This window comes from Malus sylvestris, chromosome 11 (genome assembly GCF_916048215.2).
Source record: "Malus sylvestris chromosome 11, drMalSylv7.2, whole genome shotgun sequence".
NCBI lineage: Eukaryota > Viridiplantae > Streptophyta > Magnoliopsida > Rosales > Rosaceae > Malus > Malus sylvestris.
The window spans coordinates 31138977-31283155 of NC_062270.1; the positions used below are offsets into that span (position 1 = coordinate 31138977).

Consider the following 144179-nt stretch of genomic DNA (forward strand, 5'->3'; position numbering starts at 1 on the left):
GGGGGGGCAAGTGAATGTGTCCGAAAAAGCTGTCCTAAAGTTCCTCGTTTCTTCCATCGTTGACTCTTCATCTTTGTCTGTTTTTCAGGGATTTTGATCGCACAACATTGAAATAAAACTATAAAAGGTCAACTCCTAAATTGTTCAGCTGCTTTCTCTCGCCCATTTCATTCTCTCTGTAATTTTGCTCGGAAAATTGTGATTAAAGCTGTCCGTTGCTCTGAAATCAATACGTTCATCTCAGCCATGATTTCCACTGGCAAGATCAAGTCCATCGATTTTTATAGGTCAAATTGCTCGCATCATTTCATTGTTCATCAGCTCTGTGTGTTTGTGTGTAATTTGAATCTGATCATGGAAAATTCAGTTTGATTTTGCGTAATTGCTTTCTCATGCATGTGGATTGTGGATTGTGAATTGTGATGGATAAGTGAATGAATGTTTGAGTTTATCAATGAAATTGGAGTGATTATAAATAGGATTCAGAATTTAAATTAATATTAACATTATGTTTGGACGATGGAACTAAACTTGGAATTTTGACAAAGGTCAGAGTTATCAATTGACAGGCAACAATTCTCTTGTTTGGATTCATAAACATAAAAATTTAGAATTTCCATGTGGAAAAAAAAAACTTGCAATTTAGGAACTCCAATTTTCAAGTTTAAATTCCATGTAAATATGTGTCATTTCTAAATTTCTATGAGTGAGAATTTAAAAATAAAAAATTTCGTATTGAACTTCCATTGTACTTTTAAGTTTGCCAACAACAACAACAACAACAACAAAGCCTTTTCCCACTAAGTGGGGTCGGCTATATGAATCCTAGAACGCCATTGCGCTCGGTTTTGTGTCATGTCCTCCGTTAGATCCAAGTACTCAAGTCTTTTCTTAGGGTCTCTTCCAAAGTTTTCCTAGGTCTTCCTCTACCCCTTCGGCCCTGAACCTCTGTCCCGTAGTCACATTTTCGAACCGGAGCGTCAGTAGGCCTTCTTTGCACATGTCCAAACCACCGGAACCGATTTTCTCTCATATTTCCTTCAATTTTGGCTACTCCTACTTTACCTCGGATATCCTCATTCCCAATCTTATCCTTTCTCGTGTGCCCATACATCCCACGAAGCATCCTCATCTCCGCTACACCCATTTTGTGTACGTTGATGCTTCACCGCCCAACATTTTGTGCCATACAACATCGCTGGCCTTATTGCCGTCCTATAAAATTTTCCCTTGAGCTTCAGTGGCCTACGACGGTCACACAACACGCCGGATGCACTCTTACACTTCATCCATCCAGCTTGTATTCTATGGTTGAGATCTCCATCTAATTCTCCGTTCTCTTGCAAGATAGATCGTAGGTAGCGAAAATGGTCACTTTTTGTGATCTTCGCTAGATTGCTCCGGTCATTAGTGTGGATAAGTATATAAATGGATAGAGATAGGAAAGCAAACACAAGATGTACGTGGTTCACCCAGATTGGCTACGTCCACGGAATAGAGGAGTTCTCATTAATTGTGAAGGGTTTACACAAGTACATAGGTTCAAGCTCTCCTTTAGTGAGTACAAGTGAATGATTTAGTACAAATGACATTAGGAAATATTGTGGGAGAATGATCTCGTAGCCACGAAACTTCTAAGTACCGGAGTGTGGTATCGTCTTGACTTGCCTTATCTGTCTCATAGGTAGATGTGGCATCTTCTCTGGAAGTACTCTTCCTCCATCCAGGGGTGGTATCTGTAACTGGTGGAGATGCACAAGGTAATGTATCAATTTCACTTGAAGCTTACTTGTAGTTTCATGCTTGGTCAAGCGCGATACAAACCATGTAGTAGGAGTCCCCCAAGTCGCCGAGCTAGGGGATCTGCTGAAAGAGGTGACAAACAAGGTAAGCAATCAGAGCTCCGACTGATTGTTCACATTCTCCCTATCTTGCAGGCAGCATGAAGGATAAAGAGAAGAAAAATGAGGAGAGATGATATGGGATACTTTTGCTTTTGAAGAAGTAACTTTCCACAGGCTTATTCTTGAACTGGGCTGGAGGGTTTTCTGGTTTCCTCCAGAGTATAAGGCCGACTGAAGAATTTGAAGGTCAAAACAAGTCCATCAAATCTAGAGTACGTTCGACCCTGCTGATATGGGATACTTTTGCTTTTGACAGAGTAGTGGATGTATCGGTACGTGTGCTGTTACGCTTGTCTCCACATGCTTCCTTGTATCATTCTCACTTGCCCTATCTGTTCCTCAGGCAGATGCGGTATCTTCCCTGGAAGCATAAGATGTTGAAGATGAGTACTCGAGAGCAATGCCAAGTAAGTAATCAGGTAAGGGGTTTCAGGCAGTCAGTTCCTGGCTGGAAGTTTGATTCCAAGTGCTGACTGATTGCTCTCTTTCTCCTTGTCTTGCAGGTAAGAAAAAGGCCAAAGGAAAAGACAGGGAAAAAGCATGATATGGGATACTCTTGCTTTTAACCCTGATGATATGAGATATTCTTGCTCTAGTATAGCTTGTTTACAGAGGTATTATCGGGGGGAAAGAAAGTTGAATATTTTGAAAGGCTTCGTTGGGAGTGCCCTCTCAGATAAGAGAAAGGGTTGATCATTTTTGCAAGTCTGCCTATCCGTTAGAGATGGAGGTCGACATATATAGGAGTCTCCCTAACATCAAGTAATAATGTTATTCCTTTACCCTGCTTGGTTATAGCACGGTAGTGGGAGCTGCCAACTTCACATGTTTTAACTCTGTCAGAGCACTTTGAAAAAGTGGTCTATGGTATCTGGAAAGCTGATGTTGCGTGTGAAGATTACAGACAAGCTTTATCCAAGGAGATCCAGCTCTTGAAGTTGGGAAAGCGGTGCCTCTTCGGTTTTCGAACAAGCAATCCTGTCGGGGATCTGGCTCTCGAGATTCGGAGAACGATGCCTCTTCGATTTTTGAGAAAGCAATCCTGCTGGGGGTCTGGCTCTCGAGATTCGGAGAGCGGTGTATCTTCAATTTTTGAGAAAGTAATCATGTTGGGAGTCTGGCTCTCGAGATTCGGAGGGCGGTGCCTCTTCGATTTTGGAGCAAGCAATCTTGTTGGGAGTGTTTTCTCGAATGTGAGTAAAGGTTGGGCATGTTTGCTAGTCTACCTTGCCACGAAGCACAGAGGTTGACACACCGGGACTTTCCAATTATCCAGCAGTGGTACTGTTCCTTTACCCTCTCTTCGATTTTTGAGAAAGTAATCATGTTGGGAGTCTGGCTCTCGAGATTCGGAGGGCGGTGCCTCTTCGATTTTGGAGCAAGCAATCTTGTTGGGAGTGTTTTCTTGAATGTGAGTAAAGGTTGGGCATGTTTGCTAGTCTACCTTGCCACGAAGCACAAAGGTTGACACACAGGGACTTTCCAATTATCCAGCAGTGGTACTATTCCTTTACCCTCTCTTCGATTTTTGAGAAAGTAATCATGTTGGGAGTCTGGCTCTCGAGATTCGGAGGGCGGTGCCTCTTCGATTTTGGAGCAAGCAATCTTGTTGGGAGTGTTTTCTCGAATGTGAGTAAAGGTTGGGCATGTTTGCTAGTCTAAATTGCCACGAAGCACAGAGGTTGACACACCGGGACTTTCCAATTATCCAGCAGTGGTACTGTTCCTTTACCCTTGTGGGTAATAATATGGTAGCTAGACCTTCAAAATTTATGTGTCTAAACTTTGTTAGTGTTGTTTCTTTGCAATTCTTTTACCCTTCTTGGTCAGAGCGATGTAGTGGGAGCTGCAAGCTTCACGTGTCTCAACTTTGTCAGAGAACTTTAGCAAAGTTATATGTGGTACCCATGAGCTACTGTTGCGTGTGGGAAGTGGGTGATTGAACAGTACGATTCATGTGCTTTCTACTTCGCCAGAAATCTTCGACAAAATGCCCATAATTTCCGCAAAGCTGAGTGTGCGTGTGACAGGTGCTGACAAGGCTAGAAAAGTAGGTGCCTCTTCGATTTCTAAGATCGGCCCTCGTGGTCTCTGAGCAGCCCAGCTTTTGAGAAAGCAAGCCTCTTCGATTTCTGAGATCGGCCTTCGTGGTCTTTGAGCAGCCCAGCTTTTGAGAAAGCAAACGCCTTTTCGATTTCTGAGATCGACCCTCGTGGTCTCTGAGCAGCCCAGCTTTTGAGAAAGCAAACGCCTCTTCGATTTCTGAGCAGGCGTCTCTTCGATTTCTGAAGCTTCGTCGAGTGCAGATTTTTATAGGGGCTGACATTAAGTTCCAAAGCACACTTGAATATCCACCAGTAGAAGCTCCATTCTTGCACTTCTAAGATCTTGATTTGTCTGACCTCTTCTCTCTTCAACACCTTTGAAAATGTCTGGCCCTTCCGACCATCGTTTTGACTTGAACCTTGTTGAAGAGGCAGCCCCGCCTTCTCCAGACAACATATGGCGCCCATCCTTCGTCTCCCCTACTGGTCCTCTTACTGTTGGGGATTCCGTGATGAAAAATGATATGATCGCTGCGGTAGTGGCCAGGAACCTTCTCACTCCCAAAGATAACAGACTACTTTCCAAACGGTCTGATGAGTTGGCTGTTAAGGATTCTCTGGCTCTCAGTGTTCAGTGTGCAGGTTCTGTGTCTAATATGGCCCAACGCCTATTTGCTCGAACCCGCCAAGTTGAATCATTGGCGGCTGAAGTGATGAGTCTCAAACAGGAGATTAGAGGGCTCAAGCATGAGAATAAACAGTTGCACCGGCTCGCACATGACTATGCTACAAACATGAAGAGGAAGCTTGACCAGATGAAGGAATCTGATGGTCAGGTTTTACTTGATCATCAGAGATTTGTGGGTTTGTTCCAAAGGCATTTATTGCCTTCGTCTTCTGGGGCTGTACCGCGTAATGAAGCTCCAAATGATCAACCTCTGATGCCTCTTCCTTCTAGGGTTTTGTCCAGTATTGAGGCTCCGAATGATCCCCCTCCGGTGCCTTCTCTTTCTGGGGCTCTACCGACTGCTGAGACTTCTCCTAAGCAACCTTTGTGAAGGCTCCCTCTTGTTTGTTTATTTTAACTCAAGTATATGTACATATTTGTAACTTATCGGGGATATCAATAAATAAGCTTTCCTTCATTTCGTATTGTGTTAAATACACCAAAGCCTTCTTCGCTAAGTTCTTTGAATTTTCTTTTGTTGAAGCTTGTATGTTGAAGCTTTGTGAGTGGAGCATATAGGTTGAGGTAGTGTTCCCTTAATTTCCCGAGTGAGGAAAACTTCTCGGTTGGAGACTTGGAAAATCCAAGTTACTGAGTGGGATCGGCTATATGAATCTTAGAACGCCATTGTGTTCTGTCCTGTGTCATGTCCTCCGTTAGATCCAAGTACTCTAAGTCTTTTCTTAGGGTCTCTTCCAAAGTTTTCCTAGGTCTTCCTCTGCCCATTCGGCCCTGAACCTCTGTCCCATAGTCGTATCTTCTAATCGGAGCGTCAGTAGGCCTTCTTTGCACATGTCCAAACCACCGTAACCGATTTTCTCTCATCTTTCCTTCAATTTCAGCTACTCCTACTTTACCCCAGATATCCTCATTCCTAATCTTATCCTTTCTCGTGTGCCCACACATCCAACGAAGCATCCTCATCTCCGCTACACCCATTTTGTGTACGTGTTGATGCTTCACCGCCCAACATTCTGTGCCATACAGCATCGCTGGCCTTATTGTCGTCCTATAAAATTTTCCCTTGAGCTTCAGTGGCATACGGCGGTCACACAACACGCCGGATGGACTCTTCCACTTCATCCATCCAGCTTGTATTCTATGGTTGAGATCTCCATCTAATTCTCCGTTCTTTTGCAAGATAGATCCTAGGTAACGAAAACGGTCGCTCTTTGGTATTTCTTGATCTCCGATCCTCACCCCTAACTCGTTTTGGCCTCAATTTGCACTGAACTTGCACTCCATATATTCTGTCTTTGATCGGCTTAGGCGAAGACCTTTAGATTCCAACACTTCTCTCCAAAGGTTAAGCTTTGCATTTACCCCTTCCTGAGTTTCATCTATCAACACTATATCGTCTTCGAAAAGCATACACCAAGGAATATCACCTTGAATATGTCCTGTTAACTCATCCATTACCAACGCAAAAAGGTAAGGACTTAAGGATGAGCCTTGATGTAAACCTACAGTTATGGGAAAGCTTTCGGTTTGTCCTTCATGAGTTCTTACGGCAGTCTTTGCTCCTTCATACATATCCTGTATAGCTTGGATATATGCTACTCGTACTCCTTTCTTCTCTAAAATCCTCCAAAGAATGTCTCTTGGGACCCTATCATACGCTTTTTCCAAATCTATAAAGACCATGTGTAAATCCTTTTTCCCATCTCTATATCTTTCCATCAATCTTCGTAAGAGATAGATTGCCTCCATGGTTGAGCGCCCTGGCATGAACCCGAATTGGTTGTCCGAAACCCGTGTCTCTTGCCTCAATCTATGCTCAATGACTCTCTCCCAGAGCTTCATTGTATGACTCATTAGCTTAATACCCCTATAGTTCATGCAATTTTGTACATCGCCCTTATTCTTGTAGATAGGCACCAAAGTGCTCATTCGCCACTCATTCGGCATCTTCTTCGTTTTCAAAATCATATTGAAAAGGTCAATGAGCCATGTTATACCTGTCTCTCCCAAAACTTTCCACACTTCGATTGGTATATCGTCTGGGCCTACTGCTTTTCTATGCTTCATCTTCTTCAAAGCTACACCCACTTCTTCCTTCCGGATTCTACGATAAAAAGAATAGTTTCTACACTCTTCTGAGTTACTCAACTCCCCTAAAGAAGCACTCCTTTCATGTCCTTCATTGAAAAGATTATGAAAATAACCTTTCCATCTGTCTTTTCTTTATACGCCAGAAAACCCGTCGTATTCTATCTTTTTATTTTTGCGTTCTCTGTAGCAAGAACCTTTCCATCCTCATCCTTGATGCACCTCACTTGGTTTAGGTCCCTTGTCTTCTTTTCCCTTGCTCTAGCTAGTTTATAGATATCCAACTCTCCTTCTTTGGTATCTAGTCGCTTATACATATCGTCATAAGCCGCTAACTTGGCTTCTCTCACAGCTTTCTTCGCCTCTTGCTTGGCTTTTCTATACCTTTCACCATTTTCATCGGTCCTATCCTTGTATAAGGCTTTACAACATTCCTTCTTAGCCTTCACCTTTGCTTGTACCTCCTCATTCCACCACCAAGATTCCTTTTGGTGTGGGGCAAAGCCCTTGGACTCTCCTAATACCTCTTTTGCTACTTTTCGGATACAACTAGCCATGGAATCCCACATTTGGTTAGCTTCCCCCTCTCTATCCCACACACACTGGGTGATTACTTTCTCTTTGAAAATGGCTTGTTTTTCTTCTTTTAGATTCCACCATCTAGTCCTTGGGCACTTCCAAGTCTTATTCTTTTTTCTCACTCTTTTGATATGTACATCCATCACCAACAAGCGATGTTGATTAGCCACGCTCTCTCCTGGTATAACTTTGCAATCCTTACAAGTTATACGATCCCCTTTCCTCATTAGAAGAAAATCTATTTGTGTTTTTGACGACCCACTCTTGTAGGTGATCACATGTTCTTCTCTCTTCTTAAAGAAGGTGTTGGCTAAGAAGAGATCATATGTCATTGCAAAATCCAAGATAGCTTCCCCATCCTCGTTTCTCTCCCCAAAACCATGGCCACCATGAAAACCTCCATAGTTGCCTGTCTCCCTGCCCACGTGTCCATTTAAATCTCCTCCTATAAATAACTTCTCCGTCTGAGCAATTCCTTGCACCAAGTCTCCAAGGTCTTCCCAAAATTTCTCCTTCGAACTCGTATCCAACCCTACTTGAGGTGCGTACGCACTAATCACATTGATAAGTTCTTGTCCTATTACAATCTTGATTGCCATGATTCTATCTCCTACCCTCTTGACATCTACAACATCTTGTGTCAAGGTCTTGTCCACGATGATGCCAACACCGTTTCTCGTTCTATTTGTGCCCGAATACCATAGTTTAAACCCTGAGTTTTCTAGATCCTTTGCCTTACGACCAACCCACTTAGTTTCTTGTAGGCACATAATATTTATCATTCTCCTCACCATAACTTCTACTACTTCCATAGATTTTCCCGTCAAGGTTCCTATATTCCACGTTCCTAAACGCATTTTGCTTTCTTGAACTCTACCCTTCTGTCCTAGCTTCTTCACCCTTCCCCGTCTAATAGGATCAAAGTACTTCTTTTGTGTGTCCCGTGTAAAGTTGATAGGAGCATATGCTCCCAAACAACTTTGAGTGGAGTCGTTCGAAAAGAAGTTTCTATAGCCCCCTTGCTCATTTAACACTGCATTCGGGTGCCGATGGAGATACAGCGACCCTTGCTCACTTATCACTGTGCTCAGGCCACACAGCGCGCCACTTACGGGTGACGCCCTAGCTTTAGCGCGATTTCGTTCTGGATTCATTTTCATAAGGATTCGACGTGATCATGGAGTGCTGGCTGTCAACTACCTAACGCCCTCCCCCTCCTCTTTTATCCGGGCTTGGGACCGGCAATGTAAGATAAACTTACACGGCGGAGTTGTACTTTTAAGTTTGCCAAACAAGAAAATTCATAAATTCTAGAAGATAAAATTTCGTCATTTTAAAATTCCTTTGTAAGTTTAAATTTTCTCGTCCAAACAAATAGAAAAGATTGGTGATTTGAATAGTTTGGTTGCTTCCACGCCATTGAAAGATTCAATTCATCACCACTAAAGCATTACTAGATTGTTTGGAGGTGCTTAGTGGAAGCTTTCATAGCAAATGATTCTAGGGTTTTAGCTGCTTGCTGTATGATGTTTATGGTACACATCTAAGGAGCTAAATTATATGCAGAAATGTAAAATTTCATATCTTCTCAAACTTTCCCTGCGAATAGGAGTAGGAAGAAAAATTTAACCAACATCACCTGGACTATTAGAGCAACTCCACCATTGCAAAGACCCCCTAGGGCAAGTCACTATTGAATAGCCTCTAATGAACAGTAACTGCCTTTTGCATCTCCACCCTTACACTGAATAGTCATGACAATAGGCAATAAAATATTAATATTTTTTATTTTATAAAATAATACAAAATAATTACTTGTGGGATTTCTTTTACTTTGACTGGCTCCCTCACCTAGCGCTCTCTCTCATTTCCCTTACACACACACACACACACACACACATACTCTCTCTCTCTCTCTCTCTCTCTCTCTCTCTCTCTCTCTCTCTCTCTCATTTCCTTTACACTTTTTTTCTCTCTCTCTACCGATGCAACCCTTCCCCCTCATTTCTAAAACCTCTCTCTCTCTTTAGTCTCTCGACACTCTCATTCTCTTTCTACGGCTCTGAGAGCTCTCATCCTTCCTCTTCTTCGAAACCGAAGCAAATCAAACTAACAAACTCTGAAATCTCAATCCCATGGATGAGAGGAACTTGAATATATCCTTGCATGCATCATCAGAGCACCATTTGGGTGATCCACCATTGAAGCCGAGAGCTTCAAGCTTCCATTGCTCAAACCTAGGTGAGGTTATTGCCCTACTTCAATTGCTTGAGTTATTCTTTGGGTTTTGATGTGTTTCGAGTTGAAACCCTTGGGTTTAGTCTCTGCCATTTGTCTGTGGGTGTATCATCAGCCTCGGCGACGAACTCCGGCGAGAGCCGTTGAGTTCGAAGCCTGCTGGGTTTTACATTTTTTTTAATTTTTTATTAATTTTTTTCTTTTTTTCTTAATTTTTACATTTTTATTAATATTTTATATTTTTATTAATTTTATATTGTGGCTGATGTTACTCTGACGTCAACGTTGCATCACCCCCACCTCGGGCTCTCGGGCCACTAATTCGTGTCGGGCCTGTCGCTCGGGCCCCCTCCTGCGTTGAAGCCCGCATGGGCTGGAGTTGATTTGCCCAACGATTTGCTCCTGTGCAATCCACGGTCCATCGGGCTAAAGGCCCTGCTAGACTGTAACGAGAATGGACATGACACAGCAAGTTGCTATTGCTCTTAGGGGCGTGCGTAAAATACCACCCAAACAAAAAAATCTTGCCAATTTACCACCCACACTCCACTTTTAGTGTGATGTATCACATCTGTAATTCACCGTTGGAAATTTCATTAATTCTCATCTAGTATGAGTACATGAGCACTTTTTCATACTATTTTAGGGTAAGAATTTCGTTGACTACAACATGTCTTTGGGGAAGTAGAAGATAAGTGACACGAGCTTTATTCTTACAAGATAAGTGACACGAGCTTTATTCTATTGACTCGCATGCATTGCAAATGATACATTTTGACTAAAATTTTCGCAAAAATTAATGGAGGTCGTACATTCTCAGTAAACCATGAGTCTGGGTGGTAAATTTGCAATCTTGCTGGTATTTGCGCACACCCTAATAGTCCAGGAGGTGTTTGTGAAATTTTTCCATGTATAAACAAATAAACATTTTGTAAAATTTAGTGGGCAATAAACCTGCAGGGTTGTCCTGATACGTATTTATGCTACAATGCTTTCCCTATGTACAGGAAAATCCTTAGAGATTTGACAGAAGCATCATTATCGGGTGCAAGACTATCTATTATGGCAGCTCTCGCCATGATGTTTTTATTTGGAATGGTAAGCAGCTCGTAGTTCTATAGTTGGTCACTTATGTGTTCCAAATATTCAAATTCGACCAAATGGACATTGAGTGATGATTCTTTTTTTTTTTTCTTTTCTCAATTGATGCTTGTTTTGGTCCTTTATGTATGTCTAACCTTGTTCTATTTTTATTATATTTATGAGAATTTCTACTAGTTTTATTTTCTTTTCCATCCTTGTTTTTTATCGAAGTTACTTTTTGTTGCGATATGCTTGTGGTTAATACACTTTATTATATTTATATTTACCTTCTTTTTTTCCGGTTTCCTTTTTTCCTTTTTAGGTAACCGTCAGCACCTCTACATCTGTTATTGTCGACAAGAGTTCTGATGGTGATTTCTTACGTATTGAATTTAATATCAGGTAAACTTTCATAGCTTGCATTGGTGTTTTTGATGTTTATGAAGTTATTATGTACATGCATGGAGTTCAAATTTATTGCTAATCCAGCTCTAGCTTTATTGATTTTAGAATGTCACTGAAAACTGCCTTCGTGTAATTGGAAATTTATTCAAAGATGGATTTTTTTTTATAAATTAACTGCAATATTGTGTTTATATCCAATAGTGCTTTTAATTAACTGCTTTATTGTGTTTTTAAATTAACTGCTATATGGATTTTTTTTTTAACTCCAGTAGTGCTTTTAATTAAATTAGGTCCACTTGATTCTAAGGTGCACTACATGGGAATTTGTAATGCTTTGATCGGCCCGAAAGAGGCAGTTATATTGTGTGAGCATTAAGTTATCAGGGTGATCCCTTTTACTTCTGGAAAATTTGTTGACACACCTTTCTGATGCAAACTTTGCTCAAAGAAAACTCTTGGCCTTCACTATCAATTTATATAACCTTCTTCTCCCCCTGCCTCTCTCATTTCCTAGGCTGCCTCCATAATTTTATCTCCTTTTTCATGTAGTTTTCCTGCACTCCCGTGTGAATTTGCATCTCTTGATGTGAGTGACGTGTTGGGAACAGTAAGTTTCTCTCTCAATTAATTTTGTTTTTGTTCAATATTATCTACTCTTCTCCTGATTTTTCATCCCTAATGCTAATGATCCTTTGTTAGTATTTATTTATTTATTTATTTATTTTTAATTCTTTATGTGGTATCCATCTGTCCTGACTCCTGAATCCATTCCCTCTTATTCTCAGAACAGATTGAATGTTACGAAAACAATTCGCAAGTTCCCCATAGGGACAGATTTAAGACCAACTGGCTCTGAGTTCCACTCAGGACCGGTTTTACATAATATTAAGCAGGGAGATGGAGATGAGTATTCTGGTGATGGCTCTATTTCTCTAACTGCTCAGAATTTTGTAAAGTTTACTCACCAGTAAGTGGGCCAACTTTTAGTTCCATACCTTTGATATTTTATGCCGCTGATGTTGGACACTTCAGTATTTATGTTTCAAATTAATACCCTTCCTAATTTTTTTATTAAACAATTCTTATGCAGGCACCCAATTTTGATGGTTAATTTTTATGCTCCATGGTGCTACTGGAGCAATCGCCTGGTAAATAAAATAGCTTCGCACATTCTCAAATCTCTTTTGATGAAAGTTTTAGCTTTCTTAATCAGTCAATTTCTATAAATCTTGTTATATACTTGTGTATGCATATGCATATTATATGGTGCAATTTATTCAAACAGAGGCTTGATTTACATACTGAATCTTCGACTGAGAGGGCATTTGCAAGTTTAAATGTAGCATCTAAGGGTGTCAAAAGTGGTGGATTTTCTGGGAATCAGAGGTCTCAAGAGAGTTGGAAGTCAAGGGGAAAAAGTTGGGATCATAAACCAAACCTTGTTCAGAAGCAAAGTAACACTCAAAGGAGTTGGGATCACAAACTCAATTATTCTCAGAGACAGAGTAATACTCAAAGGAATTGGGATCATAGGCCTAATTATACTCAGAAGCAAAATAACATTCAGGGTGATTGTAAGTGGTGTGATAGGTTGCACTATGGGAAGTGTTGGTATGAAGGTAAACCAAAGTGCACAGGCTGTGGTAAGCCAGGCCATTCTATGAGAGACTGTCATGAGAATAAAGGAGTGCAGAAAGTTAACTATGTAAAGCATATGGGAGAAACAGGATCATTGTTTTATGCCTGCAATGCAGTGACCGATGTGAAAGTCAATAATTCATGGTACATTGATAGTGGTTCTAGTAACCACATGACAGGAGATGAGAGATTATTGGTCAATGTTCAGAGAGATTTGACCTCCAAAGTAAAGATGGGAACTGGAGAAATTTGTCAAGTAGCAGGAAAGGGAACCTTGGTGATTGAAACTAAATTGGGAAGGAAACATATACAAGAAGTAATGCTTGTTCCTAGACTTGAGGAAAACCTTCTAAGTGTAGGACAAATGATGGAAAACGGTTATTATTTGTTGTTTGGAGGTGATGTAGTTAATATTTTTGATGGTTGGTCACTGGATAACTTAGTAGTGAGGGTGCATATGACCAACAATAGATGTTTTCCTTTGAAAATGTTGCCTGCAACACAGTATGCACTAAGAGCAAGTGTCACACATTGCTCTCAGATATGGCATAAGAGACTGGGTCATTTGAATGAGAGAAGTCTCAAGGAACTTGAAGAACAGGGGCTGGTGCATGGATTACCTAAATTAGAAATGTCTCAAAGTGTGTGTGAAGGTTGTATGTTGGGTAAACAACACAGGGACTCATTCCCTTCTCAATCAACTTGGAGAGCTAAAGATCCACTGAAGTTGATTCATACAGATATATGTGGTCCAATGCAAGTAGAGTCTCATTCTGGAAACAAATACTTCTTGTTGTTTACAGATGACTGCACAAGGATGTCATGGGTGTATTTTTTGAGAAACAAGTCTGATGCGTTTGAATGTTTCAAAAAGTTCAAGGCAATGACTGAGTTACAATGTGCATATAAGGTTAAATGTCTCAGGAGTGATCGAGAGGGTGAATTCCTTTCTGCAGAGTTTGACAGATACTGTAATGGACAAGGAATTCAGAGACAATTGACTATGGCCTACACTCCTCAACAAAATGGAGTGTCAGAAAGAAAGAATAGGACTGTGGTGGAGATGGCAAAGTCAATGCTACATGAAAAAAACCTTCCATATGCATTTTGGGCAGAAGCAGTGAATACTGCAGTCTATTTGATCAATAGGTGTCCTACCAAAGCTTTGAAGAAGTCAACCCCATTTGAAGCTTACAGTGGTAGAAAACCTGGAATAGCTCATTTGAAGATATTTGGCTCACTGTGCTATGTGCATATACCTTCCAATCTCAGACATAAATTGGAAGAAAACAGTCACAAGTGTATCTTTGTAGGCTATGGTTCAAGTGAGAAGGGCTACAGATTGTTTGATCCCATTTCAAGAAAGATTGTTCTCTCAAGGGATGTCACATTTGATGAGAATAACTCTTGGGATTGGAACTGCAATATAGATACTGGAGTGACATTTCCAGTTATCACTGAACATAAGGATGCTAATGAAATCTATGAGATTGGTGAAAATTCCCAGTTTGAAGAATATAATGTTTCTCAAAGTGAGAATTTGTCTGATAGATCTCCAACTTATGATGACACACCTAAGAAATGGAGAAGTATCAATGAAATTATGGCTCAATGCAACATGTGTGTTATTGAACCAGAAAGTTATGAGGATGCAGCTAAGGATGATTCATGGAGGAGTGCAATGAAAACTGAATTGGACATGATTGAGAAGAACACATGGCAGCTTGTTGAGATACCATATGACAAGCCTGTTATTGGTGTTAAATGGGTCTATAAGACCAAACTTAATCTGGATGGTACTGTGCAGAAGAATAAAGCTCGGTTGGTGGCTAAAGGCTATTCACAAAAGCCCGAAATCGACTATAATGAAACTTTTGCCCCTGTGGCAAGGTTGGATACGATTAGAACCTTGATTGCCTTTGCTGCACAGAAGAAATGGAACTTGTATCAATTAGATTTAAAGTCTACATTTCTCAATGGGATACTGAAAGAAGAAGTGTATGTTGAGCAACCTCAAGGTTTTGTGAAGGAAAGTGAAGAAACAAAGGTGTACAAGTTGAACAAGGCTCTATATGGTTTGAAACAGGCACCAAGAGCCTGGTATGATGAGATTAATGCATATTTCAATAGTGCAGGGTTTGAGAAGAGTTCAAGTGAGGCAACTTTGTATGTTAAGATAAGTAAGGACTCCGGTGTCATTATTGTCTCTCTATATGTAGATGACATTGTATATACTAGTAGCAGTCCACAAATGCTTAAAGAATTTAGAAATGACATGATGAAACACTATGAGATGACTGACTTGGGCTTATTACATCATTTTCTTGGAATGGGTGTGTTGCAAACTGAGAACAGCATTTTTATACACCAGAAGAAATATGCACAGAAACTAATTGAGAAGTTTGGTCTGAAAGAATGCAAATCAGTTGCTACTCCACTTGCAATGAATGAGAGGTTGAGCAAAGTTGATGGAAGTGAAGCTGCGGATGAAGAAGAATATAGGCAGCTTGTTGGAAGTCTGCTCTGATACCATGTTAGTGTTTGTGTGTGTTTTCTATATGTATTTCAATGGAGGTTATCTTCAATGGTGGAAAGAGTTTTAGAGAGAAGAAGCTGCAAAGAAGATGTCTCTTCAAATTTCATCCACTCTTACAAAATACATTCTAACCGTTATATGACGGAAGGAAGGGAGATCCTTCACTCTCTAACATACAATACAATCTTAGCCATTCATTGCTATCATCCTATGAGATGATGCCACTTGACTTATTCTATTACTTAGACTAGAAACATGATTAAAATGCCATGTGGACTATGATCCAATGGCTCACATTCAAGCCGAAACAAAACATAAAACATGATACTTGCTGCCAAGCTTCAGCTAAAGGGTTACACACCAACATTGGCATGACTGCGAATAATTTAGAATCTCACATTTTGGCCAGAAATTAAAGGTTAGCTCATGCATGCCAATAATGCGATCATTCAATCGTGGGAAAACTACTTGTAATGCAGTTTTCACTGAGAATAGTACTAGCTGGGAATTTCTTCAACTTATTTAAACCTTCAAGTTTTGCCGAATGAAAGAAATCTAAAAGGTTGTAATATGTGTATTTTTTGCATCTGACTTCTTACATACATTGCTCTTGGGTTTTGGAGTCTTGTTTTACTATCATTTACTACTTCGATTGTTTCCCCTCATTTCACACCCTTGATCATGTATGTGCTTGTGCGTATGCATTATCTTATGACAAGTCACAAGATCCTTGGGTCAATTAATGTTGTTTTTTCTTCATTTTCGATGGAACTGTTGTATATTCAGAAGTTACTTTGTGTGCATTAATTTTTTGTTTACTTGATGTAATTGAACTATTTAGTTGAATCCATCCAGAAGCGTATCTTTCTTGCTGCATTTTTATCCTCCTCTTTTATTACTTCTTGCTTCATGTTATCACTTTCCTTTTCAGAAACCTTCATGGGAGAAGACCGCCAAAATAATAAGAGAAAGGTGCTTCACTCTGAAAGTCTGTTGTTTTCTTCCATATAATATGATTTTTCTAAGGGAGCTATTATTGGCATTTCTAAAGAGTCATCCTACACTCATTCCTAATCTTTTAAATTCGGGAAGAGTGCAGGAGGAGTGCTCTAGAATGCTAATAACATTTTCCCTTTCTAATGGTGCAGTCCAGAATTTGAAGTTTACAATTCTTATCTCACTTTCTCTCGTGCTCCCATGGTTAACAGGTATGATCCAGAAATAGATGGCCGTATACTTATGGCAAAGGTGGATTGTACTGAAGAAGGTGACTTGTGTAGGAGGTATGTTTTAAATTGCTTAGTCCTACTTTCCACTTGATTTTCTATTGAGTACAATTTGTTTTATTGTTATTTTTAATTTTGGCCATCTGCATTTTCAGTTCAAATTAGTTGTAATCTAAAATTATATTCGCAAGTTTCCTCAATGAAAAAGAGATTTATACATGCTTGCTATATTTTAATAGCCGACTTACAGCGAACAAGAAAACTGAAAGGCCAAACTCCACTTAATGCGCTGCAATTGTAGATCCGTCAATATCAGATTTTGTTCACCATTAATAAATATACAACAAACAACAAAGCATCGGCCGTATAAATCCTAAAATGCCACTGCGCTCGGTTTTCTGCGAAGTCTTCCGTTAGCTCCAAGTACTCCATATATTTTCTTTAAGTTGGCTATCTAACTTTTCCTAGATCTTCCTCTATCCCTTTTGCCTTGAACATTTTTATCATAATCGCATTTTCTAACAAGAGGATATGTAGGTCTTTATTTCATATATCCAAACCACCTTAACCGATTTTCTCTCATCTACCTTCAATTGCGGCCACTCCTACTTTACCTCAGATATCCTCATTCTTAATTTTGTCCTTTCTGGTGTGCCCACACATCCAATGAAGCATTCTCATATCCGCTACACTCATTTTTTGCATGTGTTGATGCTTGCCCGCCCAACATTCCATGCCCTAAAGCATTGATGTCCTTATTGCTATCCTATAAAATTTTCCCTTGAGCTTTAGTGTCATATGACGGTCGCACAACACACCGATCACTCTTCCACTTCATCCATCCAGCTTTTTTTTTAATGGTTGAAATCTCCATCCAAATCTCCGTTCTTTTGCAAGATGGATCTAAGGTAACGAAAGTGTTTACTATTTGGTACTTCTTGATCTCAAATCTTCATCCCTATCTCATTTGGAGCCCCCATTCCCACTTACTTGCACTCCATATACTATGTCTTTGACCTACTTAGGCGAAGACCTTTACATTCCAACACTTCTCGCCAAAGGTAAAGCTGTTATAATTCTGACTCCCTCTGGATCTTGCTCTTTGATGTATCCGGCAATAGACTAAAACTTAGCAAAATAGAGAAAACTAGAAACACACAATATTTATACTGATTCGGTAGAACTTTTGCATACATCCAGTTGTGATTTTCCTGGGTAGAGAAACCATGGCTTTTTAGATTAATTATAGAGTTCCAGTACTTTTGCAAAACCCTAGAACTAATCCCTCTTTAACCTTGTCGGCTGTCTCTGGCTTTTTTTCTAACACTTTTCCAGCATTGCCGCACCCTATTTATAAGTATAGGGTGCGGCTCACATTCCCTTTTTTCAAATTATGTTTCCTATTCTAAATGGAATAGGAATTTACTTTCCTTCTAAGATTCCTAATCTGATTGAATAAGGAAACTAAGATTCTTTCCTAGTCCTTTTAGGAGAATAATCGGTGCACCTTTTATTTCCCTAAAACAATTCTAAACAAAATAAGGACACTAATTGATGAGCCAAAAATCCTAACAATCTCCACCTTGGTGAGTCAAACCAAGTCTTGATCGTTGCACTCTAGAGTATCTTTGAACCTTCTTGAATTAGCTTTGGAAATCTTTAAGAACCTTCACCTTGGATTCTCGGTTTCTGTCTTCTATTCCTTGCACTTTGCAAAAACCTCGAATTTCTGCTTCATGAAATAAACCCAAACTTTTCTACAAAAATAATCCATGAAAATAACAAAAAACCAGGCTCCACCGTTAGACTTAGTTGGTGCAGGGCCCCAAACATCTGAGTGATATAGTTGAGTTGATCCTTGCATCGGTTATCTGCACTGCTACTTGCGAATGATACCTTCCTTTGCTTCCCAAGAACACAATATTCACAAAAGTCCAGCTTGCAATGTGACAAGCCTTCCAACAGGCCTTTCTTGTGCAATTCTTGCAACCTTCTGACTTATGTGCTCTAGCGTGTGATGTCAGAGTTCAGCCTTGTGTTATTCACTCTGCTTTGTGGAAGCAACTGCTCCCCCAGCTATCGTAGTCCCAATTAGCTTGTACAACGTATGGTGTTGTAAGTCACCTTGCATTATCACCAGGGATCCTTTGGTTACATTGAGTCTTCCTACTTTGGAATTTTACCCATCAGTGCATCCTTCATCTTCCGTTGCCAATCCGTGAAGTCATCCTTGCCATCAAAATGTGGTCAAGACTAAGAGTGGAAGAGTAACCTATTTACCGTTGGAAAAGATTTTGAACAAGTGTTATAAGCTGCCTACCATGGCCTAACCGGTGTGGTTTTCAAAATAACAGTACTAGGATTTAGTGTTCTGAAATGCCAACTAGAACTCTAGATTTTGTTTCAAGTGCAGTATTCTTACCAATGTAGCATTTTGCTGTCACATCAGTATATTTTGACTCTCTGCTTGAACAGAGAACTGTTAACCTCAGGGTGGGAACATGGATGAGCTCACGTTATAGTCTGTCTCTGTCTTATGCATTGTGGTATTCTTGTATGTTGCTATAGTTAACCCGTCACTTTTAGTGTCCCATAATTGAATCACCATTTGAACTATTTTCATATCCACCAAGGTTAGCTTTGTGTGCCAATGCCATCTTAACTGGTTAGACTTTGTTGCTTTACATCTCTATTCTCTAGATACAACCTTTTTGTTCTCTTCTTTACTTACCTCTCAAGTTTGCTTCACATACCACTGTCTTCCTGTTTTTGCTATTATTAACTATGCCTCCTCATAATGTTCAGGAATGAAATTCATGGATACCCATCACTTCGTATTTTTCGTAAAGGAGGTGATGTGAGGTAAATGCTACAAAATTTTGCAAACTTTATTTTCTTTTCGAACTGATTTCTACTCATTCTTTTTTTCAGCTCCTGGAGTCTTAACATTACGCTTTAGGACGCATTTAACTTGTCCTTTTTATTTTGTCTGTTCTATCTTCATCTAACATGTATATCTGTATCTATTCGGATAGCATTTTTGTATGTGCTCTTAGGCTCCATTTCAACATGTGGATTTATATGCGAGATTTGAATTTGACATTTTGATATATTGAGTGTGAAATTCCAAAAGAAGGGATAAAGTAGAGTTTTGATATGCTGAAAGAGAAATTTTGTCAGGTAAATTAGGAGTTAATTTGAAATAACATTTTGTTTTGAATATTTAACTGATATAGTCAATGACTTGTACTTTCAGTTAACAAAGAATTTTAATATGCCTAGTATCTCATACAATTTATAATAAAAATGAAAATCCAAATCCTCAATTTCAAGTCATCTATCTAAATGCAATCTTAGGGCGGCCAATTAAGTCGTATCTTGGTTTTTCTGGTCCTTCAGTTGTGGAGCTGCATGCATAGTTTATTCATTCTATGATCTTTATAAGATGATAAGTATGTAGACCCATTTTGATTTATACAGTTGATTCTCAAATTTTGCTCCCTCAGCCATGGCTGTCTTGTACATATGAAGCTTAACTTAAGCAACCTCATTCTTCCACAGGGATAACGAGCATGAATCTTATTATGGTTGTCGAGAAACAGATAGCTTGGTTGAGGTACAAGCATTCATAATTTTTAACTGTATCCCATGTTTAACTTTGACTTTGAACTTGTTTATACTTCTTGATATTCAGTGCCCCGTTTGAAATTGTAAATCTAATCTGAAGTTTCCATCCTTGCAGAAAATGGAAAGTTTGGTCGCATCTATCCCTGTGGATTCTGAAAAACTCGCTATGGAGGGTAAATCTGACAACAGGGGTGAGAATGCAAAAATACCTGCACCATTGACAGGAGGGTGTAGAATTGAAGGATATGTGCGTGTAAAGAAGGTGATCTTCCAGTTGAAATAGAAATTAATAGAACCATTGGGCATGTTAGACCTAATCGCAAGACAACTGTTATACCCGTATAAATCTTTGCTTTATTCCTCTGCTCCCAGCACATGACTTGAGGTGCTTCACATGCTTGGAAATGGATGAAAAAGTATTGAACAACTCATTTCCTTTTTTTCTGTGTCCGAGCATGACTTCAGGTGTTTCACATGCTTGGAATTGGTATGAATAAAGAGAAATGCTAAGGGCAGTAAAATGCATTTAACATGAATAAACAAAAGAGAATATTGTACCAGTAAAATGAATTTATCAGTCAGAATTCTTGCCTTCTTTGACCTTTCAATTGACCTTACAATAAATCTCTTAGCTGTTATTCAGTTGGAAATAGGTATGATTTGTCATGTGCTGTGCAGGTTCCAGGAAACCTTGTCATTTCCGCTCATTCGTTCGATGCTTCTCAGCTGAACATATCTCACATCATTTCACATTTTTCATTCGGTAGGATGATTGCTCCTAAGGTGATGAGTGATGTCAAGCGATTGGTACCTTATCTTGGTGCGAGCCATGATAGGTTGAATGGACGGTCTTTCATAAATCACCGTGATTTAGGTGCTAATGTTACAGTAAGTTTGTCTCTATGCATGATTCTGCCTATCTTTTTCTTCTGTTTGTTTCTCTATTGTTCTGCACTTGTCCATTAACATGCCACTGTGTGTGCAAGTGTATTGGTAATGTATAGCTGCATGTGATTGAGTTTTACGCATTTTAGTAGTTGTATGGATATATTCTTACCTCCCTAAAGATGCTTGACGGTCCATAAACATCTCCTTCTGAGTGGATACTAAAACTGTTTCAATGAAGTTTATTTGGCTTGTAAAGAATAGCTAATGCTTAAGCTCGTTATAATTACAGTTTCTGGTAAATTGTATGTGCAGATGGAGCATTACCTTCAAATAGTTGATTCGGAAGTCGTAACAGGGAGATCTCATAATTCGATTGAGAAATATGAGTACACGGCGCTCGGCAGCTTGGTGCAAAGCCTCCAAATACCGGTTGCCAAGTTCCATTTCGAGCTCTCCCCCATGCAGGTTTAATTTTTGGTTTTTTTTTAATTAACGGACGGAAATTGTTATTAGCACTTTAAAATTCTCATTTTTCACTCTAAACTTTTTATAATTAGAAAGAAAAGTACACTTGTGAGGAGTGTAAAATGAAATATTTTTGGAGTGTCAATAACAGTTCTCTAACTTAACTGTCTTTTAGTTCTTACTCTTTGCTTCTCTCACATTTTCTCTTTCTTTGTCTTCCATAACCAGGTTTTAATAACAGAAAATCCGAAATCCTTTTCACATTTTATCACGGATGCGTGCGCTATTATTGATGGCGTTTTTGCCAAAATAGTTTCTCTTTTTGGCAAATGAACACATCCAATTTCTATTAGAACCCTAAAAATAAGTGCTCAAAAGAGCAAATGCTTCGTTGGTGTCATTTGTACATATTTTTTGTTTTTGTATTGTTTTTGGATTTAGGGTCAGAAAGATCGAGATCTAAAATAATTTTTCATTGAGTAAATTGTAATTATGGTCCCTTAACTTTAACTCAATTGGAGCAAAAGTCCATCAACTAAAAATTCATTACCATTGGTCCCTTAACTTATCAAAACGTGCAGCTATGGTCCCTCAACTAAAAATCTATTACTATTAGTCCCTCAACTTTAATTCAACTGGAGAAATTGTCCCTTAACTTTAACCCAATTATAGCAATGGTCATTCCAACATAACTCGTTTTGACAAAATTTTTGACGTAGTTGACAAAAAGGACCATAATTACACACTTTGATTAGTTGAGGGACCCTAATTGTATAAATGGTCATTCCAACATAACTTATTTTGACAAAATTTTGACAAAATTGATGAAAATGACTATAGTACACATTTTGATAAGTTGAGGGATCAATGGTAATGGATTTTTAGTTGAATGACCATTGCTCCAATTTGATTAAAGTAGAGGGACTACTGCTATAATTTACTCATTTTTCATTTTGGCAAGTGAACACATTCAATATGTTACTAGACTCCTAAAAATAAGTACTCAAAAGATTAAATAGTTATTGGTGCCATTTTGTACACATTTTTCACTTTGGATTGCTTTTGCATTTACAATCTTAAATAGTTTCTCATTATGACAAATAAACACATCCAATTTGCTATCAGACCATTAAAAATAAGGAAAACTAATGAAAAGGGCTTGAAAACTTTGAGTTTTAATGATAATGACAAAATAAAGGGTAAAGTGAATAGTACCAGAATTGACTTTTTAGTGTAAAAATGTGGTTTTTCGTTAAAGTGAACAGTACCGGATGCTTTTCGTTAAAGTTCCCTTAAAAATAAGTACCAAAAAGATTAAAAGCATATTGATGTTATTTGCACACATTTGTTTTTATTTTTGAATTGTTTGCATTTACGGGGTCAAAAGATTGTGACCCGAAATAGTGTATCATTTTTGCAAATGAACACAATCAATGCAACTAAACCTCTAAAAAGGAGTACTTAAAAGCTTATTTGGTGTCATTTGTACGTATTTTGTATTTATGGAGTCAAAAAATTGTGACCCAAGATAGTTTCTCATTTTGTCAAATGAACACATTCAATATGCTATTAGACCTCTAAAATGAGTACTTAAAAGATTAAATGCTTATTTTGCATTTGTACACATTTTTCATTTTTGGATTGGTTTGGCATTTACTGGATCAAAAGATTGCGATCCAAAATAGTTTCTCATTTTGGCAAACGAGCACATTCAATTTGCTATTAGACCTCTAAAAATGATAACCAAAAGATCAAATGCTTATTTGGTGTCATTTATACACTTTTTTTTTTGGGATGTTTTTGCATTTATGAGGTAAAAAGATCGTGACATGAAATAGTTTCTCATTTTGGCAATTGAACACATCCGTTGTGGCTAACTTGTCATTTGGCTTTTCTATCTCAACCAATTTCGTGCGGAATCGCTTCAAGTAGGTCCTCAGACTCTTATTCTTAGGTTGGGCATGATGTTGACGATGGCCTCGTGGTGTTTGTGAACATTATTGGTACTATTCGCGTCAGGAATTTCCGTCGGGGACGTTTCCTGGCCGACGAGCGCACAGCTCCCCACGAGGTTGGCGCCGGTTGAGGGCTGCTATCGGGCTTCTGCTTTACTGTTGGGCTTTGTCGGGCAAGGCTCGTCGGGCACGGCCTATCGGGCAAGGCTCGTCAGGCAAGGCTGGAAGAGAAGGACAACGTTAACTTTGAAAGGTGCCTTTGTGGGGGCTTAGGTGTAGGCCTTGAGCCTCACAATCAAGATTAACTTCTAAGTACTCAGGTGTGCCATTGCCATCTTTAGCATGGCAGATGTAAAATGGATATCGCGTTTTAATTGTGTGTGTGTATATATATATATATATATATGCCCGAGAAACCGTGTTAGTTATAACAGGTGCCTTTGTGGGGCCTTAGGTGTAGGCCTTGAGGCTTCCCATCAATAACTAAACCAGTGCTCGAACATATAATATGCGATCGATTGATTGCAGGAGCCTTACAACTATTATACTTCTGATTACCCGAATCTGAGAGATAGAACGAACCCAAATAGGTGCCTTTGTGGGGCCTTAGGTGTAGGCCTTGAGGCTTCCCATCAGAATTCGTTCTTATACTCAAACGTTCCAGACCGCGGAATGGAATGAATCCAAATAGATGCCTTTGTGGGGCCTTAGGTGTAGGCCTTGAGGCTTCCTATCAGAATCCATTCCATGCTTAAGCGTTCTATGATAATCATAATATAATAGAAATAAAACTAAGGGATAGGTCGATTACTTGCGCCCCAAGTAACTTCGGACTTATTGTTTATCAAGGGCTATCGTGGATGGGTTAAGTCCACATAAGGTTCTTTTTTATGCCTTGAGGCCAAGGACTTTCAACTGATCAAATTTATATGCCCGAGGGCTTAGAACTTAGATCTGGTTTGAACAATGAAGATATATTCAAATCGGATCCAAGCACTCAAAGATTCTTTTAATCGTCATCTTAATCGAAATAACTTGAATACAACTGGAAGTATACAACATATTGCTAGGCTAATGAATGAAAAGACAAAAACACAAAGAAGGTCGGGCAAGGTTTAACCTTGTCGGGCAAGCCTGGTCGTCTTACAGGTTCCTATCTTTGTGGCTTATCAAGGGTCTGAGAGCTTTTATGGAGAGATAAGGAAATGAGTTTTACAAAGAGAAATCGATACTACAGCAAGGTTGAACAGGGTAGCAGAGCTATTACAAGGGTTTGAGTGAAGGCTTGTCCCGAGAGGGATGAAGGCTTGGGCTGACTACAGCTTCGTTCTGAAGGCAAATCTAGCTTTGAGCAGAGTTTGTGCTTGCATTTGTTTGTTTGTTTGAGTGTCCCTAATCCTGATTTCTCTTTCTTCTTTTATAGACAACTCAGATTGGCCTCTTGTAGCAGCAGCCTTGCCCGAATGCAACTTGAGAGGCAGTGACTCATCAGCTATATTACTTGTTCTGCCATTATAAAGTACTTTATGGGCTATATAGCTGGTCAGTTTATACCACTTGGCTTTTGGGTAGGTGAGCAAGTGGTCTTCATGAGCTGCACCAAGTTAGAAAAGCCCATTTTTCTGCTTTCTGGGCTTTGGCTGGGCTTAGGCCGACTCTCCCTTAGGCATCCCTTTGGGCCAGCCCCTTTCTTGAGCCCAAAATTCAAGTTTTGATCCAAACAGTGGCCCCTTCAATTGATATTTAGCCTGGAATTCCAGGCGCCAATATTGATTGAAAAGCTCCTTATAAAACCTATGAACTCCTTGCATTCGAAATCTCTAACCCCCTATGTTCACGGCAAGAAATCCCCCTGTAACTTAAACGTTTCCTAATTCTCCCAGCTATTTCTTTAAATCCTTCAGACTCTTTTTTGACATCCCCCTCTTAAACTTCATCAAATGGCTTCGGGATCTAGCCAAACCTAACCATCCTACGTATCTGGCGAATGAATCGTCACTCTGCGTCGTCTACTCAACGGACTGCATCGCCCTCGGGCAGGCTTGCACTCCGAGCTCTTCTTTGAGGTGCATGGGGCACAATCATTAGGTCCCGCATGGATCTCTCCGGTCCCTTCAGTGGTAGAAAGCAACATGCCCAGGGATAACTGGTTTTCCCCAAATCCCTTTTTGGCTAGGTCGGGCATCTTCTCATCCAAATGGTCGTCATATCGTCGAGGCTTTCCTCTGATGAACGATCCGGCTTGGGCTCAGTGGATTGACGAATTAGAGCCCATCTTTAAGCAGAAATGGATGAGTAATGGTATTTATGAATTAATCATGCTCTCGAAATTTTCCATTACTCCCAAGCCCGAATTGCTTGCTTCTGCCTTCCTTTTTCTGGAATTCGGGCACGAATACTTTTGATTTCCGTATGGGCCCCATGTCGCCAACCATTCTTGACATGGCCCAGGTCTTCGGGTTAAGGCCATCGGGCAGGATAGTGGACGTTACTCAAGACTGGGTTCCTTCCTCTACCGTTGGAAGCTCAGATTCATCCACTACTTTCCTTTCTTTGAACTATAACTCTGCAACTTTTAAGAGTTATGGGACCTCATTCAAAGGCTTCATTCCTTTCGTAAGGAAAATTTTGGGGCAAGCTCTCCTCGGGTTGATAAAGATCAAGAGCACATGTATTTCCTTTTATACTGGCTTAACAAACATATCTTCCCCAACAAGTCTAAAGGGGTGAGGGTTGAATGGATCCCCTTAGTAGAAGTTCTTCATAATTTCAATGATGTAGCTACAGGCCCATTCCTCCTTTCTCATCTTTATCATCTCCTTTTCGAAATGACTCAAGGCGAGCCATTTGAGACCAACTTGAATTGGCCTATCTGGATGATACAAACTTGGCTTCAATGGTACTTCCCAGAGTTTCGGGCTGCCAATTTGGAGTTCCCGGAGGGTGTAGCCCCTGCCCGAATCTTGGCTAAAGCTGCCCCTATAGACCACTCCACCTTTGCCTGGTTCTACTTCTTCAGAGTTTGTAGGACTCGATCAGATTTAGAATAGGGTGCGTCGATCTTGAGGAGATACCCTTGGTTTTGCTGACCAAGTCTTTCAAGATGCTCCTAGTGAAGATGATTCCTCCTCTTGTAGGGAGAAATTCATTAGCTGCATTCAACCGAGAGACCCGACCTGGAGAGTTCGGGGTAATAGATATGACCGAGGTTTGGAGGTGTATCATCCTAACTTTTGTAGCAGGCAGTTAGGATTCAGGCAGGCTATTCCTGTCCCGTTCTTCGATTCTATCCATTGTGGCACTTCATTTCGACTACCAAATCCCTCTGAGGTGATCTTCCGAGCTGCCCGGCGCAGTCTTGATGTAATGAGTCAGGCTGCCCGAAAGTCTATCATCCTCAACTTTGAATGTACCTCGCTCTTCTCTTCTTGGTGGGAAGACAGATGGACCAAGAAGTACGGAGAAGACTTGAAAGAGACTCATGACCGTCTTTTCAGTCAACTTTCTCTTAAGTCATACCCCGGCTGGGGCGAGCTTGAAAATTGGAAGGAGATAATCCAAGAGAAGAATCGGTCACTTTTGATAAGTACTTCTCTTGTTATCCTGATTCTGTTTCCCTTCTGAAGTCCTTCTAACCTTAATTTTGCTTGACCCCACAGCCCTAGTGGATCTGGAATCAGAAGCCATTGAGTCCGATGATGACTCAGCGGATGCTACCGTTCTCCATGGCGCTGCAGCAGAGGCTGAGAGACAAGAAGCTGGGGAACGTGTGGATGTTTCGGAATCCTTTGTAGATTCAAGAGCTGAAGAAACACCCGAGGCAATTGTTAAAGCACCTAAGCGAAAGAAAGCGGCTATGATCGAGGCGTCAGACACTGATCTTGTACTTGTACCCAAAACCACACGACCAACTCTTACTAGAAAGAGTAAGAGAGTAAGAACTGTTGCTCCTCCTAAGTCATCAGCCCCATCTGCTCCAATCCCCGAGGCAAGCAGAAAGAAGCAACAATCTTTAAGTAAGTCTTTGTTCTTCTTTACCAAATTGTTGCTTTTCTCCTTTATCTAGTTGCTTCTTGTTTTCTTTGAAAAATAGGAACTCAAGCATCTAAAAGACCAATCATTGCTTCTAAGAAGGAACCATTAAGAGTTGCCATGCTCAAAAAGGCTGAAGAACTGCAAAGTACCGTCCTTAAAGAACTCGAGGTATGATTTATATTTTTTATCTGCACATCCCTTCTTGTTTTCACAGAACTCAAAATCTGTTTATTCGAATCAGGCAGCAAGAGATGAAAAGCTTTTTCCACCCGAGGCCTCCCCACCATTTGCCCGAGAAACCAGCCTTTCTCCTCCTCAGGTCAACCCTTCAGAGGTACCCTTTTCTTCATTTTCAACCCTTAAGTAACTCTATAGTTTCTGGACTTAATGCCTGAATCTTCTTCTTCTATCTGTTTTTAGGCTGGGGCATCTGCCTCCTTACCTAGTCATGGCCCTCCTATGAAGTTTGTGATTTCTACTCCTACCCTGGATGCAACTCCTTCCTCTCAGTTTGACCCATCTACGGGAGTTATGTTGCACTTCGTGGATGAGGGCAGTAACTTGGTGAGCCATTATTCCCGAATTGAATTCCTGATTAACTCTTACTCACGTTTTCTGCAGCCTTCTCCGGTATATGAGTCACCCCTTCCATCAGTGGTATCAGATAATGAACCCATAGTCCCTGAGATTCCTGTAACCTCAAAGGTAATAGTCTCACGGGTGCCTGCGTGCCCGATAGTTGATATTGCTGAACCTCCCTCCTCTCTTGCTGGTGGTGGAAAGTCTTCCCCTCAACGAGGATTTAATACTCTTCCTGGTGAAACCCCAGGGCTAAGTCAGGTACATTTCTTCCCTCCAAAGCCTTTTTTTGCCTCAAACTGTATTCATGTCTTAACCTGGTCCTTTTGGCTTTTCGCAACAAGTTCTGAAAGATACTTCCCCCCCCCCCCCGTTTGGTCCGTAAGTCAAAGTGCTCCCGTCCTCATTTATCTTCTGGAGGTACAGAGATTCCCCCCTCTGGAATTGAGAAGATCAAGCAGACAGAGATTGCCCCCCCAGTGGGCATTGCTCCATCAGAGGGAGCTGCAGTGCGAGATCCTCCTCCTTTTCCATCCCCAAACCCTGCTAAGTTGCCCAAACTTTTTGAAGCACTTGGGCGGCTTGAGACGAGGGTGAGATCTTCAAGACATATTTCAGCAACCTCCAGTTCCTCAGAGCAACAACGAGTCTTCCAAGAATGGGCGAGGAAGGACTTCACTGCTTTATTCAGCCTCAAGGCTCTTTGTGATTTAGAAAAGGTCACAACTGAGTCTTTCAAAACTGGTCGGCTATCAAAACCTCAACATGATTCCTTTCTCTCTTTCTTTGAGAATTTGAGGGCTCTTAGGGAGCAATACCAGAGAGCTGATAGACAAGCTAATCGGGCAAGATGCTTTATGGAGAAAGAGTCAAGCGTCTCCGCTCAAGTTGATCGGTTGATGGATGAAAGCTTGCGGACAAAAGAAAGGGTTAAAGTTGTTACTTCTGAAATTCAAAAGCTGGAGGAACAACTGGTTGCTCTTAAAGCTGAACAAGCAACTCTTCTGGATACCCTCGAAAACCAAATTGAGGGAGTAGAGAAGTCAAACTCGGAGTTAGAGCATACTAGGTCCCAACTTGTAAATAGCCATACTGTTTTGGCCGAACCTAGTCGGATATTTGCTATTATGCAGACATACCATTCTCGAATAGTGACCCTGAGTGAAGATGTTAATTTTTTAGAATAGGATGATTTGTAACCCTTTTCTTATTGGAATGAACATGTGTTTTGTCCTCTGCTCTGCTCTTGGTACTGTTTGAATTGACTTCGGGCAACTCTTCTCCCCCTTGATTATTTTCTTCTTTCTTCTACTTCACTCGTTAGCAACAATCTTAGAGCCTGATCTTGATTCCTTGGTCCCCCTCATGGTACTTTTATTCATGCAGGAGTGTTAGGACAACCCGAGATCTTTTCTTTCCTCTGCCGTACCAACTGGTGACCCCGGCTCTTCTTTTTAAATGAGGTTGATCATACTGATAGGAGCCTCCGGGAAAAGGTTTGTATCCACCATCATACCGGCTTGTGGCTTGTCAAGTAACAACTTTCCCTTCACTATCAGGTCTTGTATCCAATCTCTAAACTGGATGCAATTGACTATGGAATGGTTGAAGGTATAGTGTAGCTTACAATACTTCTTCCCTCTGAGTTCTTCTGGTTTGGGCATCTTTTTTGTATTGTCGGGCAAAATTACTCTTGCCCGCACCAGTTCTTCATAGATCTCAGGTGCCTTGGCCAGATCGAACGAACAACTCTGGTACTTGAGTGGTTTCATGGGGACGAAACCACCATCGTTCATTATGATCTTCTGATCTTTGACAGGTTGGACTAGCCCTTTTACCGTCAGTGGTTTGAAAGGTGTGGTCATTTTAGCGGCACATACGTCAATGTCTTCTACATCATGGCCACCCTCATGCTCTGGCCTGGTTTCTCCTACTTCCACACGATGAATTGCAGCTTTGTTTTTGTAAAAGGGAGGAACCTTGGAAGTGTGTTTCACTTGTTGCTCTTCTTGCAACAGCATCTCATACTTAGTGGCAGCAATTACCAATTCTTGTAGCTCGTTGAATTGTGTATCATAAAATCTCTTCCTCAAAGGTAATTTCAGAGCCCTCTGAGCAATTGATATGAGCTGCGCTTGGTTGACGGGGAATTGGCATCTCATCCTTGTTTTCCTGAACCTCATCATGAAGTCCTCAGTAGATTCATGATCGTATTGTTTCACTTCAACAAGGTCATTGATAGTCAATTCTGGCTCAATTCTGTAAAACTGTTCGTGGAAAGCCATCTCCATTTGCCCCCAGTTGGCAATAGAGTTAGGGGTAATAGAGAATACCACTGAGATGCTAAACCAGCCAATGAATTCCCAAACAACCTCAATTTATAATTTGGGTTGCCCTCATATGCCACACAATGATTGGAGAATTTGAAAATATGGTCTCTGGATGACACACTACTGTCTTCACCTGTGAATGTTGGGAATGCAGGCATCTTGAAGTTGAGAGGGAATGGATTTAGCTCGTCAATATATTCAGGATAAGGCTTTTGGTAAGTGACCCTGAACACTGGGCGGGCCCGCGGTTGAGCATTTTGAGCTACTGTCCTTCTTAGCTTAGCCAATTCTTCCCTCAGCTGCTGAGTAGCTGAATTATCATCATGACCAATGAGAGCAGTGTCGATCTTTGGGCTCCGGTCGTTGCCCGTACCGGCTTCTCTCCTTGGTTCGGCCTTCCTCCAGTTAGTCCCCTCTCCCTTATTAGCCAACGGGGGTGGCCTGTAAGGTGAAGGTTTATCTAAAGTAGTGGTGCCTTCCTTTCTGCTAGTCTCCCCTATCATTACAGGCATTCCATACTTCGTTTTCTCTTTCTCGCTCTGCCTCCTATTATTAAATGATAATAATGGGAAGCTGGGAGGCTCTTTTTCCAGAACTAGCTCTATCACAGGTTGACTCCCTTCAGGAACCACTTTATTCTTTCCCTTATCCTTTTCTTCTTCTAAAGGTGGGAATAAGGGAATGATTGGTTGAATAATTGGTTCACTTCTCATGGTGACATGGCTCATCCTACTTTCCTGATCCCCTTTTGGAGTAGAAAACTCCAGATCAAGTATTCTCTGTAGATTCCCTATTAATGTACAGAGCCTACTCACTTCTCCCTTGGTTTCCAAGGAGATTCTTTCCATGCTTTTTAGTACTTGGATCATAGTAGCTTGTAGTTCACTAGTTCCCTTCCCTTCCGATTTCTCAGATGAAGTTGGGCTTTCTAGGACCACTTGTCCTGATAGGGAAGAAGGATCTCCTGATTGATCTGCCATTCGTAGGAGAAAAGGGTGAGAGAAACCCTCTGTCGGGCAAGATCACAAAGTGTATTATCCCACCAGGCATGCCAAAACTATGTTCGCGTCAGGAATTTTCGTCGGGGACGTTTCCTGGCCGACGAGCACACAGCTCCCTAGGAGGTTGGCGTCGGTTGAGGGCTGCTGTCGGGCTTCTGCTTTACTGTCGGGCTTTGTCAGGCAAGGCTCATCGGGCACGGCCTATCGGGCAAGGCTCGTCGAGCAAGGCTGGAAGAGAAGGACAACGTTAACTTTGAAATGTGCCTTTGTAGGGGCTTAGGTGTAGGCCTTGAGCCTCACAATCAAGATTAACTTCTAAGTACTCAGGCGTGCCACTGCCATCTTTAGCATGGCAGATGTAAAATGGATATCGCGTTTTAATTGTGTGTGTATATATATATATATATATGCCCGAGAAACCGTGTTAGTTATAACAGGTGCCTTTGTGGGGCCTTAAGTGTAGGCCTTAAAGCTTCCCATCAATAACTAAACCAGTGCTCGAACATATAATATGCGGTCGATTGATTGCAGGAGCCTTACAACTATTATACTTCTGATTACCCGAATCTGAGAGATAGAACGAACCCAAATAGGTGCCTTTGTGGGGCCTTAGGTGTAGGCCTTGAGGCTTCTCATCAGAATTCGTTCTTATACTCAAACGTTCCAGACCGCGGAATGGAATGAATCCAAATAGATGCCTTTGTGGGGCCTTAGGTGTAGGCCTTGAGGCTTCCTATCAGAATCCATTCCATGCTTAAGCGTTCTATGATAATCATAATATAATAGAAATAAAACTAAGGGATAGGTCGATTACTTGCGCCTCAAGTAACTTCGGACTTGAGAGGCAGTGACTCATCAGCTATATTACTTGTTCTGCCATTATAAAGTACTTTATGGGCTATATAGCTGGTCAGTTTATACCACTTAGCTTTTGGGTAGGTGAGCAAGTGGTCTTCATGAGCTGCACCAAGTCAGAAAAGCCCATTTTTCTGCTTTCTGGGCTTTGGCTAGGCTTAGGCCGACTCTCCCTTAGGCATCCCTTTGGGCCAGCCCCTTTTCCTGAGCCCAAAATTCAAGTTTTGATCCAAACAGGTACATCGACTAGCTATTCGCAAAGATGTTAGCAAGAACTTCAAAATTGTCGATGGAGTAGGCGGGGCAACTCCAAGAACAATCTCATAGCAAGCCCCTTTAAAATAAATGGGATCATTTTACACATCCACACGTTATTATTGCTACAGAGAGCCATATTGTTTCATTAGTGCATGATGTGGTAATTCTGATCAGAATCTCCGTGAAAGTACTTGAACCTTGGTTGAGAAAACTTCTCTAGAGGAGGTGCGAATTCGATTGTTAAGGAAATAAGGCCCTTGACATTGGCGACGACCTTAATGGTGAGGCGGTTTGTCTAACAGAGCATCCTCAAGACTTTTGCGGTTTAGTGGTCGGCACCATTCTTATTCCTCATATGACTCCAAATCAATGGAGTGAGATGCCTGGGATCTGTTCGAGAGCCTTTTGTAGTGTCCAATAGATCAAAGTTGGGTTAGACTTAGATCTTGCTTGCAAGGGCATGACTGACAATCTGGCCATCACGTAACTTTATGTGCCTTTTTGGATCAGCAGCTTCGATTAGGGTCGGCACGGATGCCGGTGCTATTGGCGATTCTTTGGGGCCTATGGTACTTAAGTTTCCATACCTAAAGATATGGACCTATGTGAAATCCTGTCCTCGAATTTCACTGCTTAAAATTACGTATTTCGTATTTTGTATTCTTATTCGTAGTTTTGACGCGTTTGTTTTTGTGGCGTATAAATTTTTCAATAAGTAAAGTGACGAAAACTCCTTTAATGAACTAAAAGGAACTTTCGTGGACGTATTTGATCCTTTCATAATTTTCCATATTTCTTTCCATATTTGGATAGTACGTGTCGATACGAACGCGTGGGCGCAAACAGAACGTAATTTGGAATTATAACAAATGAGTTATAAACGAACGAAGTTAGGGGCAAAATGGTCCTTTAATTATTAATCTGGAAGGCTCCGGATTTGTTGGAGCTTTAATCTGTTGCCACGTGTGTGGCAACGATGGAAAGAATAGGAGAGAAATGAGGGGTGTGTTGGCCAATCAGAAAGGAGGGTAAAGAAGGGCAATAAGGGAAAGAAGAACTACCTAACGGGATCCCATCTTCAACCCGTTTCAGACCTGACGACCCGTTTCTGACCCGGACACTTGCGTGATTTTTCGACGTTGATTCCGGCATTTTCCTAATCGTCGCCACCACCTGAAAACGACTCAACGACCCTCCTTCTTCAAGATCCACCCCAAGCCCGATGAGTTTTGGCCACCTTTCGTGGTGCACCGTACCCACGGGTTCGAGAACCCATCGTCGGCGATCCGTTATTTTTGAAGGATTTTCCGTCAACCACCACCACCCTTAGACACCTCTTGAGCCCAGGAACAAACCCCAAACAAATTTAGGGGCGACGGAGCTTCGAGTTCGACGGATTGAGGTTCACCCCTTTTAGAGGTTTCCGACGGTTCGAGCAATTTTCAGGCCATTTCCCGGCTGAACTGGACTTTGGCCCAAGCGACAATCGTTCGTGACGCCTTGATATTCGGGCTAGGGAGTCGTAGTGCGGGCTCCAGGTGAGTGACTTTAATATATGTGATATGGTTATTACCCTGATTTCTTATATTAGTATCCGTTGTGGATATAACTTTGTTTTATAAATATGTTTTCTATAAAATTGTTATTTTTATATTTAGCCATCGATCTATTTTTATTGAATGTGATTTGACTTGTGTATTGGAAATGTTTGTGAAATGTGATTTGAAAGGCATGTTGGATTGTTTGTTAGATGTGAGGTTTAGTAGTGGATCGTTAACCCATTGTAATGGGGATTTGTTGCTTCGATATCTTTTCATTTCTTGCTTCGTTGTTCCGTTCTAAATTTAGTACATGTGCTTGTTTCATATCTCATTTCATTGTTTCATTTCTCGTTTCGTTGAGCTATTATAAATCGAGTACTTTGATTCATGTCTTGTTTCTTTGAGTCATTGATATGTTTCTTGGACTTCCGCTCGGTTCTGTTAAGTGATCCGGAATTGGGTTCCGCTAAGGTTCCGTTAAGTGGTATGGTTCCCTACTCCGTTAGGATTCTGTTAAGTGGTCCGCAATCCCGTTGAGTGTAGACCTGGAATTCGTGTCGTGTTTCTTGTGTTCGTGTCGTTTTCGTGTCATACCTGACCCTAAATCAAACTGTTAATATTATCAGGTAATATGACCCGACTCGTTACCCGTTAAGAAAAATATATTTTAAATCAATAAAAATGAAAATGAAAAACATACTTTGACTAAAAAAAAATGTAAAACATAATATTAAATTAGTATATACATACTAAATTTCGGAGTTGACCCCTTCATGAAAGTTGTAAAGTTTTTCATTACGAGTGATTACATTTTTCACACTTCTACAATAATTATTATCAATTTTGCACTCAAATAAAAAATACTATTCATGAGATTTGGAGGGTTTTAAAATCTAAACAACCATGTAATTATCGTCTAAGCGTTGAGGATGCAATTATAAACGTTTGTTAGATTTATACATTAATGATTATGAATTTTGTTTATATTGAACTCCCTTAAAAATAATATTCATGAGAGTTTGTATGGTTTTAAAAATTCAAACGATCATATACTCATCCTCAAAGCGTAGATGATGCGACTATGAGCGTTTGCATATTTTTTCATATTTTTCACACATGTAAATTAATTATTATAATTTTTTAATGTGTTTTATGATATTTAATCTCAATCTTTGCCTATAATATACTTTAAAAATAAATAAATAAATAAAACTTAAATTTTAAAATTTATATAGAATAATAATTAATAAACAATATATACATAGTCATTTATCTATTGTATTTTATAGTAAGTTTTTTTTAGTAGTTTAAAAAATTAAAATCATCAAAATAATTTTTTTCTTATCATGTTGAAACAGGTTACCCACATGTCACTTTCGTGTAAATCTATTAAGGACCCGTTATTAACGTGTTATTATCATGTGACTCGATAATAACCCAATTAGTTATCGTGTAGACCAGAAACTCGTTATTTTCGTGTCATGTAAGAAATTGTCAGGTCTAGTTGAGTGGTCTGGAATCGTATCCTACCTTGGATTTCGTTGAATGGTTCGATATCCATTGTACTCCGCAATTCCGTTGAGTGGTCCGAAATCGTATCCTGGTTTGGATTCCGTTAAGTTGTTCGGAATCCCGTTTGGTACTTTGGTTCCGTTGAGTGGTCCAAATCACATTTTTTAGAGATGTAGGCTTCAGCCGAACTGTGTTAATGTTTATAAACCGTGATCGATGGATGGTTTTTATGATTATCACATACAATGCGTTATTGTAACATCCCACATCGGCCAACGGATATGGGGTGATGTGCCTTATATGTACATGCCCACCTCCAATTAACACGGGGCCTGAGGGTGATTTTTCTCTAGCAATTGGCACAGAGATGGGGGAGCTGGCATGGGTCCCAAAAAGCCTCATGCTAAGGAGGTGAGTATGTACATATAAGGCATAGAGAATCCACTTCCCTGAGCGATGTGGGATCTAACAATCCACTCCACTTAGGGGCCCGATGTCCTCATCGACACACTCACACCACACGACATAGTGACTCTGATACCAATCTGACACGCCCCATCCCGATATTCCCTGAATACCAGGATAGGCACGTGCTGGGCGACACCCGAAAGTGACAAAAGCCATTTATAGAATGCAAATGCTGAGAACAAGAATTAAATAAGACTTATAAATATAGAATGCAAATGCTGAGAACAAGAATTAAATCAGACTTATAAATATAAAAATAATGAATATGCATTTCAAGAACGTGTTCAGAGCACACATCTAATCTAGAACACTAAAAGAATTTATATAAAAATTGAATGACTAAAAGAATGGGTCCTACACCAAGAGGACTCGAAGATACCGCTGCGGAAATGACTTGACGCCAGAATTGTATGCCTCGATTCTAAGTCCTAAAAGGGGCACAAAACAAACATAAGTGGACCAAGTTGATATATATATATATAATAAAACAATTATCAACATACTAACCCCGAGGTTTTATGAAAACACATATAGCATGATAAAAATAGGTTTTCCGAAACCTAGCATGCCCTGCAATGTCTCAAAACATATCTTGTATATATAATAATCACTAGTGAATGTCCGATAACCCTTAGACCCCATGCCAGCCCCTCGTCTCTATGCCAATTGCCAGAGGAAAATCACCTCCAAGTCCTGTGCTAATTGGACGTGGGCATGTACATATAAGGTATATCACCCCATCTCCGTTGGTCGATGTGGGATGTTACAATCCACCCCCCTTAGGGGCCCGACATCCTCGTCAGCACACTCGCACCACACGGCAAAGTGGCTCTAATACCAATCTGATACGCCTCATCCTGATATTCCCCAAATACTAGGATAGGCACGTGCTGGCAGACATCCGAAGGTGATGAAAGTTATTTATTGAATGCAAATGTTGAGAACAAGAATTAAATAAGACTTATAAATATAAAAATAATGAATATGTATTTCAGGAACGTGTTCAGAGCACACATCTAATATAGAACACTAAAAGAATTTATATAAAAATTGAATGAATAAAAGAATAGGTCATACACCGAGAGGACTCGAAGATGCCGCTGTGGAAGTGCCTTGATGCCATGATTGTATGCCTCGATTCTAAGTCCTGAAGGGGGCACAAAACAAATATGAGTGGACTAAGTTGATATATATATATATATATATAAACAGTTATTAACATACTAATCCCCAGTTTTATGAAAACACATAAAGCATGATAAAAATAGGTTTTCTGAAACCTAGCATGCCGTCCAATGTCTCAAAACATATCTTGTATATATAATAATCACTAGTGAATGTCCGATAACCCCCAAGTCCCATGCCAGCTTCCCATCTCTGTGCCAATTGCCAGAGGAAAATCATTCTCAGGCCCCCTGCTAATTAGAGGTGGGCATGTACATATAAGGCACATCACTCTCTCTCCGTTGGTCGATGTGGGATGTTACAATTATTGTCACTCACACGAGCTTTGTGGCTTATTCGAGTTGTTGTTTGCCCGGTGCACCATTCCCACGGTGTAGGGGCGATTGTGCAGGTGTTAATATAGACGAGGAGCTTTGGGGTAGTAGACATAGTTTAGAGAGCTTGGAGTGTTAGGTTACCCCTATACTTTTTCTTAAACATATGTGGTTATTGTTGTTTTCAGTTCAGTATTTCAGTTTATATTTCCTAGCATCCCCCCTACAGTCTACTGTCGTGCTTCGATCTTGGACATATGTTGAGATCGGAGCGTGACAACTTTCGATGACACAGCTACGTAGGTCGAGTTTATAGGACTAAATTCATTTTAAGGGGGAATGATGTGAAATCCCGTCCCTGGATTTCACTGTTTAAAATTACGTATTTGTATTTTGTATTCTTATTCGTAGTTTCGACGTGTTTGTTTTTGTGGTGTATAAATTTTTTGATAAGTAAAGTGACGAAAACGCCCTTAATGAACTAAACGGAACTTTCACGGACATATTTGATCCTTTCATAATTTTCCAAATTTCTTTATATATTTGCATAGTACGTGTCGATACAAACGTGTGGACACAAACGAAACGTAATTTGGAGTTATAAACGAACGAAGTTAAGGGCAAAATTGTCCTTTAATTATTAATCTGGAAGGCTCTAGATTTGTTGGAGCTTTAATCTGCTGCGATGGAAAGAAGATGAGAGAAATGAGGGGTGTGTTGGCCAATCAGAAATGAGGGTAAGGAAGGAAAATGAGGGAGAGAATAACCATTTAACTAGATCCCATCTTTGACCCGTTTCAGACTTGGCGACCTGGTTATGACACGGACACCTACATGATTTTCCGACGCCGATTCCGGTGTTTTCCCTGCGAATTGATATTCGCCACCACCTGCAAATGACTCCACAACCCTCCTTCTTTAAGATCCACTTTGGCCATTTTTCGTGGTGCACCGTACCCACTGGTTTGAGAACCCATCACCAGCAATCCGCCATTTCCGAAGGGTTTTCCGTCAATCACCACCACCCTTGGACACCTCTTGAGCCTAGGAACAAACCTCAAACAAGTTTGGAGGCGGCAGACCTTCGAGTTTGACAAATTGAGGTTCACTTATTTTTGAGGTTTCTAACGGGTCGAGCAATTTTTAGGCCATTTCCAAGCTGAACTGGACTTCAACCTAGGCGATGATCGTTCATGACGCCTCGATATTCGGGCTAGGGAGTCGTAGGGCGGGCTCCATGTGAGTGGCTTTAATATATGTGATATGGTTATTCCCTGATTTCTTATATTGGTATCCGTTGTGGATATGACTTTGTTTTATAAATATGTTTTCTATAAAATTGTTATTTTTATATTTAGCCATCGATCTATTTTTATTGAACGTGATTTAACTTGTGTACAGGAAATGTTCGTGAAATATGATTTGAAAGGCATGTTGGATTGTTTGTTAGATGTGAGGGCTAGCAATGGACCGTTAACCCATTGTCATGGGGATTTGTTGCTTCAATATCTTTTCATTTCTTGCTTCGATATCTTTTCATTTCTTGCTTCGTTGTTCCGTTCTAAATTTAGTATTTGTGCTTGTTTCATATTTTCATTGTTTCATTTCTCGTTTCGTTGAGCTGTTATAAGTTGAGTACTTTGATTCATGTCTTGTTTCTTTGAGTCGTTGATACGTTTCTTGGACTTCTGCTCGGTTTCGTTGAGTGATCTGGAACTGGGTTCCGCTGGGGTTCCATTGAGTGGTCTAGTTCCCTGCTCTGTCTGGATTTCGTTAAGTGGTCTAGAATCCCTCGTGCTCCACTATTCCATTAAGTGGTTCGGAATCGTATCCTGCCTTAGATTTCGTTGAGTGGTCCGATATCCATTGTACTCCACGATTCCGTTGAGTGGTCCGAAATCGTATCCATTCAGATTCCGTTGAGAGGTCCGTAATCCCTTCTACTCTGCAATTCCGTTGAGTGGTCCGAAACCCGATATTGTTGGATTTCGTTTAGTGGTCCAAAATCACATTCTTTAGAGATGTAGGCTTCGGCTGAACTGTGTCGCCCTAGCCCTGTATTTGGTGTATTGTTTAAGTTATTGATTGATAACCTTATGTTTGATTTTAGATGGGCCGATGGATGTCTGTGTGACTCTTTTGGGATTTTCAGTGGCTTGATTATGATTTCAAAAAATATGGTTTTATATTGATGTTTACAAATTGTGATCGATTGATGGTTTTTATTATTATCACATACCTTGTGTTATTGTCACTCACACGAGTTTTGCGGCTTATTCGGGTTGTTGTTTGCCCAATGCACCATTCCCACAGTGTAGGGGCGATTGTGCATATGTTAGTATAGGCGAAGAGCTTTGGGGTAACAGACAAAGTTTAAAGAGCTTGGAATGTTAGGTTACCCTTATACCTTTTCTTAAACATATGTGGTTATTGTTGTTTTCAGTTTAGTATTTCAGTTTATATTTCCTGGCATCCCCTACAGTCTACTATCGCGCGTCGATCTTGGATGTATGTTGGGATCGGGGCATGACAACCTAGGTTTGCGGAGTAGCACTACGGGCCTATTTAGGTTAGTGCTCTTCATAGCCTTCATACGTCTCTAGATGTCCACAAAATTGATCTGTTATCCTTAGAAGTGTTTTGAAGATCGCTGACGGAGGTATTGATCTTCATTAAAGCCTCTTAGATTTGCTCTATGGTGGGAGAAGTTTCAGGAGCAGGGGTGTCGTTGTTCCATGGAACTGAGGCATCAAGAAGCTGGTTGCTTGCACCTGGGGTGATAGAGGCATCAGGGAGCAGGTGGTCTCCAATCGAGGTATTGGCGTCAACGTTGATTGAACTATCCTAGGCAGACATAGTTGTGGTAAAGTGATTAGATCGGGGAACTATGAGTTCACTCTCATATTGAGAGATTGTGTCCATTGGCCTTTGATCACAAAATCCATTGATAGCTGCATAAATGACTAGAATTTGATTTTCAAATGGAAGTGGTGCATATTGTTGTTGTTTCGATACTTTTGTAAGCCTTACACCTCTATTAAGTAATGCCTGAGTCGCGACATCAAGGTCTGACCTAAATTGAGTAAGGGCGGCCATTTTTTGATATTGTGCCAATTCTAGTTTTGAACCATCCAAAAACACTTCATGACTACACATTATTCTTTTGTTTCACAACTTATTAATTTGTAGTCGCAACAACAAGCCGAGCCAAATCGAAGATGATAAACTTTAAATAAGTTACGTTTAATCATCATGTTCATATTACTTGACCTGAGCATTACGATATTTAACTTAACTCGGCTCATTTAGACTTTTAAGGTGTGCTTGTTTGACCTTCTTAGGGGTCAAGACTAGATTAGTTTAAGTCTTTGTCCAATCCAGTGTTTGTTGTCCTTACTAGACTAGTTTTGATGAGACTAATGGGGACTCGCCCTGACTGAACGCTTAACTAAACGTTTTTAGCAAGGCCCCTCGATTTCGAGCGGACTACTAGTCCCGTTCTCTCCCCCGCCACTGATCCCTTGTCGTTTCCCTTCTCCTTGGCCCCTTCACCATCTCTCTTCTCCTTCGCAAGTTCGCCTACTCCCTTGGGCCTTCACTATCCCACCCAAAAACCTAAACCCAGACCTCAAACAAAAACTGAAAAACAATCTACTGACTCCCTTCATTTATTCTTCGTTCAATTCACTCTCTCTCTCAGCAAAATCGCCATGGTTATGGTTTTCGAGCACCGCACACCAGCTACACAATCTCAGCCCAATGATTGTGAATTCATGACCAATGAGAAAGAAATTCATTGCCAAAGGAATGAAAATATAGTCATTTGTTGATTGTGAATTCAATTGATCAATGGGCATGTGTTGAATGGTGACTTGTAAATTGCCCAGGAGATGTTTGATGAAATGTCCTAGGGAAAAATGTGGCTAAGTTTGGTTGAGGCTTGCTAAGTGCGAATGAGGCTGAATTTTGAGTTAAATTATTGTAATTGTGATGTGATTGGGGTTGAATAATTTTTTGTGGAGTCAATTTTTTTAGGCTTCCAGGAAAGTATGGTCAATTGATGTTGCTTGCATAATTGTTCTATGTATTTTTATTTTTGCCAGAATTTGAAACTGAGATATAAGTGTAATATGTTGTTTGAATTTGGAATTTGGAATGTTGATAGTTGTGTTTACTTGTTAAGAAATTACTTGGAATACTCCTATTGTAGGAAAAGCTCAAAATGGGCATCCATAGGGAGCGTTGGACAAAGTTTTTTTTATTTTTTATTTTTTTCATTATCCAGTTTTTTAATTCGACACTGAACCAATCGTTTCACTAAGTTAGTCCAATTCAATCTATTCTAAGTTAGTTCGGCTTAGTTTTTTATATTAGTTCAATTTAAAATAATCTGATACAACAAACGTACCCTTATAAGTATTTGTGAACACGGAAAATTCCTGAAACGAAAGAGACAAGAACAACGTGCACAAACAAATATTTTGTATTTGATGATTTTGGGTTACAATCTCTCTCTATTTTGATCCTCTGATTCGATCTCCGTAAGGTGTGTGATTGATCCAAAGGGCCGTCGAGGCTTGATCTTGGATGAACTGTTGGAAGTTTCTTCAAGGGGCCGTGGGCTTGATCTTTGAAAGTGGATTTGAGCGGATCTTCAAGGAGTCGTTGGGGCTTGATCTTGAGTAACGGTGATGAACGGATCTTCAAGGGGCTTTTGGGCTTGATCTTGAAGAAACAGTGATGAACAGATCTTCAAGGGCTTTTGGGCTTAATCTTGAAGAACGGTTGGATGTGTGTGGATTTGTCGACATTGTTGATCCAAAGGGCCGTTGGGGCTTGATCTTGGATGAACGGAGAACGAAGAACACTTTCTTCAAGGGCCGTTGGGGCTTGATCTTGAATTGGTGGATGATTGTTGATTCAAGGGCCGTTGGGGCTTGATCTTGGAAGAACGATGAATGAAGAACGAAGAACACTTTCTTGATTCTTCGGGAACTTGGATGCTTGAGAGCTTCGGAGTTTCAGAGCTTCAGAGCTTCAAGGTGTAATATGAATTGGTTCCCCTAAATGAATGAATTAGCCTTCTATTTATAGAAATTTCCAAGGCCTAATTTTGAATATAATATTCCAGATGAAATAAGTCGTTTCTGCCAGGTGTTGACACGTGTCCTGTTTGATGACTTTTCCAACTTATTTCGATTTTTTGTTTAGACACACACTACGTGTAAAATTTATGTAATACATGAGTGTTGAAACTTTGATTTATCGGTCAACATTTATTTACCGAAATTTCGATGTCTACAAATGCCCCCACTTCAAGGCGCGTCGTATACATGTGCTTGTCATGTGTAGGAGATGTGTTTTGAAGTCCCTTATTGTAGATGTCGATCCAAGGGCCGTTGGGGCTTGATCTTGAATTGGGCTGGAAATTTCTTCAAGGGCCGTTGAGGCTTAATCTTGAATTGGGTTGGAGATTTCTTCAAGGGCCGTTGAGGCTTGATCTTGAAGGTTGAAATTGGACCACAAGGAGCTTCATGTGGTAGATGATCTTTGGCTTTGGTAGTGGATGAATCGGCACGTATTTTGTTGCGCTTATTGACTTTCCACAGCTTTGATCTTGAACTGGGTTGGAGGATTTTCTGGCTTCCTCCGATTGTTTGAACTTACTCTTTATGTGGAGTTTGATTTGATTCAAGGGTGATGGACACTTGATCTTGAATCGTACTTGTGATTTCTTCAAGGGCCGTAGAGGCTTAATCTTGAACTTTGGCTAGAAGCTTCTTCAAGGGCCGTTTGAGGCTTGATTCTTGAAGGTTGACTCGAACACATGGCAAGCAGGCACGAGGTAAAGGTGACGATTTGTTGCTTTGTTCAATCTTTCCAATTCACACCTGAGCAGTTTGGTCAGCGGTATGATCTTCAAGATTGATGGGCTCTTCTTCCAGTTGGTGACTTGATCTTTAAGGATTTGATTCAAGGGTGGTGAAACGGCACATGCAGTCCACAACGCCTAGTAAGTCGACCCAAGAATTTGAGGGTCAAAACGAATTCACCGTCCAGAATGATTGCAACCCTGATGATATGAGATACTTTTGATTTTGAAGAAGTAACGGATGACTCAGCACGTGCTTTGTTGCACTTGTCTCCACATGCTTCAAGGTATCATTTTCATTTCCTTTATCTGTTCCTCAGGCAGATGTGGCATCTTCTCGAGTTCTTCATCTCAGACTCCTTCTGCTGAGTTGACTGTGCATGCTGCATTCTTCTCTGCTTGTTTCTTCAGGCAGATGTGGCAGCTTCTCGAGTTCCTCAGTTCGGACTCCTTCTGCTGAGTTGACTGTGCAGACCGCATTCTTCTCTGCTTGTTCCTTCTGCACGTTGTCTCCACATGCTGCAAGGTATCATTTTCACTTGCCTTATCTGTTCTTCAGGCAGATGTGGTAGCTTCTTTTGAAGCACAGCAGCAGTGGGAGACGAGTACGCGAGAGTAATGCTAGGTAGGCAATCAGGGAAGGATTCCAAGCAATCGGTTCCTTACCCGAGTTTAAGTGGAAGTTCCGGCATATTGTTTTCTTTATCCTTGTCTTTGTAGGTAGGAACAAGGACAAAGGAAAGGACAAGGAGAACGCATGATATGAGATACTTCTGCTTTCTACCCTGGTGATATGAGATACTTTTGCTTTGGAGTCATTGGCTTGCAGAGGTACCCCAAGGAATAAAGAACACTGAATGACTCGAGAGGTTTCGTTGGGAAAGCATTTTTTTTGGAGATGAAGAAAGGCTCTGTATGTCTGCCTTGCTATGGAAGGTGAAGGTGGACAGTTATAGGAGGCCCCTTAATACCTGTAGAGGTAGTATTCTTTCACTTGTGTCGGCAACTAACGCGTGATTGAACAGTAAACTTTCACGTGCTTTCTCCTTCACCGAAAATCTTCGACAAATTGCCCGTGATTTGCGCAAAGTTGAGTGTGCATATGACAGGTGATGACGCGGCTGAAAAAGACTGGTGCCTCTTCGATATCTGGGATCGGCGCTTCGACAAATTACCCGTGATTTTCGCAAAGCTGAGTTTGCGTGTGATGGGTGCCGACGCGTCTGGAAAAGCAAGATGCTTCTCTGATTTCCGAGCTTGCCTTTTCGATTTTTGAATGGCCTCTTCGAATTCTGAGCTTGCCTCTTCGATCTCTGAAATCCCGTCGAGTGCTGATTTTATAGAGGCACACAGTTCGTTTCAAAGCACACTTGAATTTTCGCTTGTAGAAACTCCCTTCTTGAACTTCTAAGATCTTGATTTGTCCGATCTCTTCTTTCTTTCAACACTTTTGAAAATGCCTGGCCCCTCCGATCGTCGTTTTGACTTGAACCTTGGTGAAGAGGCAGTCCCTTCTTTTCCAGACAACATATGGCGCCCATCCTTCATATCCCCTACTGGTCCTCTTACCGTTGGGGATTCAGTGGTGAAGAATGATATGACCGCTGCGGTGATGGCCCGGAACCTTGTCACTCCCAGAGATAACAGACTACTTTCCAAACGGTCTGATGAGTTGGCTGTTAAGGATTCTCTGGCTCTCAGTGTGCAGTGTGCAGGTTCTGTGTCTAATATGGCCCAACGCCTATTTGCTCGAACCCGACAAGTTGAATCATTGGCGGCTGAAGTGACGAGTCTCAAACAGGAGATTAGAGGGCTCAAGCAGGAGAATAAACAATTACATAAGCTCGCACATAGCTATGCGACAAACATGAAGAGGAAGATTGACCAGATGCAGGAATCTGATGGTCAGATTTTACTTGATCATCAGAGGTTTGTGGGTTTGTTCCAGCAGCATTTGCCTTCGTCTTCTGGGGCTGTACCGTGTAATGAAGCTCCAGATGATCAACCTTTGGCTCCTCTTCTTCCTGGAATTCCGCCGAGTGGTGTGGCTTCAAACAGTCACCCTCCGGCGCCTCTCATTTCTGGAGCTCTGCCGAGTGGTGAGGCGCCGCTTGATCGTCCTTGAAGATCCCCTCTTGTAAATTTGATTTGATTTGATTTTTTATTTTTTTATTTTTTATTTTTTTTATTTTTTTATTTTTTTTTATGACATGTGGAATGCGAATTTATGTAAATTTTTAGAGAAATAAATAAAAGATGGACTTTACTAAATGTATTATATATGTATATATATATATATATATGTATATGTGTTTCTTATGGTGCCAAATGCACCAGATGCACCATCACTTCCCTTTTAATCATTTTTTTTTCTTTTTTTCTTTTCTTTTCCATGGTGCCAGATGCACCATCAAAATTTTCTTTTATTTTTTTGTTTCTTTCGGCAGTGCTCACACCCACCACAATCATGAACCCTTTTTTTTTTGTTTAATTAATTAATTAATTAATTTTGTTTATTTTTTTACTCTTTTGTGCGTGGAGCACCAAACTCTTTTATATATATATATGTACATACCTTTTTTCTTTTTCTTTTTTCTTTACATGGTGCATGAGGCACCTTTTGTCATTTTTTTTCTTTCCTTTTTATAGTGCTCTGCAACGCTTGTTCTCGTGGGTGGAAACCCAAGTCGAGTCGGAGAGAAGGAGCGGAGCATCCTTGCTGGGCAGAAATAGAGTGAAGCAGGAGTGGGCAGGAAATGGGAGGGCCAGCGGAGAAGAAATGCCAGCAACTTCCTCAGATCTTAAAACTCGTGTGAGACTGTAAGTGTGGAGGAGGTGACCGCGAACGGTTTTCGACTCCGATCCGACGGCGGTAGCCAAGGCGGTAGAGTTTGAAGAAGAAGCTGCAGAGGCTGGTGAAAGCAATCGTCGGCCAGAGACTCTTTCTCTACTCTGAAAGAATTGAAGCTCAGGGAAAGATCGTTCTTTTTCAAGCTCAAGGATCTTCTCTCCTGCCCTGAAGAGTTCCGGTGCCCACTTTCGATGATCCACTCGTTGTTTGCTTACTCAGTACCGGAGTTCTTCTCTGAGCAGCAGGTAAAGCCGAAACGCCATGCGGGCTAGTGTCAACTTCATTTTGTGGAACTGGCAAAGCATTACCAGCACCTTTATCAAGCGATCGAGTCTGGGCTAACTGTGAAGGCTTCAACACCAGCGACAGATTCTCAGCTAGATTACCCAAATCCACAGGCGTCAAAGACGATGCGCGAGAGAGAGCTACTGCTGCGCAAGCCAAATTGAGCTGGTTCTTAAGAAATTTGCGGTACTGGTCCAAGTTAATCGGAGCCGTAGGAGCTGGATCCAACTCCGCCGGCGGATGATGATTGAGCTGCTGAGGAGGTTGCAGTTTTGGGTTTTCTGTGGAGATCTGTGAGCGAGACACAATCGAAGCTGTCTCATTGGTGATCCCGTCGGCCTCAATGACGATCCAGACGACGTCGTACGGCACCAACATGAGCGAGTGCATAACGCCAATCAAATGCAGCCTGGAAGGTCAGAGCATAGGTGGGAGTGGCGTTGTAAAACTCTTGTGATACGTTGAAGGCGGCGGGACAGGATTGTTGAACATGGGTGTGCACACCATGCGTAGCAGGTGGAGTTTGGAGCTTGACGCAGCCGTAGAGGGAGACGGGCCTGCCGTGTTTCTTGCTGCTGACCATTAATTCAACAAAACCTGGAATTTTGTGTGTTACACCAAGAGAGCGTCAGAGCTCAGGTGTCTGCTTACGGTGCGGAGGACGGAGAAGCAGTCCCACTTGATGGTGTTGTCGAGGGACATGGGCCTGCGAGGTTTTTTTTTTTGCTTGGACTTGGGCTGGTGCCTCTTGTTGCTGCTGGGCCAGCCCGTGACGTGTGCCGAGCTACAAGTCGAAGGCACAAATGGCTGAGAAAACGCGGATTAGGCTTTGAGGGACGGGCCTGGGCCCAGAGAGAGAAGAAATGGAGCTCCTTGCACAGCGAACCCAAAACAATTGTGTTTGAGAAGGGATGGGCCTGGTATTTGGGCTACTCTTTTCATGGATCTTAATTTTTTTATGTTCTTTGATTTTGCACGGGTCTCAAGTATAGAAAGACCTCCTCTAACATTTTTTTTTCTTTCTTTTTTTGTAACAAGACCTTGGAGCCGACTCCTTCTTTCAAAGAAATAAAGCATTAATGTTCTTGAATTTGCTCTTCAATCTTCAAAGTGTCTTTTTTTTTTTTTTTTTTTTTTTTTTTAGATAGTGTGACTGTACTTGCAGTTTTGACACTTCAAGTTGCCTACGTACCCTTTGTTGAGGAGGGATCAAGTCATAACGTAGTTCAAATGAGTGATGAATTTAATAGTGATTTTGATGATGATTTTGATGATGATTTCGATGATGATTTCGCCGTACACAGTTTATGCTCTTGCGGGCCAGGAGCGTTGTGCCATGCAATTTAGGCTCGTGCAGGTGAGGAGCTTCGTGTCCTACAGTTTAGGCTCGTGCGGACAAGGAGCTTTGTGTCCTACAGTTTAGGCTCGTGCGGACAAGGAGCTTTGGTTCGTGCAGTTTAGGCTCGTGCGAACAAGGAGCATTGTGCCATGCAGTTTAGACTCGTGCGGGCGAGGAGCTTTGGTTCGTTAAGCGATCTGAGAGAGTCGTTCATCGCAATCTTCATAGCAAGGAGCCTTGACTGAGTAGTTGAAGAAGTCTTCAGGCAAGAAATCACGCATCGTGATGGCAACGGACGATCTTTGTGTGCAATTTTATCATCTTCAACATGTTCACGTTGCTTTGAAGGTTGACAAGAGCTGTTTTGCCCCCTTTCCGATTGGCGGACTTGTGGAGGAGACGTATGCTTCTTGTGCAATTTCTTAGGAGTGACTTGAGTCCATCCTTTAACTTTGCTTGACTTGGAGCATGCCCCCAGCGGTTGAGGTGAAAACTTTGTGTCGAAAGAGTCATAAGTGATGGTGGTAAAGTTTGACTTCACCACATCGTCAAGGTCTAGCTCGATGATTCCTTTCTGAGCCAGCTTCATGATGAGATCTTTCAGCAGGAAGCATTTTTATGTCGGATGACTGATGAAGCGGTGGAATTTACAGTATCTTGGACTGTCGGTATGATTCATCTCTTCCGGCCGTTTGCACTCAGGCAAACCGATCACCTTCTTTTCCAGCAAGTCTTCTAACATGGCAACCACATCAGAGTCGGGGAATGGATAAGTTTTCTCCTCAAGCTCCTTCAAAGTGCGTCTACGCATCTCTTGATCACGAAAGCCTTCGGCTTGAATCGCCTTGCCTCGTGTAGGGATTTTGACGGGAGCTGTGTTGACTGTCATTGCTTCTTTGGTGGATTTCCACATAGCCTTCTCCACCTTTGGCCCAAGAACTTTGTCGTTCTTGTAGTCGGCGATCGGTTCCTTCTTCCCATGATGGGCGATGCTCAACTCCATGTCATGGGCGCAAGTGGCCAATTCCTCGAAAGTCCGTGGTTTAATGCCTTGAAGGATGTATTGCAAACCCCATTGCATGCCTTGGATGCACATCTCGATTAAAGAGGTTTCCGAAAGCCTGTCTTTACAGTCGAGGCTTAGAGTGCGCCATCTGTTGATGTAGTCAATGACTGGTTCGTCCTTCCACTGCTTTGTGCTCGTTAGCTCTAGCATGCTCACAGTGCGGCGGGTGCTGTAGAAGCGGTTGAGGAATTCCCGCTTTAATTGCTCCCAGCTGTTGATGGACTCAGGCTCTAGGTCCGTGTACCACTCAAAGGCATTTCCTTTCAGCGAGCGCACAAACTGCTTGGCGATGTAGTCTCCCTCCGTCCCCGCGTTGTTGCAAGTTTCGACGAAATGTGCAACGTGCTGCTTTGGGTTTCCTTTTCCATCAAACTGCATGAACTTTGGTGGTTGATAACCCCTTGGCATCCTTAGGGCATTAATCTTCTTGGAATAGGGCTTTGAGTAGAACAATGAGGTATGTGAGCTCCCTTCGTACTGTGCCTTGATGGTGTTGGTGATCATCTCCTGCAGCTGCTAGATAGAAAGAGATCCCATGAGTGCCGCTGCTTGGTCTGGCTCCGGCTTCCCATCGATTTTCTTCACCGGGGGTTCTTCGTCTCCGCCAACTCCTCCCTTTAGTGGATCATCCTCTGGGTCGGGTTTATCGCCGTCCTGCGCCTCCAGTCGGTTGACTAGTGCTGCAATTTGCAAGTCTTTTTCTTCCACAGTTTGGGTTAGCCTTGCGATTGCTTCATTCATTTGAGCCAGCTGCTCATCGATTGAAGTTGCTCCAATGGTCATGACTTGCATGGCTGAATTGTCGCTTGAATCGGCATCGGAGAGCATGGATTCGGAGTATTTCCTTGGGCTTTCCCCTTTGGTGCCCTTAGTGAGGCTAAGGTGATCAAAGGCTCGTGCCTTGGGTGTTTTTGTTCCCTTGGCAGAGTTAATGCAGAGGTGAAAGAGGCGGCAGAAGTAGCTCTTGCCATGCTTCGAGTCGTGATGCCCAAAGTGACACCAGTTGCGACGAGGACGCTTTTGTTCTTTGCGCCGGTTGCGGGAATAGTTGAGCCTTCCTTGATGCCATTAATTTTGGAAGCGCGCTTGAATTTCTTGAACAGAGAAAGAGATGAGAGGCAGAGATTGTCCCACTGGGCGTGCCAATTTGTGAACACGGAAAATTCCTGAAACGAAAGAGACAAGAGCAACGTGCACAAACAAATATTTTGTATTTGATGATTTTGGGTTACAATCTCTCTCTATTTTGATCCTCTGATTCGATCTCCGTAAGGTGTGTATTTGTGGATGTGTGATTGATCCAAAGGGCCGTCGAGGCTTGATCTTAGATGAACTGTTGGAAGTTTCTTCAAGGGGCCGTGGGCTTGATCTTTGAAAGTGGATTTGAGCGGATCTTCAAGGAGCCGTTGGGGCTTGATCTTGAGTAACGGTGATGAACGGATCTTTAAGGGGCTTTTGGGCTTGATCTTGAAGAAACAGTGATGAACAGATCTTCAAGGGCTTTTGAGCTTAATCTTGAAGAACGGTTGGATGTGTGTGGATTTGTCGACGTTGTTGATCCAAAGGGCCGTTGGGGCTTGATCTTGGATGAACGGAGAACGAAGAACACTTTCTTCAAGGGCCGTCGAGGCTTGATCTTGAATTGGTGGATAATTGTTGATTCAAGAGCCGTTGGGGCTTGATCTTGGAAGAACGATGAACAAAGAACGAAGAACACTTTCCTGATTCTTCGGGAACCTGGATGCTTGAGAGCTTCGGAGTTTCAGAGCTTCAGAGCTTCAAGGTGTAATATGAATTGGTTCCCCTAAATGAATGAATTAGCCTTCTATTTATAGAAATTTCCAAGGCCTAATTTTGAATATAATATTCCAGATGAAATAAGTCGTTTCTGCCAGCTCCTGTTTGATGACTTTTCCAACTTATTTCGATTTTTTGTTTAGACACACGCTACGTGTAAAATTTATGTAATACATGAGCGTTGAAACTTTGATTTATCGGTCAACATTTATTTACCGAAATTTCGATGTCTACAGTATTATAGTCAAATTCCAAAACCTGATAACTTTTCATATAAAAGAATGGGTAAATTACATAGTAGCCCCTCAGGTTTGAGGTCTATTGCAATCTTATACAACATCTTTAAAACATTTCACTTTCATACCTCAAGTACTATTTTATTTCAATTTCATACAACCGTTACATTTTCCATCTATGGATATGTTAAATGCTGACGTGGTTGTCACATATATGCCACGTGGCTGCCAAATGTCTGCCACGTGGCAAATAAAATATTTTTTAATTTCTTTTTAAAAAACCTGTCTGCCACATATCTTTTTCTTTTTTTTTTCTTTTTCTTCTTCTTCTTCTTCTTCTTCTTCCTCCTCCTCCTCCTTCTTCTCTTCTTCTTCTTCCTCCTTCTTCTTCTGGGTTGCAAGGGGTTCAATCATCCTTTTTTTTTTTTCTTCTTCTTCTTCTTCCTCCTCCTCCTTTTCTTCTTCTCTTCTTCTTCTTCCTCCTTCTGGTTCAGTCCTTTTTTTTTCTTTCTTCTTCTTCTTCTTCCTCCTCCTTTTTCTTTTTCTCTTCTTCTTTTTCTCTTCTTCTTCTTCCTCCTTCTTCTTCTCTTCTTCTTCTTCCTCCTTCTTCTTCTGGGTTCGGTCCCTTTCATTTTTCTTCTTCTTCTTCTTCTTCCTCCTCCTCTTTCTTCTTCTCTTCTTCTTCTTCCTCCTTCTTCTGGGTTGCAGGGGGTTCGGTCCCTTCTTCTTTCTTCTTCTTCTTCTTCTTCTTCTGGGTTCGATCCCTTTCTTTCTTTTTTTCTTCTTCTTCCTCCTCCTCCTCCCTCTTCTTCCTCCTTCTTCTAGGTTGCAAGGGTTCGGTCCTTTCTTTTTTTTCTTTTTTTTTCTTCTTCTTCCAATTTCAGGTTTTTTTAAAAAAAATTAAAAAATATTTTATTTGCCACATGGCAAACATTTGACAGCCACATGGGATATATGTAGCAGCCACGTCAGCATTTAACAGATCCATGGATGGAAAATGTAACGGTTGTATGAAATTGAAATAAAATAGTACTTGAGGTATGAAAGTGAAAAATTTTAGAGATGTTGTATAATATTGCAATAGACCTCAAACCTGAAGGACTACTATGTAATTTACCCTAAAAAAATCCTCAATTTATCGAAGATAAAAATATTAAATGGTCAACTACTAAAAACGTCTTATTCTTACCTAATAAGCAAGATAAGGTAACCAAATAAGAAAGAGAAATCTTAATTCTCATCGTACGTCAAAGCTAAAGGCTTGATGAATCGAGAATCCGAGTATAAGCGGCAGTAGATCTGGTCCCACAGGCGACAGTGATAGTAAGTACGGTGCACCGTCCCACGCGTGATCACTAATCGGAGCAAAAAAAACAAAAAAACAAAAACAAAAAGAGAGAGCAAAGGCGAGAGGCGAAGGCAGCAGCTCTCTCTCCCATTTCATTCTCTCTGTGATTTTGCTCAGGAAATTGGGATTAGAGCTCTCCGTTGCTCCGGAATCAAATCCAGTCCGTTCATCTCAGCCATGATTTCCTCCGGCAAGATCAAGTCTGTCGATTTTTATAGGTCAGATCTCTCGCATTTCCTTCACTCACTTTCACCGTTCATCAGCTCTGTGTGTGTATGTGTAATTTGAATCTGTTCGTGGAAAATTCAGTTCGATTTTGCGTAATTTCTTTTTGGTGCATGTGGATTGTGGATTGTGATGGATAAGTGAATGAATGGCTTGGATTTATCAATGAATTGGAGTGGTTATAATTAGTATTAAGAATTTAAATTAGTATTAATGGAAAGGATTGGTGATTTGAATACTTTGGTTGCTTAAAATATTTGCATTGAGTAATTCTTCTTTGTTGGGAGGAAATGAAGTAGTGTTTGATTGATTGAATGAACATTGGAAATTAATGTAATTGGTATTATCCATGAACTTTGGAATGGGGCCTTCGTTTGCTTGTAATTGGTTTTATTTTTATTTTTTGTTTTTTGGCCGACGAAGCAACGAATTTGGCATCCATAGAAACGATGAATTAGTTATGCGATAGATACGTCCAGGCTATTGAAGGATTCATTTTATCACCACTACCTGAGAGTAAGGAGGCATTACTAGATTATTTGGAGGTGTTGAGTGGAAGCATTCATAGCAAATGATTCAAGGGTTTTAGCTGCTTGGTGTCTGATGTTTATGGCACACATCTAAGGAGCTAAAATTATATGCAAAAATGTCACATTGCATCTCTTTGCATCTCTTTGCAAGCTTTCCCTGCGAATCGAAGAAGGAAGAGAAAGTTTAACAAACACCACCTGGACTATTAGGGGTGTGCGTAAAATACCGCCCGAACAATAAAATCTTGCCAATTTACTACCTGCACTCCGCTTTTAGTGTGGATGTATCACATCCGTCAATTACTGTTAGAAAAATCCATTAAATCTCATCTAGTATGAGCACATGAGCACTTTTTCATACGTATTTTGGGGTAAGAATTTTGTTGACTACAGCTTGTCTTCTGGGAAGCAGAAGATATGTCACACGAGCTTTATTCTACTGAATTGTTACTGTAAGTCTTCTAGAGGTCTGTAAGTGGCAAAAATACACATGTAAATGGCTCACATGTGTTGCAAATGATACATTTTGACTAAAAGTTTTGCAAAAATTAATAGAGGTGGTACATTCACAGTAAACCATGAGTCTGGTGGTGAATTTGCAATCTGGGTGGTACTTGCGCACACCCTAATAGTCCAGTTGGTGTTTGTTAAATTTTCCTGTATATAAACAAATAAACCTGTGTTATAATTTAGTGGGCAATAAATTAACCTACAGGGGTTGTCCTGATATGTATTTATGCTACAATGCTTTTCCTGTGTACAGGAAAATTCCTAGAGATTTGACAGAAGCATCATTATCGGGTGCAGGACTATCTATTGTAGCAGCTCTTGCCATGATGTTTTTATTTGGAATGGTAAGCAGCTCATATTTCTATAGTTCGTTACTTATGTGTTCAAAATATTCAAATTCGACAAATGGACATTGAGTAATGATTCTTTTTTCTCAATTGATGCTTGTTTTGGTTCTTTATGTATGTTTAACCTTTTTTTATTTTTATAATATCTACAAGAATTTCCAGTAGTTTTGATTTCCTTTCCATCCGTGGTTTTTATTCGTAATTACTTCTTGTTGAGATGTGCTTGTAGTTAATACACTTTATTGTATTTGTATTTACCTTCTTTTTTTTGCTGTTTCCTTTTTCCTTTTTTAAGTAATCTGTTTCAGCATTTTATTACTAAATTCAGTAATAATGGCATTTCTTTACATCCTGATAGGACTTATGATGTTCATTTTACAGGAACTGAATAATTATTTAACCGTCAGCACCTCTACATCTGTTATTGTCGACAAGAGTTCTGATGGGGATTTCTTACGCATTGAATTTAATATCAGGTAAACATTCATAGCTTGCATTGGTGTTTTTTATGTTTATGAAGTTATTATGTACTTGCATGGAGTTAAATTTTATACTGATCCAGTTGTAGCTTTATTGATTTTAGAATGTCACTGAAAAACTATCCTTCGTGTAATTGGAATTTTATTCAAGGATATTCTTCTTAACCATCATTTTGATTTTTTACATTATCTTCACTTAGTGGTGGTACACAACCAGATCCCATATAACAACATGTGGTTAGGAATTACAGATACTAGGTCGATGTGATATTGCCAAGCCCTATTTAATCAATCGTTATTACTATTTATATTAAGAATGGCATAAATATCATGGTTGAGAGTGGTAGGACTTTTGATGTGGTGACAAAATGATGACTTATTAGGTTCATGGCTCCATGTGCATTTAATTAAATTAGGTCCAAATGATTCTAAGGTGCACTACATGGGAATTTGTAGGAAATGCTTTAATCGGCCCGAAAGAGGCAATTATATTGTGTGAGCATTAGGTTATGAGGGTGCTCCCTCTCTTACTCCTGGTCCTGGAAAATTTGGTGATTCGCCTTTCTAATGCAAACTATACTCAAAGAAAACTCTTGGCTATCACTTTCGATTATTATTTATCAAGGTTCTAAAAGACACTAGGCACTAGTCGGGCGGCAGACTGGGGCCTAGTGCCTAGGCAACTAGACAGGGCCTAGGCGAACTAGGCGGATTTAAGTAAATTTATTATATTTCATGTAAATAAGTGTCTGCTTATACTCAAAATATATGTAATATTATCATAAACTACAAATAGTATGACATATACATTATGAAGTATTCAAACATAATGAAAACATGGAGAAAAAGCATATAATGTGTGTTCATTTAAATATTCAACAAGTCTCTTACAATTTATTGCAAAAAATAAAATGCAAAATGAAAGTTAACTATTTTATGTCAAAGTGTGTTGCGATCTAGGCAGGTCTGGGCGGGCTAGGCGGGCGCCTTAGCAGGTCTAGGCGCCCTTTCTTAATTTTCAAATGCCGAGGCATTAATCGGGGCGGTGGCTAGCTGCCTAGAGCCTAGGCCCCCGCCTAGGCGGTGCTAGGCGAGGATTTTTAGAACAGTGTTATTTATGTAGTATCGATTTATATAACCTTCCTTCACCCCCTGCCTCTCTCATTTCCTTGGCCGCCTGCATAATGTTATCTCCTTTTTCATGTAGTTTTCCTGCACTTTCCTGTGAATTTGCATCTCTTGACGTGAGTGACGTGTTGGGAACAGTAAGTTTCTCTCTCATTTAGGTTTTTTTTTTTCTTCAATATTATTTACTCTGGTCCTGATTTTCATCCCTAATGCTAATGATCCTTTGTTAGTAATTTTTATATTCTTTATGTGGTATCCATCTATCTTGAATCCGTTCTCTCTTATTCTCAGAACAGATTGAATATTACGAAAACAATTCGCAAGTTCTCCATAGGGACAGATTTAAGACCAACTGGCACTGAGTTCCACTCAGGACCGGCTTTACATAATATTAAGCATGGGGATGGAGATGAGTTTTCTGGTGATGGCTCTATTTCTCTAACTGCTCAGAATTTTGAAAAGTTTACTCACCAGTAAGTGGGCCACCTTTTAGTTCCATACCTTTGATATTTAATGCTGCTGATGTGGAACACTTTTATGTTGCAAATTGATAACCTTTCCTAATTTTGTATTAAACAATTCTTTTGCAGGCACCCAATTTTGGTGGTTAATTTTTATGCTCCGTGGTGCTACTGGAGCAATCGCCTGGTAAATAAAATGGCTTCACACGTCTCAAATCTCTTTTCATGAAATTTTTAGCTTTCTTAATCAATCAATTTCTACAATTCTTGTTTTATACTTGCGTTTGCATATGCATATTCTATGGTTTTGGCATGATTTCAAAGAATTTAGAATCTCATATTTTGGCCAGAAACTAAAGTGTAATTCATGTATGCCAATAATGCGATCATTCAATCATGGGAAAACTTCTTGTAATGCAGTTTTCATTGAGAACATTACTAGCTGAGGATTTCTTCAACTTATATCTTTTAGTTTTGCTGAGTGAAAGAAATCTAAAAGGTTGTAATATATGTATTTGTTGTATCTGACTTCTTACATGCATTGCTCTTGGGTTTTGGAGTTGTTTAACTATCATTTACTACTTCGATTGTTTCCCCTCATTTCATACCCTTGATCATGTATGTGCTTGTGAATATGCATTATCTTATGACAAGTCACAAGATCCTTGGGTCAATTAATGTTGTTCTTTCTTCATTTTTGATGGAACTGTTGTATAATCGGAGGATACTTTGTGTGCATTAATTTATTGTTTGGTTGACGTAATTGAACTATTTAGTTGAATCCATCCAAAAGCGTATCTTTCTTGCTGCATTTTTATCTTCCTCTTTTATTACTTCTTGCTTCATGTTATCACTTTCCTTTTCAGAAACCTTCATGGGAGAAGGCCGCCAAAATAATAAGAGAAAGGTGCTTCACTCTGAAAGTCTGCTTTTCTTCCACATAATATGATTTTTCTGAGGGAGTTGTAATTGGCACTAGTCATCCTGCACTCATTCCTTATGTTCTACACTCAGGAAGAGTGCTGAAGGGCTGTTTTAGAGTGTTAATAACATTTCCCCTTTCTAATGGTGCAGTCCAGAATATGAAGTTTACAATTCTTATCCCACTTTCTCTCATGCTTCCTTGGTTAACAGGTATGATCCAGAAATAGATGGCCGTATACTTATGGCGAAGGTGGATTGTACTGAAGAAGGTGACTTGTGTAGGAGGTATGTTTTAAATTGCTTAGTCCTACTTTCCACTTGATTTTCTATGGAATACAATTTGTTTTATGTTACTTTTCATTGTGGCCATATGCATTTTCAGTTTTTATTAATTGTATAAAAACAATCTATATGTATATTTGCAATTTCTCTTATTGAAAAAGAGATTTATACATTCTATATTTTAATAGCTGACTTACAGCGGACAAGAAAACTGAAAGGCCAAACTCCACTTAATGCGCTGCAACTGTAGATTTGTAAATACTAAATAGCAGATTTTGTTCACTATTAAGAAATATATTACACAATAAATTTAACTTGTAATGATCAGGGTTGTTTTTATTCTTGCTTGAAAATGTGGTCAAGACTTAAAAAGTGGAAGAGGAACCTATTTGTCGTTGAAGAAGATTTTGAAACAAGTACTATAAGCTACCTACCGAGGCCTAACTAGGGTGGTTTTCAAAATAACAATACTAGGATTTAGTTTCTTGAAATGCCAATTAGAGCTCTAGATTTTATTTCTAGCGTAGCATTCTTACCAATTAGACCTAGGAAGACTTGGAAAGAGACTTTAAGAAAAGATATGGAGTACTTGGAGCTGAAGGAAGACAGGGCACAAAGCCGAGTACAGTGGCATTCTAGGATTCCTACAGCCGAACCCACTTAGTGGGATAAGGCTTGGTTGTTGTTGTTGTTGTTGGTGTTGTTGTAGTAGTGGTAGTATTCTTACCAATGTAGCATTTTTCTGGCAGATCAGTATATTTTGACTTTCTGGTTGAAAAGAGAACTGTTAACCTCAGGGTGGGAACATGGATGAGCTCATGTTTTAGTCTGTCTCTATCTTATGCATTTTCACGTGCTATTCTTGTATGTCACCCTAGTTAAGCCATCACTCTTAGTATCCCAGAATTGAATCAACATTTGAACTATTTTCATATCCACCAACTTAAGTGCCATCTTAACTAGTTATACATCATTGCTTTACATCTCCAGATATGTTGCTCTCTTCTTTACTTACCTCTCAAATGTGCTTCATGTACCACTGTCTTCCTGTTTTTGCCATTATTAACTATGCTTCCTCGTAATGTTCAGGAATCACATTCAAGGATATCCATCAATTCGTATTTTTCGTAAAGGAAGTGATGTGAGGTAAATGCTACAAAATTTCGCAAAGTTTATTTTCTTTTCAAACTGATTTCTACTCATTTATTTATTATCGAAATGATTTCAACTTTGGAGTCTTAACATTACGTTTTAAATCGCATTTAAATTATCGTTTTTTATTTTTGTCTGTTCTATCTTCATCTTACTCGTATGCGTATTTATCTGTATCTATTTGGAGAGCAGTTTTTTACGTGCTCTAAGGCTCCATTTCAACATGTGTATTTATATGCAAGATTTGAATTTGACTTTTTGATATATTGAGTGTGAAATGTCAAAAGAAGGGATAAAGTATAGTTTTGATATACTGAAAGAAAATTTTGGTCAAGTACATTAGGGAGTTAATTTGAAATAACGTTTTGTTCTTGAATATTTAACTGATCTTATATTGTCATGTACATGTACTTCAATTTGCAAAGAATTTTACTATGCCTAATATCTCATACAATTTATAATAAAAATGCAAATCGAAATCCTCAATTTCAAGTCATCTATCTAAATGCAATCTTTGGGCAGCCAATTAAGTTGTATCTATGTTTTTCTGGTCCTTCAGTTGTGGAGCTGCATGCATAGTTTATTCATTCTATGATCTTTCTAAGATGGTAATAGTATCGAAAAGACAATTCTCTCTCTTGTCTTCCCTCTCTTGCCCTTTCCCCCACGGGTGTTTCTCCATTCTCAAGTGTATGTCCTGGGTTTTAGAAAAGCTAATGTTTCAGTTTATTTTCTTTAATTGACCCATTTTGATATATACATTTGATTCTCAAATTTTGCTCCCTCGGCCATGCCTGTCTTGTACATATGAAGCTTAAAGCTTAAAGTAAGCAACCTCTTTATGTGGCATTCTTTCACAGGGATGACCATGGACACCATGAGCATGAATCTTATTATGGTGATCGAGATACAGATAGCCTTGTTAAGGTACAAGCATTCATAAGTTTTAATTAGTGTCACTGTATCCCATGTTTAACTTTGACTTTGAACTTGTTGGTGCTTCTTGATATTCAGTGGCCCAATGAAATTGTAAATCTAATATGAAGCTTCTATCCTTGCAGACAATGGAAACTTTGGTTGCACCTATCCCTGTGGAGTCTGAAAAACTCGCTTTGGAGGGTAAATCTAACAACGGGGGTGAGAATGCAAAAAGACCAGCACCATTGACAGGAGGGTGTAGAATTGAAGGATATGTGCGTGTAAAGAAGGTGATCTTCTAGTTGAAATTGAAATTAATAGAACCATTGGGCATGTAAGACCTAATTGCAGGACAGTGATTATACCGATGAAAGAGGGATTGAACAACTCATTTCCTTTTTTTCTTTGTCTGAGCATGCCTTCAGGTGTTTCACATGCTTGAAATCGGTAAGAATAAAGAGAAATGCCAAGGGCAGCTGTGACTGCTCAATTTGGTTAGCAGAGCTGCACACACGAGCCTCCATCACACTTGAGAATCACATGTGCAGTCATGACAGCAGCGGCTGACCTTGGCTTCTTCATGAAAAAAAATAAAAAATTTGCCACCTTAGCAACTAAGCTATGATTTACCTCCTCAAATTTTTAAATTTCTTGTACTTGGTGGTTAACATGAATTAACAGAAGAGAATATTGTACCAGTAAAATGCAATTTATCATTGACAGAATTCTGGCCTTCTTTGTCCTTTCAATTGACCTTACAGTAAAACTCTTAGCTGTTATTCAGTTGGAAATAGGTATGATTTGTCCTGTGCTGTGCAGGTTCCGGGAAACCTTGTCATTTCCGCTCATTCGGGAGCTCATTCCTTCGATGCTTCTCAAATGAACATGTCTCACGTCATTTCACATTTTTCATTCGGTAGGATGATTGCTCCTAAGGTGATGAGTGATGTCAAGCGATTGGTACCTTATCTTGGTGTGAGCCATGATAGGTTGAATGGTCGGTCTTTCATAAATCACCATGAATTAGGTGCTAATGTTACAGTAAGTTTGTCTCTATGCATGACTCTTCCTATCTTTTTCTTCTGTTTGTTTCTCTATTGTTCTGCACTTGTCCATTAACATGCCACTGTGTGTGCAAGTGTATTGGTAATGTATAGCTGCATGTGATTGAGTTTTACGCATTTTAGTAGTTGTATGGATATTCTTACCTCCCTAAAGATGCTTCCACGGTCCATAAACATCTCCTTCTTAGTGGATACTAACTGTTTTAATTCCTTTTTTGGGTAATCTTCTTCGGGTACTAAATAGTGTTTATTCCTGTTCGTTGTTGGTGATAGTCCATCTTTATTCGTTTTACCATATATTTGTGGACTTACAAGTAGATTCATTAATGAAGTCTATTGGGCTGGTAAAGAGTAGCAAATGCTTAAGCTCATTATAATTGCAGTATCTGGTAATTGTATGTGCAGATAGAGCATTACCTTCAAATAGTTAAATCGGAAGTCATAACTGGGAGATCTCATAAATTAATTGAGGAATATGAGTACACGGCCCACAGCAGCTTGGCGCAGAGTCTCCAAATACCAGTTGCGAAGTTCCATTTCGAGCTCTCCCCCATGCAGGTTTAATTTTCGTTAAAAACAACAATAACGTAAATGTCATTTAGTTTGTACTCTCGTTGCTTCTCTCACATTTTCTCTTTCTTTGTCTTCTATAACCAGGTTTTAATAACAGAAAACCCGAAATCCTTTTCACATTTTATCACGAATGTGTGCGCTATTATCGGAGGCGTTTTCACGGTTAGTATCTTTGTTTTTTGTAGTTGTTTACTTGTCTCAAGAGTGCTTACTAATTATTTCTTTCGTTTGGGTCTGCAGGTAGCGGGAATAATGGACTCAATTCTGCACAATACTATTAGAATGATGAGGAAGGTTGAACTCGGCAAAAACTTCTGATAGATAGGCCAAGTGTTGCGTAGTGTACAAGAAGAATTATTTATTTGCTACATCTGATTTAGTGAGGATTGTTTTGTTAACGATGACAACATGCTCCTCTTAGAAAGAAGAAAGTGGAATGAAGCATTACCAGTGCCGATTTTTCGGTTCAAGTTTTCGAAACACGAAGCGATTTTACAAACATTCTATACTTCACAACTCATGCGATTATTAGTTAGATGACTTTGTACTAAAAAAAGGAATTGTTATGGGATATGTCAACGAGGGATAGTGCAAGCACCCATTATACTCCTACATACATTTACTTAATGCATTCACCATTTAATAGTTAATATGTATTCAAAGAGATACACTCATCATTTAACGGTCAAATATGTAATCGAAGAGAGAATATAATATCTTACCATTAGATGATGAATGTAGTAAGTAAATATGTAATCGAAGAGAGAATATAATATCTTACCATTAGATGATGAATGTAGTAAGTAAATACTTGTACCGTTTGTTTCAATTACTTATCCAATTGGATTGGATTCGTAATTTCATTAACACTATGTTTGAATGAAGAAATTTAATATTACTAAAGAATTTTAAAATGACGGAAATAGAAATAACGGAATATTATTATCTAGAATTTGTGAATTTTCTTTTTTGATTAACTTCAAAATACAATGAAATTTGAATATTGATTTTTTTTATTTTTAAACTCTTACTCATAGAAATTTAGAGATGACATCTATTTACATGAAATTTAAACTTGGGAATTGGAGTCCCAATTTCAAAGTTTCTTTTACATATGAAAATTTTAATTTCTATATTTATGAATCCTAATAAAGGGAAGTGATGTATGTCAACTTATAAATTTTAACTTTTATCAAAATTCCATGTTTAAAACTCTCACCCATTAAAATTTCGACATGACAACATTAGATTTCTGTGATGAGTCTCCTTGCAAAAATTCACTCATACAATTCAATAGAGCATGCTATTTTTCACGCATAGGTAAGGATTTTCAATTTTTTTTAGACTATACTACATATTATGAAGCCAAATATTTTTCTTTACCATTCAGTTTTTGTTTTAGACACAACTACAAAATCCATGATAAAAATTTCACAGAACTACAGCAAAGCATAAGATTTAGGGAACTTTAACGAAAAACACCCGGTACTGTTCACTTTAACGAAAAACCACATTTTTACACTAAAAAGTCAATTCTGGTACTATTCACTTTACCCTTTATTTTGTCTTTATCATTAAAACTCAAAGTTTTCAAGTCATTTTCATTAGTTTTTCTTAAGATTTAAAGGTTTCATAATACAGTAAAACGATTTGTCCCTCTCCTCCCTCGCTAAACAACAATTCATAACATTTAAAGGGATTTAGCTTGTAGGTATAACTAGCTTTTAGTTTTGAGGGTTTTTGGGTCTATTCAGTCGAGATTTTTCTTATATTTAAAAGTTTTTATAAAAACAAAAAATTGTGAAATTAGGGGCTAACCTTTAGCGGTAAATGATAAAAACTCATGAATTCACAATACATTCTGTAACGGATCGAATATGGATTAATAGCTAAATTTAACGGCTTTGGATGGTCGAACACCTCGTATCTTATTGCTTCCACAATCGCAAGTCATGAAACCAAAGATAATACTTGCATTTCCCACGGGAAGGCACATATACATTAACATGCACTACGTAAAATTAATCAATTTATTTATTTGTGCATACATCTACATTATTGGCCTTTATTGTGGAGTCTCACAAGCACATACAAATGAGAATCAAACAAATATCAAGCACCAGTACAAACATGTACACTGAGCTTTAAGGAAAAAAGAACATAAAATAAGACAGAGAGTAATAAAAAGATACTCTCAGAAGAAAACAAACTTTGTACTCAAGGAATCCAATCCAGTTAGAGTAGTAAAAGTGTTGAGGATGCAGCAAATGCTCCGACGGACCCAATAAAACTCATGAAAACTGAAGAAGCCGCGTTCGGAGGTGGAGGAGGTGTTTCACCTTCAGGAGCAGGAGTAGGGTTAATCTCAGTAGTCCCTGACGGCGGTGGAGGTGGAGACGCTTCATCAGAAGGAGCTGGAGATGGGATCATATCTTTTGAGTTTGAAGATGAAGGGGGTTTTGCATTTCTGCTTCTCTCTGCCAAGACAATCACTACCACCTTCTCATTTTTCTGACATTTATCTTTGTTCCCACTGATGAAGTAGAATGGCCCGGATTGGTTGAACTTGAAGACAGTGTGGCCATCGGTGTATTTCTTAGCCGTAGGTGAATCCGTGTTGCAGTTGGTGTAGTCGTCCTGGGTTACTAGAAGCACTGAGTCTTGGCCAGGAGGGTAGTGGAACACTGCAGTTGAAATACACATCAAGTAAATTAACAAGGGTAAGCATGGCTACGTGGGAGTAACAAACCTTTTATTTTTATTTTTGTACAATTTTGATTGTGTGTTGTTTTTGTTACAAAGAAGGGAAGGGAGGAGGGGAACCAGAACCTCCCTTTTTTTGGGGTGGACGTAATTTACTACCATTGGAGCTACAAGCCCCAAAATACAATGATCTTTTATTTGATCTGTTAAGTTCTCGTGAGACACTATAAATTAAAATCACATGCATACACATAATTCCATCAAATCAACAATCTTAATTACAGTTGGCTTGTCCAACCATGTAAAATATATATCAGACTGAAGAAAGTTGACGTTTTCGCCATAAAATCAATTGGTAATATGAGAAGTAGCCAATTACTTATAAACACATAATAGATCTTTTTTTTCTTTTCTTTTTTATCAACAAAATTTACTTTTGTATTTAATTTTAATCACATAACTTCGGTTTTTATCATCGTAATCAATTTAAAAACATGAACAATGATAAGTGTCCCTTGAAAAGTAATATAATTCTTTAATAAAATTAATATATAAGTGGTGGACTATAAAATCATGTTCTTCACCATTTTTAACCTTATGGGCAAATTTGAAATGAAAAATAATGTATTAACGCATCAAACTAAGTTTTAACACACACAATAGGAAGGTTATCCTGGGTGGCATATATAGGAGTCAAAGTGTTTAAATAAAATAGGTTTTACCTAAAACTTGCTTGTATATTCAGATGCTGAAAACTGAGATGGATATGTAGAATCTTATTAATAAACATAAAGCATAAAATACTTACCAATGGAGTCTCCGATTTGAAACCTGTTTCTTTCTGCCCATTGATTATAGTGAACAGAAGAATCAGGAATACACCAGCCCTTTGAGCCTCCAATTGCAAAGTCAGTTGCACCACTCTTCTGTATCAACAGCGTCACGCATACAATCCCCAGAACAAAAACTGCATTAATATTATTTTTGTGAATTTGGTTGGCCATTGTTGGACCAAATATTGCTTGTATTTCCCTGTCGTTTTTGGAAGACGAAGAAAAATGGGATGGAATGAATGGTGTTCTGAGGGGGGTTTTGTAGGGGTTGCATGGAATACTTTCTACCAGCTTTGTTGTCAGAGAAGCTTTTGCTACTTTTTCTTATTCTTTTTTTATCTTTTAGGTTTCTTAGCTCTCAATGCAAAGCATATGTGCACTTTCAATTGTTAAGGGGTTGTTAAAGAATGATGAATTGCACGTAAAACTAATTAGTAATATGAAGAACAACTCAATTATTATAAGTAAATGTAAAGTCTGTTCTTTCCTTGAGATGTGGGATTAATACCCTTAACATATCCCTCAAGTCTGATGAATTGAAGCTTAGCATGTAAACAGTACAAATTAGGTGACGTGGAGCACGTGTGACCATATTTGGGCTTCACACATGGAACAACTTGTTTGTTGACCTTCATACATGAGACAACTTGCTCTCATACCATGAAAAAGTCAAGGTCCAACCATAAAACTAATTAACAATATAGAGAGTAACTCAATTACTTATAAGTACATACAAGATTTTATTTTTATTTTTTTCCTATGTGAGATTATTACTCTCAATGGTTGTTCTTTGGGACTTTATTTTTTTGGAACTTTTAAATAACTTGTTGTATGGCTTTATTCTTTGCTTAAACATTATCAAGAATATTCATGGCTTGTGTTCTGGGTTAGACTAATTAATTATTGAACGTGATTTGTCTCTCTCTGTCTCTCCTCTAGGCATTTCCCTATGTCAATTTGCAATGAAGTTATGGAACTCAGTAATAAAAGTCTTGCAGAATGGTATTTTGCATTGAAGAACTGACCTCCTGACCAGTGAACGAGCACAGGTTCCAAATTTTAGAGCTCAAGTGGAAGCTTAACTTTCTTTTTTCCGTCGGACGTACGGTGCAATTTTTTTAGAAGATACAAATTAATCAAATCATTGTGAGAAGGTAATGAAGTAACCTTTTGGATTAGAACTGCAAACACATGCTCTTGTGGATGTTGCAAATTCATTGAATGATTCTGTTCGTGAGGATCATTGTATATATGCATCACAATTAATAAGGATCTTATCCTTAACATAAATATTTTTTTTAAACCAAAATAAGGATTGATGTTTACTAATACTACAGTTTAGTAGTATATATTCTTATATATTTGTAAGGGCGAATTCGACACTAAATTATTATGACTAACTCATTGTGTGACTTAGCCTAATTAAGCACACCTCTTTGTAAATGTTGAGTGTATATAAGAATCCCAAAATGGGAAAATAAGAGACGTAATATGTGTTGATAAGGAGTTTGGCTACTCTCTATATTACCATTTGATTTTCTAGTGGAACCTCAACTTCTTTCATAATAATTGAGTTTGAAAATTCGTCACACATGAGATTTTATTCTGAAATCTCAACTTCTTTATAAAACCGATTCTCCATTTCTAATTTTGTGTTGAGCTCTTCACAAGCTTTGCCAAAATCTACTTTGAAGAAGATGTTATATTGTATTTGTTTGCTTCGGGCTTATAGTTTTTTTTTTCTTTCTTTTTTTTATTGAAGAAGAAGAAGAAGAAGAAAAATCGATAGTGTAGTAAAATGGGGTGGAGGTCAAGGCTACAGGTCAACCTCGACCAAAGGTAAACAAATCTTGGTAGGAACCAATAAGAACCAGTTACAGAATTTCCTCAACATGGAGATCCAAGATAAAGGAAGGCGGCCGAAGTAAGTAACCATTCACGTTCACTACCAATGGACAAGCTGTAACGAGCCAAACGAATGCTTCGAGCTTAAGGTTTATATGTAATAAAAATTGTACGCAATTTCTCTCTCAAAGTGGCTAGGTTTTTTCCCTCTTGGTAATCCTTCTTGGTCTATTCCCTTTCTCCCCTTCCTGTTATTTTTATTTTGGTGTAGAATTGTCACCGTAACACATTGTAGTCGCCAAAATGTTTGCTGTCTTTTGACCCATGCACATGATTACCTAAAAGGTTTGGGTCAAGACTGTCAAGTTGTCACCTTCAATATGAGTTTGGAGCTGCAAGGAGTGAAATCTATCATATTGCATATGGTTCAAATTTAGTCAGTACGACACTATTGTTGGTATATGGTCCAGCCCATGATGAATGTTCTAGATTATTCTAGTAAACAAGTGAGGTGGCCGTAACATGCTAGACAATTCTAGCATGTTATCAAGTTGATAGAAGAAGCTAGAGAGTAATAGCTTCCTTGGTTGCAAATGGAAAGATCCATGCACATGCTAAAGAATTCTAGCAAAGTTCAAGTTGGTGGAAGAGTCTAGAAGAATGGTGAGGATTCCACCAACATACAAGATTAGTATAGATAATTTTAGCTTAGGAAGGTAGTGGAATTATCTAGATATCTCTAGCATGATGTTTCCATGCTTCTTCAAGGTTCCATCCATGCCTATAAAAGGAGAAGGCATCCACACCGTTTGTATCAACCAACCAATCAAGAGAGTAGTGAGTAGCAAAGAATCAAGTCCAAAGCTAGAGTTCCACTCCAAGAGTGAGAGTATTCCACTACACATTGTGTGAGTGAAGTTTAGAGTGATAGAAAGTGTGTGCCATACTTTCTTGTATCCATCAAGCCTTGTCTTTGGCTTGGTAAGACTACACTTGTTGTACTCACATTTTTCATATAGTGAAGATTGATCCTTGTTTAGTAGACATAGGCATAAATTGCCGAACTACATAAATTCTTGGTGTCCATTTTCTACTTTACCTTGTGCATTCTCTATCTTGTAGTACCGACATTCCTAACAAGTGGTATCAGAGTCCGGTTGGCTCGTACTACGAGATGGAAGGAAGTGACACTATGATCAAACTCACCAACTCCAATTGGGTAACATGGAAGCCAAGGATGGAGGACATTCTCTATTGCAAGGATCTGCATGAGCCAATTGAAGGAGATGCCGCTAAGCTCGAGAGCATGTCCGATGCCGAGTGGAAGAAGATGAATCGCAAGGCTATTGGCACAATTAGACAATGGGTGGACGATAGTGTTTTTCACCATGTGTCTAAAGAAACCAATGCCCGCGAGTTTTGGACGAAGCTTGAGTCCTTGTTCGAGAAGAAGACCCCAGCCAAGAAAGCCTTCTTAATCAAAGAGCTCATCAATGTGAAGTACAAGGAAGGTTTAAGTGTAGCAGAACACTTGAACAATTTCCAGAATATCATCAACCAGTTGGCTACTATGAAAATGATGATCGAGGACGAGCTACAAACGCTCTTGTTACTTTAATCCTTGCCAGACAGTTGGGAGACCTTTGTGGTGAGTGTAAGTAACTCTGCTCCTACTAGTGTTCTTACTCTTGATAATGTTAAAAATAGCTTGCTCAATGAAGAAACAAGGAGAAAGACTTCAGGCACAGATAGCAGCCAAGTATTTGTCACAGAGAACCGAGGAAGAAGCAAGAGTAGAGGACCTAGAGGTCATGGCAGGAGTCCTAGCCGATCCAAGTCGAGGTTCAGGGGTGCATGCCATCATTGTGGCAAAGGTCACATGAAGAAGCATTGTCGTAAATGGAAAAAGAAACAAAGGGATGGAAACAATACTGTAGGTGTTGTGACTTACGGTGAAGAGCTTTTTTAATGCAAACAAGCAATGCTTTTCTGGCAAAGAAGTATATAATTGCCTTTGCCAATGACAATGGTAGTTCTGATCAAGGGGAGCTTGGTCAAGAGAAGTCTAATCGAGAGGGTCTTGGTTAATGAATAGTTCAATCAATGGGAGTTTGGTCAAGAGGACCAATCCTATTTTCTGGTATTCTTCCCTCATGGACTGGAGGGGGAGATTATTGGTATATGGTCCAGCCCATGATGAATGTTCTAGATTATTCTAGTAAGCAAGTGAGGTGCCTGGAGCATGCTAAACAATTCTAGCATGTTATCAAGTTGATGGAAGAAGCTAGAGAGTACTAGCTTCTTTGGTTGCAAATGGAAAGATCCATACACATGCTAGAGAATTCTAGCAAAGTTCAAGTTGGTGGAAGAGTCTAGAAGAATGGTGAGGATTCCACCAACATACAAGATTAGTGTAGATAATTCTAGCTTAGGAAGGTAGTGGAATTATCTAGATATCTCTAGCATGATGTTTCCATGCTTCTTTAAGGTTCCATCCATGCCTATAAAAGGAGAAGGCATCCACACCATTTGTATCAACCAACCAATCAAGAGAGTAGTGAGTAGCTAAGGATCAAGTCCAAAGCTAGAGTTCCACTCCAAGAATGAGAGTGAGAGTGAGAGTGTTCCACTACACATTGTGTGAGTGAAGTTTAGTTCCACTCCAAGAGTGAGAGTGAGTGTGTTCCACTACACATTATGTGAGTGAAGTTTAGAGTGATAGAAAGTATGTGCCATACTTTCTTGTATATATTAAGCCTTATCTTTGGCTTGGTAAGACTACTCTTGTTGTACTCACCTTTTTAATATAGTGAAGATTGATCCTTGTTTAGTGGACATAGGCATAAATTGTTGAACCATATAAATTCTTGGTGTCCATTTTCTACTTTACCTTGTGCATTCTCTATCTTGTAGTATCGACATTCCTAACAACTATGGCTCTCTTCGGGATGCCAGGAGGATATGGAGTGGCATCACTGTTTTGTTCATTTAGTTTGATTTAGTTTAATAATTACCAGAAACTCATTAGAAATTTGCTTCTTTTTTCTCTCTTAGGAGAGTTCTTTCGTTTTAGTTTCATCTAGGTATTGTAGATTTCTTTTATGTGTCAAGGGGCCAAGTTGTTTGAATTGTTGAATCTACTTCACTTGGTGTTTTAGAGTTATGGTGGCGATTAAGTAATTCGGTTAGAAACACATGAATTATATTTTTCTATGGGAGGATTACTCGAACTCATGTAGACATCTATTCAAAGCTCATCAACTAACCACTGTTTCTACGGGGCTGAGTTGTTTGAATTGTTGAATCTACTTCACTTGTTGTTTTAGAGTTATCGTGGCGATTAAGTAATGTAGTTTAATGCGATTAGAGACCTATGCATCGTATTTTTCTATGGGAGCATTACTCGAACTCACATAGACATCTATTCAAAGCTCATCAACTAACCACTATTTCTACTTGCTCCTTGTTTTAAGCATACTGAATTTTCATTATTTATACAAAAAATAAAACCTCGCATGCATAGACTAACTTAATATTTTGTGTGTGTGTCAAAGCTTTGAGGCCCTTGGCCGGTCGGCTTTGTCAATGACTTAGGAGCAAAGAAAAAAGCATGGGATGGTAATCCTTTGGGCGCTAAATTTTTCCTTAAATTTATTAATAAAAAGCAAGCACGTTAATCAGCACTTAAATAATAATCTAATCATTAATTTCAATGTCATTTAATTTACAAAATTCTGTCTAAAAATTTAATCTTCGTAACATTACTACTAAATATGTTTGGCATAAAGTATATTTCATTGTTTGTTAACTACATATAATTAAGATTAGCATAAGGCCATACAACCGTATAAAACAATAGACATTCAAGGCACATAGATCAACTATGCATGGGTTCGACGTATTCGAGATGTTAACAAAGTTGACCGACTCCAAAACCATCCAAAGCCATCCTACTCACCCTCTCATCAGGGTCCACCCAATGCGTTGACTTGACTCAGTCTTACAACTTCCATGGCTTTCTTTCTGTGTTCCCGCGAAAGCGATGGCCTTGGAAATCTCTCAGCCACCCAGTCAAGTTTCTGCCACCCAAAAAAACAAAAAAAAAACCAATGAGAAAATCCCAGAAAATAGTAAATTTATTTACCACAGAGAAAAAGGTGACCCAAGTACAGGTAATTTCTTTTTCTTATTTACTCCTTTATTTCAGGATAAAAATGTAGGGTAATTACGTGCGTAATAAATAGATGACATAGAAAATTTAGACAGTGAAAATGAGTGAAAAGCAAAGGGAAAACAGGGGAGGTTAAAGAGTAAATAAATATTGGTTGTGGGGATTTTCAGGTGTGGTGTGTGATGGCAGCCGTCTCGTCACGACGACTTTGACAGAGTATTTACCGCGACAATCATCATTGTCGTATAAAATCACACCCCCACACCAACACAGAAAACATAAAAAAAAATAATACCCATAAAAGCAAAAAGGAAAAACAGATCATTTCTTTTTTTGGTGGGGTTTTGAGCTTGATCCAAAGGGTCTGAGGAAGTTTATTTTTTCTGGGTTTTGATTGGTTTTTTCTGGGTTTTGGTTGATTTGTTGAAAAGCGGTTTGCTCTGAGTGCTGGTTGAGGCCATCTTTGTTGGTTTGGGGAAAGTGCTTTTGTGTCTTCTGTGAAAGTGCTTTTGGGGGATTGGAATGTGGAGGGACGCTGGGACTCCTGCTGATTCTTTCTATGAAGTACGCCCTGAGTGTACTGATGTTCCCAAAACCCGCTTCAAGATCAAGGTTTTTCTTTCTGTTCTTTGTTTGATTGTTGGATTTGGATTTAAAGATTGGGTTTTTAGATACCCATCGTCTTAATTTTGATCTTTTCCCATTTGAAAACCAAGATATTGTGTAGTGAATCAGATTTGATAATGCAGGGTGCTAGATTTTTAGTTATGATCATGAATTGGTGGTGTTGATATAGAATCACAAAGTGATGAAATTGGAAAATTTTTAGATTTTTCGGAAGGAGAAAGTTGGGAATAGTGTTAATGTTAATGTTAATTGATCACCTTGTTGAATTTTGGAAGGAGAATGTAGGACAGATATAGGATTATTCTGGTGACTAAAACCGGAGTTATGAGGATCTTGTTGGTTCTCAATACATATCCGAGAGTCAATATGCTCCCACCCGCTAACGCCTACCCAATATGTTGGGGATATTCGGTCTGGTGTTGCTTATGCACAACTTCATAGAAATCTGTATATGAATGTGTGAACAATTACGTACACAAATATGAAATTGATAATTGTGAGCAATTAAGAGAAATATAGCTATATTTGCACAAACCCTTGCCTCAAACTCCAGCATGTCAGAATCTTTGGCTTGAAAGTTTTCTCAAGTTTTGACATTTTAACTCCGTGTCCTTCTCCATATATCAGGATACGTTTGTAACGCCAATATTTGTGATCTGGATCACCAAAGTATTATGAATCGGAACATCGATCTGGATTATGTTTCATGGGGGTTGGCCTTAATAAGAAAATGATTTGATTATACTAAGGCTTTTAAACAATGAGAAACTGATAAAGATTCATTGTGTATTCTATTAAATATGTCTGCAATTGTCTTATTACTTCATAGTGATTTCAATGTCTCATTACCATGATGTGCTTCTTTCAATCTCCATGCCTTATTTCTATTTGCTCATGCAGGCAGGTAAAACTCTAAGTGTAAGGAAATGGCAGGCTGCATTTAGTCCAGAAGGCCAACTGGATATAGGCAAGACTTTAAGTCGAATTCACCGTGGGGTGAGTGAATCTTCATGATTCAAAGCTACCACTTAGTATGCTAAATTTTGTCGTTATATTTATAAAACTCAGTTTTGGATTCTGTGTAGCTATCAGAGCGTCTCAACAATCCTATCAATACTTGTCTTTATGGATTCACCTTTTTCTCTTTATATTTTTGTTGTTCTTTATTGTTTTACTCATGAAATAATCAATTTGCAAGGCTAGTAGTCAACTTCAATCCATAATTATATTATATTTGGCAATCAGGGAATCCATCCATCAATTAGAGGAGAAGTTTGGGAGTTTCTATTAGGTTGTTATGATCCTACGAGCACATTTGATGAAAGAGAGCAGATTCGGCAACGTCGAAGGTATATCTTGTTTCCTGCCTTACTCGGGTTCCTTCAAATTTATTAGTCATTTACCTTTTATTTTCTCTTTATCTAATGAAGTTTCCTTGGGTAGTACACTCACAATTGATGAGAATGGTCTAAGGAGAAATTATTTCTGGTTCATGTATCTTTTAGTACTGCAATTCGTTAAGTAATTTAAAGATGATCTTTTGGGAAAATGATCAATATCATGAGTTGAGGTTTATGACTTGCGATGTACCCCAAGTGAGTAAATTTAGTTAACAACAATGGCGAAACATGCTAGCAAAAGACTCAGGTTTTCCTCTTCATACGATAGGGATCCAGGCTCCAGCATCTCTATTTTATGTGGGATGTGTATATTTCCAAACGTACAGGCTGTACATAATGTTATCTTGTCAGTTTCCAGCATGTTATGCTTAACCTGTCCCATTATTCGGTATTATTTGTTAAGTATCATGCTTTGTCCTTTTCAGAGTGCAATATGCTCGGTCGAAGGAAGATTGCCGTCAAATGTTTCCTGTTGTTGGAAGTGGTAGGTTTATCACTGCCCCCGTAATCACTGAAGATGGTCAGCCCATTCAGGATCCCATAGTACTTTCACAAATAAATCCAGACAATGGTTCAAGTACAAACCGTAAGAATGTCATGGAACCAGTAACGGACAAGAAAGTAATCCAGTGGATGCTTACTCTACATCAGATAGGTTTGTGATATATTTTTTTGTGTTTGCATACATATTATGGTTATTTTGGAGGAACTTCTATTTTTTGTCAGGCATTTTTTCTTTTTGTTGTCAGTGCCCTTAGACTATTTTATTGGTCAATTCTATGTTTTCATCATGTCATTACATCACCTACCTGCAACATGTGAAAAAAGTACTGAACTTGATGGATTGCAGAATTTTCATGTTTAATAATGATTTGTTAGATAACTTTTCTGATTATCTTTATTTGTATGCCAGGTCTTGACGTGGTTCGTACTGACAGGACACTAGTGTTTTACGAGAAGCAAGAAAACTTGTCAAAACTTTGGGATATTTTAGCCGTTTATGCCTGGATAGATACAGATGTTGGTTATTGTCAAGGTTGGTAACATAGGAGTGATTTTACTACTGGTCCATCCCTTCCTTACACTTCTGGGAAGTGAAGAAAAAATTCATTTTGATTTTTTCAAAAGAAAAAAAAAATTGATGTTTCTAAACTCCGAAATTCATGACACAATGATCAGGAATGAGTGATCTTTGCTCCCCCATGATTATCCTTCTTGATGATGAAGCAGATGCATTTTGGTGCTTTGAACGCTTGATGCGCAGACTGGTAAAACTTTGCACTAAATCTTTCACTTTGTATATTATTCTGAACTTGCATCAAATCTATGCCTACCATGTGTGTCAAAAAACTAGGATTGCTAGGCTCTTCCTTCCAGAAATTAACAGAGGAGATGTGCAATCTTAAATCCATGTATTAATGAGATTCATTAGCTGTTTTTGTTCATCTACTTCTGTCCTTGAACAGTTGCTACAATATTTTTCTTTCGATTTGAAGTTACATGTTTTCTTTAAAGCTACAAAGTTACTTGGTGATGGTTAATTTGGATTCCAGTTTCTTATGACTTGTTCCATTTGAAATTTAAAGCGAGGAAATTTCAGATGTACCGATAGCTCTGTTGGGGTGGAGGCACAACTAAGTAATCTGGCTTCAATTACTCAAGTCATTGATCCAAAACTTCATCAGCACTTAGGTATTGTCTTTTTTATTTGCTTTACTAAGCTCTACAATTATGTCCATTTACTTGTCAGACAGAAAATATTTGTTTATGTAAAACGTTGGAGACATCATATGTGATTTTCACCATTTTTCATTATTCATAGTCTTCTTCTCAGAACTGATCATGAAAATTCATGCTCGCCAACCGTTTGGATGAATATTCGATACATTTATTTATGGAAAACAAAGACGTTTATTAGGATTTGAATATCAAATTCGCTGTGTGTTTCTGTCATGTCTCTCTTACGTTGCTCAACATAATGCTAAAAAATGAGGAAGATAGTAACAGATATGTTCAATTTGGAGTGCAGAGACACTAGGCGGAGGTGACTATTTATTTGCTTTCCGGATGCTTATGGTTTTGTTCCGACGAGAATTCTCTTTTTGTGATTCTTTATACCTTTGGGAGGTAAGAATGAGTTTCTGTTAGTACCTTTTTGATATTTTTCTGTTCTTCCTTTTGGATTTTTTTTTAATATATCTAATTATTGCATGTATAAATACTTTTATCGAATCCGTGAGACTATTTCTGGGAAACCACTTCATTTTTTCGTAATCATCAAATATTTCTCCACAATTCCACTTATATATAGTTCCTTAAATTTAATACTTATGCAGAATTTTTTGTATTGGACCTTATTTCTTCCGAGTAAAAGTTGGCAAGTTAGTACTTATTTGACAAGGTACTTTTCGAAAATAGATTTTAAGAACTATCGCACGCATTTGATATTAAAGACCAAACTCCAGATCATTTGTTTGTGTAATTGGATGTATGTGTTCCTGATTGAAAAGTATCGATGCACCCTGTTCTATAATAAAGAAGGGGTGTCCTGCACAGTGAATTTCTGCAGCTATATAGTTATTGCTTTTTCTTTTTTGTTTTTGGCCAAATATATCCTTTTTCTTTGTGCACGTATACATGGTTATCCTGCATCTTGAACTTAAAAGATCGTATTTATATTGGTAAGAATTTATCTCATTTAAACTTTGACAGATGATGTGGGCTCTTGAGTATGACCCTGACTTGGTCAGTGTGTACGAAGAATCTGATACTGATAGTGAGAAGGCCGAGGGATCTAAAGGGAAACCAAAGTCAACACGTCAGTGTGGGAAGTATGAGAGGGAAAACATGAAAAGTGGAGGAAAGAATTCAGAAGCACCACTCCCAATTTCTGTTTTCCTTGTTGCCAGTGTCCTGAAAGATAAGAGCTCAAAGCTACTTACAGAAGCTCGGGGTCTGGATGATGTTGTCAAGGTTAGCATTATCAGTTGACTATTTGCTATTCTTAGAACCGTTATACTTCCAGCTTATATTGAGAATGATATTACATGACTTAAACAGAAAACATGTCCATGTGGGGACAGCCTCGTCATAAATTCATCTAAAACAATAAACAAGAGTTACTAAATGTCAGAAGCCACTTGCCGTGGCCAAACTAGGGTCCAGGATGCTGGGTGGATTTGACATACATGATAAATTATAATTTACATCTGAAAGTAAAATATGTAATAAAGTGGAAAGGAATAGGAGACTGGAGCAGCAACATTGATCAGCCAACCCTATTAAATCTTTCCTTGAAAATGTGGATTCTTCTACGGTAGTCAAACATGCTTCGGAGAAGAATATGATGCTATCGTTTTGTTCTTTCACAAATGATTATATAAAAATTCTAAAAGCCAAATGAAACTGTTGTTCCAATGTTGTTATCTTGGGTTCCAATTTTGTCCGTGTAGTTTTACAACTTACATTAGGTTACAATCAAGATCAAAACCCTGAAAAATAATCACATCTTCATGCTGTTTTGTAAGGGATTGGACCCTAAGTTTGACATGTTTATTCCTTAACGGTTCTTGAAAATTTCAAATGCGTTGCCTAATCCCTTAAAAAAAAAAACATGAAAAGTGATCATCTTAAGGATTTTTGGCTTGATTGCAACCTAATGTTAACTAGCAGGATATAGTTACAAGTTTTGCAGGACGAAATTGGAAGCCCCTAGCAAACTGCGTGGACTAAAATTGTCTTTAGCCATTTCTAATGCCCTAAGGGAGACGTTCAAAATAGTTCTCTAGAGTCGTTAGGGACTGGTGAAGAATCTTTGACCCGTGTAATAAACAAGTACTTAGAGTTGTCAAATTTTCAGTTGGTTGAATTGAAACTTAATTTTTGTACAACTTTTACCTGTCTGTTTACTTACCTCACTCTTTTTCTCCGCCAGATATTGAATGACATAACTGGAAATTTAGATGCCAAAAAAGCTTGCACTGGGGCATTGAAACTCCACAAGAAATATCTAAAAAAGGTACTTCAATTTATTTTGAAGCAGTGTAGTATACAATGATGTTGTTATTAAATTTGTATGTTCGTGCATTTCTTGTGCGTGTGGATGCGCTCACTTCAAATATTCGTATAATAATCACTCAAAGTTGCAATATCGTTCGCTGATTTGTTACTGCAGGTGCCCAAGAAGACATAGCATCACTTTACACATGATTTTTTGGCCACCCGAAAGAAGTAAGACGATGTTCCTTACATTGTTTTACCCGATTTGGCAAGAGATTATAATTTACTTCCACATAATCTTGGCTCAGAGTTGAGAGAGCTGCACAGTTGGTCCATTCTGCCAAATATTCCCACAAGAGCAATTGTTGTTTGTGAAATTAGTCCAAATAATTTGTATATTAAAAACTTTCTTTATAGGCCTGTATTTTGTACAACGATAACCGAGGCCTATATTTTGTATTAACGGTACGTTGTTCGTTATGATATTATGAGGGGTGGAAAGTGCTTAAGCTTATGCTGTGCTCCAACCCTAATCAATGAAAATAATTTACAGTGTTCTTTGATGAAAATATCTTGTTACATTACCTTCTTCCTCCCAGCGCAATATGCAGTCAGAGTTGGTGCAGGCACTTACTTTTTTCATTCAGTATTTAGTCATATTCGGAGAAGCTGTGTTGTCAGTGTTGCTCACTTTGCCTGTGTTTAGAAAGAAGTGAACATGTAGCACAAAAGTTCATTGCAAAATATACACAACAAAAGGCTGGTCACAAGTTGGCAAATTTAGGGTTGCTTATGTATGAAACATTTATGTTCAGAAGTGCTTTTGCAAGGAAAACTTTTATTATAAATATATAAAAGTTTTTTATTAGGCTTATTAGTCGAAATGTCCCCTGAAACTGTCATTGAGTCTTAGTTTACCTCCTAAAACTGGTTTTGTCTCACTTTGTCTTCTGAAATTGACATTTTCAACTTTTTTGTCTCACTTTACCCACTTCCGTTAATGGACTATTAAATTTGAGGGTATTTTAGATATTTTAATTTTTACACATTTATTTACCGCTAGCCTACACACTAAACAAGTCTCAATTTTATTGTTGACAACTCTAATTCAAACGCATAAATTTTGGGCATTTTTAAAAATAAGTTATTCAATCAATAGAAAAATTATGAGCAACAAAATCATTGTATCAACCAAAATAAAGGTCCATATATTAGCTCGAAACTTTGCAATTGAAAAATATTCGTTACAACAAAATCATTATGCCATTAAGCTATCTTATCCAAATTAAATAATTCCCAAACCAAAAAAAAAAAAAAAAAAAAAAATCATTTAAAGCAAATGTACACAGTTTGAACAAGCTCATGCCTAGTGGAAGGAATCAGTGCTCAACAATGTGAAATTTTTTGTTTCAAACCATGCACATTTTCTTTTAATGATTTTTTTGGTTTGGGAAGTATTTTGGATAGGATAGCTTAATGGCATAATGATTTTGTTGTCATGAATATTTTTCAATTGCAGTTTTGAGCCGATACATGGATGTCTTGCAAGTGAAATGACTCTACGAACAAATATTTTGGTTGATACAATGATTTTGTTGCTTGGAATTTTGTCTATTGATTGAATAATTATTTTTAAAAATGCCCCAAGATGCGTTTGAATTAGAGTTGTCAAAAATAAAATTAAGACTTGTTTAGTGCGGGGACTAGAGGTAAATAAATGTGTAAGAACTGAAAATGTCTAAAATACCCTTAAATTTAACAGTCCATTAACGGAAGTGGGTAAAGTGAGACAAAAAGTTGAAAATGTCAGTTTCAAGGGGCAAAGTGAGACAAAATCAATTTCAAGGGGTTAACTGTGACTCAATGACAATTTCAAGGGGCATTTTGACTAATAAGCCCTTTTATTACTGAAATTGCAAGTGCTTTGTGTGGAGAAGTACATAGCCCTTATACAATTCGTAAACATTTTAATTTTTTTTTTATACCAGACATGGTCAAATGCACTTTTAGTTGTCAAATATGTTTAGCCTTTTGATAAGCAATCCCATTGCATGCCCTTATTTTGCCCAGGCAAACTTCCATAGAAATGTAAGGGAGGATGAGTAAAAGCTAGTTTCACAAAAGGAAGGCCATTTCCTTATTCAAACCGAGTCTTATTACTCACCCTCTACGTTACATATAAAGAGTATGAGAAGACGTTGCATTATTTTACCGTATAAATGTCATAATCATAACTGTTCAATGTGTTCATTTTCTTTATTATCATCATATAAAGACTCTCTCTTAAAAAATTCATTTGATTTGGAGGCCATTTAATCATGATGAATCAATTAACGGTTCATCATGAGGATGCTACTTGTTACTATAACCGTTGATTTATTGGACACATATGAATGACCAAACGATCTCCAAATTAAATGTTTTTTCTAGAGATACTATTTAAATAATGATGAATATAATATTTGTACCTTAAAATATTGTCACATATTCTTATAAGAAAGAATGGCTCCTTACATATAATGAGCCAATATGAATATTACTAACCCTTCTTTCAAAAGTCTGGATAAACTTTTAAGTTTGTATCGGTAAATATTGTGTTCCCTTTTTTTTATTTCTTATCCTCTCACTCATCATTTTTCTTCCTCTCCTATTTTTTTCAATGTACTTTCCTGGTATTACAAGCACAACAACAACAACAACAACAACAACAAAGCCTTTTCCCACTAAGTGGGGTCGGCTATATGAATCCTAGAACGCCATTGCGCTCGGTTTTGTGTCATGTCCTCCGTTAGATCCAAGTACTCTAAGTCTTTTCTTAGAGTCTCTTCCAAAGTTTTCCTAGGTCTTCCTCTACCCCTTTGGCCCTGAACCTCTGTCCCGTAGTCACATCTTCGAACCGGAGCGTCAGTCGGCCTTCTTTGCACATGTCCAAATCATCGGAGCCGATTTTCTCTCATCTTTCCTACAATTTCGGCTACTCCTACTTTACCTCGGATATCCTCATTCCCAATCTTATCCTTTCTCGTGTGCCCACACATCCCACGAAGCATCCTCATCTCCGCTACACCCATTTTGTGTACGTGTTGATGCTTCACCGCCCAACATTCTGTGCCATACAACATCGCTGGCCTTATTGCCGTCCTATAAAATTTTCCCTTGAGCTTCAGTGGCCTACGACGGTCACACAACACGCCGGATGCACTCTTACACTTCATCCATCCAGCTCGTATTCTATGGTTGAGATCTCCATCTAATTCTCCGTTCTCTTGCAAGATAGATCCTAGGTAGCGAAAACGGTCGCTTTTTGTGATCTTCGCTAGATTGCTCCGGTCATTAGTGTGGATAAGTATATAAATGGATAGAGATAGGAAAGCAAACACAAGATGTACGTGGTTCACCCAGATTGGCTACGTCCACAGAATAGAAGAGTTCTCATTAATTGTGAAGGGTTTACACAAGTACATAGGTTCAAGCTCTCCTTTAGTGAGTACAAGTGAATGATTTTGTACAAATGACATTAGGAAATATTGTGGGAGAATGATCTCGTAATCACGAAACTTCTAAGTATCGGAGTGTGGTGTCGTCTTGACTTGCCTTATCTGTCTCATAGGTAGATGTGGCATCTTCTCTGAAAGAACTCTTCCTCCATCCAGGGGTGGTATCTTTAACTGGTGGAGATGCACAAGGTAATGTATCAATTTCACTTGAAGCTTACTTGTAGTCTCAGGCTTGGTCAAGCGCGATACAAACCATGTAGTAGGAGTCCCCCAAGTCGCCGAGCTAGGGGGTCTGCTGAAAGAGGTGACAGACAAGGTAAGCAATCAGAGCTCCGACTGATTGTTCACCTTCTCCCCATCTTGCAGCAGCATGAAGGATAAAGAGAAGAAAAATGAGAAGAGATGATATGAGATACTTTTGCTTTTGAAGAAGTAACTTTCCACAGGCTTATTCTTGAACTGAGCTGGAGGGTTTTCTGGTTTCCTCCAGAGTATAAGGCCGACTGAAGAATTTGAGGGTCAAAACAAGTCCATCAAATCTAGAGTACGTTCCACCCTACTGATATGGGATACTTTTGCTTTTGACAGAGTAATGGGTGTATCGGCACGTGTGCTGTTACGCTTGTCTCCACATGCTTCCTTGTATCCTTCGCACTTGCCCTATCTGTTCCTCAAGCAGATGCAGAATCTTCCCTAGAAACATAAGATGTTGAAGATGAGTACTCGAGAGCAATGCCAGGTAAGTAATCAGGTAAGGGGTTCCAGGCAGTCAGTTCCTGGCTGGAAGCTTGATTCCAAGTGCTGACTGATTGCTCTCTTTCTCCTTGTCTTGCAGGTAAAAACAAGGCCAAAGGAAAAGACAGGGAAAAAGCATGATATGAGATACTCTTGCTTTTAACCCTGATGATATGAGATATTCTTGCTCTAGTATAGCTTGTTTGCAGAGGTATTATCGGGGGGAAAGAAAGCTGAATATTTCGAAAGGCTTCGTTGGGAGTGCCCTCTCAGATATGATGAAGGGTTGAGCATTTTTGCAGGTCTGCCTGTCCGTTGGGGATGGAGGTCGACATATATAGGAGTCTCCCTAACAACAAGTAGTAATGCTATTCCTTTACCCTGCTTGGTCATAGCACGGTAGTGGGAGCTGCCAGTTGCAATGGTACTGTTCCTTTACCCTCTCTTCGCTTTTGAGAAAGTAGTCATGTTGGGAGTCTGGCTCTCGAGATTCGGAGGACGGTGCCTCTTCGATTTTGGAGCAAGCAATCTTGTTGGGAGTGTTTTCTCGAAAGTGAGTAAAGGTTGGGCATGTTTGCTAGTCTACCTTGCCACGAAGCACAGAGGTTGACACACAAGGACTTTCCAATTATCCAGCAGTGGTACTGTTCCTTTACCCTTGTGGGTAATAATATGGTAGCTAGACCTTCAACATTTATGTGTCTAAACTTTGTTAGTGCTGTTTCTTTGCTATTCTTTTACCTTTCTTGGTCAGAGCGATGTAGTGGGAGCTGCAAGCTTCACGTGCTCAACTTTGGCAGAGAACTTTGGCAAAGTTATCTGTGGTACCCATGAGCTATTGTTGCGTGTGGGAAGTGGGTGATTGAACAGTAAGATTCATGTGCTTTCTACTTCACCAGAAGTCTTCGACAGAATGCCCATAATTTCTGCAAAGCTGAATGTGCGTGTGACAGGTGCTGACAAGGCTAGAAAAGTAGGTGCCTCTTCGATTTCTGAGATCGGCCCTCGTGGTCTCTGAGCAGCCCAGCTTTTGAGAAAGCGAGCGCCTCTTCGATTGATTCGGAGAACGATGCCTCATCGATTTTTGAGAAAGCAATCATGCTGGGGGTCTGGCTCTCGAAGATTCGGGGAGCAGTGTCTCTTCGATTTTTGAGAAAGTAATCACGTTGGGAGTCTGGCTCTCGAGATTCGAAGGGCGGTGCCTCTTCGATTTTGGAGCAAGCAATCTTGTTGGGAGTGTTTTCTCGAATGTGAGTAAAGGTTGGGCATGTTTGCTAGTCTACCTTGCCACGAAGCACAAAGGTTGACACACAGAGACTTTCCAATTATCCAGCAATGGTACTGTTCCTTTACCCTCTCTTCGATTTTTAAGAAAGTAGTCATGTTGGGAGTCTGGCTCTCGAGATTCGGAGGACGGTGCCTCTTCGATTTTGGAGCAAGCAATCTTATTGGGAGTGTTTTCTCGAATGTGAGTAAAGGTTGGGCATGTTTGCTAGTCTACCTTGCCACGAAGCACAGAGGTTGACACACAGGGACTTTCCAATTATCCAGCAGTGGTACTGTTCCTTTACCCTTGTGGGTAATAATATGGTAGCTAGACCTTCAAAATTTATGGGTCTAAACTTTGTTAGTGCTGTTTCTTTGCTATTCTTTTACCCTTCTTGGTCAGAGCGATGTAGTGGGAGCTGCAAGCTTCACGTGCTCAACTTTGGCAGAGAACTTTGGCAAAGTTATCTGTGGTACCCATGAGCTATTGTTGCGTGTGGGAAGTGGGTGATTGAACAGTAAGATCCATGTGCTTTCTACTTCACCAGAAGTCTTCGACAGAATGCCCATAATTTCTGCAAAGCTGAGTGTGCGTGTGACGGGTGCTGACAAGGCTGGAAAAGTAGGTGCCTCTTCGATTTCTGAGATCGGCCCTCGTGGTCTCTAGGGAGCCCAGCTTTTGAGAAAGCGAGCGCCTCTTCGATTTCTGAGATCGGCCTTCGTGGTCTTTGAGCAGCCCAACTTTTGAGAAAGCAAATGCCTCTTCGATTTCTGAGATCAACCCTCGTGATCTCTAAGCAGCCCAGCTTTTGAGAAAGCAAACGCCTCTTCGATTTCTGAGCAGGCGCCTCTTCGATTTCTGAAGCTCCGTCGAGTGCAGATTTTTATAGAGGCTGACATTAAGTTCCAAAGCACACTTGAATCTCCACCAGTAGAAGCTTCATTCTTGCACTTCTAAGATCTTGATTTGTCCGACCTCTTCTCTCTTCAACACCTTTGAAAATGTCTGGCCCCTCCGACCGTCGTTTTGACTTGAACCTTGTTGAAGAGGCAGCCCCGCCTTCTCCAGACAACATATGGCGCCCATCCTTCGTCTCCCCTACTGGTCCTCTTACCGTTGGGGATTCCGTGATGAAGAATGATATGACCGCTGCGGTGGTGGCCAGGAACCTTCTCACTCCCAAAGATAACAGACTACTTTCCAAACGGTCTGATGAGTTAGCTGTTAAGGATTCGCTGGCTCTCAGTGTTCAGTGTGCAGGTTCTGTGTCTAATATGGCCCAACGCCTATTTGCTCGAACCCGCCAAGTTGAATCCTTGGCGGCTGAAGTGATGAGTCTCAAACAGGAGATTAGAGGGCTCAAGCATGAGAATAAACAGTTGCACCGGCTCGCACATGACTATGCTACAAACATGAAGAGGAAGCTTGACCAGATGAAGGAAACTGATGGTCAGGTTTTACTTGATCATCAGAGATTTGTGGGTTTGTTCCAAAGGCATTTATTGCCTTCGTCTTCTGGGGCTGTACCGCGTAATGAAGCTCCGAATGATCAACCTCTGATGCCTCCTCCTTCTAGGGTTTTGTCCAGTACTGAGGCTCCAAATGATCCCCCTCCGGTGCCTTCTCTTTCTGGGGCTCTACCGACTGCTGAGACTTCTCCTAAGCAACCTTTGTGAAGGCTCCGTCTTGTGTGTTTATTTTGACTCATGTATATGTACATATTTGTAGCTGATCGGGGATATCAATAAATAAGCTTTCCTTCATTTCAACGTATTGTGTTAAATACACCAAAGCCTTCTTCGCTAAGTTCTTTGAATTTTCTTTTGTTGAAGCTTGTATGTTGAAGCTTTCTGAGTGGAGCATGTAGGTTGGGGTAGTGTTCCCTTAATTTCCCGAGTGAGGAAAACTTCTCGGTTGGAGACTTGGAAAATCCAAGTCACTGAATGGGATCGGCTATATGAATCTTAGAACGCCATTTTGCTCGATCCTGTGTCATGTCCTTCGTTAGATCCAAGTACTCTAAGTCTTTTCTTAGAGTCTCTTCCAAAGTTTTCCTAGGTCTTCCTCTACCCCTTCGGCCCTGAACCTCTGTCCCATAGTCGCATCTTCTAATCGGAGCGTCAGTAGGCCTTCTTTGCACATGTCCAAACCACCGTAACCGATTTTCTCTCATCTTTCCTTCAATTTCGGCTACTCCTACTTTACCCCGGATATCCTCATTCCTAATCTTATCCTTTCTCGTGTGCCCACACATCCAACGAAGCATCCTCATCTCCGCTACACCCATTTTGTGTACGTGTTGATGTTTCACCGCCCAACATTCTGTGCCATACAGCATCGCCGGCCTTATTGCCGTCCTATAAAATTTTCCCTTGAGCTTCAATGGCATACGGCGGTCACACAACACGCCGGATGCACTCTTCCACTTCATCCATCCAGCTTGTATTCTATGGTTGAGATCTCCATCTAATTCTCCGTTCTTTTGCAAGATAGATCCTAGGTAACGAAAACGGTCGCTTTTTGGTATTTCTTGATCTCCGATCCTCACCCCTAACTCGTTTTGGCCTCCATTTGCACTGAACTTGCACTCCATATATTCTGTCTTTGATCGGCTTAGGCGAAGACCTTTAGATTCCAACACTTCTCTCCAAAGGTTAAGCTTTGCATTTACCCCTTCCTGAGTTTCATCTATCAACACTATATCGTCTGCGAAAAGCATACACCAAGGAATATCATCTTGAATATGTCCTGTTAACTCATCCATTACCAACGCAAAAAGGTAAGGACTTAAGGATGAGCCTTGATGTAATCCTACAGTTATGGGAAAGCTTTCGGTTTGTCCTTCATGAGTTCTTACGGCAGTCTTTGCTCCTTCATACATATCCTTTATAGCTTGGATATATGCTACTCGTACTCCTTTCTTCTCTAAAATCCTCCAAAGAATGTCTCTTGGGACCCTATCATACGCTTTTTCCAAATCTATAAAGACCATGTGTAAATCCTTTTTCCCATCTCTATATCTTTCCATCAATCTTCGTAAGAGATAGATTGCCTCCATGGTTGAGCGCCCTGGCATGAACCCGAATTGGTTGTCCGAAACCCGTGTCTCTTGCCTCAATCTATGCTCAATGACTCTCTCCCAGAGCTTCATTGTATGACTCATTAGCTTAATACCCCTATAGTTCATGCAATTTTGTACGTCGCCCTTGTTCTTGTAGATAGGCACCAAAGTGCTCGTTCGCCACTCATTTGGCATCTTCTTCGTTTTCAAAATCCTATTGAAAAGGTCAGTGAGCCATGTTATACCTGTCTCTCCCAAAAGTTTCCACACTTCGATTGGTATATTGTCTGGGCCTATTGCTTTTTTATGCTTCATCTTCTTCAAAGCTACAACCACTTCTTCCTTCCGGATTCGACGATAAAAAGAGTAGTTTCTACACTCTTCTGAGTTACTCAACTCCCCTAAAGAATCACTCATTTCATGTCCTTCATTGAAAAGGTTATGAAAATAACCTCTCCATCTGTCTTTAACCGCGTTCTCTGTAGCAAGAACCTTTCCATCCTCATCCTTGATGCACCTCACTTGGTTTAGGTCCCTTGTCTTCTTTTCCCTTGCTCTAGATAGTTTATAGATATCCAACTCTCCTTCTTTGGTATCTAGTCGTTTATACATATCGTCGTAAGCCGCTAACTTAGCTTCTCTGACAGCTTTTTTCGCCTCTTGCTTCGCTTTTCTATACTTTTCACCATTTTCATCGGTCCTCTCCTTGTATAAGGCTTTACAACATTCCTTCTTAGCCTTCACCTTTGTTTGTACCTCCTCATTCCACCACCAAGATTCCTTTTGGTGTGGGGCAAAGCCCTTGGACTCTCCTAATACCTCTTTTGCTACTTTTCGGATACAACTAGCCATGGAATCCCACATTTGGCTAGCTTCCCCCTCTCTATCCCACACACATTGGGTGATTACCTTCTCTTTGAAAATGACTTGTTTTTCTTCTTTTAGATTCCACCATCTAGTCCTTGGGCACTTCCAAGTCTTGTTCTTTTGTCTTACTCTTTTGATATGTACATCCATCACCAACAAGCGATGTTGATTAGCCACGCTCTCTCCTGGTATAACTTTGCAATCCTTACAAGTTATACGATCCCCTTTCCTCATTAGAAGAAAATCTATTTGTGTTTTTGACGACCCACTCTTGTAGGTGATCACATGTTCTTCTCTCTTCTTAAAGAAGGTGTTGGCTAAGAAGAGATCATATGCCATTGCAAAATCCAAGATAGCTTCCCCATCCTCGTTTCTCTCCCCAAAACCATGGCCACCATGAAAACCTCCATAGTTGCCTGTCTCCCTGCCCACGTGTCCATTTAAATCTCCTCCTATAAATAACTTCTCCGTCTGAGCAATTCCTTGCACCAAGTCTCCAAGATCTTCCCAAAATTTCTCCTTCGAACTCGTATCCAACCCTACTTGAGGTGCGTACGCACTAATCACATTGATAAGTTCTTGTCCTATTACAATCTTGATTGCCATGATTCTATCTCCTACCCTCTTGACATCTACAACATCTTGTACCAAGGTCTTGTCCACGATGATGCCAACACCGTTTCTCGTTCTATTTGTGCCCGAATACCAAAGTTTAAACCCTGAGTTTTCTAGATCCTTTGCCTTACTACCAACCCACTTAGTTTCTTGTAGGCACATAATATTTATCCTTCTCCTCACCATAACTTCCACTACTTCCATAGATTTTCCCGTTAAGGTTCCTATATTCCACGTTCCTAAACGCATTTTGCTCTCTTGAACTCTACCCTTCTGTCCTAGCTTCTTCACCCTCCCCCGTCTAATAGGATCAAAGTACTTCTTTTGTGTGTCCCGGGTAAAGTTGATAGGAGCATTTTTCATAAGGATTCGACGTGATCATGGAGTGCCGGCTGTCGACTACCTGACGCCCTCCCCCTCCTCCTTTATCCGGGCTTGGTGAATTATAGATTGTTGTATCTTGCAAGGAGTACCGGAGAATTTGAAGTTTGTTTAAAAGGAAAACTAATGAAAAAGACTTGAAAACTTTGAGTTTTAACGATAAGGACAAAATAAAGGGTAAATTGAATAGTACCAGAATTGATTTTTTAGTGTAAAAATGTGGTTTTTCATTATCCTTTGCATAGAGCAGCTAATTAAAAAATGATCATTTAGCCATTGGAATAGTATAATGATGATTATTTCATATATATATGTGATTTATTAGTACCATTGGAAGACTATGTTTTATTTTGGCATGCTTCGACATACGGATAACCCTTGAATGAGACCTAAACTATGCTTCGAATCTTAGAAACAGGTTGCAAGACTATCGATCTGGCTTTTTTTTTTTAAAATCGATGTTTGTATTGTAATATGTTATCTTGAATTTTCTAGTTACCCTGTTCCAACATTTGGAACTACTACAAACATTAGAGACTGCATCGATCCTAGCTAGGTAAACACAAAAAAAAAGAAGCTAGGAAAACAAAAAGACCACGCGAATCCATCCTCATGATTTGTATATAATAGCTACTTGCAGTTAAAATCTTATACAAATTATCATAACGTCTGTTTTGTGACTGGTTACAATCTCCTCATCATCTGCTTTATGTGTCTCGAGTTCGAGTATGGACAGGCCTCGAAATCTTGGTAGCATCATCACTCACACATAGTTCTTTATCAGTCTTGAGTGCATAATCATCGGTCTTCTTGCAGCTGACGAGACACAGCACCCACCATATGAGGATGATAAAACACATAAACCCGATCATAATCAAGAATTCCCAGAAATATTAAGACTAATTAATTTCCTAGAAAGTGATAGGTAGATATATTAATAATCTTTAACTAGCAACAGAAACTAACTCGAAAAACTATCTACTGTAATTGGCCGGTGTTCATTACTATTTGGTTTAGTGCCACTCAGTCTCTACTTTGTTTGGAAAACAACATAGAGTTAAAATCTTACTTGGGGCTAAATTAAAAAAACAAAAGCACACCCTAGTTGATGCTATAACATTTCATTTATTTATATTTCCACTTTGAACCTCATTTATTCATATATTCCAATGACAACTGCGATCGATGAACAATAGTAATATTTTTTTTTTTAACAAATGAGCAAAAGTAATTAGATATTTAATATAATTAACTATTAATTTACCTGCAGATAGAACTAGCCTTGCTGATGTTTAGTGGAAGCGGTCTGTCATGAAAAGGAAAGACATGATAGCTATACAAAGGACCAAAAGAGCATTAGACTTGAGATGTCCTGCATTGTTCTTGGGGAACACTTTAGGAAGTGCACACTCTTCTCCATTGAACAACACTCTCGTTGGGAACCCTTGACCCGCTTTGATATCGATATTATGATAGTGCTTCTTCTTGAACGAAATCACCGATTGCTGCTTCCCGGGGACCATCGGATTCTTTTTCGGATCGGTCCCATTTTTTATCCCCACCAAGTAGTTCAAACCCTTGAGCCCCGTGAACAAGATTGTGTTGTTCACGTCCTTTTCCATCCTCGTCCCATTGAAGGAGTAGACGTTTTCGTAGTCCTGGTAGGCCTTGTTCATCTTCACCGCGGTGTACCAATCTTGAAACTGGTCGGTTCCCCAGTTGAAGAGAGTGAGTCTGGCGGTCCACCCGTTGCTGTAATCGGAGTCGATGTGCCAGTTCAAGCTGACACCGCAGTTGTCAGGGCACGGAAGCTTTTTAGGCACGTCGTAGTGCTTGAGCTTGGCCCATGCTTTTGCCTTCACGGTTCTGTTCGCGAATGGCACGAGAAGAGCCTCGGCAGGCAAAAGCATGGCAGGAGCCCTAGGGTTACATTTGTCCGTCTCAGACGTTTTGCACCCGCACGCGCACGTGCTGCATGGAACCACAGAGGTACTGTAATAGGCCGAAAACGAGACGCAGCATCTGGGGACCTTGGGTTTGGTGATGTTGCACACCACTTGCCAGCTGGCAATGGCGTCTGACGTGGCCTGAAGCCCACTTGGGTCGGGGAACTGAGTAGGGTCAACCCTAATAGGGGGCCCACATCTGTAAGTAGGGTTGAGGACGCCACTGATTTTCCACTGCTGAGGAGGAGTTATGGCAGTTCTGTTGTCGTCGGGTGGGATCTTATACACTTGCAGCTGGAAAATGGACTGGGACTGTGATTTGTCCATGAGGCCCGGCAAGATGGTCCCGTTACGGCAGCAGCGGGGTAGCTTGCCGACCTTGGGATCATCCTTTCGCTCAGCGGGGAGGTCGGCGATGACGGGCCTCTTTTCGCAGTTCATGACCTGAGAGAAGTCCAAGTCCTTATAGAATTTTCCGGCTTGGCCGTAGAGGCATTCGCTTGTGTCCTTTTTGTGAGTGTAGGCTCCTCTCATGGTGTTGATGAACTCTCCCCTCATCCACTCCCAGGTTAAGTTCCAGTGGTCGAGGCGGCCGAGCGGGTGGACGTTGTCGATAGTGACCTGAGCCAGGTAGTTCATTGTGTAGGTTTGGAGTATATCGTATGTGATTGAGAGATCACCGTTCTGACGAGGCATGAATTTTGTTTTCTCGACTTTCTTTGCCTTGAATTTTGGGTCCTTTTTACAGCACACGGACATTGCAGTCTTCCCTGCATGAGGAAAACAAAATGGATACGTATTAATGTATGCATTTGAACCCTTTCAAGGTTCTTAAGTTAGTGTGTTATGTTTGCCAAAATATTCTTAAGTTAGTGTTATTTCGGGACACGATACTAGCATTATTATTAACACGCACTCTCTAGTATATATACAACGATAAAGTTTGTCTGAATTGAATAGCCTGTTGATGTCAGTTTTATATGTATCAAGAGCATTATTGTCTTGGATTAAAATCATATAAATTGTCTTGATATTGAATCTAATCGATCGTCCTAAAAGATGTACAACCTAGCTAGAAAATAAGAAAGCCAATTTGACCAAAATCAAAATATTCAATCTTGAATAAAATCATATGTTCTGCAAAAAGATTTCTCAAAATATCACGTGTATATCATTATATGTAATACATATAGAACATGATCATTAATAGCACAAACAAGTTTATCCAATAATTAATTAACCAATTACCTTTAAATTTAGCAGCAGGGCACTTGAAGCCATCATTGATAATGGCGATGGACTTGGGCATCGGAGTGGATTTCTCTCCCATCCCAAACTGCGTTCCCTTGAACGCAATCTTAGCCTGAATCTGAGTATAATCTCCGGCGGTATCAATCATAGTTTTCAAATCTGTCATCGGATACCCGGCAAAGTATGCCCCTTTGGATCCAACCTCGGCAGGCATATCTCCACCGTCAACCAGCTGAGCTCCTTCCGCGGCCACCAAGATCTCCCGATGCTGAAACCCTATGTACATCTTCCACGCCTTGAGCTCGGTCGACCCGGCGTTCAAGATCGACGCCTCCGACTTGAACGCCCAAGCCTGCGCCGACACGTTTTTCAGATGCGGCAGCAACTTCTCCCTGGAGGTAAACGTATACGACAAGAAAATGCCATCACAGTCTTCTTGCTCGGGAGGAGGAGCTGCCACAACAGCGTCTTCGTCTTGTCCATAACAAATCTCAACCCTAAAACATGAAAACACCAAAAACACCACGAGCATTGCATGAAAAAAGGACGTGCGGGACCTCCAGGGCATTTTCGTGCCCAGATAACTTGTTTCCGTCATTGTTTTACACAATAATGTGGAGCTTTGAGGTTTCAAATATTTTCTTTTGCTTTTGTCTATTTTTCTGAGGTTGAGGGTTGTTTGCGTGTGTCGCTTAGGAGAGAGACAGAGAGAGAGATCTATTGAACAGGAGACGGCCGCGCGAGAACGCGGCGTGTGAGAGAAGCTATGAAGCCCTGGGAGGTCTGTGTAAACCCCAGGGTAGAGAGAGATGGCTAGGTATAAAGAAGAGGAGCGACATTAAAAGACTGGGTCAAGCCCTATTTTCTTCCCCTAGTTTTAGCGGCAGGTTCGGAACGTTTTCCATGCAACCGAAAATGCTTGTTTTCTGGTAGACATTGTACGGAACATATATATGTTACACACGCTATAAATAGATTTCGGTGTCGAGACACGATGCCGTTTTTGGACTTTCTTTTTCTCTTCTTCTTTCTGGACCAAAAACCTCGAAACGGAGTTTGTTGTGATCATCACCTTCTAACTGTTTTGATCTGGCAAAAATCGTCACATAATTTTCATTGGACTAGTTTGCTCACCTCGGATTGCTAACGTGGAATTTCGAACTAATTTTATTTTTATTTTTAGTAATCACAACGTTCTAATTACTAAAATTTAAATAAAATTGGCTTGACGTTCCATGTCAACAATTTGATAGGTCACCAAACTACTCGATCGAGTGAAAACATTCAATCTCTCTTAAGACATACTTCAATTGAATAGTCGTACCATGTCATTATATATAGGGTGGTGCTATTCATATACTCATTTTTACTTCCCATATACTCTATGTTAATTTTTGTCTTTTGATTTTCTTCAATTCACTTCAATCCAATGGCCGAAAATTGAGAAAGATGTATGAGAGGTAAAGTGGGGTGTGTGGATAGCATCACCCTTATATACTGATGTGTAGATCTAATTACTCAAACCAAAATGTAATAATGTACAGATTTTTGCCTTGATTCCTCAAAATTCCAATACTAACTCAAAGCAATAAAAACCATGTACACACCCCTCCATAGGTTTTTCTATAAAGGAGATATTTCAATTCAGTCATACATAGTACATACTAAACAAAGACAATATGTGAAAGAGTTGAATCTCTGTTGGACACTATGAATCTATGATATGCATTGCACAAAGGGATTGGCATGAAAAATTAGGTTTATTTTGTTCCATCTTCTTTCTTTTGCAGTATTTTCCTTTTTATTAATTCTATTAAGGGTATGATTAATATGGAAAATTAGGATCTCACTCCTTTTTGATAATCTTCTTTGACTAAAACCTTATTAGTTTTCAAATTTTTACCAAAGGTCTTTGACTTTGTCCACATCACCATTTAACTTGCTAACTTAACATTATATATTTATTATTTTTTAATAAAACAACCTAAAATTGACTGTTTATCTCCTAAATTTAAGGCAATTAAGTATCATTCTAAATTTAATATGTTCTTAAATGTTACATCATATTTTCTCACGTTCCTTCTGAATCATCTCCATCTATTCTTGTTTGCTTGTCTTCTCCATAGTTCCGACTCCCCTGTGCAGCACCTCCGCCCATTTCAGTCATCAATTTTTTCTTCTTTTTAGTTTTTCTTAAACCAATATTTATATTTATTATTTAATATGTGGTTGTCTATACCTATATAGCACAGGTACAATTCAGTTTCCCTACATGTATTTCTTTGGGTGCAATGTTCTTTTATTAGTTAAATTTCATTATACATATTTCTATGGGTTCAATGTTTTTGCGTTGTTTTAGTATATGTTCCACGTAATAATATAGGTATAATTTCATTTGGTTGTTGCATTTTATGTACCCATATGCGTACAAATCATTATATGTATATTGTTTTTCGTTGTAAAATGTACTAATTTGTCAGTATCACTTTTGGTACATTTTCATCTATCTTTTATGAGGATATAGGTAACTTACACAAACTTTTATGGGCACTATATTTGTTGGTATATATCTTCTATATATAAAGCCAAGTTAGCCAACACAAAAGGTGAATAGTATTTTTGGTGTCACCAAGCTTCAACAAAAATATTTGGACAAAAATGCCCCCAAGACAAAAAAAAAACTTTAAAGGCATCCCAAAAAAATGCATCAAATAAGGCAGGGGCATTTTTGTCATTTTAACAATGTTTTTTTAATAATTATTTTTTTAATTAGTGCCTTACAATAGACTAGCAATAATATGATTCAATCAGTTATTTATTTAAAAACATTTTAAGAGGCGTGTAATGCCGGTTACAAAAAAGGTCTTTCGCACGCACGTGGATAATAATGTGAATAAATTAGTTGTCAAATGATTATTTTTTTTGTTTTGGATAAATTACAGAGTACCCCCCTCAGGTTTGAGGTCTATTACAACCTCATACATCTTTAAAACATTTCACTTTCATACCTCACGTACTATTTATTTCAAAATAATACCTCCGTTAGATTTTTCATCCATTATTCTGTTAAGAGCTGACATAGTTTCCATATTTGTGCGACATGGCAAATTCTTTTTTTTTTATGCATTTAAAAAAATTAATTAAAGAAAAGTATAAAAAAATAAATAAAAAAAAACCCATCCCTTCCCCTTCCCGGCAACCCCCCACCCCTCTCCTTCATTCTCTTCACCTCCCCCAACCGTTCCCTTCCCTTTCCCCGCAACCCAAATCCCCGCATCCCACCTCCCCCGCAACCCCTACCCCACCTATATTACCCAAATTTGTTCTAAAACAAATTACCTGGAAATGCCAATTTCATCTGTCCAGGATCTCAATCTCCAACTTGGTGTCGTTTCGGGTTCAAGCCCAGCCAAGATCGTCGTTGTGTATTCACTCACGGGTTGGCCCGCTGCTCTAGGATCCGGGTCGATCCAACTCGAAGATCTGTACACCAAAGAGGAGCAAGAGTTGTTAGTCGAACTGAAAGTACGGTTTCCGCCACCAGCGTGGCTGCCAAATTTATGGGGTGGGGGGGTTGCGGGGGAATTGGAGAGTGGGTTTGGTGGGGTGGAAGGGAAAGGAGGAGGCGGCGGGTGTGGCAGGGAGGTGAAGAGGAAGGAGTGGGAGAGAGAAGGGAGGGGAGGTGTAGAGAGTGGGGGAGAAGTGCATCAGGGAAGATGGGTTTTAGGATTTTTTTTTTAAAATAATTTTTTTTAATTAATTATTTTTAAATTCATAAAAAAAAAATTTGCCACATGGCACAAATGTGGCATCCACGTTAGCTCTTAATGGAACAATGGATGGAAAATCTAACAGAGGTATTATTTTGAAATAAAATAGTATGTGAGGTATGAAAGTGAAATGTTTTAAAGATGTTGTATGGGGTTGTAAAAGACCTTAAACCTGAGGGGGTACTATGTAATTTACCCTTTTTTTAACAAACAATATTATCTACAATAAGGGGGAGGGGGTGGGCTTAGTGACACACCCCAACCGGAATCGAGGCATGCTGGCCGTGACGTAAGGGTGACGGAGCCATGAGCGCAGAGCTGAAATGATAGTGATATAAAAATGCGAGTAATTAAAAACCAAAACTAACTAATTTACACTAGACAAATATGAAAGTGCGAGTGAAAGTATTTAAGGTGTAGATACACATATTCAGAGCATAGGTAACCTAGATGCAGTCCAGCCAGCTAGGTAAGAATTATACAAGGCACGAAAGAAATCCCTACATTATTTGAAGTCTGTCAGAGCCGCCGTAGAGTCCTCGTAAGTCACCAACATGAACTTCTAACTAGAACCTGGAGGGGCATAGAACAGAAAATGTGAGTGGGCAAAAACAAAGCTTTTCGAAACCATTTATCTTTCCAAAAGTAATAACCCCTCACCGTAAAACCCATATAATTTCCCAGAAAATAGTAATACATACGTATATAGAAACCATGCTCAAGAGTAATGAAAACCGAGTATATGCCATGTCAAGTGTCTCAACAATGAAATAAGTAGGCCAGGTGAAATAAATCAATATAAATGATATGTCAGCCTGAGTCACCTAACATGACCTGTATGACTGAACCTATAGCTTAACAAATATACCTGGACGTCCGCAACATCAAGCAACAATATGCATATCTATACTAATGCATACTCTAAAGCATAATGCAATTGAAATGGCATTTAAAAAGTAAATCCATTTAAACAATTTCTGGGAAAATGTAAAGTATATATACGTATATAGAAAACCAAAAGCCCATTCACTAGAATGTAGCAGGGTCATAACCCTCGAGTCTCACCTGGCTACGCTCGTCCTCCGGAAACGTCTCATCTATATGGGAAACAACTAAATTAACATTAATTCAAAAGTACATAACCAAAACTGTGTAATAACTTCTCATACATTGCTCAATTGGGGTGTTTGAATATACCATCATGGCCTACTCAACACCACGAGCATCCTCATATTTTTAGAAAAAATTTCCGATGACTCACGCGCTCTCACGCGCCAACCATGCGCAGGCACGTGCCTGGCACACTGACGGAATCCCTAACGGCGTTAGAGAATATTCTGTTAAATAGAAGCATATACCATTATATATACTTGATGTTGTTAGTATATTCCGTCAAAGTTGACGGAATATTCTTCTTTCTTCTCCAATGGTTCACCGGATTCCGGTACTGATGCCGCTGTGTCGCCGGTTTCTAGAAAAATCTAAAACTTCAATATCTCTCTCATTTCTCAACCAAAATTCACAAATTTCATATGGATTTGAAGCTCTTGAAGTATAGAACACAACCATACCGATTTGAAGTCCTAAAATCGACGAAAAATGGTCAGAAAAACCTTCGAAACCTCTGGGTAAACCTGTAACTCGGTGAATCCTTTTATCCCGACGTCCTATCCACTCCAAAACTAACCTAGGGTCCCTTTAAAGTTGATTAGGACCCCTTTAGAACCTTAAAACCTTGTAGAACTTCGGCGATCATGTCGGAGTAAACTTCCACCTCGCTGTAGCTCGTGTGTTCTCGGGTTTTTGAACTCCTTTCTTCGAACCAATGGTACCACCAGGCTTGTGAAGTCAAGATGAGGGTGATGATAACCTCAGTGGGTTTGATCTGTGACATTTTGATGCTGTTTGAAAGCTGGAAGGCTCGGGTCGTACGGACGATAGAAAATTCAAGAGAAATGGTGAGGGTGAGAGTTACATACGTGTGTGTGTAGGTGTGTCAGTGTGGGTTGCGAGATTGGGCAGCATAAAAGGATCATAAGCCCTGATTAGGCTATGTGATTTAGGGCCTAACAATTTGTCCAAAAGAAATAAAACAAGGGTAAAAATTCTAATTGGTTCAAGGTTGTAGGAAAAGAAGATAATTGGTGGATAGGTTATGGACAACCCAATATTATAACTCTACCCAATTACACATATTCGTTCGTAACTTCCTCATCACAACTCTAGTTGAGCCTAACTCACGTCAATGTTCTTATGACGTCACGTATCACGTATAATTTGATCACGTAAGCTGGAAAAAAATAATTAAAACTATAAATGTAGATCCACGTCACTAAGCCTTGAGGGCATTATCGTCACTTTACATACTCGGGGATAAAATATATACCATAAATTGGGATGGGTCGTCACAATTTGCCTCATAATGGGCTAGCAATAATGTGATTCAATCAGTTGTTTATTAAATATTACTCTCTATTTTTAAACATGTTCAAAACATCTTAAAAGGTGTGTAATGCGGGTTATAAAAAAGGCCTTTTGCATGCGGATAATAATGACATGCCCCAACCCCGATATCCCCACATACAGGCACGTGCTGGCCGACACCTGGGGGTTACAAAGTCATTTTAAACATGCATACAAATAAAATAAGTAATTAGAAAGATTATGCCAAAGTAGGAATGAGTTCAGAGCATACAACTAATCAAAAATAATATGAAGTACAATAAAAATGTACGAATAAAGGAATGATACCTACACTGAGAAGACTCGAAGATACCTATGCATAAGTGTTTTGATGCCGGGATCGTATGCCTTGATTCTAATTCCTGAAGGGGCGCAAAAACCAAAGGGTGAGTGGACCAAAGTCTATAACGATAATAATACTAATAATAAGAAAATCATTTTCTTTCTGAACATACTAACCCCCTATTTTGAAAACACATATAATACTACATAGTAGGTTTTCTGAAAAATCCTAGCATGCCATGAAAAACATTCATAAAACATGTGTGTATAAACCAATATTTAGAAATGGTAGTATTGTCGCCCGAAGGTAAATCCGTAAAACATCCATCAATCACATTAGTGATGTACTTAACTAGGGATATCATAGTCGCCCGAAGGCAGTACTTTATCATTACCTAAAGGTGAAGCTATACTACACTAGGTTACACCAATGAAGAAAATCATGGTCCATCACCCGAAGGTGAAGTTGTATGACTCTGGGTTACGCTAGAGAATAGATATATAACATCACACACCAACACTACCTTCGGGCTAGTGAAGCTGGGGGTATCATCATAATCACCCTAAGGCAGTACCTGTCCATCACCCGAATGTGAAGCTGTATGACACTGAGTTACGCCAGTGAAGAAAATCATGGTCCATCACCCGAAAGTGAAGTTGTACGACTCTGGGTTATGCCAGAGAAGAGATATATACATAAACATCCTCAACTGTGTCTTATGGCCATAGATGTCTACATAACCATGTTGTGTGGATGTGTTGTATGATAACCTACTAGATAAGCACCGAAAGCATACCTCAAAAACTCATGCCAAATCATTAAAGCTCAAAAGCTCAAAACCTCGTCTCATAAATCCATAATAAGTCATATCCGTAAATCCATGGAATCTCATATTTGTAAATCTGTAAAATAAATCATATTCGTAATCCATAGAAATTCATATACATAAATCAAACAATTCATAACCTTTAGTAAAACGTAAATTTGATAAATCATAAATATTCCATAAAAGTAATTCAAATAAATCGTAATTTCTCCATAACCATAATTATAGAAATCCATAAAACATATTATAAAACATACTCAAATCAAGAAATATGAAATGCATGTTAGGCTAATATTTTATAAAAACATGTAAGTTAAGAAAGGATCCACTACAAGTATTTCATTGCCTGGAGGCCGCTCGAACTAGCGAGGATGGTGCCACTTCCCATTGATACACCTAAACACATATAGGAACCATTTAGTAAAACTCTACTAAAACGGTCGAATTTGGAAAAACGGATAGCGGAGTCGGATTCGGCATGTCGAAAAACCTAAGGAGCCCCACTCGCCGCTATAAGGCAGCGGCCCTGGAGAACACACGCCGGCCGTGACGCACACCCACACATAGGCCATACGCTGGCCTAGGAAACTGGAATTGGGTCCAGGTTTGAGCTTGGATAGATGGATTGGGCATGGGTTACTGGGTAGGATTGGGTTAGGGTTAATGGGAGAGTGGTGGTGGTGATTCTTGAAGAGGGAAAGGGTTGCAGAGATGGGGGAGGGACAAGAAGAGAGAGAAGGAATGAGAGCTAAGGGAGAAAAGAGAAGTCACAGAAGAGAAATGAGAGGGAGAGAGTTCCAGAAGATTGGGGACCAATCTGTAAGTCCCACATGGCAGAAATTATTAAAATTGTTTGTACCATACTTGACCAATCCCGAAACTACTGAGCACCGGTCAACGTTATACCGTCAAGGACCCAGAAGAGTTTCCCTCCAACCAAGAGGCCAATCACAACGCGACACGTGTCGACATCAGAAGCCAATCATAGCGCGACACGTGTCTACATCAGAAGCCAATCACAACACGACACGTGTCAATGTCAAAATGAAACTAGAAACTCTCTTCTATAAATAGAGATCATTCTCTCACAATATTTCCTAATGTCATTTGTACTAAATCATTCACTTGTACTCACTAAATGAGAGCTTGAACCTATGTACTTGTGTAAACCCTTCACAATTAATGAGAACTCCTCTACTCCGTGGACGTAGCCAATCTGGGTGAACCACGTACATCTTGTGTTTGCTTCCCTGTCTCTATCCATTTACATACTTATTCACACTAGTGACCGGAGCAATCTAGCGAAAGTCACAAACTTAACACTTTCTGTTGTACCAAAGTCCTCACTGATTTTGTGCATCAACAAAAATAATAACAATATCTAACCCTAATATCTAGAATATTGAAATGACTATTTTGCCCCTTAACTTTGAAGTTCCGTAAAACGTTCATCGTAACTCCAATTCCGATTTCGCTTGCGCCCACACGCTCGTAGCGATGAGTGCTACAAGGATACTCCAAGAAAAAGAACCTTATGTGACAAGTCAATGTTTTTTCCTTAAATGACATTTTCGTAAATTCACGCTTTAAAATTATAAAAACCGTGATATTTGGGGACATATCGTTACAATCTACCCCCTTAAGAAAATTTCATCCCCGAAATTTGAAATAACTTCCTATAAAAAAAATATACTCGAAAATAGGGAGAAAATATTTATATAAATATAAGGAAGAAATCAAGTTAGAGTAGCTACATAAAAGAGAATGTCATTCGGTCACGATTGGATTGCAATGATTTCTCTTTCATGCCTCCAAGCTCATACCTTCTTCCTTCCTAAATATAATAGTATGATACTCGTATAAAAATATAAAGTTGAAAATACAAATTATCATGTACTAACATAAGGTCAAAAATATATGTGTATAATAAGATGACGTTAAAATAAGTATATACTAACGTAGGATTCAAATACTTGTCCTGAGTTTAAAATCAAAATCAAAATTACTCACCCAAAAATTTGTATTAGCGAAAAAAAAAAAAAACACACACACACATATATATATATATAATGTAGTTTAAAAATATTTGCACGGAAAATCAAAACCCAAAATGAAAATGGGCCTTGCCTAAGCACTCGTCATGTCACGTACTCTGAGAATGGGTATGCCTTGAGTCGAGTCCTAATTATAGCTAACTAATAACTTCTACTGTAGACGGGCTAACTTGCCCACTTGCTTAGCGAACCTAACAATTAAGCCATCGATATACAGTCTATAGCCTGTAATGCCGATAACTCATCGTTGTCTCAGTAAGCAAATGAGAAGTTCTCGAAGGTGCCACAATTTCCATTTTGCTCCTCAATGTGAGAATGTGCCTAGATTGTCCGATTTATGCTTTGATTGCGTTGTCACACTACCCCAAAACGCCCTAACCAGAGATACCAAAAGTACTTCGACATCCATGTACACACGAACAGTAAAGTCCTGGGGTGAAATAGTTGAAAGTTGCGTAAGGGCGAACACTTGTCGTAAAACATTTCTTTCGTAACTAATCACAATCGTCGTTCTCTAATCGAGAAGTATAAAATTTGAAACCTATAATAGAGGAACTATCACTCTGACCAATTCTTTCGAATGACAGATGCAGTCTCAAGCCACACATAGAAATTGACGCTCCAATCGCCATGCTCAGCATCTACATTTATACTTTCATCAATACCATGCTAAAAGACTGTTCAATCCTCAAGGCTACTTGGAAGTCTTCCTGGTAAGTCTAATAAGTTGGTGAAAAGATTATGCTCCTAACGTTCCGATCAAAACCAATATAAAACTGAACCCATTCAGCCGAGTTGATCCATCGTGAATTACTCACGGATTTAGCGAGAAACCATGTCGAGAAGGCTAAAAGAACACTCAAGAATTTAAAGGACAAAACAAGTCCATTAAATCTAGAGTACAAGATATTGGATTGAATATACAATTTCGATGCCTGAATGCGTATAAGTATCTAACTTGATCATGTGATAGCAATTTGAAATGGTCAAATACTAACTCAACTTGAACGATGGCTTAAGGAAACTGACGAATGGAGACTTGGATTTTTCCCTCGATTCAAAATTCACAACGATTCCGTACAACAGTAACTCCAGGAATATTAAATTACCAATGGTGAGTTTCACTTGATAGGATGTTGATTGGGTGATTCAAGGACTGATGGTCTCAACTAAAAACTTCCAACGTCTGGGTGGTCCTCTTGAACGGTCTGTCTACTGCAAAAATGATACAAAGAACAGAATAGTGACCCAAGATTGACTAAAACATCATTTAGTACCCGGAGGTGAAACTGAGATTATGAACAAAGCCGATGCAAACCAAAACGTCAAAGAGCCTAACAAATTTGAAAATGAAGAATTATGCCGAAAGGACTAAACATTTCCTTTGTCATCTCAGGCCAAAGGTAGAAAGTTCGAACTTGAAAATTAGCTAACAAGGTTTCTAGATAACCAAAAAGTAACGTTACAAGATTATTCAAGATCATGTTGCATTAGCGCACAACCACCCATTCTGTAAGGCGTCACCGTAAGATTCAAAATTTATTGATGGCATCGAAGAGTATAAGAACAATGGTAGGGTAAGGCAACATCTCGAACAAAACTGATTTGTTTCCTAGTCAAAGATGAGGGTTTAGGTAATGATCAGAGAAATGATGGCAACTGTTGATAAAAATCGAAAAGGTCAATGATATTTCGTGATTCACGACACTCGAGAAGATTTTGATTTCCAATCGTCACAACTTCGGATTTGATAAAAATATCTTCTGCTACGCTCACGCCTCCTAAGAAAGGTATATAATCTAAGCAAGGTCATCATTTGGGGGAATTTGGTATAAAGCTGGTTGTGGATGTTTAATAAACTGACCTCGTGGTTGGAGTAGACAAGGATGTTATCAGTAAACAATCACTGAGGGTTCACATGAATTCTCTTAGGGGAAACATTAAGCCCGAGGAAAATGGTTTAGTCTACCCCATATATGCCTACTAACTCCACTTAAAACTGGTGCTTCCTTAATTTTCTCTAACACGAACTTCGAATATCTTAAGCAATCTCCCAATAAGTATGCCTTTGCCCGCCATTCCTAAGGAACGCATAACGCAGAATATCAATCCAATGTTGAAAGTCATTCATCAATCAACTACGTCAAGCACAATCCTAACACAAATTTCTTAAACTTCTAATAGGATGTGACTATTCAGGCAGAATGAAGATTGCACAACTATGCTGAAGAACATCAATAAACAGAAGCTATGACATCCAAATGATATCAAGGCCGACACACTACTAGAACAGGAGAAGATCCTAAGTATGCTCTGAACAAACCATGCTCTAATACCAAACCGACACGCCTCAACCCCAATATCCCCACATACTAGGGTAGGCACGTTTTAGCCGACACCCGAGGGTGACGAAGTCATTTTAAACATGCACACAAATAAAATAAGTAATTAGAAAGATTATGCCAAAGTAGGTATGCGTTCAGAGCATACAACTAATCAAGAATAATATGAAGGAATTATAATACAAATGTACGAATAAAGGAATGAGACCTACACTGAGAAGACTCGAAGATACCTATGCAGAAGTGCCCTGATGCTGGGATCGTATGCCTCGATTCTAACTCTTGAGGGGGCGCAAAAACCAAAGGGTGAGTGGACCAAAGTTTATAATAATAATAATACTAATACTAATAATAAGAAAATCATTTTCTTTCTGAACATATTAACCCCCTGTTTTGAAAACACATATAATACTTCATAGTAGGTTTTCTGAAAATCCTAGCATGCCATGAAAAACATTCATAAAACATGTGTGTATAAACCAATGTTCAGAAATGGTAGTATCGTTGCCCGAAGGTAAATCCGTAAAACATCTGTAAATCATGTCAGTGACGTACTTAACTAGGGGTATCATAATCATCAAAAGGCAGTACATGTCTGTCACCCGAAGGTGAAGTTGTACGACACTAGGTTACACCAATGAAGAAAATCATGGTCCATCACCCGAAGGTGAAGCTACACGACTCTGTGTTACACTAAAGATTAGATATATAACATCGCACATCGACACTAGCCCCTAGCTAATGAAGCTGAGGGTATCGTCATAATCGTCTGAAGGCAGTACTTGTCCATCACTTGAATGTGAAGCTGTACGACACTGGGTTACGTCAGTGAAGAAAATCATGGTCCATCACCCGAAAGTGAAGTTGTACAACTCTGGGTTACACCAGAGAAAAGATATATACATAAACATCCTCAATTGTGTCCTATGGCCATAGACGTCTACATACCCGTGTTGTGTGGATGTGCTGTATGATAACCCACTGGATAAGCACAAAAAACATACCTCAAAAACTCATTCCAAGTCACCAGAGCTCAAAAGCTCAAAACCTCGTCTCATAAATCCATAGTAAGTCATATCCATAAATCCATGGAATCTCATATTTGTAAATTCGTAAAATAAATCATATTCGAAATCCATAGAAATTCATATACACAAATCAAATAATTCATAACCTTTAGTAAAACGTAAATTTGATAAATCATAACTATTTTGTAAAAGCAATTTAAATAAATCGTAAATTCTCCATAACCATAATTATAGAAATCCGTAAAACATATTATAAAACATACTCAAACCATGAAATATGAAATGCATGATAGGCTAATATTTTATAAAAACACGTAAGTTAAGAAGGGATCCACTCACAAGTATTCCATAGTCAGGGGGCCACTCGAACTAGCGAGGTTAGTGCCACTTCCCACCAACACACTTAAACACATTTAGGAACCATTTAGTGAAACTCTACTGAAACGGTCGAATTTGGGAAAACGGACAGGGGATTTAGATTCAGATTCAGAACGTCAAAAAACCTAATAAGGGACATTAGGTTCCCCACGCGCCGCCACAAGGCGGCTGCCTAGAAAGCCATGTGTTAAGATACCGGAAAAGTCGTCGGCACCGCCATAGACGACGGTAAAGCACAGTACCTCTAGCGGAGGCGCTTGTGCTCCACGCACCGGCCATGACGGGCACCCACGTGCCGACCCAGGAAACTGGAAGTGGGTACAGGTTTGGGCATGGATAGCTTGGTAATCCGTGTGTCTCCATTCGAGTTCGAGGGTGTAACAGAGGATTGGTAACATAGGTTATGGTGCTCGTAGGAGAGAATAGCGAGCGGTGGTGGTGATTCTTGGAGAGGGAAAAGGTTGCAGAGATGGGGGAGAGACAAGGAAAGAGAGAAGGAATGAAAGCTGGAAGAGAAAAGAGAAGTCACGAGTGAGAAATGAGAGGGATAGAGTTCCAGAAGATTGGGGACCAATATGTGGGTCCCACGTGGAAGAAATTATTAAAATAATAACAATATCTAACCCCAATATCTAGAATAGTGAAATGACTATTTTGCCCCTCGACTTCAAAGTTCCGTTAAACGATCATCGTAACTCCAATTCCAATCCTGCTTATGCCCACATGCTCATAGTGACGAGTGTTACAAGGATACGCCAAGGAAATGAACCTTACGTGACACGACACGGTGGTCAACAAAAGTCAACGTTTTTGCCTCAAAAAGGCATTTTCGTAAATTCACACTTTAAAATTATAAAAACCATGATATTTGGGGACGGGTCATTACAAATAATGTGATTAAATTAGTTGTCAAATGATTTTTTTTTTAACAAATGATATTATCTACCCTAAGGGGAGGGGTGGGCTTAGCCTCACAATGAGCTAGCAATAATATGATTCAATCAATTATTTATTAAATATTATTTTCTCTATTCTTAATGTAAATTCTATAGAGATCGATTTTATTATATGAATTCAGCTGCTTTAATTGGTTTATGAGGGGTTTCTCCTAGTATGATCTAAGATTATTCATTTACTTCAAATATTTGAGTTTCCTTTTGTCAGTTTACGCATATAAATACGTTTAAAGTGTGTAAGTCGCACGTAGGCAGCGGAATTTTCATCATTTTAACAGTGTTTTTTTTAATAATTAATTTTTTTGTAAGTTCTTTTTAAAATATAGAAAATAATATTGAATGAACAGTTGAATGAAGAATGTGATTCAATCAGCTGTTCATTCAATATTATTTTCTCTATTTTTAAACACGTTCAAAACATCTTAAGAGACATGCAATGCTGGTTATAAAAAAAGTCTTTCGCATGAGGATAATAATGTGATTAAATTAGTTGTCAAATGATTTTTTTTTAACAAACGATATTATCTACACTAAGGGGGATGAGGTGGGCTTAGCCTCATAATGGGGTAGCAGTAATGTGATTCAATCAATTGTTTATTAATTTTCTCTATTGTTAATGTAAATTTTATAGAGACCGATTTTATTATGTGGATTCAGTTACTTTAATTGGTTCATGAGGGGTTTCTTCTAGCATGATCTAAGATTATTCATTTACTTCAAATATTTGACTTTCCTTTTGTCAATTTACGCATATAAATACATTTAAAACGTGTAAGTTGCGCGCTGCACGCTATTATTCAAAAAATGTCTTTTGCACGCACATGAGTGCGTGCATGAAGGCTAGTGTGTGTGTGTGTGTGTGTAGGTACATTTTTTTGCGCTGTTTGAGAATGTATCCATGTGGAGTTTGTTATTAGGTTTTTTTTTTTTTATGGAAGAATGTATCCATGTTTATGGGTTTGAAGAATCTATCAATATTTTGTGATACATTATTTTTTGTCATTGATTTGATGAATGTACGTGCGCGTGCACACACACACATGTATATATGTAAAAATAAAAATAAATAAATAAAAACTATTATTATTATTAAGGAGAAGGTTCGAAACTATTACAATAATTTAAGAGATGAAGGAGTTTCAAACATATGACTCATGGGTGGAAACCCAACACCCTATCCACGTGATATTGAACCACATATGTACATTATTTTTTATGGAAAACTAACCAAAATGATCAAAAAGGTTTCGTTTTAATCATCAGGACAGAATTTTACAAAAATACCAATCCTGCCCTTCAAACATCCTTACAAGATTGGGTCAGTATTCTGCAAAGTTCACCAAAGAATACATCCAAAAGAAGATTTTCAAAAAATATTGGCATGCAAAAGAAAATGTGACAAACATTGCAACAACCAAGACAACATGGATTCACATGCAAAAGAAAATGTGGCAAACATTGCAGCAACCACGACAACATAAATTCACATGACATTCAAGCAGAGACAAGATAGCCAGCTTTCAAAAATAGTGCTGACAGCTTTCAGAAACAGTGTGTTGTCACTATTCAAAAAGTTGTAAATAGTTGAAACGTATTCTATCTTAGGTTTTGCATATAAGGGAGCTTTTCCTTCCATACAGAACACACCTTACAACCTCTCAACACCTCAATATCTTAACACAGTAGAGACACACCATCCTTCAATCCTCATACACTCAAGCATCCAAAACCTTCCTAGCATCCTTTGTAAACACTTCTCTTTGTAAACATTCTATATATCAACAAAAGTCCAAGTCTTAAGTAAGTTTTCTTTTCTTTCCTTAGTGTGTTTGTTTAATCAGACTTCTAGTCTAAAACAGGGAAACACTATTGTAGTTATATTATTAATCTGCTAAACTGACGATCATACTTTGTTCAAGCACTCTGTTATAGTTGAATGCTTGCCATACAAATAACTGGACATTAACTAGGGTACCTCTGAGTTCTTTGTACCTCTGAGTTCAGCCTTTAAGGCTTTATACTTGTACTGTGAGTGGCCGTCATGCTGAAACATGTCGAGTTCCATGTGCAAGGTTTTATGTCTAGTTATCATAATGGTTATCCGACTATTTAACCGGGCATGCGTTGCGAATTTGGTATCAAAGCCAAGTTTAGCATTTTAATAGTATAATTATAATAGTAAAGTACCTTGAGGACGGAAGTCATTAACACAGCTGATATCACACTTGTTTATTTTGTATGAATAACATATATTATTGTCCTTGGAGACCTTGTCAGCCACAACCACCAGTTATTTATTGTCCCAGACATCCAACTATAAATAGCATAAAGAGAAGATTAGCATATATATCCAAAAGAATTACCAGTACTTTGAAGAAGCAGAAGTTTTATCTTGGTTATCTTGAACATCCTTCATTTATTCGTAAATATAATAATACAGAAGTTCAGCATAAAGTTTTAGAAGCAAAAAGAGCAACATATCAAGTTTTAGGGACCCTGAGAGAAGAAAGAGAGTTTCTAAGAAACAATTAGCTGTAACTTTAGAGAAAGGTTGATTGTAGTTTATGATAGATTATCTTAATTTAGAAATTAGTGAACCACAAAAAAGAAAAATAACCTTAGAACAAAATATTTTAGTTTGTTATTTTCCATTAAGAAAGCATAATCATATTTTGCATAGTGAAAAAAATCCACAAGCCAATAGTATTGTAGATCTTATTATTAGTCAAGCAGAAAATATTAAATTAGAAAATAATAAGCATAATCATTTGTTAAACCAGTTGATAGAGCATTTTCAGAAAAACTCTATAAAAACAATTAGACAAAATTTAGACTATATTACATCTCAGTTAAAAGATAATAATAAAAATATTCAAAGGTTTCCTAGCAAAAGAGAGATGAAAGAGCTTGTTGATCTCATAGATAGTAAGCCGAAGCAAATAGAATTTAGATCATTAGAAATAGTTGAGCAGTTAAAATTAGAAGTTCAAAAAATTCAATTAGTACAAAAAGAGTTAAGTGAACAAGTAGATAAGTTACATAATAAAATATAAATTATTAGTTTAATTACTGATTCTAGAACTAGTAGAAAATATATTCAAGTTTTGAAAGAAATTAGTAAGTTAGATAAAGAACCAGTAGATTTAACAGATTTTTTAACACAAATATCCAGTGGTAATATTCCCATTAGGCAAAATAATTTGATTATTCAATTAATTTTAAGTTTGGCTGAAAAATTAGATCAAGTTGAAGAACAAATAACATAAATAAACCAAGTTTTACATAACGCATCTTCATCACTTCCACCATCCTTGCTAGATAAATTAGAAAACTTAACTTTAAGTGCAAATAATAATACTAAAAAACCTAAGCTAAATCCTTTTGATAATAAAAAATGGAACTCTTTAGGAAAAAAGGAAAAGAAGTAGTTAGAGCTGAAGATATTTATCCAAATGAAGAAGAAGCACAAGAATTTATTCAAAGAGGTTTTGAGAGAATACAAAAAAATAAATATAACTTGTATCAATTAGGTTTATTTGAAAACAGAAGTAGAATTGTAAGTAGCATCAGTCAACATGAAGTTAGCTGTATTGATAAAGAAGTCACACTTAATGTAATTAGTAAAGAATCAGTTACTCATTTAAGAAAATCAAATTTTAGCCGTATTCATATAGGAACAATATTAATTGGAATAGTAGGATTAACCAGAGCACAAGTAGGCACAAAAACATTAGTATACATATAAGATGATAGATGGGATAATCACCAACAAACAGTAATAGCAACAGCTGAAGTAGACTTAAGTTTAAACTTAGCAGTCATAGGTTGTAATCCAAATTATGTTATAACGATTAATGAATTTAGTAAATATATTAAAGTAAGCATAAGAACAAAAAATTATAATATGAAAGGAGAGCATAAAAAATTTTGTATTAGCTTAATGTATATAGGTAAAGTGTCTGATAGATATAATCATAAGTTTAATTTAGAGTTTCAAAATTTAGTTCAAACTTTTGGTAGTAAACATGTAAATATGATAGAAGCAAAACCCGTAGATAATAACTTTTTAAAAAGAACTCAGTGGACATTACCTAATTTACAAGTAGCAACAAATAGACAACCAGATAAAGTACAAATATATGAAACTAGTACAGGTCAAGCAACAATTAGGTTTAGTAATTATAAGCAACTAGAAAAAATAGAAGAAGATGAAAGTGAAATCGAAAATGAGAGTATACATATGGTTTTTGATAATTTAGATATTAATTTAATTGAGCAAAACTTTGATCATATTGTAGATATGCTTATGGAAGATATTCATCATTTAGATGAAGAATAATATTTGGAAAAATATAAGACATATGATTTAGGACTACATAGAATTTCAGAAGAATAGATGAAAAAAATTAATCTTAAAACTAGGAGTAGAACATATTTTAGGATCAAAAGAATATAATAATTTATTAGAATTGAAAGCATAATGTAATCCAGCAAAAGAAAGTAGTACATCAGGAGTAGAAAATCCAGGACACGTAAGAATAACTGATCAACAATTTTTTAGACCAACAAATGAACAATATAATGAAAAAGCAAAATTAGATTATATAGAACAAAGTATCATAAAACCTAGAAAAAATAGGATTTCATATTTGAGAGGGTTAGAAAAAATTAATATAGCTGCTAATATATTAAATTTAGATAGTGTAGATCCACAAGATTGGGAAAGAACAATTGAGAAATGGGAAAAAGGCTGCGTACATGCAGCATTAATGTTAGATTTTAGTAATTCACAAAATATGTTAGATTACTTTGAGCATACTTTGGATGGTTTAGTTTTTTATTATTTCCGGTCATGGAAAGCCCAAAATCCAGAACAACATCAGGTAGCTAAAACACATTTTAATATTGATGATTTTGTTACTTTGATTAAATAAGAATTTTTAGATCATAATAGGTTAGATGGCAGAAGCGAATAAGAACAAATAAGAGCAATTAGAAATTTAGAACAAATACAAATTTATGATTTACAATATATAGCTGAATATACCACATATTTCTTTAAATATTTAGGAAGAACATGTAGAATTAGTGATATTAATTTATTAGATACTTATATGACAAAAATAAAAGGACCAATAGATGAAAATATTTGGAATGAATGACAAAAGCATCCAAAGAAGAATGATATTGTAATAGGACCTAGAATTCAACATGTATATGATATACTTAGACAAGTTAAGAGACAAATTAGGAAACAATTTTACATGAGTTGTAAAAATATAGATTTACCACAACAATATGGTTACCATAAGAAAAATAAGCATAAGAAAATATACAAAAAGAAATATAAGTTATATAAACCCTACAAACAGCATAAGAGAATTTCAGTATAAGACCTTCAAGAACATATAGGAAGAGAAAACATATTCCAAAACAATTTAGAAAAAGAAGTGGCAGACCTTGGATTAGAGAATATAAAGCGCCAAAAGATAAGAGTAGTTGTAAAGGTTATTCATGTGGAGAAGCTGGACATATTAGACCTAAATGTCCAAAATTAGGTAAACAGTAGAAAGAAAAAATACATTTGATGGAGTTGTTTAAGTTAGAAGAAGATGAGCATATTCAGTCAATATATAGTATAGATGATTTAAGTGATAATAAGATTATTTATAGTATAGAGTGTATTAACATGATAGATTCAGACTCGGAAGATTCAAGTAGCACAAATAGTGATCTAGAAGAGTATATGTGTGCATTCATAAAAGAATAGCATGAAGAAGAATATAAATACATTAATTTAGGTTGGCCAGAAAAATGTCATAAGTGTAGTAAATTAGTTGCAAATAAATACTATAATACATATTCAATATTATGTGAAAAGTGTTATAGTAATAGGTTATTAGAAGTTAATTCAATAGAATCACAAGAAAGAACTAAAATATTAGGAAATATTGTTCATAGTATAGAAAAACCAAAAAATAGTTCTTTAATTACCATAAATTGTGAAATAGAATTAGCAAAAGTTCATAAGATACAAACAACAGTTATGATAGATACAGGGAGTACAAAGAGTGTCATAAGAAAATAGTTAGTACCATAAAAATATAGACAAAAATTAGCAAAACCAGTAAGAATAACACAATTTGATGAGAGACCAGTTTACTTAACACATTGTATAAATAATGAGTTTATTAAAGTAGAAAAACAACAATTTAATTTACCATTAACATTTGTTTCACCAGTAGGATCATATCCATTCATTTTAGGTTTAAACTTTTTGAAAAATTTATAAGGTTTTTTATTTACGAACCCTAACATAACATTTTTCAAAAGAAGCATTACAATAACTGACCAAAGTAATGATGTAGAAGCATACAAAAACATAAGTATAGAAGAGTCTAGTGGCCAAGATAGTTATCATTTAGAAAACTCAAAAGAAAATGATGAGCATAATAATGTAGAAGAGTTTGATGAAGACATATTTGAACATGAATATTCAATTTTAGAATAAGGAAACCGTATAGAAATATTACAGTTAAGTAAACCAAGGAGTTTAGAAGAATTATTACAATTAGCAGAACAAACTAGATGTTTGGGTTAAAACTAAACTTTAGGCCCAAGGATGGAGTCGGCCCAAAAGGGGGCCTAGAGGAATAGAAGATCAAAGCCCAGCCGAAACTTGGGAAGGCAGGAAAGGGCCTTTTCTGACTTGATACAAATCACAAAGGCCACTTGCCTACCTACCCAAGGACCAAGTGGTGTAGACTGATCAGACTGCACAACCCATAAAGTACTTTATGGTGGCATTACATGTAATAAAGCTGATGAGTCATCACTCTCAGACCGCATTCGGGCAAAGCTGTTGCTACAGGAGCCAAACCGAGTAATCTATAAAAAGAGGAAGAGAAGACAGGAATAAAGACACTCAAACAAACAAACAAATGCAAGCCAAAACTCTGCTCAAAGCCAGATTTGCCTTCCAAACGAAGTTGTAGTCAGCCAAGCCTTCATCCCATTCGGGACCAGCCTTTATCCCCCGCGGGATACTCTTTTCTCCTAAACTTTGTAATAGCTCTGCTACCCTGCTCTAACTTGTTGTAGTATCGATTCACCCTTTTGTATTCTCATTCCCCCTCTCCACCTCTAAGCTTTCAGACCTTTGACAGAACCACAAAGATAGGGACCTGCAAGACGATCAGCCTTAATTGATAAGGTTTAATCTTGCCCGACCTGCTTTGTTCTATCTTTGTCTTCTCTTTCTTTAAAGTCTAGCAATATGTTGTATATTTTTAGTTATATGCAAGTCTGTTCCTAGCAAAATCACTATGACAAAGCTTTCTCAATACTTGGATCCGATTTAAATATATCTTCGATGCTTAAATCAGATCCAAGTCCTAAGCCCGCAGGCATGTAAATCTGATTAGTTTAAAAGTCCTTGGCCTCAAGGCATAAAAAAGAACTTTATGTGGACTTAACCCATCCACGACAATCCTTGATAAACGAGAAGTCCGAAGTTACTTGGGGCGCAAGTAATCGACCTACCTTCTAGTTTTCTTTCTATTATATCATGATTATCATAGAATGCTTAAGTATGGGATGAACTCTAATGGAAAGTCTCAAGGCCTACACCTAAGGCCTCACAAAGGCATCCATTTGGATTCATCCTATTCAGCGATCTTAAGAGTCTAAGCATAAGAATGAACTCAGATGGGAAGCCTCAAGGCCTATACCTAAGGCCCCACAAAGGCACCCATTTGGGTTCGTTCTATTCCTTGGATTCGGGTAATCAGAAATATAATAGTTAGAAGACTCCTACAATCACAAGAATAAATATTATGTGTTCGAGCACTGGTTTAGTTATTGATGGGAAGCCTCAAGGCCTACATTTAAGGCCCCACAAAGGCACCTGTTGTAACTAACACGGTTTCTTGGATACATATATATATATATATATACAATGAAAGAACGACAACCATTTTACATCTGCCATGCTAAAGATGGCAGTGGCACGCCTGAGCACCTAAATGTTAACCTTGATTGTGAGCATCAAGTCCTATACCTAAGGCCCCACAAAGGCACCTCTCAAAGTTAACGCTGTCCTTCTCTTTCAGCTTTGCCCGAAGAGCCTTGCCCGAAGAGTCTTGCCCGACGAGACTTGCCCGACAACGCCCAGAAACGAAGCAGAAGCCCGACAGCAGCCCTCAACCGGCGCCAACCTCCAGGGGAGCTGTGTGCTCGTCGGCCAGGAAACATCCCCAGCGGAAATTCCTGCCACGAACATAGTTTTGGCACGCCCGGTGGGATAAACTTCCAGATCTTGCATGTCCAAAAAGAAGAACCATAAACTCGATAAAAGGAATCCTAAGGAAGGTCTTCTCCAAATGGCAGGACAATCAGAAAATCCTTCTTCCCCATCCGGACAGGTGGTTCCAGATAGCCCGACTGCATCTGAAAGATCACAAGGAAAGGGAAGCAATGAAGAACTACAAGCTACAATGATCCAAGTGTTAAAAAGCATGGAAATGATCTCCCTAGAAACAAAGGGAGAAGTAAGCAGACTTTGTATGCTCACAGGGAATCTACAGAGAAGGCTTGATTTGGAGTTCTCTACTCCAAAGGGTGCTCAAGGAAGTGGAATAAGCCAGGTTATCACGAGAGATGAGCCAATCATTCCCTTATTTCCACTACTAGAAGAAACAGGAGATAGGGGAAAGAAAAAAGTAATTCCTGAGGGAAGTCAACCAGTGATAGAGCCGATCCCGGAAAAAGAGTTTCCTAGTTTCCCATTATTATCATTTAATAAAAGGGGGCAGAACGAACAGGAAAAGATGAGGTACGGAATGCCAGGTATGATGGGAGAAACTAGTGGAAAGGAAGCTACCACTACTACTACCACTACTGCGTCAGATAAACCTCCACCCTATAGACCACCCCCGATGGTCAATAAAGGTGGAGGATCTAACTGGAGAAGGCCCGAACCAAGAAGAGAAACAAATGCGGGCAATGACCGGAGCCCGAAGATTGGATCAGCTATCCTCGGTTATAATGATAATTTAGCCACTCAGCAACTAAGGGAGGAATTTGCTGAGTTAAGAAGGACGGTGACTCAAAACGCCCAGCCGCGGGCTCGCCCAGTATTCAAGATTACTTACCAGAAGCCCTATCCTGAACATATCGACGAGCTAAATCCATTCCCTCTCAACTTCAAGATGCCCGCATTCCCTACCTTCACAGGTGAAGACAGCAGTGTGTCTTCCAAAGACCATATTTTCAAATTCTCCAATCACTGTATGGCGTATGAGGACAATCCAAACTACAAATTGAGGTTGTTTGGAAATTCGTTGGCAGGATTGGCGTCTCAATGGTATTTTCTATTACCCCCCAACTCTATTGCCAACTGGGGGCAAATGGAGATGGCTTTTCATGAACAGTTCTACAGGATAGAGCCAGAATTGACCATCAATGATCTAGTAGAGGTAAAACAATACGATCATGAATCCACGGAAGACTTCATGATGAGGTTCAGGAGGACCAAGATGAGATGCCAATTCCTCGTCAATCAAGCACAGCTCATATCCATTGCTCAAAGGGCTTTAAAATTACCTCTGAGAAAAAGGTTTTATGATGCACAGTTCAGTGAGCTACAAGAACTCGTGATTGCTGCCACGAAGTACGAAAGGTTGTTGCAAGAGGAACAGCAAGTGAATCACACTTCCAAAGTCCCTCCTTTCTACAAAAGCAAGGCTACTATTCACCATGTGGAGGTGGGAGAAACCAGGCCCGAACACGAGGATGGTCGTGAGGAATAAAATATAGAAGTATGTGCTGCTGAAATGACTACACCCTTCAAACCATTGACGATCAAAGGATTAGTCCAACCTGTCAAGGATCAGAAGATCGTGATGAATGATGGTGGTTTCGTCCCCATGAAGCCCCCAAAATATCAGAGCTATTCGTTTGATTTAACCAAGGCACCGGAGATCTATGAAGAGTTGGTGTGGGCGAGAGTAATTTTGCCCGACAGTGCCAAAAAGATGCCCAAGCCCGAAGAAATCAGAGGGAAGAAGTATTGCAAGCTGCATTATACCTTCAACCATTCTATAGTTAATTGTGTCCAGTTTAGAGATTGGGTACAAGATCTTATAGTGAAGGGTAAGCTGCTACTTGATTCACCCCAGGCCAGTATGATGGTGGATACTAACCCTTTCCCGGAAGCTCCTATAAATATGATCAACCTCATTTTTAAGGAGCCGGGATCATCAGCTGAGTAAGAATGCCATGAGGGGGACCAGAGGACCAGGGACAGGTTCTAAGGTTGTCAACAATAAAGGTGGAAAAGCAAGTAGACAAGGGGGCAAATAGTTGCCCGAAGCTAGTTCAAACAGAGCAAAGCAGGAAGCAAATTATATATCCATTCCAATATAAAAGGGAGTCACAAATCATTCTACTCTAAAAACTTTACATCTTTACATAGAGTGATTACTCTGGAATGATATGTTCGCATGATGGTAAAAATCCTACTAGGTTCGGCCAAAATAGTATGGCTATTTACAAGTTTGGACTTGGCTTGTTCTAGCTCCGAAGTCGCTTCTTCTACCCCTTCGATTTGGTGTTCAAGGGTATCTAGAAGAGTTGCTCTTTCTGCATTTAAGGCAATCAGTTGCTCTTCAAGCTTCTGGATTTCAGAAGAAACCACTTTAACCCTTTCTTTGGTCTGCATGCTTTCTTCCATCAGCCGTTTAACTTGGGTAGAGGAGTTTGATTCTTTCTCCATGAAGCATTTTTCCCGGTTAGCCTGTCTATCCGCTCTCTGGTATTGTTCCCTGAGAGCCCGCAAGTTCTCGAAGAAAGAGAGAAAAGAATCGTGCTGAGGCTTGGACAAACGACCAGTTTTGAAAAATTCGGTTATGACCTTCTCAAGATCACAAAGAGCCTTGAGACTAAATGACGCGGTGAATTCTTTCTTTGCCCATTCCTGAAAGATTTGCTTTTGCTCCAAAGACATGGAGGTTGCTGAAGGCTGCGTTGAAGATTTCAGCCGCGTCTCAAGTCGCCCGAGTGCTTCAAAGAGTTTTGGCAGCTTGGCAGGATCAGAGGATGAGAAAGGAGGAGGGTCCAGCCCGATAGTTCTCTCCGATCAGACAATGCCTATTGAGGGGGTAATTTCTGCCTGCTTAGTCTGCTCAACTCCAGATAGGGAGGTACCAATACCTCCAGAAGATGAATGAGGATGGGGGCGCTTTGATTTACGAGCTAATGGAGGAGGGGAAGTTTCTTTTGAAGCTTGCTACAAAAACCAAAAGACTCGGTCAAGTTGATTCAAATACAGGTTGAAGCAAATGAGGTTCTGGAGAGAAGAAGTTTACCTGACTCAGCCCAGGGGTTTCACCAGAGAATGTACTAACTCTTGGTTGGGAAGAAGGTTTTTCACCGCCAGCAGGAGGAGCTGCGCCTGAACCTATGCCTGCATCCTGGATATATCCAAAAAAAGCAGTAATTATCAGCAAAAGGGTCACCAGAGGAAGGAGCAAGAAGAAAACATTCCAGTACCTGAGTCTGATCTGGAGGAGGATAAGAGGGTTCATCAACTATCGGGCAAGCAAACGCCTGCGAAATGGCAGCATCTGAAGTAACAGGGATCTCAGGAACTATGGGTTCCTTATCTGAGACCACTAGTGAGGGAGGTGGCTCATACACTGGAGATGGCTGCAGGAAACATGAATAGGAGTTAATTGGGTAGCAATGTGCAGAATTTCAATAAGGAAACAATAACTCACCAAAGGATCATCTTCATCCACGAAGTGTAACATCACTCCTGTGGACGGATCAAATTGAGAAGAGGGGGTCGCATCTAGAGTAGTAGAAGAGGCCATAGATCTCAGAGGAGGTCCCTGACTGGGCAAAGAAGCAAATGCACCAGCCTAGGAAGACAAAATAGAAGAAGAAAAAGGCCTTAGCCATTAGATCCATAAATGGGAGAGAGATCCAAGAATGAGGGGGAGAGAAGTACCTCAGCAGGACTGGTCTGGGAAGAAGAAAGATTTTTCTCTCGGGTAGGTTGTGGAGAGGCCTCGGGCGAAGAGAGCGTTTCCTCTCTTGTAGCCTGAGTCAGAATAATCAAGTTTAGAGTTGTATGAAAGTCAGAAATTATGCAACAATATCAGCCATACCTCGAGTTCCCAGAGGGCGGTGTTTCGCAATTCTTCGGCCTTTTTAAGCATAGCAGCTCTTAGAGGTTCTTCCTTAGAAGCAAGGATTGGTCTTTTAGATGCTTGAGGTCCTGTTGATCGATAAAAAGGACAATTAGATAAGGGAGAAAGGTAGCAGTTTGAAATAGGAAAAAGAAACTCACTTAATGATTGTTGCTTCTTTCTGCCTGCCTCAGGAACTAGAGCAGATGGGATTGATGATTCAAGAGGAATAGTAATCCTTGCCTGCTTACTCTTTCGAGTAAGAACTGGTCGTGTGGTTGCTGGACAAGGTGCAGGATCAGGGTTTGAATCTTTAGTCATAGCTGCTTTCTTTCGCTTGGGGGCTTTAGTGATTATCCTGGGCGTTCCTTCAGCTCCTGAATCACCAATGGATTCTGAGATATCCGTCCCCTCCCCAGCTTCTCGTCTCTCAGCCTCTGCGGCAGCATCATGAAGAATTGCAGCAGAATCATTCTCCGATTCAATGGCTTCAGATTCTGTATCTACTGGAGCTGCAGGATCAAGCAAATATGAGGGAAAATGGACATCGGAGGGAAAACAAAATCAGATGGAAAGAGAGGTACCTATTAGAAGTAACCGGTTTTTCTCTTGAATCATCTCCTTCCAATTTGCAAGCTCGCCCGAGCCAGGATATGATTTAAGAGAAAGCTGGTTGAAGATGCGATCGTGATTCACCTTCAAATCTCATCCATACTTTCTAGTCCATTTATCCTCCCACCAAGATGAAAACAGCGAGGTGCATTCAAAATTAAGAACAATGGAATGTCGGGCTGCTTGACTCATTACATCCAGGCTACGTCGGGCGGCTCGGAATGTCACTTCAGTTGGGGTTTGTAACCGAAATGAGGTGCCACAATGGACAGAGTCGAAGAATGGGACAGGTATAGCTTGCCTAAATCCTAACTGCGGGCTGCAGAAGTTAGGATGGTACACCTCTAGGCCTCGATCATATCTATTGCCCCGAACCCCCCAGGCCAAGTCTCTTGGTTGAATACAGCTGATAAATTTTTCTCTACAAAAGGGGGTAGCATCCTCACTAGGGGCATCTTGGAAGGCTTGGTCAGAGAACCAAGGGTATCTCCTCAAGACTGACGCACCCCATTCCAAGTCTGATCGAGTCCTGCAGACTCTGAAAAAGTAAAAGCAGGCGAAGGTGGAATGGTCTGTAGGGGGAGCTTCTGCTAGAATTCGGGCAGGAGCCACACCCTCTGGAAACTCTAGATTGGCAGCCCGAAATTCTGGAAAATACCATTGCAGCCAAAGTTGTATCATCCAGATTGGTCCGTTCAAGTTGGTCTCAAAGGGGTCATCCTGAGTCATTTCGAAAAGAATGTGATAAAGATGGGAGAGAAGAAATGGACCTATGGCTACATCATCAAAATTGTGAAGAACCTCCACCAAGGGGATCCATTCTACCCTCACTCCCTTAGATTTGTTGGGGAAGACATGCTTGTTGAGCCAGTAAAGGAGAAAGTACATATGTTCTTGATCTTTGTCAGCCCGAGGGGAGCCTGCCCCAAAATTTTCCTTTACAAAAGGAATGAATCCTTTAAAGGAGGTCCCATAACTCTTGAAAGTGGCGGAGTTATAGCTCAGAGGAAGGAAGGTGGTAGAAGAACTCGAACTCCCGGTGGTAGAAGACGGAACCCAATCTTGAGTAACATCTACTGTCCTGCCCGATGGCCTCAACCTGAAGACTTGGGCCATATCGAGAATGGTGGGAGACATGGGACCCATACAAAAATCAAAGGTATTTGTGCCCGTATTCCAAAAGAGGAGAGCAGAGGTGAGCAATTCGGGCTTAGGGACAATGGAAGTCTTCGAAAGCACAAGTAATTCATAAATACCGTTGCTCATCCATTTTTGCTTGAAGAAGGGCTCCAATTCGTCAACCCACTGGGCCCAGGTAGGATCATTCATCAAGGGAAAGCCTCGACGATGTAATGACCATTTAGAGGAGGAGATGCCCGACCCGGCCAAATAGGGATTTTGGGTAAACCAGTTTCCCCTAGGCATGTTGTCTTCCACTACTGAGGGGACCCGAGAAATCCAGGCGGGACCCAATGACTGTACCCCATGCATCTCGAAGAATAGTTCAGGGTGTAAACCTGCCCGCGGACGATGCAGCCCGTTGAGTAGACGGCGTAGGGTGGCGATTCCGTCGCCGGACTCATAAGATGGTAGGTTTTGGCTGGATCCTGAAGCCATTTGATGAAGATAGAGAAAGAAAGAGGATAAAATGCAACCTTGTCGGGCAACAAAGAAAAGTGGTGGGAAGAAGTAGGGATTCCTTTCGCAGAAGTGCAATCGCAAGGTATTCGTGGGTTTAATAAAGAATCTCTTTCAATTAATATTGGCGCCTGGAATTCCAGGTTTAATATCAATTGAAGGGGGCACTGTTTGGGTTAAAACTAAACTTTAGGCCCAAGGATGGAGTCGGCCCAAAAGGGGGCCTAGAGGAATAGAAGATCAAAGCCCAGCCGAAACTTGGGAAGGCAGGAAATGGCCTTTTCTGACTTGATACAAATCACAAAGGCCACTTGCCTACCTACCCAAGGACCAAATGGTGTAGACTGATCAGACTGCACAGCCCATAAAGTACTTTATGGTGGCATTACATGTAATAAAGCTGATGAGTCATCACCCTCATATCGCATTCGGGCAAAGCTGTTGCTACAGGAGCCAAACCAAGTAGTCTATAAAAGGAGGAAGAGAAGACAGGAATAAGGACACTCAAACAAACAAACAACTGCAAGCCAAAACTCTGCTCAAAGCCAGATTTGCCTTCCAAACGAAGCTGTAGTCAGCCAAGCCTTCATCCCATTCGGGACCAGCCTTTATCCCCCGCGGGATACTCTTTTCTCCTAAACTTTGTAATAGCTCTGCTACCCTGCTCTAACTTGTTGTAGTATCGATTCACCCTTTTGTATTCTCATTCCCCCTCTCCACCTCTAAGCTTTCAGACCTTTGACAGAACCACAAAGATAGGGACCTGCAAGACGATCAGCCTTAATTGATAAGGTTTAATCTTGCCCGACCTGCTTTGTTCTATCTTTGTCTTCTCTTTCTTTAAAGTCTAGCAATATGTTGTATATTTTTAGTTATATGCAAGTCTGTTCCTAGCAAAATCACTATGACAAAGCTTTCTCAATACTTGGATCCGATTTAAATATATCTTCGATGCTTAAATCAGATCCAAGTCCTAAGCCCGCAGGCATGTAAATCTGATTAGTTTAAAAGTCCTTGGCCTCAAGGCATAAAAAAGAACTTTATGTGGACTTAACCCATCCACGACAATCCTTGATAAACGAGAAGTCCGAAGTTACTTGGGGCGCAAGTAATCGACCTACCTTCTAGTTTTCTTTCTATTATATCATGATTATCATAGAATGCTTAAGTATGGGATGAACTCTAATGGAAAGCCTCAAGGCCTACACCTAAGGCCTCACAAAGGCATCCATTTGGATTCATCCTATTCAGCGATCTTAAGAGTCTAAGCATAAGAATGAACTCTGATGGGAAGCCTCAAGGCCTATACCTAAGGCCCTACAAAGGCACCCATTTGGGTTCGTTCTATTCCTTGGATTCGGGTAATCAGAAATATAATAGTTAGAAGACTCCTACAATCACAAGAATAAATATTATGTGTTCGAGCACTGGTTTAGTTATTGATGGGAAGCCTCAAGGCCTACATTTAAGGCCCCACAAAGGCACCTGTTGTAACTAACACGGTTTCTTGGATACATATATATATATATATATATATATATATATATATATATATATATATATATATATATATACAATGAAAGAACGACAACCATTTTACATCTGCCATGCTAAAGATGGCAGTGGCACGCCTGAGCACCTAAATGTTAACCTTGATTGTGAGCCTCAAGGCCTATACCTAAGGCCCCACAAAGGCACCTCTCAAAGTTAACGCTGTCCTTCTCTTTCAGCTTTGCCCGAAGAGCCTTGCCCGAAGAGTCTTGCCCGAAGAGTCTTGCCCGACGAGACTTGCCCGACGAGACTTGCCCGACAACGCCCAGAAACGAAGCAGAAGCCCGACAGCAGCCCTCAACCGGCGCCAACCTCCAGGGGAGCTGTGTGCTCGTCGGCCAGGAAACATCCCCAGCGGAAATTCCTGCTACGAACACTAGAATTATAGGAGAAGACCCACAGTTACATTGGAGTAAAAATAAAATACTAGCAAAATTAGATATAATTAACCCAAATTTAACCATTAAGACGGCTGATATGCCTTGTAGTTTAATAAATAAACAAGAGTTTGAGTAGCAAATAAAAGAGTTGTTATATTTAAAAGTAATTAGACCCTCTAAGTCTAGACATATATCAGCAGCATTTATTGTGAGAAAACATTCAGAATTAAAGAGAGGTAAGGCTAGAATAGTTTATAATTACAAGAGATTAAATGATAATACATATGAAAATAGTTATAAATTACCAAATAAGGATGAGCTTATAAATAAAATTCAAGAGAGTAAATATTTTAGCAAATTTGATTGTAAATCGGGATTTTCGTAAATACGATTAGCAGAAGAATCAATTGAGTTGACAGCTTTTACTTGTCCAGAAGGACATTTTGAGTGGCTTGTTATGTTATTTGGACTTAAAAATGCTCATTCGATCTTTCAAAGAAAAATGATCAAATTTTCAAGAAATATGATAATTTTTGTAGTGTTTATGTAGATGATATTTTAGTACATAGTAAAAATAGAAATGAATATATGAAGCACTTAGAGATAGTTTTACAAGAATTTATCAATAATGGAATTGTGATTAGCAAAAATAAAATAGCATTAGAAAAGCAAGATATAGAATTTTTAGGAATGTATATCAAGTCAGGTACAATACAATTACAAGATCATATAGCTAAAAAGGTTTTAGAATTTCCAGATAAATTAGAAGATAAAAAACAGCTACAAGCATTTTTAGGATTGTTAAATTATGCAAGAAATTTTATTCCTGATTTAGGAAGAAAAATAGTAGTAATAGTAAAACTAGCAAAACAGGACAAAAATATTTTAATAGTGAAGATATTAAATTAGTTCAAAATATAAAAGAAGAAATTACTAAACTTAAGTCATTAACGTTACCATTAGATGATAGTTACAAGATAGTCGAACAGATGCTTCATTATTAGGATAGGCAGGTATACTATACCAGAAAAAGCATAAGGAGTCTCCAAAGTCTGACGAACAAGTTTGTAGATATTCATCAGGAAAATTTAGTGATGTACAGTCAAGATTACTGTAGACATCGAAATTTCGGTAAATAAATGTTGACCGATAAATCAAAGTGTCAACGCTCATGTATTACATAAATTTTACACGTAGCGTGTGACTCAACGAAAAATTGAAATGAGTTGGAAAAGTCATCAAATAGGACACGTGTCAACACCTGGCAGAAACGACTTATTTCATCTGGGATATTATATTCAAAGTTAGGCCTTGGAAAATTCTATAAATACAAGCCCATTTCATTCATTTAAAAGAAAAAGACCAAAATCATTAGGCAAAAACTCTTGAAGCTCTGAAGCTCTGAAACTCCGAAGCTCTCAAGCATCCAGGTTCCCGAAGAATCAAGAAAGCGTTCTTCGTTCATCGTTCTTCCAAGATCAAGCCCGACGGCCCTTGGATCAACAATCATCCACCTTCAAGCCCAAGCCTCAACGGCCTCTTGAAGAAAGCGTTCATCGTTCATCAACTGTTCATCCTCAAGGATCAAGCCCCAACGGCCCCTTTGGATCGACAACATCAACAAATCCGCTCATTCGCTTTTCATCAAGCCCAAGCCCCGACGGCCCTTGAAGAAAGCGTTCACCGTTCATCACTGTTCTTCGAGATCAAGCCCAAAAGCCCTCGAAGATCCGTTCAAGCCCAAAAGCTCTCGAAGATCCGTTCGTCACTGTTCTTCGAGTTCAAGCCCAAAAGCCCTCGGAAATCCGTTCATCACTGTTCTTCAAGATCAAGCCCAAAAGCCCTTGAAGATCCGTCAATCACCATTCTTCAAGATCAAGCTCAAAAGCCCTCGAAGATCCGTTCATCCTCGTTCATCCAAGATCAAGCCTCGACGGCCCTTGGATCAATCGCATATCCCACAAATCAACACCTTACGGGGATCGAATCTGAGGATAAATTTGAGAGAGATTGTAACCCAAAACTATCAAATCACAAATATTTGTTTGTGCACGTTTTGTTCTTGTCTCTTTCGTTTCAGGAATTTTCCGTGTTCACAAATTGGCACGCCCAGTGGGACAATCTCTACCTCTCATCTCTTTCTCCGTTCAAGGAATCCAAGCACACCTCAAAGTCAATGGCATCAAGCAAGGGACAAGCCGTTCTTGCAACCACTGAGGGAAGGATCCTAAGCACTTTTGCCGCAAACGGACAATCCATTGGCGCCACAACCGTTCCTCAACATGCCACTTCAAAATTGGTGCCGCTAAAAGAGCAAGGGGAGCATCCAAGGTGTGAGTATGTCATCAACCTGACCTCACTGGGGGCACCGAAACACGATGTTGGGGCGCACAAGATGACATCCCAAAGCAGCCAACGACGTTCTTCATCAGCATCCTGGATGTCTAAAGGAAAGTCACGTCTATTGGTCGCACAAGTCATGACTATCGGCGTTACCTCCGTTGAAGAACAACTGGCTCAAATGAATGAAGCAATCGCAAGGCTAACCCGAACTGTGGAAGAAAAAGACTTGCAAATTGCAGCACTCGTCAATCGACTAGAGGCGCAGGACGGCGATAAACACGACCCAGAGAATGATCCACTAAAAAGAAAAGATGACGAAGAAGATGAGCCTCAGGTGGAGAAAAACGATGCGAAGCCGGAGCCAGACCAAGCAGCGGCACTCATGGGATCTCTTTCTATCCAGCAGCTGCAAGAGATGATCACCAACACCATCAAGGCACAGTACGAAGGGAGCTCAAATACCTACGGGTTGTACTCAAAGCCGTATTCAAAGAAGATCGACGCCTTAAGGATGCCGAGGGGTTATCAACCACCAAAGTTCATGCAATTTGATGGAAAGGGAAACCTGAAACAGCACGTTGCCCACTTCGTTGAAACTTGCAACAACGCAGGAACCGAAGGGGATTACCTCGCCAAGCAGTTTGTGCGCTCGCTGAAAGGAAACGCCTTTGAGTGGTACACAGACCTAGAGCCTGAGTCCATCAACAGCTGGGAACAATTAGAGCGGGAATTCCTCAACCGCTTCTATAGCACCCGCCGCACTGTGAGCATGCTAGAGCTAACGAGCACAAAGCAGTGGAAGGACGAGCCAGTCATTGACTACATCAACAGATGGCGCACTCTAAGCCTCGACTGTAAAGACAGGCTCTCGGAAACCTCTTCAATCGAGATGTGCATCCAAGGCATGCAATGGGGTTTGCAATACATCCTTCAAGGCATTAAACCACGGACCTTCGAGGAATTAGCCACTCGCGCCCATGACATGGAGTTGAGCATCGCCCATCATGGGAAGAAGGAACCAATCGCCAACTACAAGAATGACAAAGTTCTTGAGACAAAGGTGGAAAAGGCTGCATGGAAACCCACCAAGGAAGCGATGACGGTCAACACATCTCCCGTCAAAATATCCACACGAGGCAAGGCAATTCAAGCCGAAGGCTTTCGTGATCAAGAGATGCGTAGACGCACTTTGAAGGAGCTCGAGGAGAAAACTTATCCATTCCCCGACTCTGATGTGGTTGCCATGTTAGAAGACTTGCTGGAAAAGAAGGTGATCGGCTTGCCTGAATGCAGACGGCCAGAAGAAATGAATCGCACCGACAGTCCAAGGTACTGTAAATTCCACCGCTTCATCAGTCATCCGACAGAAAAGTGTTTCGTGCTGAAAGATCTCATCATGAAGCTAGCTCAGAAAGGAATCATCGAGCTAGATCTCGACGATGTGGGGGAGTCAAACTGTACCACCTTCACTTCTGGCTCTTCCGACTCAAAGTTTTCACCTCAACCACTGGGGGCATCCTCCAAGACAAGCAAAGTAGAAGGATGGACTCAAGTCACTTCTAAGAAATTGCACAAGAAGCATACGTCTCCTCCACAAGACCGCCAATCGGAAAGGGGGCAAAGCAGCTCTTGTCAACCTTCAAAGCAACGTGAACTTGTTGAAGATGATGAAATTTCGACACATAGATCGTCCATCCCCATCACGATGCGCGATTTCTTGCCCGAAGACTTCTTCAATCACGCGGTCAAAGCTCCTTGCTATGAGAATTGTGAGGAACGCCTCTCCCGGATTGCTTGACAAAATTCACAAATTCTCCTCGCCCGCACGAGTCTAAACTGCATGGCACAAAGCTCCTTGTCTGTAAGAGCCTAAACTGCAAGACACAAAGCTCCTTGTCTGCAAGAGCCTAAACTGCAAGACACAAGGCTCCTCGCCCGCACGAGTCTAAACTGCATGGCACAAAGCTCCTGGTCTGCACGAGCATAAAAGGCAACATCAACGCTCCTGGTCTGCACGAGCATAAAAGACAACCCCAACGCTCCTTGCCTGCACGAGCTGAAACTGCAACACGGCACCAAACGCTCCTTGCCTGCACGAGTTGAAACTGCAAACGGCACCACCAAAAGAAAATACAAAAAAAATATATCTATGTATTTTGAACTACGTTTTGACTTGATCTCTTTCTTTGGAAGGGTACGTAGGCAGCTTGAATATTCAATTTCAAGTTCAGTCACATCAAAATAAAATAAAAAATGTGTTATTAAATAGAGTCAATTTTATTACAAAAAAAAAAAAAAAAAAAAGATACATGTTTTATGTATTTACAAAAAAAAAATAGAGAAAAAATAAAATAAAATACATATGTTTTATGTATTAAAAAAAAGAAAAAAAAAAGAAAAGGAACATATTCCTTATATATATATATATATATATATATATGTATGTATGTATGTATGTCCTCCATCTAGCAGCAATAAGCCCATCAAAAGGAGGTTGTCCAAGCCCAATCCTAATGGCCAAATCCAGCTCCAAGAAGAAGACCCAAGTTCACCTACTACAAATCCAAGCCCAAGCCTTCCTCCATTTCACAGAGTCCATACCAGATGAAGCTTTTGAAAATGGGTGTGCAGAGAGATTCGAAGCTCGACCTCCAGAACAACGCCATCTCTGGTGAAGTCCCTGACCTCTCCACCGCAATCTCCACATTCTTTCCTTCGCACGGCCGCCATGAGCGAACTAAGCGGGTGCGAGCACCCGAGCAAGAAGCAAAAACTCGCGGGTCCGGATCCAGGATCAAGTCAGAAAGTTGTGGGCTAAATACAAGCAGCTTCCATGGATGATTAGCAAAATGTAGACGAGACCTAGCAGACGGCCAGAATGAGGCTTCTCAGCAGCAGGCACCACTAAACCCAAAGCCCAGCTACAAATCCGGGCCCGGCTCTCAAAGCCCATCCTCACTCAGCTTCAAGCCTTCATCTCCACCAGTCTCTCCTGCTCATCGTTAACAGCTTCAAGACCAGGTCAGGCCCAGAACCACGGCCTCGATCTGCGCATTCTCCGCTACTCACGACCTTGGCGTTCGCTCCGTCACCATCCATGTCTCATGCACTCCCTTGGAGCACCTGCGCCAGTATCTTAAAACTTTCGCCAATCTCCACCAAATCATTTTGGATTCCCAAAAGAGTCTTCGATTGCTACAGAGAATTGGACGAGGGAACGCCGTCGTTTTATGGCAATGATGGTACTGATGAAGATGGGGCTGCATTCCGTGCTTACATGCTGCTCTGCTGCTGCTGCATTCCGTGCTGATGAAGATGGGGAACGTCGTCACTTGTTGCTCTGCTGCTGCCTTTGAATGTGATTAACAAAACCAAAGTTTGTCAAGTCACACTTACTGGCCTCAAAGACGTCGCCACCTCTGAAAAAAAAAAATTTTGGACAGGAACTGGAGCTTGCTCTCTTCGCCCGCTTCGCTTCGATCAGCCTGGATGACGACGCTTTGGTCCTGATCTCGATTCGCTGCAGAAACCTCTCATGCCTTAGTGCTCCTCGAACCCTGAAGTGCTCAAAGACGGCGTTCATGGCTTTTGCGCAGAACATGTACGAGCTGTTGTGGATACCGCAGAGCCGCTTCACGGAGAGTTCCTCGAGTGCAAAAATGGCATCAGTGTCACTAACTCTTCATGTCTATCCAAACCACCGCACGATGGCCAAAAAAAAAAAAAAAAAAACAATCAAAACCCGAACGGATTTCACCGGCGAACGCAGTCTTTCTCGGCGCTCTAGCTCCCAGCATTAACTGTCCAACATCGACGACGCTGAGATTTGTGTTTGTGATGTTGGCTGGAGCTTTGTAACGACAATTATGGCTCGGCCAAGGCATGTGCATGAACGCAACAAGCTACGACGTTGTTCGATTGTCGCGGTGCTTACAACAGCGGCGGAGAATATGAACATAGCAACAGATACAAGACCAGCAGATGCTGCAGTAGAAGAGATGATAGTGGGTCATCCCTTGCCTCTAGCTGTATCTTCATGACGCTGTCTCTGCGTTTGCAGCCATGCTGACAATTGTCGGGGCTACATCCGGATGCGCGGCGGTAGGGAGCAAGCTGAGCTCCAAGTAGTACGGAGCGCACATAGTGCTAAAGGCGCTGACGGCAATTCCAAGGGTCGCTGGAGATGCTGGTGTTCACGAGCGCCTCCTCCTGCAAATCTCCCGTCCCGTCCGCCCTCATCCACTTCAAGCTCGAGTCCCTCAAGCTCCACGTCATCACCTTCCTCGAGGAGTTCTCCGACCAGCAGCCCCAAAACGCCGGCGTTATCACCTCTTCCGTCCAAACTTCACGGCTATGCTTCTCCCGCTGCTCCAGCTTCTGTGCATCATTGCCGTCTCTGCCGCAACGACCTCAGCCCTTGCCTTCCTCCATGCTATTCCCCATCCATATATATATACATATATATAAATACATACATATATATATATATATACACATGTATGCCAGAAGAATAAAGAAGGGATGGTGGAGTCTTTGGTGCTCTGGCACCATGTGAAAAAAAAAATGGAATCTTGATTCATCATGGCACCATGTGTGAGTACCACCGAAGAAAAAAAAAATATATATATATATATACAAATAAAAAAAGGAGAAGGAATGGTGCCTCTGGCACCGCAGCAAAATATATATAAAAAAAAAAAAAGGGATCTTTGGTGCGTCTGGCCAAAAGAAAAAGAAAAAAAAAAAAAAAAAACAAAAGAGTATATGTACATAATATATATATATAGCCGAAAAAAAAAAAAAAATTGCATTGAGAGAAATAAAGTCCATTTTATTTATTTTTCTGGGAATTTTTACATAAAATTGCATTCTACATACCAAAAAAAAAAAAAAAAAAAAAAAATTTACAAATGTGCAAACAAACGGGAGGGAGTCTTTATTGCTCAGGTGGTATCTCAGTACTCGGCGGAACTCCAGGAAGAAGAGGAGCCAAAGGTTGATCATTCGGAGCTTCACTACGCGGTACAGCCCCAGAAGACGAAGGCAAATGTTGTTGGAACAAACCCACAAACCTCCGATGATCAAGTAAAATCTGACCATCAGATTCCTGCATCTGGTCAATTTTCCTCTTCATGTTTGTGGCATAGTTGTGTGCGAGCTTGTGCAACTGTTTATTCTCATGTTTGAGCCCTCTGATCTCCTGTTTGAGACTCATCACTTCAGCCGCCAACGATTCAACTTGACGGGTTCGAGCAAATAGGCGTTGGGCCATGTTGGACACAGAACCCGCGCACTGCACACTAAGGGCCAGAGACTCCTTAACAGCCAACTCATCAGACCGCTTGGAAAGCAGTCTGCTATCTTTGGGAGTGACAAGGTTCCGGGCCACCACCGCAGCGGTCATATCATTCTTCATCACCGAATCCCCAACGGTAAGAGGACCAGTAGGGGATATGAAGGATGGGCGCCATATGTTGTCTGGAGAAGGCGGGACTGCCTCTTCACCAAGATTCAAGTCAAAACGACGGTCGGAGGGTCCAGACATTTTCAAAGTATTGAAGAAAGAAGAGATCGGACAAATCAAGATCTTAGAAGTGCAAGAAGGAAGTTTTCACAAGCGAAAATTCAAGTGTGCTTTGAAACGAACAGCGTGCCTCTATAAAAAATCAGCACTCGATGGGATTTCAGAGATCGAAGAGGCGAGCTCAGAATTCGAAGAGGCCATTCAAAAATCGAAGAGGCAAGCTCAGAAATCGGAGAAGCATCTTGCTTTTCCAGACGCGTCGGCACCCGTCACACGCAAACTCAGCTTTGCGAAAATCACGGGCAATTTGTCGAAGCACCGATCCCAGATATCGAAGAGGCGCCAGTCTTTTTTCAGCCACGTCATCACCCATCACACGCAAACTCAGCTTTGCGAAAATCACGGGTAATTTGTCGAAGCGTCGATCCCAGTTATCGAAGAGGCGCCATCCTTTTCTCAGCCGCGTCAACACCTGTCACATGCACACTCAGCTTGGTAAAAATCACGGGCAATTTGTCGAAGATTTTCGGTGAAGGAGAAAGCACGTGAAGTATACTGTTCAATCATCCAACGGTTGCCGACACGAGTGAAAGAATAGTACATCTACAGGTGTTAAAGAACTTCCTATAACTGTCCATCTTCACCTTCCATAGCAAAGCAGACATACAGAACCTTTCTTCATCTCTGAGAATGTCTTCCCAACGAAGCCTCTTGAGTTACCCAGTGTTCCTTATTCCTTGGGGTACCTCTGCAAGCCAATGACTCCAAAGCAAAAGTATCTCATATCACCAGGGTAGAAAGCAAGAGTATCTCATATCATGCGTTCTCCCTGTCCTTTCCTTTGTCCTTGTTCTTACCTACAAAGACAAGGATAAAGAAAACAATATGCCGGAACTTCCACTCAAACTCGGGTAAGGAACCGACTGCTTGGAACCCTTCCCTGATTGCCTACCTAGCACTGCTCTCGAGTACTCGCCTTCCACTGCTGCTGTACTTTCAAAGAAGCTGCAACATCTGCCTGAAGAACAGATAAGGCAAGTGAAAATGATACCTTGCAGCATGTGGAGACAAGGTGCAGAAGGAACAAGCAGAGAAGAATGCGGTCTGCACGGTCAACTCAGCAGAAGGAGTCCGAACTGAGGAACTCGAGAAGCTGCCATATCTGCCTGAAGAAACAAGCAGAGAAGAATGCAGCATGCACAGTCAACTCAGCAGAAAGAGTCCGAGATGAAGAACTCGAGAAGATGTCGCATCTGCCTGAGGACAGTGAACTTGTTTTGACCCTCAAATTCTTGGGTCGACTTACTAGGCGTTGTGGGCTGCACGTGCCGATTCACCACCCTTGAATCGAATCCTTAAAGATCAAGTCACCAACTGGAAGAAGAGTTCATCAATCTTGAAGATCATACCGTTGACCAAACTGCTCAGGTGTGAATTAGAAAGATTGAACAAAGAAACAGGTTGTCACCTTTACCTCGTGCCTGCTTGTCATGTGTTCGAGTCAACCTTCAAGAATCAAGCCTAAACGGCCCTTGAAGAAGCTTTCAGCCAAATTCGAAATCAAGCCTCGACGACCCTGGAAGAAATCACAAGTCTGATTCAAGATCAAGTGTCTACCACCCTTGAATCAAAACCTAGTTCAAGAATAAGCTGTGGAAAATCAACAATTGGAGGAATCCAGAAAATCCTCCAACCCAGTTCAAGATCAAAGCTGTGGAAAGTCAACAAGCGCAACAAAATACGTGCTGATTCATCCACTACCAAAGCCAAAAATCATCTACCACATGAAGCTCCTTGTGGCCCAATTTCAACCTTCAAGATCAAGCCTCAACGATCCTTGAAGAAATTTCAAACAAAAGTTCAAGAACAAGCCTCAACGGCCCTTGAAGAAATCTCAAGCCCAATTCAAGATCAAGCCTCAACGGCCCTTGAAGAAATCTCCAGCCCAATTCAAGATCAAGCCTCGATGGCCCTTGGATCGACATCTACAATAAGGGACTTCAAAACGCATCTCCTACACGTGACAAGCACATGTATACGACGTGCCTTGAAGTGGGGGCATTTGTAGACATCGAAATTTCGGTAAATAAATGTTGACCGATAAATCAAAGTGTCAACGCTCATGTATTACATAAATTTTACACGTAGCGTGTGACTCAACGAAAAATTGAAATGAGTTGGAAAAGTCATCAAATAGGACACGTGTCAACACCTGGCAGAAACGACTTATTTCATCTGGGATATTATATTCAAAGTTAGGCCTTGGAAAATTCTATAAATACAAGCCCATTTCATTCATTTAAAAGAAAAAGACCAAAATCATTAGGCAAAAACTCTTGAAGCTCTGAAGCTCTGAAACTCCGAAGCTCTCAAGCATCCAGGTTCCCGAAGAATCAAGAAAGCGTTCTTCGTTCATCGTTCTTCCAAGATCAAGCCCGACGGCCCTTGGATCAACAATCATCCACCTTCAAGCCCAAGCCTCAACGGCCTCTTGAAGAAAGCGTTCATCGTTCATCAACTGTTCATCCTCAAGGATCAAGCCCCAACGGCCCCTTTGGATCGACAACATCAACAAATCCGCTCATTCGCTTTTCATCAAGCCCAAGCCCCGACGGCCCTTGAAGAAAGCGTTCACCGTTCATCACTGTTCTTCGAGATCAAGCCCAAAAGCCCTCGAAGATCCGTTCAAGCCCAAAAGCTCTCGAAGATCCGTTCGTCACTGTTCTTCGAGTTCAAGCCCAAAAGCCCTCGGAAATCCGTTCATCACTGTTCTTCAAGATCAAGCCCAAAAGCCCTTGAAGATCCGTCAATCACCATTCTTCAAGATCAAGCTCAAAAGCCCTCGAAGATCCGTTCATCCTCGTTCATCCAAGATCAAGCCTCGACGGCCCTTGGATCAATCGCATATCCCACAAATCAACACCTTACGGGGATCGAATCTGAGGATAAATTTGAGAGAGATTGTAACCCAAAACTATCAAATCACAAATATTTGTTTGTGCACGTTTTGTTCTTGTCTCTTTCGTTTCAGGAATTTTCCGTGTTCACAATTACCATCAACAGATTTAGAAATTTTAGGGATAATTAATTCACTTAAAGCATTTTCTTTATTTTTACATAATGAAGTATTTACGATTCATGCTAATAAACAGGCAGTCCGAAATGGGTTAATTTTGTTGATTCAATTACAGGAAATGGTTTTAAACCAATTTTTGAACATATAAAAAGTAATGACAATATATTAGCTGATATTTTATCAAGATTAATTTGTTGAACAAATTAGAATATCGTGGACCATCATCCTCAAATAGCACAAGACCACAAGGCAGAAGAGCGCATTTCAGTAGCATAATGATGCACCATTAACCTCCACCATTCAGTGGATTCCAAAATAGCATAAGCAAACCATAATCACCACCAGTACCTACTTTCAACTTTAATGGCAATATTGTTGAAAGAATTAAAAATTCAACTCTGAGATATAGGTCAAGGGTACCAGGGCTTTCTGATAGGCAGCAGATTCTCTTAGATAATTTTTGGAATATCCAAATCAAGCAGCCAAGCATGAGGTTAGGTCATGAAAAATTAATTAGAGCCTTAGAACAAGAGTTTGATAGCTTTAATTTTAATTTCCACCAAAGCCAACAACATACTCATTCTCTTGAGCACAACTTTCAAGTCATCTCTAGGGACCATGAATCATTACTTGGTAAGTTTTCCAAAATGAACCAAGAACTCCAATTTCTTAGAATGCAGCAAAAGGCAAGTGACACCTTGAAAAGAGAATTGAAAATAGGTTTATAAATTGATCAGCATAAGAATAAAGGAAAAGAGGTTATTGAACCCATAGAACAAAAGGCTAATGAGCCCATAGAAGAAATTAAGATTGAGCTCTTAGAAGAAGACATTGAAATGGAGCAACATCAAAATAATGATAAGCATCAGATTCTAAGTGACAAAGAAAAACAAGAAAAATATGAAAATTTTCTTAGGAATGTATCTTCAGACTTAATATTAGATGATATTTTATTAGAAGAAATTTCAAAAGAAAAATTAAGAATAATGCCACCAGATATGCAAAATGAGATCCTGAGCAGAGTATCACAGTCCATGAAGGAGTTACATTTACAATTACAATGTGCTTTGTATCAGTCCATCTTTAATCCAAAACCAGGGATGGATATTATTACAAAGATGTATCCACCATGTCTTTGTGATAGTACGGAGAATTGTACTTGTAAACCAGAAGTTAACATAGCTCTGGTCAGGATTAACATAAGAGATTTTAGACCATGGCATTTTAGTTATGAGCATTAGAAAAAGCATAATGTGGTAGAAGTTACCCCTACCTTACTATTAGAGTTTGGTTATCTTGAAAAAAAATTCATTAACCATATTTCCCAGCTAGAATAATTTCCTAAAAAACTTATAAAATGAGCAGAAGATTATCTTAAAAAGTGGAAAGAAATTTGCATAATTTTTGTCAATAGTCCTCCAGATTGGTAAGCACATATGCATAAGGAGAAAGCTAGGCATATAGTCATGATTAATGAAGAGTCCTTTAGACCATCCACTGTCTCCTCACATAGGTGGACTCCTTCATACAAATATATTTTGAAATTTAGAGGGATCCAAATGTTTGCCTTAGATGAATTTGAAGATTTTAGGTATGATATGGTATTAGTAGCAGAAGAAGAAGAAATGTATATTTACATCAAGACAAGAATCAGTCATCAGCCCTATTGAAAGCCTCAAATTTTCAAAGAAGAAACAGCAAAAATGTACTACAAGGTGAAAGAAGATAGAGAAAGATTTAGAAGAAAGTGATGAACAGTACTGGAACAATTTGACAGAAGAAGAGTTGCATAACATTGACAACATGATGGAAGCATGAAGAGCTGGCAACAAATTAGCATAAACTGAATAACATCATGTAAAATAATGTATTTCCAGATAGAAATGTCAACATCATTGTGGACCTTACTGTAATAATGGAATAATTGCATAAGAGTAAATAAAGAAAAGAGCTTGATTATAGACTTTTCATACACAAAATATCTTTTTGATTAATAATGAATAGTGTCAGGCCCTAAACTCCCTATTTTTTAGGGAACTTTAACGAAAAGTACCCGGTACTGTTCACTTTAACGAAAAACCACATTTTTACACTAAAAAGTCAATCCTGGTACTATTCATTTTACCCTTTATTTTGTCCTTATCATTAAAACTCAAAGTTTTCAAGCCCTTTTCATTAGTTTTCCTTATTTTTTATGGTATCTTGTATTGGCTTTTAAGTGTTTGACCGACCTTCTTCCTAGCCTAATGGTTAACTGCGCTAGCATGATTTCTCTAGGTTTTGGTGTCTGAGGCTGATATGAAGATGGTGAAGATTATGATGATGATGGTTTTTAAGTTTCTAATCTATCTTTAGTATTTTAAATCACACAATTTATGTGTTTTATTTAAAACGCCATAAATATAAGTAACTGCAAATTATAATTTTCAAATTAGAATACAAAATAGGTGACATGAAATACATGTAATACTAATATGCTAAGGTGTACAAAAGTCAAGAACTTTGATAAAACAGAAAACTAATAAGGTTTCAGTAAAAGAAAATTGGTGGCTAGAGACTACATCCAAAACCTCCCTTGTGACAATGACTTGTAACTCAAATGGTTTAAAGCGGTCACTTTCAATAAAGGGTATAATTATGCAAAGAGATTTGTAGTTAAAAGCGGGTGATAACATTCAGATGTGCACCCAAACTCTTCGAAGTTTGAAATTCCACTGCCCTAATACCACTTGGATCAAAAGAACATGTAACACCACATAGAAATGCCTAGTTTACCATTCAAGTATGCCGCAAATTGAGAGAGAGAGAGAGAGAGAGAGAGAGAGAGAGATGCAGGGGAGATCGAGGCGAGGGAATTTGTGGGTTGGCAAAGGAAGTGGCCGGAAGGAATTTGGTTGTATCTTGTATTTGTGGTTGAAATGAACGGATTTGGTACCGAGTAAAAGAGTTATAAAAAATGACTTAATATATTAACACCCCAAACCCTAAGATATATAATTCTTTTGGAACTGGAAATCGGTCAAACCAAACCGGAACCAAAATGCACCAAACCGTGCGGTTCTAAAAATAAATTTAAAAAAAAAAAAAAAAAAAAAAAAAAAAAAACCAACCAATGATATCTTTCGGTTTCTATTCCGGTTCACTCTAGAGAGAGAGAACCAAATCAAACCGGACCCTCCCAGATACCAAAGGTATACCTACAAAGAAATTTCTGTCAAAGTCCAGAAATAAGATTAGTGGAGGCAAATGGCGCCATGGTGCATACGTTCTTAACCCTACATTTTCATATAATTTTAGTGGAATTGCTTGCTTCCATGTGTACTCGCTGCATAGTTACCGTTCGTTGAAGAAGCTAGCTCCTCGCTAATACTTGCGAACGACGGTTTACAGTTAGTACGTTAAACAAGGCGACGCTGCTATAACCGAAGATAATATCAAAACGCTAATTAAGAAACCTATCCCCTACAATCTCTTCTAGTTATATTTCCTGTTAATTAACTTAACTCAGCGTGCACGATTTTCATTACGTTTGTGATTGTCCTTTACATGTTACTTAAACCAAATCAAGCGACAGTTATCTCTGCCCCAGTACCGGTTTCTTCAACAAACTGCGCTTTGGGCTCCAAGTCTATGAACTGGTTGGACTTGCTAGCGAGATGCGAAATGCTTACCCTTCCTTGACGCTTAATGTAGTCTGCCACAGCTTGCATCTCTTCTTGGGAGATGTATATGTATTTCCCTCTGTCGTCCATGACGCCAGAAAGTCGCCCTACCACAAACAAATACAACAGTTTCATTCTCAACCAAAAAAACAAAGGCATTTTACCTTCAGAAGCAAGGCATTATTCATCTGGGTGAAACAACTCAATGAGGAAATGCCTCTCAACGTACCCATACTCTCCAGATTGGTAATTCGATTGATGCATTCCTGCATGAATCATTAGTATCGAAAAATTAGAAAGCCAAATCTAGCATAAATCCAAACGATGCATGATATACCAAAAGGATGGATTATTTCTGTGACAGATGAAAAAAGAAAGCATGTTCTAAACGAAAAGAGCAACAATAAGTTGACCAATCACTTTTAGAAATTATATTTCTGCAGGGTTTTTATCACGGTTGGTCCCATGACAAAAACCCTATTTCCACGTGCCTTACTATTTTTCAACTAAAAACTTCATTTATTACAGAAATTTGAGGTACGTAAGGAGACATGAAAACTGTTGATTTAGGAGTTAATTTAGGATGAATATGTGGAGAAATTACCTGAGTCCTTAACTTAAATTCAGCAGCAAGATCTTCCAAGGGAATGCATTTATGTTTCTGCAATGTCAGAGTTAAAGGTATTATTAATAACAAAATCACAACCTCAACTTCAAATGCTTACTTTCTCAACCATTAGTTCATATGATTGAGGTCTCATATCGTTACAAAAGGACGCTAACAGATTAATAAACTCTAAACAATAAAGCTATCTTAAGGATGAGAGGACGGAAATGGCAAGCTGCATGCCCAAGCGTCCCACCATGGTCCATTCATTCAGGCATGAGCACAAGCTCAGATTGAGTTGACCAAAACAGATTCCTCTCATCTCAGCTTGGCGGAGCTAACCTGAGCTAGGGCTTAGAAAAAGTTGAGCACATAAGCTTGTGACCAGGTTGAGTTTGTCTCAACTGGGTTGAATAAATTGGACAAACTACCTTAACCCACCCCTTAGTAACACATTTCATCCCTAGTTTGATGCCAACCCGATGGACGTATTTGGGAGCTAGAGTATAGAACAATAATTTTTTTTTAATGAGTTAATTGAACTCTACCTTTATGTATTCCACAAAATCAGACAGCAAATCCTGACGTCCATCCTGCACTTCATTCTCTGTAGTACCTTCAGCGTCTATTGAAAACTCGCCTTTCCACTTTTCAAACTCTAAAGCAGCAGCCTCCTCCTCCCTAGCCTTTTGAGCTTTGGCTTCTTCCTCCTACAAAACAGTGGTCAAATCTTCAGGCAGTAATCCAACAACATAAAAATACACATCCTAATTTGCCAAAACAGAAATGAAAGAGGGACATCAACACACCAGCTGACGCTCCTGTGCCTCACGCTCCTCATCTTTCCTCCTCCGCATTTCAGCATAGCGGTCTTGTTTTGTTACCCTTGATTCACGTGCAGCTTGTTCAGCCTTCAAACAAAGAATGGACCCAAGTAAATAATTAGTTGTGCTTCAATTGAAAGGAAAAGGGAAGAAAATAATATAAAAGGAATGCAAGTAACCCAAAATCAAGGATCCTCAGAGAACATAAGCATAAACTCAATTAAATGTTTTAGTCATTCAGCCATTCAGTAATTTAAATCGATTGAATGATATAGTAATCAAACTTCTAACATTTCCTACACCTCAGTGACTACACGGGAATGGTTTATGTCTTTATTAAATGTAGATATTTGAATATCTAGAAACTCGCTAAAATTTAAGGCCTGTTGGGTATTCATGACATGACACAACACATATACTAGAAAGTTTAATCAGGACCGGAGAGCAAAAGAGTGTGTGCAAGCTTAATCAGGACTGGATAGGGAGAGAGAGTGTGTGCAAAATTTCAAATCAAGAAGTAAAAGGAAGAAAGAATACTTGTCGTTGTGCTTCCCGCTCTTGACGCTTCTTTTCCCTCTTCTGGGATGCTTTGTCTTCATACTCGCCCTCAACATCTTCCTCATCACTTCCATCAACGGTTTCTGTATTTAGAAATATAGATTAACAGTTCATTGCCAGAATAACTCATTTTTCAACTTATTTAATATCAATAGCACTTAAAGCAAGCTAACCAATGCAATAGCTGAAGCATAAATTGTCCAGCATACAAGTCCAAATTTACACTTCCTATGCCGGGTAAGTCTTCTAAACAGAATACCTGATGAGTCAACTTACACTCTGAACTGCCTAATTCTACATCCTTTACTTCCTCAATTTTTGTACCCTCCTCATGAATCCATAAACCCTATGACTCGGTCTCTGGAATAATCATCGGTCGACCCCAACAGATCAACCGTATAAACCATATTCCCCCCCCCCCCCCCCCCCCCCCAAAAAAAAAATCCTAATTTGATCACAGATGCGGTTACTTATATTTTCGTTCCTGATTATCTCACCACTGCTTACCAATTGATATCTATTTCAATCATGATTCATCAATTACAAACGCTTCTCCAATCAGAGAGAAACTAACATCGCGAAACCTCACAAAGTCGCAATTACTTATGAACTTAATCCAACCACTTACTAATATAAATTAAAATTAGCCACTTAAACGTAAACCACAAACCTTCTACAGCTGGTGCAGCAGCTGATGATGTGCTTGCTCCAGAAGCCGGCCTCCTACGCATCCGGCGACCGCCAGGCGCACGCACTACCGCCTCCCTCTGAGCAACCTAAATCAATATCAATCCAAAAAAATTCAAAAAATTAAATCCAAAACACCATGCCTACTTTCTGAGCCAAAAATCATTAACAGAACAAAAAATAAAATAAAACAATTACGCTGCAACGAAATTAGGGCTCAAAAAATTAAACCTGAGGTTCTTCTTCGTGTTCATGCGGCGGTCGAGAATCTTGGCGGCGTTTCCATAGATATAGTGGAATTAATCCCAAAACAAGAAGCATGGAAAGAAAAATTGCTAACATTTCCTCCATATTTTCTCAATCTCAGGCTCTGCCAATAACAACAACACCACCACGAATTTGAGGGGTTTTTTTCTTCAAATTTTCTCTATTTTTCTTGGTTTTTCTCGGTAACCAAACAGTGAGTTAGGGTAAGGAGATGCCTTGAGAGCGGTTAAGCTTCGGATAATCAATGGAGGATGAATTAACTGGATTTCTTACTGAGAGAACTGCGGAGAACGAGACGACCACGAGCCCCTTTTGAGGTTACTCAATCAAAACGACGGCGTGGTGTTATTCTTTAGTTCTCAAAATAACGCATAGAAAATAATTTGGTGTTGACAACAGAATAATGCTAAGTAAATTAAATAGGTAAATTAAATTTACAAACTAAATAATATGTTGTTAATAAAAATAAGTACGTTAATCAACATTTAAATAATAATTTACTCATCAATTTCGATGTAATTTAATTTGTAAAATAGTCTACACATTTATTCTCCCTAACACTACCGAGACAATAAAAGTTGGTCACAAATACTACCAGAACTAAAAATCTTGTCAATTTACCACCAAGACTTTTATTTTTAGTGTGGATAACCTTTGTCAATCTTTATTACGAATTCCTTCAAAATTACCGTGTTTCATCTTTATGCGTGTTTTCACCCGTTCTAGGGAGGCAGATTGTCTGCCCTCCTTTTACCATGTCATTCACATCCCTTTTTATTTGTGCGGTTACAGTGAAACCACGTCAACATGTCTTATTATCTCTATAAAAAAATCAATGTAAAATGTTAACGTGACTTAACCGTGACCACACAATGTAGGAGGGGATGGAAAAAGCATGGTAATGAAAGAGTAGACAATCTGCCTCCCCATTCTAGACTCTTAAACAACTTGGAGTAAGAATTCCATTGACATAAATTTATCTTGAAGGAGGTAGAAGTTAAGTTTCCACAAGTTTTAGTCAAAATTCTTATTGTAGTCATATATATGGCTTTGTGATAAAAATTTAAGAGAAAACTGAAAAAGTATCGTGTAAATTGTAGATGATACATTCAAACTAAAATTTTAATTTAAACGAATGGAGGTGGTGCATTCTCACCCAAATAGCGAGTAGGAAGTCGTCTTACATATAAAATCGAAAAACTGAATTTTCTCTTAAAATAAGAGTTCATACACGTTGAATTTAAATGAGATGTCTTTTCTTAAGGGATGTGAATAGTTCTATTTAAATAGAAGAATCTAACAAAGTTTCACATGTTCAATTTTTCACTTCAAAATCAATCTACATCGTTTGCCATTTAGGATTATAATTTAGTAGTGTTCTTCTTCACTTAGAAGTGAAATTTTAGGCTGTTAGGTTCAAATCTCGATAATGATAAATTTGTAACCAATTTATTATTTCACCTCTTAATGTAAATATATCGTTGTATAAAAAATTCATCTACATCCCCTGATATCCTATTTCTACTCATCATTCATCAACGGAAACTTGATAATTACTTGGCACATCATTTGTCGTCATCGTACCTAGCGAATGAGACATCTCAAAGGCTTGTATCTTAGAGTTCTAAACGACCATAATAACTTGCATGCATGAAGGTACTACGACTTTAGGATCGCAACTGATAACTATAATATGTGCATGTGTGTGAGATGGTTAGGATGTATGTGAGGTAGTTAAGTTGGTTAAGAGTCTATGGTGTAAGGTTGTGACAAGTGTCAACATCTTAAGAGTCTTATGTTAGCTTAGTATCTAAGCAATGTTGCTAGATATATACACAATGTAATCAGTGTTAATGTTGTTGAATTGAATTGAAAAATAATACATACATTTTCTTTCTCTCTATCTCTTTCTTCCTCTCTGTTTACATGGTATCATTCGCCTGAAAAGCTTAGGCTTGAAGGTTTCTCGATCTTGTTCTTCTGCTTCCGCTCTATATTCTGCATCAACGGTCTGTCTTCTTTTTCTTCGGGCCTTGATTTTTCTCTGGGTCTTCGACTGGGTGCAACCTTCTCTTTGCACACCAAGTGTTTGTTATAATTCCTCTAAGAAATTCTTCATTTAGATTTCTTCCTTCTTCGGTTGCAATGGTGACTTCTGCTCAACTGCAAATTCTTCAATCTCCCATCACGTCTCTCATATCCACAATTTCTTCTTCTGTGACTGTCAAACTCGATGATTCCAATTATCTAACTTGGAATTTCCAGATCGAGTTGCTACTTGAAGGCCATGGTCTTATGGGTTTTGTCGATGGGTCTCATCCATGTCCTGCTCGATTCAATGTCCCTATTTCTGAAGGTTCCTCTGTCCCTTCGAGTGATGTTTCATCTTCGACTGAAAGTGATGACTTCAAGGTTTGGAAAATGCACGATCGGGCATTGATGCAATACTCACAGCGACTTTATCTCCTTCAACAGTTTCTTGTGCAATTGGTAGTTCCAATGCTCATGATCTGTGGCAGCGTCTCAAAGAACGATTTTCGATTATCACTAGAGCAACGATCTTTCAGATGAAATCTGAATTACAGAACATCAAGAAAGGTACGGATTCGATTTCGATATATTTGCAACGCATTAAAGAAGCTCGTGATTATCTGTTTGCTGCTGGAGTTCAGTTCGATGATGACGATATTGTGATTTTGACCTTGAATGGTCTCTCATCTGAATATAATACTCTGAGATCTATTATTCGAGGCCGTGAAAATGTCATCTCCATGAAAGATCTTCGATCTCAGTTACTTGCTGAGGAAGCAATGGTTGAAAACATTCCCATTACACCTTTCTTGTCTGCTATGGTTGCTCGAAATAATGGCAGTGTCTCTAAACCTGAGGGTCATTCCACTGATACTTCTTATGGTGGTTCTTCTCCGTCTACATTTTATTCATCCGGTCCTTCTGGGATCAGGCCAAACCAAAGCAAGAACAAATACAAAGGGAAATTTTAGTACAATTCTCAGTCTCGGTTTGGAAATTCCAAGTCCACTTATGGCAATTATAATTCGGCTCCTGGCATTCTTGGTTCTTCTCCACCAAAGCAACATGGTGTTTCTAGTAACTCTTGTCAAATTTGTGGCAAGTTTGGCCATTTTGCTCCAACTTGCCGATTCCGGAATTCTGATAGTACCATTTCTGAGGGTTGTCAAATCTGTGGGAAGAAGAATCATAGTGCTAAATATTGCCATTTCAGAAACTCTAACCCTTCTACTCAAGCTCCAACTGCTTTGCATGTTTCTTCATCACAACATCATCAGCCAAGTGCTCATCCTCAACAATTTTGGCTTATTGATTCTGGAGCATCTTCCCATATGACATCTGACTTGAGTAATATGTCCCTGGCCTCTCCATACCCTGCTGATGAAACCATTCAGACTGCGAGTGGTGCAGGTTTATCAATATCTCATATTGGTTCCTCCACTCTTCATACTCTTTTAAAACCATTGCAATTAAATTCAGTTCTTTGTGTTCCTGGATTATCTCAGAACCTGTTATCTGTGCATCAATTATGCTTAGATAATCATTGTTGGTTGATCTATGATGCCTTTTGTTTTTGGATCCAGGACAAAGCCACAGGGAAGATTCTCTTTCACGGCAAATGCAGTAATGGATTGTATCTCATACCACTTCCAGCAAGAGTTCGAGCTATCTCTTCTCAGCCTCAAGCTGCCTATCTTGGCCGTCAAGTATCTTCTAGTCTTTGGCATAGTAGGTTAGGTCACCCATCTAATTATGTGGTCTCTGTCATGTTAAAGAAGTGTAATCTGTCTGTCTCACCTGATTCCTTGCCTGTAATGTGTCATACATGTCTGGAAGGCAAGTTTTGTAAATTGCCCTTTGTTAAATCTGTGTCTAAGTCTCTCCACCCATTTGAAATCATTCATAGTGATGTATGGGGTCCTTCTCCTTGTACTTCGATAGATGGTTTTCGGTACTATGTGACATTCATTGATGAATGCACTAGACATTGTTGGTTGTTTCCCATTCTTAATAAAAGTGATGTTTTCTCTACCTTTATTGGTTTTTCTAATTTTGTCTCTAATCATTTTTCCACTTCCATTAAAACATTACAAAGTGATGGTGGAGGAGAATATCTTAGTAAACCTTTTCAAAAGTTTTTGTTGGACAAAGGCATCACACATCACTTATCCTGTCCTTATACACCTAAGAAAAACGGGTTAGCCGAACGGAAGCATAGGCATATCATTGAAACTGCTATAACCCTGTTACAAACAGCTTCCTTACCCCCAATTTTCTGGTCTTTTGGTGTCCAAACTGCTGTTTATCTTATCAATCGAATGCCCTCACCTACACTTTATAATAAATCTCCTTTTGAACTATTGTTTAATGCTATTCCTGATGTTCATCATCTCAGAATATTTGGTTGCTCAGTATTTCCGTTACTAAAACCATATAACAATACCAAGTTACAACCCAAGACAATCAAATGCATTTTTCTAGGCTATGCTTCCAGTTACAAAGGTTTCATTTGCTATGATATTGTTCATACCCGGTTTTATATTTCCAAACATGTAATGTTTGATGAGTCAGAATTTCCATATCTTACCTTGTCTGTTACATGTTCTGTCTCTAATCACTCCACCTCTACATATGTACCCTCTTCCCCATCTCCATTCATTTCAGTCACTGGTACCAATCATGTTGTGTCCTTCCCACATTCTAGGACATCTAGTATGCCAGAGCCTATGTCACATCCATGTTCTGATCAACACAGTGGTACTTCTACTCCATTACAGTCCATTACTGCATCAACAGGTCACCAATCATCTTCTTCATTCTCTGTGGCTCCTGCGATTCCAAATGTGTCTTGTTCTGAGATCTTACATAAGTCTCCTACTCTGCCTTCGAGTGCTCCTGGTGTTTCCATACAACATGAGTTTCAACCTGACAGATTACAGGTTCTTCTTCCTATTCCTCCTATGAACACTCATTCTATGCAAACCCGAGCAAAAAATGGTATTTCGAAGAAGAAAGCTTTTCTTTCTGTGGTTCAAGATGCTGATTCAGTTGATCTTTCTCAAATGGAACCTGCCACCTATAAGTCGGCTCTAAAGTCTCCATTATGGTTTTCTGCTATGGAAGAAGAGTTGGCTGCTCTTAAAACACAACATACTTGGTATTTGTTCCCATTACCCCATAATAAGAATTTGGTAGGCTGCAAGTGGGTTTTCAAGCTTAAGAGACATGCTGATGGGACTATTTCTAGGTACAAAGCAAGGCTTGTTGCCCAAGGTTTCAATCAAGAAGAGGGTATTGACTATGGAGAGACTTTTAGTCCGGTTGTCAAACCTACAACTGTGAGGTTGGTCATAGCCTTGGCAGCACATTTTGGGTGGTCTTTGCGTCAACTCGATGTGAAGAATGCATTTCTTCATGGCATTCTTAATGAGGAAGTGTATATGTCCCAGCCACCAGGGTTTAGTGATCCACATAACCCTACACATGTTTGCAGATTGCATAAGTCTTTGTATGGCTTAAAACAAGCCCCGAGAGCATGGAATGAGAGGTTCACATCTTTTCTTCCTTCTCTGGGGTTCCTTTCAACATATTCTGATCCGTCTTTATTTGTCAAGCATGATGGACATTCTGTGGTCCTTCTCATCCTTTATGTGGATGATATTATCATCACAGGGAGTCATTCTGTTCCTATTGCTGCAGTGATTACGGCTTTGACTGAGGAATTTGATATTAAAGATTTAGGTCCTCTTCATTATTTTCTTGGGATCCAAATCACACAGAATGCAAGTGGACTGTTCCTCCCTCAGTCTAAATATGTGTTTGATTTGTTGGTTAAAGCTGACATGGTTCATTCTAAGCCGTGCTCCACACCTTGCTTACCTTATAATAGGTTATTGAAAGATGATGGTCATCCTTTCAATAATCCTTCTCTCTATAGAAGTATTGTGGGTGCTCTTCAATATCTCACTTTCACAAGGCCCGATATCTCCTTCTCGGTTCATCAGGTTTGTCAATTCATGCACTGTCCAATGGACTTTCATTATGCTGTTGTGAAGAGGATCCTTCGCTATTTAAAAGGTACTATGGACCTTGGCATTCAG

General features: G+C 39.5%; 7 protein-coding genes, 1 long non-coding RNA gene and 2 pseudogenes across 8 annotated transcripts; 6 read left to right on the plus strand and 4 right to left on the minus strand.

The window, feature by feature from the left end:
* Positions 1-246: 246 nt before the first annotated feature.
* On the plus strand, positions 247-21743 carry LOC126590393 (protein disulfide-isomerase 5-3-like). The gene is made up of 14 exons (XM_050255860.1): positions 247-287; positions 10550-10640; positions 10948-11027; positions 11580-11637; positions 11816-11997; positions 12121-12178; positions 16136-16176; positions 16413-16487; positions 19236-19292; positions 19992-20046; positions 20173-20319; positions 20736-20945; positions 21258-21410; positions 21639-21743. The coding sequence occupies exons 1-14, from the start codon at positions 247-249 to the stop codon at positions 21741-21743; spliced, it is 1353 nt and encodes a 450-aa protein (XP_050111817.1).
* Positions 21744-27517: 5774 nt separating this feature from the next.
* Positions 27518-29166, plus strand: LOC126590394 (uncharacterized; annotated as a pseudogene).
* Positions 29167-52163: 22997 nt separating this feature from the next.
* LOC126589516 (protein disulfide-isomerase 5-3-like) lies at positions 52164-61310 on the plus strand. Its single transcript, XM_050254832.1, has 15 exons — positions 52164-52455; positions 53756-53846; positions 54231-54325; positions 55536-55593; positions 55748-55929; positions 56047-56104; positions 56784-56824; positions 57052-57126; positions 58213-58269; positions 59136-59202; positions 59337-59483; positions 60013-60234; positions 60663-60815; positions 60915-60992; positions 61071-61310. The coding sequence occupies exons 1-15, from the start codon at positions 52415-52417 to the stop codon at positions 61146-61148; spliced, it is 1443 nt and encodes a 480-aa protein (XP_050110789.1). The 5' UTR covers positions 52164-52414; the 3' UTR covers positions 61149-61310.
* A 1527-nt stretch (positions 61311-62837) lies between these two features.
* Positions 62838-64592, minus strand: LOC126589524 (early nodulin-like protein 1). Its single transcript, XM_050254842.1, has 2 exons — positions 64342-64592; positions 62838-63514 (listed from the first exon to the last, which is right to left on the minus strand). The coding sequence occupies exons 1-2, from the start codon at positions 64535-64537 to the stop codon at positions 63066-63068; spliced, it is 645 nt and encodes a 214-aa protein (XP_050110799.1). The 5' UTR covers positions 64538-64592; the 3' UTR covers positions 62838-63065.
* A 2200-nt stretch (positions 64593-66792) lies between these two features.
* On the plus strand, positions 66793-69058 carry LOC126589526 (uncharacterized). The gene is made up of 2 exons (XR_007611851.1): positions 66793-66902; positions 68624-69058. It is a non-coding gene; the product is annotated as an uncharacterized LOC126589526 (long non-coding RNA).
* Positions 69059-70481: 1423 nt separating this feature from the next.
* LOC126589518 (rab GTPase-activating protein 22-like) lies at positions 70482-76977 on the plus strand. Its single transcript, XM_050254834.1, has 11 exons — positions 70482-70994; positions 71910-72005; positions 72255-72358; positions 72835-73064; positions 73323-73445; positions 73589-73677; positions 73996-74101; positions 74439-74536; positions 75122-75382; positions 76344-76427; positions 76584-76977. The coding sequence occupies exons 1-11, from the start codon at positions 70905-70907 to the stop codon at positions 76599-76601; spliced, it is 1299 nt and encodes a 432-aa protein (XP_050110791.1). The 5' UTR covers positions 70482-70904; the 3' UTR covers positions 76602-76977.
* A 3073-nt stretch (positions 76978-80050) lies between these two features.
* LOC126589523 (uncharacterized) lies at positions 80051-83676 on the plus strand. Its single transcript, XM_050254841.1, has 2 exons — positions 80051-81203; positions 82119-83676. Exon 2 carries the CDS (start codon positions 82909-82911, stop codon positions 83581-83583), a length of 675 nt encoding a protein of 224 aa, XP_050110798.1. The 5' UTR covers positions 80051-81203; positions 82119-82908; the 3' UTR covers positions 83584-83676.
* Positions 83677-87423: 3747 nt separating this feature from the next.
* Positions 87424-90947, minus strand: LOC126589527 (COBRA-like protein 10). Its single transcript, XM_050254844.1, has 3 exons — positions 90026-90947; positions 88096-89547; positions 87424-87647 (listed from the first exon to the last, which is right to left on the minus strand). The coding sequence occupies exons 1-2, from the start codon at positions 90624-90626 to the stop codon at positions 88124-88126; spliced, it is 2025 nt and encodes a 674-aa protein (XP_050110801.1). The 5' UTR covers positions 90627-90947; the 3' UTR covers positions 87424-87647; positions 88096-88123.
* A 24329-nt stretch (positions 90948-115276) lies between these two features.
* On the minus strand, positions 115277-116001 carry LOC126589531 (proline-rich receptor-like protein kinase PERK2; annotated as a pseudogene).
* An 18936-nt stretch (positions 116002-134937) lies between these two features.
* LOC126589529 (DDRGK domain-containing protein 1-like) lies at positions 134938-138412 on the minus strand. Its single transcript, XM_050254847.1, has 9 exons — positions 138264-138412; positions 138013-138151; positions 137765-137870; positions 137074-137177; positions 136522-136623; positions 136261-136422; positions 135710-135766; positions 135335-135371; positions 134938-135212 (listed from the first exon to the last, which is right to left on the minus strand). Exons 2-9 carry the CDS (start codon positions 138130-138132, stop codon positions 135007-135009), a joined length of 894 nt encoding a protein of 297 aa, XP_050110804.1. The 5' UTR covers positions 138133-138151; positions 138264-138412; the 3' UTR covers positions 134938-135006.
* Between the last annotated feature and the right edge of the window lie 5767 nt (positions 138413-144179).

Excerpts from the sequence above, each read along its gene's own strand:
- LOC126590393 (XM_050255860.1), top strand. The coding sequence starts at position 247 with ATGATTTCCACTGGCAAGATCAAGTCCATCGATTTTTATAG. Across the intron at positions 12,179-16,135 it reads GCTACTGGAGCAATCGCCTG|AAACCTTCATGGGAGAAGAC; the intron begins GTAAATAAAATA and ends TTTCCTTTTCAG. Across the intron at positions 21,411-21,638 it reads TCGAGCTCTCCCCCATGCAG|GTTTTAATAACAGAAAATCC; the intron begins GTTTAATTTTTG and ends TTCCATAACCAG.
- LOC126589516 (XM_050254832.1), top strand. The coding sequence starts at position 52,415 with ATGATTTCCTCCGGCAAGATCAAGTCTGTCGATTTTTATAG. Across the intron at positions 55,594-55,747 it reads TGAGTGACGTGTTGGGAACA|AACAGATTGAATATTACGAA; the intron begins GTAAGTTTCTCT and ends TCTTATTCTCAG. Across the intron at positions 58,270-59,135 it reads CGTAAAGGAAGTGATGTGAG|GGATGACCATGGACACCATG; the intron begins GTAAATGCTACA and ends ATTCTTTCACAG.
- LOC126589524 (XM_050254842.1), bottom strand. The coding sequence starts at position 64,537 with ATGGCCAACCAAATTCACAAAAATAATATTAATGCAGTTTTTGTTCTG. Across the intron at positions 63,515-64,341 it reads TCAAATCGGAGACTCCATTG|TGTTCCACTACCCTCCTGGC; the intron begins GTAAGTATTTTA and ends TTTCAACTGCAG.
- LOC126589518 (XM_050254834.1), top strand. The coding sequence starts at position 70,905 with ATGTGGAGGGACGCTGGGACTCCTGCTGATTCTTTCTATGAAGTACGC. Across the intron at positions 70,995-71,909 it reads AAACCCGCTTCAAGATCAAG|GCAGGTAAAACTCTAAGTGT; the intron begins GTTTTTCTTTCT and ends TTGCTCATGCAG. Across the intron at positions 73,065-73,322 it reads GCTTACTCTACATCAGATAG|GTCTTGACGTGGTTCGTACT; the intron begins GTTTGTGATATA and ends TTTGTATGCCAG.
- LOC126589523 (XM_050254841.1), top strand. The coding sequence starts at position 82,909 with ATGTCTGGCCCCTCCGACCGTCGTTTTGACTTGAACCTTGTTGAAGAG.
- LOC126589527 (XM_050254844.1), bottom strand. The coding sequence starts at position 90,626 with ATGACGGAAACAAGTTATCTGGGCACGAAAATGCCCTGGAGGTCCCGC. Across the intron at positions 89,548-90,025 it reads CCCTGCTGCTAAATTTAAAG|GGAAGACTGCAATGTCCGTG; the intron begins GTAATTGGTTAA and ends TTCCTCATGCAG.
- LOC126589529 (XM_050254847.1), bottom strand. The coding sequence starts at position 138,132 with ATGGAGGAAATGTTAGCAATTTTTCTTTCCATGCTTCTTGTTTTGGGA. Across the intron at positions 137,871-138,012 it reads AACACGAAGAAGAACCTCAG|GTTGCTCAGAGGGAGGCGGT; the intron begins GTTTAATTTTTT and ends ATATTGATTTAG. Across the intron at positions 137,178-137,764 it reads TGCTGCACCAGCTGTAGAAG|AAACCGTTGATGGAAGTGAT; the intron begins GTTTGTGGTTTA and ends TTCTAAATACAG.